Consider the following 144,179-nt stretch of genomic DNA (forward strand, 5'->3'; position numbering starts at 1 on the left):
AGCAGTGATATTCTTTCAATATTGTAAACTTCTCTTTTAAAGATTTTATTGCTGTACAACAGCCAAAATATTTTTCTGAGCATTATTGCTTCATTTTTCTTCAGAGAATTTCACAATTTCACAATCTGATGCTTTCAACTACACTAATTGCTTGCAGCCTTTGGCCATGTTTCATTCAGTTGTTTAGAGAAATATTTAAATCAAATATGGACTTTTAAAACAATCTTCAGACAACTAAAATGTCATAGGAGTGGTTTCAGCGACAGGTTTTGAAATATAAGTCAAAAACCCGCAAAGTTATTATCGCTTCTTGGCCTTTTGGCTAAGATCAAGTGTAAAAGCCCCCAAAGTTATCGTATTACAAATTTTCCTATGGGAAACGTATATTTGCAGGACAAACAAGCAAACCAACAAAAGGAGAAACCAGAGCAATAAACTTGTGACATTACAAGAAAGCTCCAAAATAAAAGCCCAAGTGCCAGGAGAGACAAAGCTCTTCACTGCCTCCCAGAGCTACTCATGAGGCATTTTTATCTCATCTCCAAGAGGATATTTAACATATACCTCAGCAGGGCCATGTTTATAAACATATTTCAGGATAAAATTTAACATTATAGCCGAATGAGCTGGAAATTCTGGTTTAAGCTGGATGTGCCCAGGACTTCCTGTTCCCGAACTGCAAAATGTTTGCCTTCCCCTATCAGCACCTCAGACTAAATTTGTCCCAAGCTGAACTCTCTCTCTTCCTCCCTCCTCTGCTTTATCTCCTCGCTACCTCTCAGGCTTCACCCCAATTCCAGCCTGGCTGGAAGTTTGGGGACTCCAGACCTTCCCCCACCTCCCCATCTGCACCCCCATGGCACGAGGGCCAGCCCTCAGCTGCTCCATGACAGCCCCTCTGGAAGACCTCCTCGCTCCGCCTCCATCTCCTCCAACAGATCCCACCTCTTGTTGCCTCGTTGTCTTCCTCCAGGTGCAAGCTTCCCAACGTCCCTCTTCCAAAACCTGGGCAGTGGAAGAGTTCCTACACACCATGGCCCAAACTCAGCCTGGCATCTAATCTGGAAGATGCACTTAGATGTACCAGGTCACACAGCTGGTAGCTTTTGGTCTTTCTTGATGTTACAAAGAAAAATAGAAATCTGTGTTGAGGTATGATGGGATATAATATAAATTGTCCAGGCACGCAGTTTGGTGAGAAATCTGGGCTCGAACTTGCTTTGTGCATTTGGACCTCTCTCCCTTGCTTAAACCATCATCCCGCCTGGGGCGCCCCAATGCCAGCCTGCCTGGTCTGTCACCATCATACCAGCTCGTCCCTTCCAGGCTCCAGCTCAGACCTACGTCCAGACTCCATCCTCCCTCTCAACCCTCAAAGACACATCATCAGATGCTGCCTTAAAGGCTCACTTGGCTCATGTCTTGGCATCCCAGAAAGTTCAAAGGCATCTGGGTGGGGGCAAGCCAAGCACTTTGTCTGCTCCTACTTACACAAAAGTGCATTGCTGTCACTTAGAGAAAAATCTACTTAACGCTGAATAAAATTTTTTATTGTGCATATTTGTTTTTTCAGCTTTATTGAGGTATATTGACAAGTAAAATTGTAAGATATATCAAGTGTGCACAGTGGTGATCATTGCATGTATTGTAAAAGGATTCCTCCCATCTAGTTAATTAATGCATCCATCACTTTTTTGGATGGATCCATGCATCCAGCGCTTTTTTTTTAAGTTGGCTCCATGCCCAGCATGGAGCCCAAAGCGGAGCTCAAACTCATGACCCTGAGGTCAAGACCTGAGCTGAAATTAAGAGGCAGATGCTTAACTGACTGAGCCACCCAGGTGCCCCTGACTTTTTAATTTTTTTTAAAGATTTTTATTTTTGAGTAACCTCTACACCCAACATGGGGCTCAAACCCACAACCCTGAGAGATCAAGAGTCACGTGCTCTACCAACTGAGCCAGCCAGGTGCTCCAACCAACACTGACTTTTAAAAAGACTGTGGGAATTCATATCTTGTGTTGTCAAGAAGAATTACAAAGTTGATTACAGTGAGCAGAATTTGACTTCATAAAATTGAATTCTGAAACAACTGGATGCAGAGTTAATAGAGAAGGGACTTTCTCAGCTTGGTTCTCTGCCAGGTGCCTTGGAATTTCATCAATTTATGTGTTTCCCCGGGCAGTGTCTTTTTATTGAAAAGTTTAAAAGTGTGTAGTAATTCCACTGCAAGGAAAAACTGCAACTTGAAAGCATGGATTACTACAAATGATACTATATTTTAAGAGGAAATTTCCGAAAGCCTTAGTTTCCCTTCAGGATTTTTTTTTTTTAATGGTCGAAGTGAAAGCCTTTGAGGTGATTATGGATTGGATATATAGCAATGTGAACTGTAAAAACAGAAACCATTGTCAAGGCCAAGAAATCCTCAGCCAATAATGGATGCAGGTAGGATAACTGGATGGAATCCAAGGAGAGCTGCTATCTTTCTGATTTTGTTCAATTTTAGAACCGCACACAGGTCCACCAAGGGCCTTCAAGTGAGGTGTGTGGGGTTCCATTTTTAGGTTCTGCTACAAAGAGTGAGACCTTAGGCAGGATACTCACCTTCTCTGTGCTTGAGTATTATGGTCTGGGGTCTGATCCTCATTCTGCCCCTGACCAGCTCTACACTGGTGAACAATTTATTTCATTTCTTTGTGATTGTTTCTTCATCTTAAAAATGGATTATTCTAATGTCCACTTGATAATCTTGTTTTATTCAATGAGATCACACCTGGAAAAGCACTTAGAATAGCTCTTGTAAGAACACATAAGTATTTCATAACTAGAAGCTATGGCTGTTACTAACACCAGTATTACTATTATATTTTCCTGCGGGTTGTTGAGAAGGTCAAATCCAAGAACGCTCACCGGGACAGGCTACTTAATTTGCAGAGCCCCGTACGAAATGAAAATGTAGGGTCCCCTGTCCAAAAATCATTAAGAATGTCAAGGCTGGAACAGCCGAACATTAAATCAAGCGCGGGACTCTCCCGCACAGCCTGCGCGCCCTCGAAGCCGGCCCTGGAGCCTGAAGGAGCAGAGCGTTTGCATACAGTAGGTGCTAAATAAAGCCTCTTGACCTTTGTGTCAGCTCGCTCCTACAGCTCTCACGCACCAGCACGGGAACGTTGACCATAACACTGACCACTCGCTGTCACTTGTGCCTGCCTGGCAGAAGGACAAGACCTGGCATCGCGCTCGCGGGTCGGGGGGGGGGCAAGGGGTGGGGAGTCCCACGGCGAAGACCGGCATCTCCCACCCGGGACCCCCAGCCTTCTGGCCAGTGTCTGCCGCTCAGTCACAGCTAGGTCTGGCCACACCGGGCCGCCGAGGCCGCGGCTCAGCGCCGCCCGCGCGCCGGAGGACACGGTCGGGAGGATCGGGGTCTGTCCGCCGCCCGGGGCGCATTTCAGAGGCCCAAGGCTGCGGGGCCACGCGGCGAGTGCGCAGCCCCGCCGGCCGCCAGGTCCCGCGAGCGCCGCCAGCGTCGGGGCTGCGCCGTCTGCGCGTGTTTACTAGTTGCCCGAGGAGACGCGCGCGCATCCGCACCCGCACCCGCACCCGCCGCTCCCGGCCGCCTGCGCTCCTCCGGCTCCAGGCGCCCCGACCGCGCCAGCGACGCCGCCCGCAGCGCCCCGTCAGCCCCCGCGCCCGAGGTACGTCCCAGACCGCGGGCCGCGCACGGGGGTGGCCCCGGCGGCCTCTCGGAACGGCGCCGAGCACCCGGGGATGGACGGCCGTGGGGCGTCCGGGCGCTGGGTGTTTGCAAACTTCTCGTTCCCAGTGCGTGGGTCCCTCGTAGTGGGTATGGCTCCGCCTTGGAAGTGGACTGGGACGGCCGGCGGCCGGTTAATTTTAGGAAGTTAGGAGCAGGTCGTGAGTTTGTGACGTGCGTCTGAATTTCAGTTTGCTTCTCTGACCACTGAAACGGGTGAAATTCTAAAGACAACTTCTGTAGCGCCGCGGACTCCCCCACCCCTTTCATTTAACTTACACTACTTGCCTAGAAGTGATTCGGAGCAATTTCTTCAGAATCTGGTGTGGTAGGATTAATGGTGGTCCTGAGCAAGGTCGCTGGCCTTTTTGTTGCTGGTCACCCTAGTAACAATCATTCAGTTGTCCTTGGATCCATTTACTCAATTACTTGGCATTGGGGACTTTGGGGCATCAGATATGCTGTAACGCGCGCGCGCGCGCACACACACACACACACACACACACACACACACGAAGTTAGGGCTGGCAGAGCCAGGGTTAGATATCCCCTCTTGGACCTGGCATCAGGGTCCCACCAGGCACAGCGTGCTGGGGTGTTGCTAGAGACAGGGAAGGAATTGTTTTCGGCAGAGCTGCTAACCTAAGAGTTGTCCTCAGCCTAACCATACTGGACCACAGAAATCTCTGGGGGACACTCTTCGATTCAAAACATGGGGTGGATTCTCCAGCATGTTTTAGGAATTCTTCTAATATTTAGAAGCTTTGATTGCTGCCTTACATCTGACCTATATTTCGATTTCTTTGATTCCAGGCTTATTGTGGAAAATTAGTAATATATTGTACAAATAAAAGTTTTTTTTTCATTTGACATTTTGCAAATTTTATCCCAATATGACATGCCCTGTGAATTAACAATGTTAGCCCAGGGGCGCCTGGGTGGCTCAGTCTGCTGAGCCTTGGACTCTTGATTTCCCTGGGTAATGATCTCAGGGTCCTAGGATCGAGCCCCCATCTCTCTGTGCTCAGCAGGAGGCGGCTTGAGGATTCTGTCTTCCTCTCCCTCTGCCCCTGCTCCACTCGTGCTCTCTCTCTCTCTCAAATAAATAAATCTTTAAAAAAAAGAATGTTAGCCCATGCATAAGTATTTAGTATTTTTATATTATTTATATTTGTTTGGAGAAACAATTGAAAGTGAATTATAGACATCATGACCCTTCATTCCCAGATATTCTAGTAGGTATCTCCTAAGAGCAAGGGCATTCTCCAACCAAAATGCAATGATCAAACCCAGGATGTTTGACATTGCTGCAGGAACTTTATCGAATGTATACTATCTAAAATATTTTGCCAGTTGTCCCAATAATGTCATTTACTGCAGAATATTTTTTCACATCAGGATCATGCATTGTATTTAGTTATGTGTCTTTAGTCTCTATAAACCTGGAATAGTTCCTCAATCTTTGTTTTTGTTTTTTTAAAGATTTTATTTATTTCTTTGACAGAGAGAGACACAGCAGGAGAGGGAACGCAAGCAGGGGGAGTGGGAGAGGGAGAAGCAGGCTTCCCACTGAGCACAGAGCCTGATGCAGGGGCTCAATCCCAGGACCCTGGGATCATGACCTGAGCCGAAGGCAGACGCTTAACGACTGAGCCACCCAGGTGCCCCAGTCTTTCTTTGTTTTTGATGATACTGATATTTTTACAGAGTCTAGGTCATTTGTCTTGCAGAATAAGTTCGTCTGATTGTTTTTCATTAGATTTTTGGTAGAAATACTGTGAAGTGATATGTCTCAGTGTATCACACCAGGAGGTGCATGATGTCACTTTGTTCCACTTTTGGTGATCCTGATTGGTGGTATTTGCCAGAGTTTTCCACTGTAAAAGTGAAAAAAAAAAAGCTTTAACAATAGGTTAAGTGATCATATTAAGTAATCTTATTGATTCATATTGAGATTTTTAGGATAAATTTTACTGCCTACATAAAGGAAAATATTCGGGGTGCCTAGGTGGCTGAATTAATTAAGTATGCAACTCTTGATTTTGCTCAGGTCATGATCTCAGGGTCATGGGATCGAGCCCAGCATGGGGCTGCACCCTCAGCTTGGACTCAGTTTGAGATTCTCCCTCTACCCCTCCCCTCTGCGTGCCTGCGCACGCTCTCTCTCTCTAAATAAATAAAATCTTTAAAAAAAAAAAAACAAAATATTCACCAAGCCCAAGATTTTAATTGACCTGAAAGACCTAAATTTTACTGACACTAAAAGTAGAAGCTGAAAGATCAGCACTTATTAAAGTTAATTTTTCAGTTTGCTAAATACTTCATCTGAGACAATTTTAAAACTCAGGTAGGCAAGGCAAGAATTTCCCATTATATGGTTGTGAAAATGGCTTGCTCAGTTCCCAGCTGCTGTAGCTGGGACTTAAATATCTTTCTTTTGAAAGTTTAGTCCTTTTTTGACCACACCATCATGTACTGAAAACAATAAAATATAATAGTATGCAACTGTATGAGGACATAGAATACTGCAGAGACCAAAGGTACTAGTTCTGTGTTCAAGCAATCCTGATCATACCCTTTATTATCTGTGATGACATGGGCAAAAAAATTACTTATGTCTCTGACTATAGTTTCTTCAACTGAAACATGGGATCAGAGTCCTTACCACATAGTGTAGTTTTGGGATTTCACAGTTAATATATCTAATCCACCCAAACTGACAGAGTTAAGTGCTTATTAATATTAGCTCTTCTTATTCTCTGTAACCCTGGAATTTGCCTTGGCATCTACCCCCTACTGCCATCACTGACACCTCCATTAATAATACCTCAGTCACCACCTCAAGAAACAGAAATTGAGGATTTGTGTGGGGTGCTGAGGGTAAAAAAATGAATTTGACACAGTTTCTGCTCTCAGTGAAGAATCAAGAGTTCACAACCAAGAAAAACAGACACAGAAACAGATGACTTTCGTTGGTGTCAGCCATGACCCAAATTTAATGTGGCATTTTTCTCAAGTTGGGTTTACCTCTAATCAAATCATCAGTAGAGCTTTACTAGGCTAGAAAATATGATGAATACTGAGAGCAATGTTGTGACTTGAAGTATAACAGCTCAAGCACAGAAGTCCGAAACATGCTTCTGGGAAATTTACAAATAGAGCTTTGAGCAGAACAGTGCAACTTTGCTGTGCATTTGAAATAAGGCATGGAAAAAAAAAAGAAATAAGGTATGGAAGCTGAAAAATGTTACCAGATTATTAAAATAATACCAGTGAGCAAAAAGCTACAACAGTCGTTTGGTAAAAACAGATCAGAGATGCCTTTGCTCTGTCAGTGTTTTCACATACCTAGAAGACCTGAACCAAAGTTGAGGCTCCAGTAAATAGTACTGTTGGGACTTTGAGCAAGTCTCTTTCCTCTCTGTGAAACAGATTAACTAACTGTCTGATGGGGTTGTTCTGAGAAGAAAATGTAGGTAGCAACAGTTTATCAACAGCTATATGTCCTCAGAGCAACAGACCTGGAGCTGGTGAAGTATAGTTATAAAGGAAGTCAAATCAGTTTTCCCTTTATTTCCCCACTATTTCCACTTTTAAAAAAATTATGAGAAAATCATCTTACCCATATTTACATGCACAGTGCAGTGGCAGTAAGTACATTTATATTATATTGCAACCATTCCACCATTCATGCCTAGAACTTCTGTTTTTTTAGAACCGTTTCATCTCAAAAAACTGAGACTCTATACCCACTAACCCATAAGTCCCCATTCCCCTCTCTCCCTTGGCCCAGAAACCACCATTCTACTTTCTGTTTCTGAATTTGACTACACTAGGTACCTTATATAAGTGGGATCATGCAGTGTTTGTCATTTTGTGACTGCCTTATTTATTTAACATAATGTGCTCAAGACTCATCCCTGTTGTAGCATGGCAGAATTTCCTTTCTTTTTAAGGCTGAACAATATTCCATTATATGTATATATCATGTTTTGTTTATCCATTCATCTGTGCCCAGACACTGGGGTTGTTTCCGCCTTTGGCTCTAGTGAATAATTCTACTTTGATCATAGGTGCACAAATAGCTCTTCAAGACCTTGCTTTCAATTCTTTTGGGAGTGCTGGATGATAATGGTGTTTCTATTTTTAATTTTTTGAGGCAATACCATACTGTTTTCCATAGTAGGTGAACCATTTTACATTGCCACCAGCAATGCACGAAGTTTCCAATTTCTCTACATCCTTGTCCACACTTACATTTTTCTTTCCTGCCTCCCTCCTTCTTTTTTCTTTTTACAGTAGCCATCCCAGTGGGTATGAGGTAGTATCCATTTATACTTTTTAAAAATAGTTTTTTTAAAAAAGATATTTATTTACTTAGAGAGAGAAAAAGCATGAGCAGGGGGAGGGGCAGAGAAAGAGGGAGAAGCACATGGGGCTCGATCCCGGGACCCTGAGGTCATGACCTGAGCTGAAGGCAGAGGTTTAACCGACTGAGCCACCAAGGTGCCCCCCCATTTCTACTTTTTAAAGACTCATTTTTTTCCCTCTTCTGGTTTGCTCTTTTTGTTTCCCCCTCCTCCTTTTAATCAAACTAAAGTTTAAGAAAAGATATGACTCTAATCACATGTCTTCGTATGAATTTAAGTTAGAAGCCTCCCTATCCTAGGTTTAAAGAAAAAAAACCTAAATCTCCCCAAAAAAAGGCAAGAAAGAAAAAAAGAAACAGAAAAAGCAGAGAAAAAAGAAAAAACAAAATGATGGTAGAAATAAATAGAAATATAGCAGTAATTACAATAAAGGAGAATGGACAAAATGCTCAGTTAACTGACAAAATTGTCAGATTGAATTTTTTTGATCTAGGTACATGGTATTTATGAAAGACATATAAACAGAAGTATATAGGGAAGTTGAGAGCACAGTGTATAAAAAGATTCATCAGGCATGGGGCGCCTGGGTGGCACAGTTGGTTAAGCCTCCAGCTCTTGGTTTTGGCTCAGGTCCTGATCTCAGGGTCATGAGATTGAGCCCCATGTGGGCTCCAGGCTCAGCACCGAGTCTGCTTATGTTTCTCTCTCCCTCTGCCTCTGCCCCTCCCCACTCCTACACTGTCTTTCTTTCTAAAATAAATAAATTTTAGAAAAAGATTCATCAGGCAAAAATAAGCCAAAGAAAGCTGATTAGATATAACAATATACAAAATACTTTTAAGGCAAAAATGCATTACTAGAAGTAAAGAGAGTCACTATACAAATTATATCAGTATCTCATAATAATAAAAATTTTCATTCCACAGGAAGGTGTAAGAATTCTAAATGTATATGCAATAACATGGTGTCAAACTTGGTATTCAAATATGCAAAATAAAAATGGACAGAAACAAAATCTATAAGGACATAGAGACAAATCCAAACTAGAGTAGAACTTCAACAAACCTCTGTTATTATCTGAAATAGCAACCAGGCAAAAATTTGGTAAGAGAGCTACTAAAAAAACTAAAGATACAGGCTTGTTTAAGTCATTGTGAAGAAGAATTATAGTATATAAGATATGTGGGATATGGCTGTGAAAGTTAACAGGATGACTTTTCTCTTTTTCTAAGGGAAAAAACACCTTTAGACTAGGAATCAATTGGACGAAATCCTGGAATATGTACTCTCTTGGTAGGGATTGAACTAGATCAGTAATTACATGTTTTTCCCTTGTAAATAAATAAGGACTTTCTACTATCAAATGTAAATGACGACAATCTGATCAATGAAAACATTAGACACACCCACCTTGAAGGATTTTTATAAAATAACTGACAGGACTCAAAAGTGTGAAGGACACTCCTACACCTAAGGAGACACAACACCAAATGCGATGAAGGGACTGGGACTGGTTTCTGGACCACAGAGAGAACAATAGTGGAAAAACTGGTAGCTTAGTTAATAGTGTGGTACTAGTGTTAGTTTCCTGGTTTTAATAAATGTACCTTGCTTATCCTAGTTATTAACGTTAGGGGAAGCTGGGTAAAGGATATACAGAAACTCTGTTCTAATTTGGCAACTTTTCTCTAAGTCTAAAATGATTTCAGAATAAAATGTTTAAAAAAATAAATGATAACCGCTTAATTTATTTGTATATCTAAGTTTGTTGATTTTAACTCCAACACTTGGTTTCTCCTGTTACCTAATCTCTTTTTGACCACCTGGCTTTGGAATGCAGCATAAGAGAAAGTGTTAAAAGGACAAGTAGGAGAGTTTTTTGAACACCAAACAGGGCAAGTTTTTGTTTGCATATTTTTAAATGTGTGTGTGTTTACTTAATGTTACCAAATACAGTGTGTCGTATATTTGAAACAATAGGGAGTGCTCCATGGTTTGTACTCGAATTAAGTTGACTCGTTATAAACATTTTCTTTTTCTGTGTTCAAGGACAACTTAAAAACATTTAATTGAAGAAGGGAGTACCGTTTGCTGCCCTAGGAATTATTTATGCTATGTACTTTATCCAAGGTGTTTTTTTTTTTCCTCCTTGTTTTGCTTCCAGTTTTTTTTCCCCTTTAGAAATTGGTACTTTGGTGGCTTAGATCTAAGGCAGAGAACTTCAAAGGCATTTCTGGGGTAGACCAGTAGCACTATACTCTTTTTTTCTTACCGATACCAGCATAATTATTGGTTGTAGCTTCAATATTGGCATGTTTAATTAGTGCTTGAATAAAATATCTTAAATATTGCTTATAAAAATAAATATATGCCTTATATTTCTGAGTAACTGAAATCACTTCCTTTTCATGGAATCTACCCTGTGATTTCCTTCTTGAATCTTCCCTGTTAACTTTGTGCAGAAATGCATTTTTCAGCATAGTCAGACCATCATAGCCTAACCTCAGTATCAGTGCAAAGGGGAACAATTTTCAGACTATATTTCTATTTGACTATAATTGTCACATTTCCTAAGTCTCTTCTACTTCAGGGCAAAAGAAATGGGCAGTAGAGGAGAATATGAAAAGGAAGTCTTGATGTTGACATCTTGTGAACATTTGAAGTAAGCAAAAATGAGAAGGTGGGAGGAAATCTGAATCAGAAATATTCTGCTTAGTGAATCACATGTCATGTTAGTCACCTATTTGGCAACCTCCCATTGAATCCTAGGCTCTTTGTTAGGCACGGAAGATACAGAAATTCTTCCCTTTTTTTTTTTTGGTGAAGATTTTATTTATTTATTTGAGAGAGAGAGATAGAGAGAGAGAGCAGGAGCAGGGAGGAGAGGGAGAAGAAGTCTCCCTGCTGAGCAGGGAGCCCAATGTGGGGCTTGATCCCAGGATCCTGGGATCATGATCCTGGGATCATGACCTGAATCAAAGTCAGAGACATGGGGTGCCTGGGTGGCTCAGTTGTTAAGCGTCTGCCTTCGGCTCAGGTCATGATCCCAGGGTCCTGGGATCGAGCCCCACATTGGGCTCCCTGCTCCGCGGGAAGCCTGCTTCTCCCTCTCCCACTCCCCCTGCTTGTGTTCCCTCTCTTGTTGTGTCTCTCTCTGTCAAGTAAATAAATAAAATCTTAAAAAAAAAAAAAAAGTCAGACATGTAACTGATTGGGCCACCCAGGCATCCCAAACAGTTGCTGTTTTAGATAAAGTCTTGTTCTCATAAAAGTTTTATTCTTGTGGGGGAAATAAATAACAAAAAAGTAAAGAAATAGATAATCAAGCTAATTTATGGTAAAAAAAAAAAAAAGAGTGGTAAATGCTTTAACAAGAAGCTAAGGCACGAAGTGCCTGGGTGGCTTAGCCTTTAAGTGTCTGCCTTCGGCTCAGGTCATGATCCCAGGGTCCTGGGATCGAGCCCCACATCGAGCCCCACATCGAGCCCCACATCGAGTCCCACATCGGGCTCCCTGCTCAGCGGGAAGCCTGTTTCTCCTTCTCCCACTCCTCCTGCTTGTGTTCCCTCTCTCGCTGTGTGTCTCTCTGTCAAATAAATAAATAAAATCTTTTAAAAAAACAAAACAAAAAAACAAGAAACTAAGGCAGGATGCCAGGGTCAAGATCAGCTGGGGTAAAGGGTGAGGTCTACTTTGGATAGGGTGGGTAGGAAGGGCTCCCTAAGGAGGTGATGTTTGTGCTGAGTTGTGAATGATCCCAAGAAGGAATGTTCTCAGTAATCACAAGGGCAGCTACAGGCCCTTAGGCAGGAATGAGGGCAATGGAATGAGGGCAATGTGCTTAAAAAGAGCGCAGCTTGTAGAATGTCCCTCAGTTGGGGTATGTCCAGTGTTCCCTCATAGATTCAGCTTAATCCTTTTTGGCATTTATGGTAATTCTCTATGAGAGATGTTGTATTCTCAGTGCACCATGTTAGGAGCTGTATGTCAGTTCATCTCATCACTGATGTTATGAAAGTCCAAGAGAGGCTGAGGATCCGTTGCACGTCAGACAGACTAAAGGTACTTGACAACACACGCCATGCAGTTACAGATGCTCCAAAGAACATTTCTGAAATAATTGGTGAATGATATGATGCCATAGTTAAATTCCTTAAATTTGACTCTTTTATGCAAAGGGATGTTCTTGCTCTTAGGAGATACATGCTGAAGTACTTGGGGGTGAAGGGCCATGATGTCGGCAAATTACCCATGGTTCAGCAGTCATAGTTGTAATAAACTCATGGAGAAAGCAATCAGTCAGATGTGGCAAAATGTTCTCATAGTTGGCGAATCCAAGTGAAGCATATACTTGGGTTTATTGGATTATTCTTGCAACTTTACTGTAAGATTGAAGTAAAACTTAAGAAACATGTGCCTGCAACAAATGTAGTGACAAAGTAGAAGACTTGCTCTTCCTAACTATTGAGCTTGCAGTGTAGTCCAGTAAATAATAAATGGTAACACATAAAAGTTTAAAAAATGATGGTGGAAAGCATGCCTAGAGTAAAGACATGGTCTCAGATAAGGATCTAGCAGGAAATACAAAAACAATTACACAGGGTGCTCTAGTAGACCAGGGGCAAGGATGGAGCTGGGCAAGTTTGGCTTCTGGTGGTGGCGGGGAGGTGATGTTGACTTTGAAGCGCCAGCAGGACATTCAGGCGATGTTCAGTAGATGGTTGGAAATGGATCTCTAGCTAGAGGTGCAGATTTGGGAGCCATCAGACTGGCTGAAATCTCAGCAGGGCAGGAAGCTGGCCAGAGAAGGTGTTTCTGGTGACAGAGGGTTGAAGACAGATCCCCAGAAAATATCAAGTTAAGGAGTGGTGAAGGAGGACGAGCTGCAGGAGGGACTGTGGGGGGGGGGCAGGTAAGTCAGAGGAGGGAGCGATGCAGAGAGGTGAAGGAGATGAGTAAGGAGAGTTCAAGGAGAGTGTGCTTTGTGTGGCACATGCCCAAGGGAGGTCAAGTCAGGTGAGGAGCAGAAGTGTCCCCTGGAAACCCTCCTACACTGTTGGTGAGAATGCACACTGGTACAGCCACTCTGGAAAACAGTATGGAAATTCCTCAAAAAATTAAAAATAGAGTTACCCTTCAACCCAACAATTGCACTACTCGGTATTTATCCAAAGGATACAAACATGGTGTTTCGAAGGGGCACCTGCACCCTAATGTTTATAGCAGCAATGTCCATGATAGCCAAAATATGGAAAGAGCCCAGACGTCCATCGACAGATGAATGGGTAAAGAAGATGTGGTCCTATATACACAACGGAATATTACTCAGCCATCAGAAAGAATGAAATCATGCCATTTGCAATGATGTGGATGGAACCAGAGGGTATTATGCTAAGTGAAACCAGTCAGTCAGAGAAAGACAATTACCATATGATTTCACTTATAAGTGGAGAAACAGAACATGAACATAGGGGAAGAAAAGGAAAAATAAGATGAAAACAGAGAGGGAGGCAAATCATAAGAGACGCTGAACTCTAGAAAACAAACAGGGTTGCTGGAGGGGATGTGGGTGGGGGGTGGGGTAACTGGGTAACAGTCATTAAGGAGGGCACTTGATGTCATGAGCACTGGGTATTATGTGCAACTGATGAATCACTAAATTCTACCTCTGAAACTAATTAAAAAAAAGTGTTCCCCGGATTTGGTGGTCAGGGCAGTCTTCCCCCAGGAAGTGAACTTTAAGCTGAGCTGTGGAAGGTATGAGTCAGCGAGGCAAAGGATCGGGGGCAGTTGTGTTGGATATGTCTTCTCCACAGCACAAAGCATGGATGCTGGCTGTGGGAGAGGAGGAAGCAAAGTCCACTCAGGCAACCACAGAAGGCCAGTGTGGCTGGAGTGTGGTTGGAGAGCACAGTGAGGTGAGAAGTCATGGGTGTGGAAGCTGGGGAAGTAGGCAACGGTCAGATCATACAGGACTTTATAGGGATTTGGATTTTGCCCTAAGGGCAAGGGATGCCCCTGGAGAATTTTAAGTCTTGGGATATATTGAACAGTTCTGCGTTTTAAAAAGATCCCTTTAGGGGTGCCTGGCTGGCTTAGTCAGTAGAGCATGTGACGCTTGATCTCGGGGTCCAGAGTTCGAGCCCCATGTTGGGCTAGAGCCTACTTAAGAAAATAAATAAAAATAAAAAGAATCTTTTGGCTACAAATGGACTAGGCCCTTGGTGGGGGGCGGTGAGGGTGGGGATAAGTCTGAGGTTGAGGAGACTCTCTGGAGGCTGTGGTGGCAATCTAGACTAGCATGGCAGGCATACACGGACGTTGAAAGTGAACAGTTGCTTAGGTGTGAGAATCAAGACAGAAGCGTTGGAACTGGGAGGCGAGAGAGAGAAATTGTAAAGTACGGGCTTCTGGTTCAAGGAACTGGGTGGGTGTTTGTTGCCGTTCGCTGAGATGGAGAAAGAGCAGGTTGAGGGAAAGTAGCATGAGTTCAGTATTGGACATGTTCCGGGGGGGGAGGTGTCTGTGATCTCTGGGTGATATCCCCTGGGCAGTTAGGTGTAGACAATGAGCCCAATAGAGAGGTTTCAGGTGGGCATCATCATATACCTGGGGCACCTCAGCACATAGATGGTTCTTGAAGTCACGAATAAAGGAAGGCCAGAGAAATAAGAGGGTTTTTTTGTCGTTTGTTTTTTGCTTTTTGTCAGGACAACCATTGAGATCATGACCTGAGCCAAAGGCAGACGCTTAACGACTGAACCACCCAGGCGCCCCTCTCAAGACAACCATTGAAATAAGAGGTTTTCCAGGGAGAGTGTGAGGAGGAATTTTTAAAACATTAAATTTGAATATGCAATGGTTGAGGGGGAGCAGACAGGAAAACTGAAAAGATCCGAAGGGAATAAGGTCTTCCTGTGATAGGCACCTGTTAAGAAAATTGTTTACTCATCATTTTATTCATTTATTGAGCAAATATTTGTTGGCCTCAAAAGAATATTAACCTTGGAGTGAAGAGACCCGGATATTATTCACTCTGAAATGAGCTGACTTAATCTCTCCAGGTCTGGTTTCTTTATGTGTTCAGGTTCATTTCCACCCCAAGTTTTCTAAGAAATTTTAATAAACTAATCATAATTTCCAAAATATTTTATACTGGAAACATATATAAAATAGTAAGTGAGAACATATGGCATAAGTCAGCCCCACTGTTTGGTGAAGGTGAGAACTTAGGAACGTCCCTTAACCCTTCCAGGCCTCCGTGTCCTCTTTGGAGTATTAATACTTGATCTGGGCTTTTGACTCTAGATAGTAGACTGAGCTTGTGTGCTTCTGTCTGCTGCTTCTCTGAACCGCATTAAAAGAGAGGAAAAAATAAAAAACAGCATCATTCCCAACAGTGCTGGGAATATGACCAGATTTTTTTTTTTTAACCATTCTGGAAAATACAAAGATAGGGGCGTCATCAGGTAGATCGATGACAGAGGAGGAGAAGACAGCAGTGGAGGTAGAACTGTTCTTCCCAGAGACCTCTGGAAGCTTCCATGCTTGGAATCGGTCAATGTGGACCTGGATTATTAGGAAGTAGGAAGAAATCAGGCAGACATCACTGGTGAATGGAAATGTGAATCAACTACTTCAATCCCCAGTGCCCCACAACTGCTTCTACTTTGAATTCACCTGTTTCCACTCTATGCAATTCAACGTGCAGTCTATTGTTCATTGAACGTTTGTGTCCCTCCCCAGTTCACATGTTGAAGCCCTAACCCTCAGTGTAATGGTATTTGGAGAGGAGGACTTCGGGAGGTGACTGGGTTTAGATGAGGTCATGAGGCTGGGCCCCGGGATGAGTGTCCTTATAAGAAGAGGAAGAGGCTGGAACTTTCTTTGCCTTTTGAGAACACCACAGGAAGATGACCATCAGCAAGCTGGGAAGCGAGTTCTCACCAGGAGCCAAATCAGCGACACCTTGATCTTGGACTTCCCAGCCTCCCATAACTGTGAGGAATAAACACCTGTATCTGAAGCTGCCCAGTCTGTGGTATTTTGTTACAGCAGCTCACCTGACCAATAGTCAGTCTTTGCTAAAGTTAGCCTACCCACCCTTACCCTCACAACTCACACCCAGCACTCCCCACTTTGGGCCACGGCCTTCCAAGCAAATGTGAAGTGCTATTGTGCTGATACACAATGGATGGCATCTTCAATGCAGAGCCTTTCTTCATAGGAAGGTTGCTCATAACATTTATCCCTAACGCTGAAGTACATTAACCTCTGCCTTAAAGAAGTGACTCCTCTGGAGAAATACTTTCTGCCCCTCTAATTTCTAGAACCTGAGCAATATCGAGTTAATCTGTTGCTATTACTTTCTTGCTCACATATCAGGGTATTTTTTACATTTAAATTTTTTATTGTTTTGGTGTTGAGCAAAGGATAGCTAGCTCTCTCTGGACCGTGCCTCAAGTACAGAGAGGACATAGGTGTGAGTATAAAGTGTGTAACTGAGGCTGGCAAAAATGCAACTTTCTCTAACTGGGCTTAACCCAGGAGATGCTGTTTCCTCCCTTTAGAAGAAAAAGACCACCTTGTCAATTCAGGGGAACTTATTCCAATGGTGTTCCTCACTCCCCGTCTCCCTTAGGTGAACCAAGTTTCTGTAGGTGGGGATGGGCGTGGTTTTGAGTAGCTTGGCATGGGGCGGGGGGCGGAGCGTTTGGGCTGAAGACCATCCTCTGCCGCCTTGGCTCCGACTTCCCTTGGGGGCTTGGACATCGGTCTCTGCTGAAGCCCTTGGCTTTGCTCTGGCTTCTCAAGGTCCAGCCGTGTAGCAGGTTCCTTATTCCCATTCCAAGTCCCTTTACGTCTGTAGTCTTGTCTCTGTGGCCCTTTTTGCTTTCCTTGGGGAAATGGGGAACCAGGGTAGGGTTTCCTTTCCCTGCTGGAGAAGTCACTACAGAAGGCAGAGTTGCCTGCGGGCCCCATGGGCCCGCCACTCAGTCATTGTCACTCGTTCCACTCCGGGGAGCTGCGGTTCTTGCTGCCTGTAGGGCTCTCCAGCGGGCATCCACCTCCAGGGGCAACATCGTGGGAAGCCAGGGAGGTAGCAGGAGTTTTTATTATCCTCCGCACTCATCTCAGGTCTTAGGTCCCAAGAGGGCAGGCAACACCCAAGTGCAGCCCATGTCTCCTTTTTCCAGGGCCTGGAGCCACACATCACCTTTCAGGTGGGAAAATGATTCTCCAGCATGAACTGTTCTCTACTCTACAATCTAAAGGAATAATTTTCATGCTGTGAATCCTCAAGGCTTTGTTATTTATATGCAAAGCCATGCTTTTGAAATTTTAAATATTTTAAAGCATTCTCTTTCGGAAAGCCCTCTTCTGAAAATCCAGAGCATTATAGCTCTTGAAAGCTTCTGTGGATCCTCTAAATAGGGGCCCGAGCTACATCCTCCTGCACCCACCGGCCCTATCTACTCACACAATATACTCCAAGTAATGGAATGAGTTGACTTACTGGATGGAATTATCTAGAATCGACAATTAGAATTTTAGGGAATAGCTGCCAAAAACAGTGATCATGGGTTTGGCCATATTGGCTCTTTTGTTTTTTTTTTAATAGTAATTAACCAAGTTGTTTTTTATTTTAAGGATTTTTATTTATTTATTTGAGAGAAGAGAGGGAGCACAGGCAGAGGGAGAGGGACAGGCAGACTCGCTGCTGGGAGTGCCGAGTCTGACACCACGCGGGGCTTATCCCACGACCCTGAGATCATGCCCTGAGCTGAAACCAAGAGTCAGACCCTTAACCGACTGAGCCACCCAGGTGCCCCAATAATTAGCCAAGTATTTTAAGTCCATTTTTGGTTCATGATTTTAAAATCATGCTGTCTGGGTAGAGAAGAATGCTTATACTCCTGTTCAAGAAGGCAAATGTGTAGGCTGGCATTTCCTTAAAAGCAATATTAAAATATTTCTTTTTTTTTAAAAAGATTTTATTTATTTAATTGACAGAGAGAGAGAGAGAGACAGAGAGAAAACACAAGCAGGGGGAGTGGGAGAGGGAGAAGCAGGCTTCCCGCCAAGCAGGGAGCCCGAAGCGGGGCTCGATCCCAGGACCCTGGGATCATGAACCAAGCCGAAGGCAGTCGCTTAACCAACTGAGCCACCCAGGTGCCCCAATACTAAAATATTTCTATTTATTCAAGTTTGCGACATTAGGGAGATGAAACTGTGTAGAAGCACTGTCTAGAAAGCATTGTTAAGTAATAGAAGAGGTAATACTAAGAGGTAGGTAATGGAAAAATTATCTTAACATTGTTTACTCTTCCGTAGGCTGACATGGAACTGTTGAGTACTGAAATGAAGTCTCCTCATGACAATTCTATGGTGTTAGAGAATTACTTTTTTGGAAGATGGGATAGACTGTATCTCAAGTCCCTTCTAAGGGAAACATTCCTGAAGAGCCAGTTTGAATAAATTAATTAAAGTTTGAAGCACACTACTCCGCATAGGAACTAAAATATTATTTCTTGAAAACTTTTTCACTTTACAATAATTTAACTAGTGTTTTATAATATATAGAGTGGAAAAATCCCATTTGGAAAGAGTTCTAGAATCTTGAGCATGTGAAAAGATGTATATAGGATAATGATAAATAAAATATCCCATCTAGTTGTCAATGAAGATTCTGGTTTCCACCATTTCTCTCACAGAAGCTATTCCATTTGTGACATGTTTTCAAATTTGCATTCATTATTAGCCTTGACTGCCAAACCCAGTACTCCCATGAGGCCATATCCAATTTGAATGCTGAAAAACTGCTAGCACTTAAAATTCGGCCTGAAGTTAACTAATTTGCTTGTGATTTGCCTTGCATCCGGTCTGAGAAGTTATCTTGCTAACATAAACAGATTAAAAATAACTTCATAGAACTTTATATTGAACTAAAATATTAGCTTCTAAATTGGCTGGACCTGACCTGTATGACATTTATGAACTTGTAGAAAACAGAATGCACCTTCCAAATAGTAATTGGAAAATTTAATTATGAATTTATACTTTTTTATACTTTGAACTTAACATTACTTATGGAAATGCAACTCATTATTACAATGGCCAGATTCGCATACAGCAATATCGAGAGTGAGAAAATAATTCAGTTTAGGGAGAAACGATTGTTTCAACATTTAACTAGATATATATGGGAAAACAACATGGTAACTAAGAGCTTGGGCTTTGGAGTCAGACGGACTTGTCTGACTTTGGTCTGGTTTTGATTTTGGCTGTGCCCTTTCATTTGGTCCTTCATCCATTTTTTAGTATTTAACTGAAACCCAGTCACTGGGGACATAGTGGTGAACAAAACAGGCATTTTCCTGCCTCCTGGGGACCTCATAATCTAGCAGGGGAAGTAGATATGAAATAACTAATCATATAAATAATAGTTATAATATGAAAGATAAGGACTGGCTGCTATGAAATCAAATAACACAAGAACTCATTTAGATTGAGGCTTGGGAAGGCCAATATAAGGACTGAAAGCAGGCTATAAGGTGTTTGGGTAGAGGAGCCAGAGTAAGAGAGATTGATAGAGGAGGAGAGGGGAGGGGAGGGGAAAATTCAGAAAAATACAGCTGTAAGATTTGATTAGATTTTTTTCCTGTTTGAATCTAAATTTCCTTGTTATAGATAGCAGTAACAGTTTCACATAGTTGCTCTTGGAATTAAGTAACATGGTATTTGAATCATGCTTAATACAGACCTAGCATGATAAGTATTTACTACCATAGGAATGGAAATAAGCAAAGAGGGGCTAATCGTTGCTTAAAGAGCTTCAGAGAAAAGTTCCACATTTATGCTAATTTTAGAAATGAGTTATTTATTACAGTCACATCTGAAGGAAAAGCTCTTAATGTTTTCTGACTAATGAGTGAATTTAAGTGCCTTATGTCAGCGAGGTTACAGAATAAAGATACTGAAGTTATAGAGAGTCGACTGATGTAATTTCCCATATATAAAACCTTGTATATCTGGTCTGTAAAACCTTGAGATCAAGATTGGCTGTTGCTCAGGCCCTAACAAGCTTCTAAAGGCAGGACGAGTTAAAGAAATAATTGCAGACTTACTAGCTAAGATATTTTCATAACAAGATTCAGAAAAATTAGAAATGAAATAGGAATGGACCTTCATCCTAACAAGGATTGAGATTCATAATTTTGGTTCCTTCAAGGGAAGCATTTTATAAATGTTTTATACTTTTATCCTTATCTAACAAGATGTGGATGAACAATTCATGGCCTTTCCTCCCCCTTGGTCAACTATCTCCTTTCCTCTCCAGCTTCTTCTAAAGCTCATATTTCTATTCTAGGTTGATTTCTAGCCAGGGCTGGTTTTAAAAACATGAAGTTTATTATTTTCTATTTTTATAAGAGATGAGTGAAATTCCACCTATACTTTTACTACTATTGCTACTATTTCTTCTTCTTTTTTTCTTAGTGAAGTCTTTTTTTTTTTTTTTTAAGATTTTATTTACTTATTTGTCAGAAAGAGAGAGAGCAAGCATGGGGAGTTGTAAGCAGCGGGAAAAGCAGGTTCCCCACTGAGCAAGGAACCTGATGTGGGGCTCGATCCCAGAACTCTGGGATAATGACCTGAGCCAAAGGCAGATGCTTAACCAACTGAGCCACCCAGGCGTCCCTCACCTGTACTTCTTCTAAGGGGCCAAGGTTTAGGTTTAGGGCTAGTCAGGTGTTATTATAAATAAGTAAGTGCAACTAGGTATTTTTATGTTTGGTATGCTAACCTTAGAGATGTGAACAAAGGGGAATAAGCCTTTCCATTCTGTTGTTCATCTACTCCTCCATCCATTCATTTATTTAACAAATATTGAATGGATAGCCTCAACAGACATTTATGGAGGTGCTCATCATATCCTAGGAAAGGTACCTGGCACTAGGGATACAAATATAATTAATTTCTAGGTTCTGCCTTCAAACCCACAACCTTGTAGCCAAATCATTTATTCAGTTACTAATACTCAACATGTATTTCATAAGTGCCTTCTCTGCCCAGCATTGTTACAGACACGGGGGATGCAGTGCTGGGAAACAGACATGAGGTCTACCCTGGTGGAGCTTATATTCAAGGGGGAGACCTAAAAACAAGTGTAGAAGGTAAGGGCTGTGGTCCCCAAAGTGGGTTGATGGCTACAGAGGGTGCACAAAATTATTTATGAGAGGTTCATTAAGAAAATATTTCAATTTTGGGGCACCTGGGTGGCTCAGTCGTTAAGTGTCTGCTTTCAGTTCAGGTCATGATCCCAGGGTCCTGGGATTGAGCCCTGCATTGGGTTCCCTGCTCAGCAAGAAGCCTGCTTCTCCCTCTCCCACTCCCCCTGCTTGTGTTCCCTCTCTTGCTGTCTCTCTCTGTCAAATAAATAAATAAAATCTTAAAAAAAAAAATCAAACTAAGTCTATTTAGGGCAACATGAATAGATCTTAAAAACACTGTTTTTAAAATAAATGAGAGGAAAACTAACATACTATTTATGGTTAAGAATATATGTTAAAATAATATATCTTCTATAGGTATAAGTAAAAATGGAAAAAATATTTTTAAAGATTTATTTATTTATTTGAGGGGGGAGAGAGAGAGGGAGTAGGGGTCGGGGGGGCAGAAGGAGAGGGAGAAGCAGACTCCCCACTGAGCGCGGAGCTCAACACGGGGCTCTATCCCAGGACCCTGAGATCATGATCTGAGCCAAAATCAAGAGTCAGACACTTAACGGACTGAGCCACCCAGGCGGCCCCCCAAAAATATTTTTTTAATGGTCTGGTGGATGCTCACCAAACTTATCTAATAATTACCTCTGGAATGGAGGAAGAGGGTCCAGATTAGAGATCACAGGGAAAGGAAATTGTAGCTCCATTTGTGATATTCCAATCTTTAAAAGAAAAGTGACTCTAATTTTAATATTAAGATTAATTTCTTAATTAAGTCAAAGACCACTGAAAGTATGCTTAAAGAGTCCGGTTTACTAGATTCTCAATTTTCACATCCGAATCTTCAAACTTAAGAAACCGAATATTATGTTTGTGCATTCCTTCCTGGCTGCAGAGGCAACAGGAAACCCCAAACTTGAACCTCAGTGTGCAGAAAGAAGGGAGAGGCAGAAAGCAGAATCACTGAGTTCCCAGCAATACTTGGAATGCATTTGTTACGCAAGTACAACGTTTTGACTACATTTGGGACAGGAAGTTCATCATGAAAATAAGTGGAATATAAATAATGTTATAGCCAGAATAGTGTCTTCAAGGATTAAAATGAGAATTCAGTGATTTCTAATGTTTTCATTAACTGTAAAAAGTCTCCAACCAACCAAGGACAAGCTGGAGGGAGAAAGTGACCTACATAGCTTGTGTGTTGCGCTAGATCCCTGCTTTCTCTTCCAGGGTGGCCGGCCCTTAGCTCCGCCCAAAGAAAACTCAATAAAAATGCTGCAACTTCATCCCTTCTAGTGGCATTGTTCTGTGAGAAGGAAGCCATGAGGTCCAGCCTACACATTCCTGATAGCAACAAAGCCTCCACAGAGGCCTGCTTTGTAAAATAATAATAATAATAATATAGCAGGGAAATGTTAGCAATATATAATCAATCCCTCCAGGTTTCAGTTTAGAAAGAAATCAAATCATGTGTCACCTTCCTGTAAGAACCCTGCAAGGAGACAAAGCAAGCTTCACCATTAAGTTTTTAGAATTAATTTTTCTCTTTTTTGTGTCCAGGGTAGATTGGATTAACGGCAGATTTCAAACCTTAAACCTCAGAGTTTAGCCATTCCCGTGGCTTATCAAGAAGAGGATAAGGATGTCCTCGGCGCGCTCTGTAGGACAGACAAAAGTGAGTAGACTCCCATTTCGGAAGCCCTTCTTTCTGAAACAGAGAGCCCATAATCTCCTTTGTGGCCAGAGCTCATCCTGCCTTCTGCCCAGCAGCTGCATCACATCTCAGTGCGCAGCAGGGGCCCGCCGGGCAAGGTGGAAGAGGGACCGGAGCCAAGGAAGAAAATCACCTAATGGACAGCGTACGCGCCTTCCTAGCAAACCTGTCCTCTTCTCATATTTGCAGTTTAGAAGTCTTCCTAACCCATTTTTCCTCTAATTTTCTGCAGAACCTGACCGATCAAAACTCCCTCTGACCACAGTGTTGTCTTTCAGTTATTCTCCGTAGCAACCGAGGCTTCTCCTTCACAGCTCGTAACACAAGAGCAAGTAATAAATTACATGCATAATTAAGTATTTAATGCCTCCTTCCCGCAGAAGACTGTGATGTTCGCTAAGTTGTCCCTCGCACTACTCAGGACCTTACTGAAAATGCTCAGTAATTATTTGTAGAGTAAGTGAATGAATGGATCGATGGATGACCCCTCTTTTTACCTATACCCTAGTCCTCCCATCTGATTCACCCTGCAGTCTCATCCTGTTCTCATCTGCTGCACCAAATTCCATCAGCCCCTGCGGCTGATTGACGTCTGCTGAGCCCCTGCCTCTGCAGCGGGCTGGTTTCGGAAGCCCACAGATTCTTCCACCCTGCCCCATTTCAGCCTGTCCCTCTCCAGTAGCATTAACAAACCAAAGTTGCCTTCCTTTTGACTGTGCAGGTGTTCTGAAACATATTCCCCAATAACCGAATAACTTCTACACCATGGCAGGATTATAAACTAAAAGCAAGTCGCCACCCTGCTAGTGTTTCCCATAATCTTTGCAGGTTACCAAAGGTCTAGAGCTCAGAATAATTTCTAACCTCCCTCCCAAGTTTCAGATTTATTTATCCTCCAATGTCAAAAAGACAAAAGAAAGTAAATGCAGTAAAGAAATATTAAAAGAGGGAAAGCATGAGATGATGGGAAAGAGTATCACACATGTGCTCTTGGGGCTGTGCACTGGCACGAGGTAGCCCCACTGTTTGACTTGGCTCTTCCAAGCAGATCCTCAGGGGTCACACAATCCACTAGGACCACAAGGTAATACAAACAAGTTGCTCGGTAATGACACAACGGTTCGCTACAGGAAACCATGATAAATTTCAAGACCCATGAAGCAGTTCAATGGCCTAACATGAGCCCTTGTTCAGTAAAAGCACTTTTATTTTTTTTAATTTTTTAAATTCTATTATGTTATGTTAGTCACCATACAATACATCATTAGTTTTTGATGTGATGATCCACGCACAATCCATTGTTTTTGTATAACACCCAGTGCTCCCTGCAGTACGTGCCCTCCTTAATACCCATCACCAGGCTAAACAATCCCCCCTTCCCCGTCCCCTCTAAAACCCTGTTTGTTTCTCAGAGTCCATAGTCTCTCATGGTTCGTCTCTCCCTCCGATTCCCCCCCTTCCTTTTTCCCTTCCTTCTCCTAATGTCCTCCAGGCTATTCCTTCTGTTCCACAAATAAGTGAAACCATATGATAATTGACTTTCTCTGCCTGACTTATTTCACTTAGCATAATCTCCTCCAGTCCCATCCACGTTGATGTAAAAGTTGGGTATTCATCCTTTCTGATGGCTGAGTAATATTCCATTGTATATATGGACCACATCTTCTTTATCCATTTGTCTGTTGAAGGGCATCGTGGCTCTTTCCACAGTTTGGCTATTGCAGATGTTGCTGCTATGAACATTGGGGTGCATATGGCCCTTCTTTTCACTACATCTGTGTCTTTGGGGTAAATACCCAGGAGTGCAATTGCTGGGTCATAGGGTAGCTCTATTCTTAATTTTTTGAGGAACCTCCACACTGTTTTCCAAAGTGGCTGTACCAACTTCATTCCCACCAACAGTGTAAGAGGGTTCCCCTTTCTCCACAACCTCTTCCAACATTTGTTGTTTCTTTCCCTGTCCATTTTTGCCCTTCTAACTGGTGTAAGATGGTATCTCAATGTGGTTTTGATTTGAATTTCCTGATGGCTAATGATGATGAACATATTTTCATGTGTCTGTTAGCCATTTATATGTCTTCTTTGGAGAAGTGTCTGTTCATGTATTCTGCCCATTTTTTGACTTGATTATTTGTTTTTTGGGTGTTGAGTTTGAGAAGTTCTTTATAGATCTTGGATACCAGCTCTTTATCTGTAGTGTCATTGGCAAATATCTTCTCCCATTCTGTGGGTTGCCTCTTTGTTTTGTTGACTGTTTCCTTTGCTGTGCAGAAGCTTTTTATCTTGATGAAGTCCCAAAAGTTCATTTTTGCTTTTATTTCACTAGCTTTTGGAGATGTATCTTGAAAGAAGTTGCTGTGGCCAATGTCAAAGAGGTTACTGCCTATGTTCTCCCCTAGGATTTTGATGGATTCCTGTCTCACATTGAGGTCTTTCATCCATTTTGAGTTTATCTTTGTGTCCCCAAACCAGGCAGAGAACCCATCAAAAAGGAGAATTTCAGACTGATATCCCTAATGAATATGGATTCCAAAATCCTCAACAAAATCCTAGCTAATAGGATCCAACAATACATTAAAAGGATCATCCACCACAAACAAGTGGGATTTATCCCCAGGACACAAGGGTGGTTCAACATTCGCAAATCAATCAATGTGATAGAACACATTAATAAGAGGAGAGAGAAGAACCATATGGTCCTCTCAATTGATACAGAAAAAGGATCTGACAAAATACAGCACCCTTTCCTGATTGAAACTCTTCAGAGTATAGGGATAGAGGGAACATTCCTCAAGTTCATAAAATCCATCTATGAAAAACCCACAGCGAATATCAACCTCAATGGGGAAAAGCTGAGAGCGTTTCTGTGAAGATCAGGAACACTTCAAGGATGCCCACTCTCACCACTATTGTTCAACATAGTACTAGAAGTCCTAGCAACAGCAATCAGACAACAAAAAGAAATAAAGAGTATTCAAATTGGCAAAGAAGAAGTCAAGCTCTCTCTTTCCGCAGATGACATGATACTTTATGTGGAAACCCCAAAAAACTCCACCCCCAAATTACTAGAACTCATACAGCAATTCAGTAATGTGGCAGGATACAAAATCAATGCACAGAAATCAGGTGCTTTCTTATACACTAACAATGCAACTGTAGAAAGAGAAATTAGAGAAACGATTCCATTTACAATAGCACCAAAAACCATAAGATAGGGGCTCCTGGATGGCTCAGCTGGTTAAGCGACTGCCTTTGACTCGGGTCATGATCCCGGAGTCCTGGGATCGAGTCCCGCATCGGGCTCCCTCCTTGGCGAGGAGCCTGCTTCTCCCTCTAACCCTCCCCCCTCTCATGTACTCTCCCCCTCTCTCTTATTCTCACTCTCTCAAAATAAATAAATCTTTAAAAACAAAAACAAAACCAAAAAAACCAAACCATAAGATACCTCAGAATAAACCTAACCAAAGAGGTAAAGGATCTGTACTCTAGGAACTGCAGAACACTCATGAAAGAAACTGAAGAAGACACAAAAAGTTGGAAAAATATTCCATGCTCATGGATCGGAAGAATAAACATTGTTAAAATGTCTATGCTACCCAGAGCAATCTATACCTTCAATGCCATCCCGATCAAAATTCCAATGACATTTTTCAAAGCGCTGGAACAAACAATCCTAAAATTTGTGTGGAATCAGGAAAGACCCCGAATCGCCAAGGAAATGTTGAAAAAGAAAAACAAAGCTGGGGGCATCACGTTGCCCAATTTCAAGCTATATTACAAAGCTGTGATCACCAAGAGAGCATGGTACTGGCACAAAAACAAGACACACAGACCAATGGAACAGAATAGAAAACCCAGGTATGGACCCTCAACTCTATGGTCAAATAATCTTCGACAAAGCAGGAAAAAACATGCAATGGAAAAAAGACAGTCTCTTCAATAAATGGTGCTGGGAAAATTAAAAGCACTTTTATAGCAGAGTCCAAGCAATGGGGTCCAAGTAGACATCTCTCTGAGGTCCTGGTTTTTCAAGGATAATTTTGAAGTCGAGCATAGAATGCATGGATGCACATTCTTCAGCCGATCCCCTGAATACCATTTGACACCATTAATTTGGTTAATATCGGAAACATATTTCTGAACCTCTTGTCTGGGTATGAAGACTGTGTTCCTCATCAGCTGGATCCAGCTTCCTGCTGAGACCAGTGAAGTATATCCTGTCAGTTGAGAGTAGAGGGCTCATCTATCTAACTCCAACTTACCAAACCTTCAACTGTCATATATTCTAAACTGATGTAATAATTGTAAGGCATTTCAACATGAGGCTTGAAAATGGCCTGGCCAGAGCTTCATCCAAAAATAGATGTAGGCTGGTTCAGTTGCCTCCTGGCTATTGTCCCTTCCTCCCATCTTTGTACTGATCTAAGCTTTTCAACACCACAGAGTAGAAGTGATGACATGCAGACCTGACCGGCTCCCTCCCCTGGCAGAGAAAGGCTGTCCTCTGTAGACAGGTAAGGAATAGACAGATACCTTAAGTCAGCTGAATCACAGTACCCGGGTCTAATATCTAGACACACCTCAGTCACATGGAAAAATTAGGTTTGTCTAAGCTTGCCATGTATCTTTAAGCATAACTGTTTCTTGCCTGTGGTACCTGCTACCCTTCTTCCCAGGCTCCTCTACTTGACCAGAGTTGGAATTAGCTTTTCTGCAGAGCTTTCATGGGACACCCAGGCAGAAATTTTTATTCCGATTACCACTCCTGTTCTCATCCTCATCTTGTTTTATCTATTCTGGTTACTATTTCTCTGTGCAATAAAAAAAAACAGTCACCCACATTATTACCAATCAGAAATGTTACTGATCTATTTTGGTCCATTTCTTTATAGTACTGTTCCTATATGTATATATTGTGTGCTTTTACAAAAAACTTATTATTGAAGCATAGTTGGCATACAGTGTTAGAATAGTTTCAGGTGCACAACACAGTTATTTGACAATTCTGTACATTACTCATTGCTCACCACAGTAAGTATAGTCACCATCTATCACATGCAATGTTATTACAATATTATTGACTCTATTCCCTATGCTGTACTTTTCATCTCCATGACTTATTTATTTTATAACTGGAAATGTGTACTTCTTAATCCCCATCACCTATTTCATCCATCCCTCTACCCTCCTCCCCTCTGGCAACCATCAGTTTATTCTCTGTATTTAAGAATCTGTTTTTTGGTTGTTTGCTTGTTTGTTTTGTTTTTCAGATTCCACATATAAGTGAAATCATCTGGCATTTGTCTATATCTGTCTGACTTATTTCACTGAGCATTATACCCTTTGGGTCCATCCATGTTGTCGCAAATGACAAGAATCTTTCTTTTTTTATGGCCGAATAATATTCCTTTACACACACACACCCCACGTCTTCTTTATCTGTTCATCTGTTAATGGACATTTGGGTTGCTTCCATATCTTGGCTATTGTAAATAATGCTATAATAAATATAGGGGTGTGTACATCTTTTAAAATTAGTGTTTTCATTTTCTTTGCAAATTTTGAACCACCCTTGCATCCCAGGAATAAATCCCCACTTGATGGTAGTGAATGATTTTTTTAAATGTATTGTTGGATTTGGTTTGCTAATATTTTGTTGAGGATTTTTGCATTTATGTTCATCAGAGATGTTGACCTATATTTTATGTTCTCTCTCTCTTTTTAGTGTATTTATCTGGTTTTGGTATCAGGGTAATGCTGGCCTCAGAGAATGAATTTGGAAGTTTTCCTTCCTCTTCTATTTTTTGGAATAGTTTGAGAACAGGTATTAGCTCTTCTTTAAATGTTTGGTAGAATTCACCTGTGAAGCCATCTGGTCCTGGACTTTTGTTTGTTGGGAGATTTTTTTTAAAAATATTATTTATTTATTTGAGAGACAGAGACAGAGATAGCGACAGAGATAGCGAGAGAGAGGGCAGGAGCAGGGAGAAGAGGGAGAAGCAGATCCCCCACTGAGCAGGGAGCCCGATGCGGGACTCGATCCCGGGACTCCAGGATCATGACCTGAGCCCAAGGCAGACAGTCTACTGAGCCACCCAGGTGCCCCTGTTGGGAGTTTTTTGATTACTGACTCAATTTCTTTCCTGGTAATTGGTCTGTTCAAATTTCTTATTTCTTCCTGATACAGTTTTGGGAGGTTATATGTTTTTAAGAATTTATCCATTTTCTCTAGGTCATCCAATTTATTGGCACATCATTTTTCATAATATTCTCTTATAATCTTTTGTATTTCTGTGGTGTTGGTTATTTCTCCTCTTTCATTTCTGATTTTGTTTATTTGAGTCCTGACTCTCTCTCTCTCCCTTTTTTTTTTATGAGTCTGGCTAGAGTTTTATCCATTTTGTTGGTCTTTTCAAAGAACCAGCTCCCAGTTTCATTGATCTGTTCAATTTTTTTTTTTTTTTTAGTTTCTGTTTTGTTTATTTCTGCTCTAATCTTATTATTTCCTTCCTTCTACTGGTTTTGTTTGTTCTTTCTCTAGCTCCTTTAGGTGTAAGGTTACATTGTTCATTTGAAATTTTGTTTGTTTGTTTGTTTCTTGAGGTAGGCCTGTATTGCTGTAAATTTCCCTCCTAGAACAGCTTTTACTACATCTCAAAGGTTTTGGACTGTTGTGTTTTCATTTTCATTTGTCTTGATGTATTCTTTTATTTCCTCTTTGATTTCTTTGTTGACCCATTCATTGTTTAGAAGCATGTTACTTAACCTCCATGTATTTGTGTTCTTTCCAGACTTTTTCTTGTGGTTGATTTCTAGTTTCATAGCATTGTGGTCAGAAAAGATGCATGGCATGACTTCAGTCTTTTTGAATTTGTTGAGACTTGTTTTGTGGCCTAATATATGATCTATTCTGGAGAATGTTCCGTGTGTACTTGAAAAGTATATGCTGTCTTAGGATGGAATTTTCTGAATGTATCTATTAGATCCATCTGGTGCAGTGTGTCATTCAAAACCACTGTTTCTTTGTTGATTTTCTGTTTGGATGATCTATCCATTGTTGGAAGTGGAGTGTTAAAGTCCTCTACAATTATTGCATTACTATAGATTACTTCCATTGTATTTGTTATTAGCTGCTTTGTGTATTTGGGTGCTCCCATGTTGGATGCATAAATATTTACAATTGATACATGTTTTTGTTGGATTGTTCTCCTTATGATTATATATGCCCTTCTTTGTCTCTTGTTACAGTCATTGTTTTAAAGTCTATTTTGTCCGATGTAATTACTGCTACCCCGGCTTTCTTTTTGCTTCCATTTCATGATAAATGCTTTTCCATCCCTTCACTTTCAATCTGCATGTGTCTTTAGGTCTGAAATGAGTCTCTTGTAGGCAGTCTATAGATGGGTCTTGCTTTTTTTAATCCATTCCATCACCCTATGTCTTTTGATTGGAGTGTTCAGTCCATTTACATTCAAAGTAATTATTGATAAGTATGTACTTATTGCCATTTTGTTACTTGTTTTATGGTCGTTTTGTAGTTCTTCTTTGTTCTTTTCTTCTCTTGCTCTCTTCTGCCAAGGTTTGCTGGCTTTCTTTAGGGATACAGTTGGATTCCTTTCTCTTTATTTTTTGCATATCTATTACTGGTCTTTGATTTGTGGTTACCATTAAGTTTATATATGACATCTTATGCATATAGCAGTTAAGTTGATGGTTGCTTAAGTTTGAATCCATTCTTCACTCCTATTCCCCCACATTTTAGTATAGGATGTCATACTTCACATCTTTTAATTTTGTGAATTCCTTGACTGATTTTTATAGATATACTTATTTTTACTGCTTTTATGTTTCCTATTTTCTTACTCCTGCTTACAGTCTTTCCTTTCCACTCAAAGAGTCCCCTTTAACATTTCTAGATTATGAACTCCTTTAACTTTTGTTTGTCTGGGAAACTCTTTATCTCTCCTTCTATTCTGAATGATAGCCTTTGTTGGATAGAGTATTCTTGGCTGCAGGTTTTTGTCTTTCAGCACTTTGAATATATCATGTCACTCTCTTCTGGCCTGCAAATTTTCTGCTGAAAAATCAGCTAATAGCCTTATGGGGTTTCTTTTGTATGTAATTGGTTTCTTTTCTCTTTCTGCTTTAAAATTTTCGCTTATAACTACACTTTGCCATTTTAATTATTATGTGTCTTGGTGTGGACCTCTTTTGGTTGATTTTATTGGGGGTTCTCTGTTCCTCCTAGATCTGGATTTCTGTTTCCTTCCCTAGATTTTGGAAGTTTTCAGCTATTATTTCTTCAAATAAATTTTTGGCCCCCCTTTCTCTCTCTTCTCCTTGTGAAATCCCTATAATGTGAATGTTATTACACTTGATGGTGTCACTGAGTTCCCTAAGTCTCTTTTCATTTATTATTACATTTTTTTCCTCTCTCCTTTTCAGCTTGATTGCTTTTCATTACTCTGTCCTCCAGGTCACTGATTCATTCTTTTACTTTCTCTAGTCTACTATTTATTCCATCCAGTGTATTTTTTAATTTTAGATATTGAGTTCTTCATCTCTGATTGGTTCTTTTTTATGTTTTTTATCTCTTTGTTAAGGGTCTCCACTCTTTTCTCAAGTCCAGTGAATATCTTTATGACCATTACTTCAAATTCTCTATCAGGCATATTACTTACCTCTGTTTTGTTTAGGTCTCTTGCTGTGATTTTTGTCCTAATCTTTCCCTTGGGACATATTCCTCTGTCTCCTCATTTTGTCTAACTCTCTGTGTGCGTTTCTCTGTGTTAGCAAAATCAGCTATGTCTTCTGCTAGTGAAAATAATGGCCTTATAAAGAAGATGTCTTGTAGTGCCCTGCACTTCAGTGTCCCCTGTTCACCAGCACCTGGCACTTCAGTGGTGTCTCCTATGTGTGTTGCATTCACCCTCTTGTTGTGGCTGAGGCCCCCGTTTGCCGTGAGTCCCGTCATCTGCAATGGCTCCCTTTTCCTGTTGTGGGCAGTGTTGGGTTCCTGTGGTGTTAGTGGGCCAGTCTGAGGCCACGTTGGGCTTAAGGTGAGTCAGATCAGGCGTTTACCAGAGATACAGTAGCACCGAACTTCAGGAGAATGGGGGGGGGTGGGGCGCACAGTGCCAGCAAGGTCTGCGCTGGTGGGAGGGGACCTGTAGCTGGGTTGGATCTGCAGCAGAGTGTGGTGGCGGGATGTGTGGTGTTAGCAAGGTTTACACTGGCCTGGCTCCACAGGAAGACATGTGGGTAGGGCACACTGTTAGCAAGTTAGGTAGTGAATGTTGGCTCAGGGCTGATACCCACAGGGGTTTGTGTGCTTATGGTGAGGAGGAGGGAAGGGAAATGGTGCCACCAGCTCTTGTGTTCCTGGAGAAGTTGCCCAATAATCCCTGCCCCAGTAACCCATGCTCTGAAATTAGTAAACAAATCTCCGTTCCATATACCACAGGCGTTTTTCAAACTCCTGCTTCCATGCTATATCTCAATGGGGTTATTTGTTGCTCTATCTCTTTAAGTGCAGGGGCTCAGTTTCCTCTTGTGCTCCTGACTCTCCCACAAGCCTGCTATTTTTGAAGTTCCAAGTTTTAAGCCTCCCTGATTGTAAAAAATCATAGAATTTGGTCCCTCTGGTTTTCAAAGCCAAATGTTACGGGGATTCATCTTTCCTGTTCAGGCTCCTTCTTGTGAAAGTCTATTTCTCTCCCCTCTCTGCACCTGTGGTGTTCCCCACCCGCCACCGCTGCCTTCTGGGGACGGTTCTGCAGGTCTGTTTCCTCCTGACTTTGTCTCTGCCCTTCCCATCCTCTTCTATGAGGCCTCTTCTCTACATTTAACTGTGGAGAATCTGTTTGGCCAGTCTTTGGGTCATTTTCTGGGTTATTTACACTGATGTGGCTGTTACCTAGCTGTATCTATGGATGAGGTGAGTTTAGGGTCCTCCTACGCTTGCATCCTCCTTAGAAGGGTTTTTAAATGAATAACAGTGACATCCAAGAGACAAGAAATTGGAAAATAATATGAAAATAATAGATCAGCTTTTCCACAAAACTCGATTTTGTGTAGAAATGTCTTCTAAAAATTTCCCCACAACTGCTAAGATTTATTTCCTGGATTCTGCACACATCACACTACGCCCTGCAGGCGCTAGTGAGCCCCAGAAACCAAATCTACATATACAAAGAAACAAAAGTAAGGGGACCAGAAAAGATAAGAGCTGATGAGTGGTCCAAAATTGACTAGAGGCCTGATTATGTTGGAGAAATACAATTTGCAAGACTTAATTTATGCACTGTAAATTAGGGAAGAAACTTTACTTGGTCGGAAGAAGTTGGAGAGAGGGGAGGGGTCATAGAAAGGATTGCTCACTGGGACAGCACTGGAAGCTTGAAGAAGGGGGAGGGAGAAAGAGAGAGGCTACAGGAAGCACTCCATACTGGGAGAGGCTTGGTCACACACTTGTGCACTGCAGTGTGGAATAATGCCGGAACAAAGAGAAGATTGGTTATAGCATGGGGAAATAGGAATGGATTAGGAGATTTTTTGTGTCACAGGCAGACAGTGATTTTCTTCCCATTTTTTTGTCCATGGGATAATAAGACAACTAAATATCATAGCAAGACTGGCCCAAGACATTGTCCCCAGGTCAGATAATTGGGCACATTGTGTACTAAATTATGAATAAATTTATGTCTCCTCTATGCCATTGAGCCTTGAAACCATCCTTTATTCTGAACATACTATGAGCTACCCTGTGAGTCAATTTCAGTCATTATCATAATACTATCAGTAGCAGAATCAAATAATACATAGATGGTTTCTAAAATTAATATAAAATTGCTTCATGGTTTAGCTGAGAGATACCTAATAACTTAGATTATCCTCACATGAGGACAAATGGATGAATTTTTAATCTTGCTACTTTGAATAGGGTAAAATTAGTTTTTTTAGAAGTGAGGATCATTTAATACTTGTAGAAAAAGTTGAAGAATTTTCAAAAAACTTTGCTAACTACACAAAGGCTTAATTAAGAGAGCAACCCCCCTGAGATGTCCGCTGTCACGCATATTGAGTTTTCTTTGCTGTCTAGAGTTGCTTCTTTGTGCTCGTGTTCCTCATAAAGACACTTCCTCACAGGGTTTGTGAGTTTTGTCTGTTCTTGTCCTTGTTTTTTGTTTTTTTTTTCCTGAATTTAAGGGGGAGACATTTATTCTGATTATGAGAGTAATACATGGTCATTGTAAAGGATTTGGAAAATACAGACATATAGAATAAGGAGGAAAATAAAATTTAGTTTGATAACTAAAAAACTATAGTTAACATTTTCTTTCCAGTATTTTCCTTTTCTTAAATTATATTTAATTATACAAGTAATGCATAAATATATCCTTCTTGCAAAAACTAAACCATTGCCTTCTCCCCACGTGCAGCTCCAGTTCTAGTGTCACCCCCCCCAGAGGTAAGTACTGTTATTGAGGTGATGTGTGTGCTCTCAGACCTTTTCCTTTTTTTTCTCTCTCTACATATATTTATAGAAAATAAATAGTATATTAACCCCCTTTTATGTTTTATGACAAAGGGTATCAAACCATGGATCTACACTTTCTTATTTTTGTTCGGTGATATATCTTGGAGATATTATTATGTTCAAACATACAGATCTAGCTTATGTGTGTTGCATAGTATTCCACAGTATGGAAATGCCTTGTTTTAGTAATTGCCCTGTCAATGGAAATTTATATGGTTTTAGCCCTCCTCCCTTTCCGCTTTTGCTATTACAAATAATGATATAATGAATATCCTTATACATATTTTTATGCCCATGTATGAGGTATTTTTCATGGGGAGATAATTGGAGAGTAGAGCTGCTCAGTTGGATGATAGTTACATTTAGTCCATATAATACATAGATTTTATTTTATTTTAAACTCTGTTTCTTCTGTTTGAGAGAGAGAGAGAGCATGCACGTGTGTGCACGAGGGGTGGGAGGGGTCGAGGGAGAAGGAGAGAGAGAATCTCAAGCAGGCTTCCCTCTCAGTGTGGAGCCCAACACAGGGCTCAATCCCATGACCCCAAGATCATGACCTGAACCGAAATCAAGAGTCGGACGCTTAACTGACTGAGCCACCCAGGCGCCTCAATACATTGATTTTAATACAGTCAAGCCAGTAGAGCGTCCAAAGGGCTTAACCACTTCATATTCCTGGCAGCTACATATGAAGATAACCCTTTCCTTATACTTTGCTAACACTTATTATTATCAAACCTTCTATTTTTTTCCAAACTGATGTACCAAAAATGGTGTGGCTTTCTTTTAATTCTTATTCACCTGATTATTAGGGTGGTTAGAGGATCTTTTTATGTATTTTTCAGCCATTTGTATTTCTCTTAATGAGAATTCTCTATTTATATGTATACTCATTTTATTGGGTTGTGATTTTCTTATTAATTTGTAGGTGTTCCATATATTCTAGGTTTTAGCTCTGTGTTCAGTGGGGAGTCGGCTTGAGGTTCTCTCTCTCTCTCTCTCTCCTTTTGCCCCTCCTCCCCTCAAATAATAAATAAATAAGTCTTTAAAAAATATTCGATGTTTTAATCCTTAATCTGATACATACAAAACAATTTCTTTCAGCCTGTCATTTAGTGATCTATATCTATAAATTTTTGTATGTGACTGGGATGAAACTGTATGTGCAATTTTACATTTTGTCTTTTTTCACTAAAATTATATTGCATTTTCCCCTATCATTAAAGATTCTCCAACAAGATGATTTTTAATGACTGAATATAATTTTATTGTGTGAATGTAACATTTTGTGTGTTTTTCTTTTTTTCTTCAAGCACAATTAGAGCTCAGCATGCTTCTGTTGAGCTGTAACTGTGTCTGTAATTTTGCTATTGAATATATTTGGAAAATTTTGCTAATGATTGCCTTTCTGAATATCTTTCTATTTAATCTTTGGGTGTATTTCCATTTCTTTAGGTAAGATTATAAGAAGGAAACTCATTAGGGCAAATACTATTAATGTAAATTTCATTGATACATACGGTGACATTTTTTTTCTGGAAATTTATTTTTTTAAAGATTTTATTTATTTATTTGACACAGAGAGAGACAGCGAGAGAGGGAACACAAGCAGGGGGAGTGGGAGAGGGAGAAGCAGGCTTCCTGCCGAGCAGGGAGCCTGATGTGGGGCTCGATCCCAGGACCCTGAGATCATGACCTGAGCCAAAGGCAGACGCTTAACCAACTGAGCCACCCAGGCGCCCCTTTTTCTGGAAATTTTGTACCAGCTTATCTTTCTATGAGTAGTATGTCAGCATGTCTTTCTCACAGAACTATCTCTCTCTCTTTTTTTTTTTAGAACTGTCTCTTAATTATTAAGTATATTAAGTATATTTAAAATATCAATTTTAAAGATCAGAAATAATACCTCACTGATAGTATAATTTGTATTTAATTGATGACCAGTGAAGAAGGATACTTCTCATTTATTAGCCATTTATAGTTCTTCTGATAGTTGTTAGTTCTTTTATGTAATTTTTCTCTAGGGTATTTGTTTTCTTATTGGTTTGAATGGGTTCTTTGCATATTACGGTTTTGACTCTTTATATTACTTTTGTAAATATTTTTACACTTTGTTCTTCACTTTAAATTCTGTTTATATATTTTTAGTGTGTAGAAGTTTTAAAATTTTGTTGTCATATGTGAGTTTTGTCTTGATGTTCTTTCATTGCTTCTATGCTTAGAAAATCCTTTTCAAGATAAGATACATATAAATTGATAGTACTTTTTATGATTGCATTTTTAATATTCAGTGCTTCAAGTCTATCTTAAATTTACTTTGGTTTATAATGTGTAAGACAGCTCTAAAATTTCTTTTTTTTCTTTAGTAATTAGCTTCACTATTTATTGACCAATATTTTGCCCCCCACTATTTATAGCATAACTTTTCTTCATACACTAAATTCTTCTGAGCACTGGAGACTAAAAACTGTTCCTGGGGTTTCTATTGGTCTTTCTGTTGATTTCCTGCTGAGTATCACATTGTTTTAATTAGATTTTTTTTTCAAAATGAAAATTTTTAAAAGGGCATTTTTTTTCCTAATGCCTCAATGCCACCAAAGGGCCATTTAGCTAAAAAAAAAAAAAAATCTATATAGGTACTTCTAGTTTAAAAATGGTGACATGCAGATAGCATTTCTCCCTTCTACTCCTGGAAATTAGCCTCAGGCAACAAAGACCATGAGAAACAAATCCATTGTTGGCCCATCCAGGAGATGGCTGAAATCTTGTAACACAAAGTAGGCGGCAAGCTTTTCCCAAGTAGCAGAGGTTGAGGGGGGGTGCATGCGGGAGGCACCCTGGCTACAGAGGGTAGGAAGGGAAAGCTTATTTTGCAAAGATGAGTGGCAGACTCAGAGGAGTTGAGTCAACATCTCTTGTTTGCCAAAGAGGTTGGAGGTGTGTGGACTGCCAATGGGAGCTTCTCTGCACCTACCTGGCTTCCAAAAAGTAGGAGAGGGAGAGCCAAGTAAAAATTACGCCATGAGCCAGATTTCTAGGAAGCTGTGGAGCGGGGGGCTCGTGGAAAGTCTGCATTGTGATGAAACCCTCTTCATGGGCTGGAATGAAAGATAAGTCAAATGAAGTTGTATATAAATCCTGAGTCTTACTTAGGGAAACTCCTGCTTGGCTGGAACCCAAGTGACTTTACCTTCCCATCCCTGTGTGCACACTAACCTCTTCCACAGCTGGCCCAGCGAGCACTCATCTTCTAATGAGCAATCAAAAAGGAAACAACGCAGGAAAACTTGTGACCAAACATTCATTGTGAATAAAACAATTGAATAAAGCCAACATGTGCCTGGTACAGGACTTCAAGGAGGATACAGCAGGGTGAGGAGAGGAGATGAAATGTGACCTGGCGGGATTCAGGAGAGAAAAGACAAAAAAAGTGAAGCCATCGCAGAAATAAAAGCAAGACCGAAAGGGACACAGGGAGTCAGGCGAGCATAGAGAAGAAATAGCAAGAATATGAGAGATGGAATGGAAATAAAGAATTAACAAGTAACAGGGAGGAAGTGAATAAAATGGAATACTTAGAGAAGAGATAGAGCACGTGCATTATGAGAATCCCCTGTAGAAAAGACTAGCCAGCGTAAGAGAGGAAGAAGGGAGAGGTAGCATAAGCATTTTGGTTTCTTCCATCTAGTAACTTTGGTGCTACACTGGCAAGTATTTAGAATGAGAATTATAAAGATAAAAAATTCGAAGTTGTAGGTGAGGGGACGAGAGGAGCAAGGAAGGGAAGGTAGGCTATTGTAGTGAATTAGTGGATGTTGTCTAAAAGGTATTAAAGTTACGGTTAAACTTCAAACTAGAACAAAAATACAAACCTCCCCAATGATCCGACCAAAGAAGGCAAAGCAAACAGATGTGTGGTGAAAGGTTTTGGAAGAGTGATCAAAACAAGAAGCATAACATAAAATAATGCAGCAGAGCTAAGACCAAGTTTATCTGTCAGGTGAACAGGTGTAAACATCATCCAGGACGGGAAAAAGAATTTTAAGATTGATCGCAAAGCCAAACACAGCCGTATTACATAGGAGACATAAAAAACAAAGTGGTCCAGGAAGGATGAACATAAAAATATGGAACAGAGGTATAGGTAGTCAGATTCAAAGAAAAATCTGGGATCACGGTCTCAATATGAGAAAAGACTAGATTCAGAGCAGAAAGGAATAAGTGAGCATGTTATGATGCTACGCGGTACAACCCACCACGAAGATAAAGTTGTGAATCTTTACACCAAGTCGAGCAACACCAGCCCTCCCAAAGCAAGAAAACAAGCGGTACCAGGTGATAGAGATTTACAGTAGTGATGGGAGGTTAAACTCATCTTTCCGCTCATGACAGAGTAAAGGACAGATATGAGGCTGGGCTAGAGGCGCCCAATTAAAATAATGAGTAAGGTACACCTAACATAGATGTTGGACTCCAAGCCCCAAAGACAGAGAATACACCTTCTTTTCAGGTGCCCGAAAGACCTTCATAAAACTGAGCATTCACAAAAACCTCAGTAAATTCCCTGAAGTAGAAATAACATAGACAAGGATGATAGGGGAAAATGAGTAACGGCTGGTAGAGCAAAGGGACCACCCCGCCTGAACAGATCCAGTTCTGAGTGGACACTGCTCCACCACACTGCGCTACACCCGTGAGTGTCAGCCCTGAATGCAGACAGTGTGCTCGGAGCACGGAGTAATGAAATAGAAATCCATGACAAACCCAGAAAATAAAGAGCCGTAACAACAACACAGCTCTTCACTCAGGTGAAAGAAGAATTCCAAACCAAACTGGAGATGTGTAGGAGATAGTACCAACACTTCATAAGGATCTGGCGGGGGGTTGAAGGGCTAACATGGAAGAGCTTAGTCATAAAGAAATACACTCATGTATTCTTCTTTCAGCTTTTGGATTGTCTTTCCTTGTCCCTGTAACCCTCTCCTGCTACTGCCATTCATTTCTTCTCAGGTGACCTCCGAGTGTCTTGAAGGAATGGATTTCTGTGGCACATTCCAGAGCCGTCTCAGCACAGAGGTGTCTCTAGCACTCAGTCAGGGTTCTCTCTATATAATTTTTTTCTCTTACTGTATGTCTATAGAAAGAGATTTATGATAAGGAATTCGTTTGTGGATAATGGAGGCTGAGAATCCCAAGATCTGTAACCAGCAAGCTGGGGACCCAGGAGAGCTGATGGAGTAAGTTCCAGTCTGAGTCTGAGTCCAAAGGCAGAGGAAGACTGACGTCCCAGCTTGAAGACAGTCTGAGAGCAAATTCTTCCTTATTCAGCCTTTTTGTTGTATTCAGTCCTTCAGTGGATTGGATGAGACCCACCCACACTGGGGAGGGCAATCTGCTTTACTCAGTCTACTAGCTCAGATACTAAACTCACCAGGAACGGTCTCACAAACACAACCAGAATAGCGTTCAACCAAATATTTGGACACCCTGTGGCCCAGTCAAGTTGACACATAAAATTAATCATCACAGCTACGAAGAGACATAGAAGAATTCCTGGACAAATGGGAAAAAAAAAAAGTGATTTTCGTTGGAAGCTTCGGTATTTAAAAGATGTCAGTTCTCCTTAAGTTTATTTATAAAATTAACACGATCCCAATAAAAATACAAACAGGATTTTTGGGAATTTGATAAGTGGATTCTAAATTTCATATGGCAGAATGCACAAGTTAGAATAGCCAGAAATATTCTGAAAAAGAAGCCCTACCTGGCACTACCATAAGTGAATGAGCTCAGAGCTGCCTTTTAAGCTGCTGTTCTTTTTTTTTTTTTTTAAAATTTTTTTTTTTAAATTTATTTATTTGACAGAGAGAGACACAACAAGAGAGGGAACACAAGCAGGGAGAGTGGGAGAGGGAGAAACAGGCTTCCCGCCGAGCAGGGAGCCTGATGTGGGGCTCGATCCCAGGACCCCGGGACCATGACCTGAGCCGAAGGCAGACGCCCAATGACTGAGCCACCCAGGCGCCCCTTAAGCTGCTGTTCTTAAGTTGCTCTTGTCCCTCAGCCTCACTGCTTTTGCTCAGATCTTTGACCGCACAGCATGTTCCTGCCACAGGACCCTTGCTCAGACTTTTGGCTATTTGAATGATGTGTGTTGCACCTGATTCATTACCTCTTGCCTATTTAATACCTACTCAGTCATCACTTCTTTAGGGAAATCTTTCCTTCTCACGTCTCTGATGGTAAGTCACTTTCCTTTGTTTTCTCTTTTTATTTCTTTCTTGCACACATTTCAGTTTGTAATTATGTAATCATTAGTGTGGTTGTCTGATCAATGTTCTTTTTGTTAGTAGGGTGTAACCTCAGTGCCTGACCTTGAGTAAGTTTTCAGTAAATATTTGTTGATGAATAATCTCCAGGCTGCTGGACTTTGAAGGGTGATTTAGACTCAGCAGCTGTCTTCTGAACTCAGTAATCAGGAGTCTGCCTAATGTGAGCCCTGTCCCGATATGCATTGCGATGAGATCTTAACGTGTTTTTTCTCTCACCCATGCACATCTGAAGATGTAAATGATTTTTGGTAGTGTTCTGCTTTAGATTGTAACCTTCTAAAATGAAGGGCCATATCTGAACTGTCTTGTGTGGCTTTTAATATTATGTCCAGTGGACACTGCTTTTTCATAAGAAGGAGATAGAACATTATGGAATGATTACATCATTTCCTGAAAAAGGATGCTAGTCATTGAAAGAAATAATCATAGCTATTGAAGAACTTATTTTCCTAATGAATTTTATAAAATGATGTACCATACAGGAGTGCCTGGGAGGCTCAGTCAGTTAAGGTTCTGACTCTTGATTGCAGCTGAGGTCATGATCTCAAGGTTGTAAGATTGAGCCTCGAGTCGGGTTCTGTGCTCAGTGTGGAGTCTACTTGAGATTCTCTCCCTCTCCCTCTGTCCCTCCCCCCGCTTGCGCGCGCTCTCTCTCTTAAATAAATACACAAAATCTTTAAAAACATAAAATAAAATGATGTGCCATACACACTCTACTTCATACCTCTCATAAGTGACCAAAGTCCTTATGTGGCCTGTTTTAGGAAATCTAGCTGTGGTGGTTAGGGTGGGGAAGTCACTTCTGAATATAAAGTGAGGCTGAACAGGATGTGGTTCTCTTATTAGATGTAGCTAAACGTTTTATGCTTTCTCCCCAGGAGTACATACCTACCATCTTCTTGGATATGTTGTGATTGGCAAACATGGGTTGTTACTAGGTGCACTGAAGGTTTTGCTTGGCATTTTGTGCATTGAAACGCACTAGTCATGACAACGCTTGTTATAAAGTTAAGGGCTTTGAGATGACTTTTGCATTCATGAACATTTCCAAACAGTAGTCTTTGGCAGTTCAGTAGCTGGGCAGCCATAAACCAGTTTTACTAGTGTGTCCCCTGAGGCCTTGTAGATAATTCCAGGAAACCCTCCTTTATGTGACCTCTTTCGTATTCCTTCAGAAATGAATGGCTTTCCTGTGTGTCTTTCACAAAGACCACAGGCCTTGGAAACTTCACAGAGGTAGGCATAGGTATCTGTCCAAGCTCAGGAATAATTCTCAAAAGAGGCTGGTCTCATGGCATAAGTAACAGAACCAGAGGTTGCAGACTATGACCCACAGGCCAAACCCATCAAATCTGCTCTGCAGATGTGTTTATTTGGATCATAGTGTTTCTTTTTTTAAACATTGAAATTAGTTGCCAAGCTGAAAAAACTGGGAATTTTTACTTCAGAAAGTCTGGATATATGACTTGTCTTGAAAGATTGGAAAAACTTGGCCACGTGGAGATCCGCCGTTCTGCATTGGCTGCCATCCGTGGAACTGAGAGCTGTTGCCTGGTGGATGGGGGGAAGACTCCTCAGGCACCACTCCACTACCATGGTCTCCCGCATTCATCTGAGTCAACTTCATGGGTCATGACCCCAAGATAGGCTATGAGATTGAGAATAAGTGGTATAGTGAATAATTAGGAAGGAGGCAGCCTTTTGCCTTCAACTCACACAATCTCTTTGGTAAACGAATGATGCCCTTTATTCAAAATATGAGGTGAGTTGATCATTTTTGTAGTCTGGAAACAGAAGGACAATGAAAACTGCCTCTTTGCTGTGGATGTTGTCACATTGAGTCTCTTCTGATAGTTTTGTGGGGACTCTTATCATCGGTTCTGGTCAGAGGTCAAGTAGCATTTGAGTTGGGTGGAAGGAAGCTCTCTAAAGTGGCAAAGGTCAATCCTTAAATGCCATCTTGGGAGAGCACATCATTCGTTCCTGGGCTGCCTCCCACCTCCCTCAGAATTTTGAGAGTGAAATGATCTGGACGAGACACTGCCTGGGCAACATTTTCGAGACATTGGGACTACAAAGAATGCTCTGTGTTTAATCTTGCTCTGCACAGCTGCACAGAAAAAGATTGTTTAAAACTCTTCTTTATATTTTGTCTTTTGGGGGAACCCTGTCAGGAAATTTATGGCCATCCCTTGGAAGTCCCAGTCATTCGGGAGCAACTAAACCACTATCGGAATGTGGCCGAAAACGCTCGAAGTGAACTGGCGGCAACTTTGGTCAAATTTGAATGTGCTCAGTCTGAGGTAAGACTGCATCTTTGTGACTTCAAAATGGACCATTTTATCTTCTAGAGTGAAGCTTTCTTCTAGAGTGAAGCAGAGTGTAGAGGTGATTAGAAATAGGACAGCTTTACACCTTTTGGCAAAGGTATTTATTCCTCTGGTTCATCTACTCCCCTTGTAGAGAACTCTTGAAAGGTTATGCATTTGCCGTGGTTCAAAGCAAAGTGATGTTGGCTGGTTCCCAGATGTCCGAGGAACTTCACAGCCTTGAGAGACCTGGAGGCACCTGATGACTTTGGTTGAAGCTGCCTTGGTGTTGGGGTATTTTTAGCATTTCCCTGAATGTGTACCTTTAATGTGGTTTGCTTGCAATCTGGAGGTTTTAGAATGGAATGCTGGATCCCTTCCTACTGCTAGTTCTGATTGGCTGGGGGAAATTCTAGGATGATGATTAGGATCCATCTTCCCTCTGGGCTGGATCAGGTCTATTGTGGAGTTTCTGAGAGAGTCTCTCTAGAACCGTTCTGCTCATAGCCTGGTGGCCCTGAGGGGTCCGGGGCTTGCTTGTGAGGTAACTAGCTCTTTCACTGGACTGCCAGGAGTCCACTGAGATGATTTGATACCTTTGTGTGTGTGTGTGTGTGTGTGTGTGTGTGTGTGTGTGTGTGTGTGTGTGTGTGAAAAATTGTATGCATGTATACTCATAGTTCCAAAGAAGTACATGCATTCATAAAGTTTTCTTATAGGGTGGCTCTGATATCTTAATAGGGCGTATACGTTGTTCAGTATTTTGATGCCACAGAATTCATAAAGGTTAAGATGTTTCTTTTGTATAAAACCTATAAGGATTTTCCTTTTCTTCCATATTTTCCCCAGAAATTGGAATGTTATTTTTTTATTATTAATATTTTTTTATTGCCCACGATAAGGATCCTGAAGGCAAGTGGGAGAAATACAGTGACATATCAAACAGTCTGTATCTACTTAGGAACCAGTTGTGGTCCTGAAATTACAAATATCTTAGCTTATAGGTTTCTTGTTTCATTGTCTGTCAGCAGCAATAGCAGCAATGCAGATTTAGAAAATGAGTTACCATTGAAAAATATCGCTTTTTGCAAAATACACCACAAATGTCTCTTGAGTGACACTAAATCACCTCGAGACATTGCTCAGTTGGTTTTGAAAGAGACAGAATATAAAGTCCATTGTTTAGGCATATGTTCCCATCTGATAATGTAGATACAAATATGAAAAAAAGAAAATAAAGTTGGATTAAGTCATGAACGAAAGAGTGAGATTTGAAATTGTGGTTTTGGGTTTCTTAAAAGTACTTCACACTTAACACCACTGAAGTCTTTTCCTCCTTCTTATGGCTTTTCCATGTTAGCTTCGGGACCTCCGATCCAGGATGCTTTCGAAAGAAGCCTCCTGTCAAGAGTTGAAAGCTGAAATGGAGAATTACAAAGAAAATAATGCTAGAAAATCATCTCTCCTCACCTCCCTGAGAGACAGAGTTCAGGAGCTGGAAGAAGAATCAGCAGCACTTACCACTTCTAAAATTAGAACCGAAATCACAGCTCACACTGCAATCAAGGAGAATCAGGAGTTAAAGAAGAAAGTTGCAGAACTAGATGAGAACTTACAGTAAGGGTATTTCAATATATCTTGTAGTTGTTAGCATGAAAATACTAGCTCCTGATAGCAGGATATGCCCTTGAAGGTACTGGCATGTTGTTGCCTTATTTGGCCCTGGAACTCAATTTGAAAAAAAAAAAAAATCTTGAAGCTCAAATATCTTTGGAGTCTTGAAACTTTTTCTCAAGCTCGTTTCCAAATGTTACCAGGAATCGTAACAAACAAGGCATTGTCCTAAACATGTTTATGTCCGATTGATTAGGGCTGCAAATGCTCATATACTGAATTTGGAAGATTTTCTGTAAGTAGAGGTTTAACCAGAGGCAGTGAAGTGGCACACAGAGGGAGGTGTTTATTCAAGAGCTGGCTATAAAACTACCCTGGAAGCCCAGACCACTCCAGACCACCCCGAACACTCCTCGTTAGCTTTTATTGCCCGTTTATGCGGAAAACTCACGAAACCTTAGTTTTCCACACTTAGTTCTGGCAAAAGGTAATTATTGAGACAAAACTGGGAACTAGTTGTTCCAAAAATATACTTTTAAAATTCTGCGCGTAATGAATAACTTTAATAATAAGATGCTTGATATTTATTTTACTTATTCCATCTTAAAAAAACAAAAAACCCCAGCACCACCACTCCTGTTCTCTTTTTCTCCCCCCATTTACAGCAAAACTCCTTAAAATGTTTGTACAGACTCATTGTCTCCAGTTCTTCTTCTCTCTTCTCTCTCGGGTCTCCTCCACTGAAACCACTCACTGTGGTGACCCATGACCACACACTGCGGATTAAATGGTCAGTCTTTTTTTTTTTTTTCTTAAAGATTTTATTTATCTATTCAACAGAGAGAGAGACAGCGAGGGCGGGAACACGAGCAGGGGGAGCGGGAGAGGGAGAAGCAGTCTCCCCGCGGAGCAGGGAGCCCGATGTGGGGCTCGATCCCAGGACCCTGGGACCATGACCTGAGCCGAAGGCAGACGCTTAACGACGGAGCCACCCAGGCGCCCTAAATGGGCAGTCTTTGTCTCACTTGACTTACCAGTATGTCAGGCACAGTTGGTCTCTCTCTCTGAACCACCCGCTTCTTCTGGCTGCTAGGACACTCCCCATGCCAGCTTTGTATCTTTCATTTCTAGCTGCCCTGCCATAGTCTCTTTCATTTTCCCCGTCTCATCTCGTTGACTTCCAAAGACTGGAGTGCCTGGGCACTCAGTCCTTGAATCTCTTCTGATTTCTATCTAAATTCAGTCTCTCGGTGATCTCATGACTTCAAGTATGATCTAAATGCTAGTGATGCCCACATTTCTGTGACTAGCCTGGATCTCTTCTCAGACCTCAAGAAAGACCCACATATTTTTACTACCTACGGGGCCTTAGCATGTGGATGTCCAGTGGGCATCTCACACTTAACATGGCCAAAACGGAGCTCCTGCTGTTCCCACAGAACCCTCCTGCTCCTTTCCTCACCTCTAGTGATAATTCCATTCCTCTAGTCCATCAGGTCAACAACCTTGGTCATCATCCTTGGTCCTCTTGCTCTTTCACACTCTGTGTCTGATCCTTCAACAAGTCCCCTCATCTCTACTTGCAGAATAAATCTACATTTTGACTACTTCCCATTGTTGCTCTCATTGCCACTAACCTGATTCCAGGGACTACCATCTCTCTCCGGGATGTTTGCAGTAGCCTCCGAAGTGATTTTCCTGCTGCTGCCTGTGACCCTCGCAGCCAGAGTGATCCTGTAAAAACACAATAGATCTCTTTGGTCCTCTGCTCAGAGGCCTGCAGTGACTTCTCTTCTCTCTCAGGGTAAAGACAAAGGATATTCTAAGACCTAGAAGGCTCATCCTGACCTGGTTTTGCTTCTATTCTCTCTTTCCATTCTTTTCGTTTCAGCTCACTGGCTTCTTTGCTGTCCTTTGAACGTAACAGGTGTGTTCCTACCTCAGGACTTTTGCACTTGCTAATCCCTTGGCCTGGAAAGCTCTTCCCCCAGATACGGCATGGCTGCCCCTCTGCTCCCTTTAGGTCTTCACTCAGAAGTTGCTTTCTCAGGTCTTCCATGAGTGACTACATCTAAAATTTTACTCTGCTCCCCTGCCAAATATTTCTTCTTCCCTTTCCTGCTTAATTTTTTCTCTCCAGCTTTTTTGTTTTTTTATAACAGTATACATTTCACATACATTGATTTTGATTATTGTCCATCTTCCTGACTAGAACGTAAGCTCCGTGAGGGCAAGGATGTTCATCTGTTTTGTTCACTACTGTATCTTTAGTACCTTTGATTGGGCTTGGTGCATAGTGAGTATCCAGTAAATATTTACTAAATAAATGAATAATACAAGTGATATGTACTAATTGTAAAAAAATTTTTTTAAGATATAGAAAATTGCCAAAAATATTAAAATTATTCAAGACCTTATGATTTCTGAAAAGCTATACTTCAAATTTTGGTGAACAGGTTTTCAGGTAGTTGACATCATATAATGAACTATGTTTTTTACTGAATAATATGTTGTAGACATATATTTCTTAAGATTTTATTTATTGATTGATCTGGAGCCAGGAGGAAGGGCAGAGGGAGAGAGAGAGAGAATCTCAAGCAGGCTCTGTGCTGAGTGTGGAGCCCAACATGGGGCTCGATTCACGACCCTGAGATCATGACCTGAGCCAAAATCAAGAGTTGGGCACTTAACCAGCTGAGCCACCCAGGCGCCCCTATGTTATACATATTTTAAAAAGTCACTCATAGCCCATGGTACCCATTGCCTGACATATCATAATTTACTTACCAGTTCTTTTTGTTATTTCTTGCAGACATTCAGGTTAGTTTCACTCAAAGAATTATTATAAACCAAGTGTATTCATTTGTATTCATATTTTCACAATGATGTGATTATGTCCTTAGGGTAGATTCCTAGGACTTTGTTGGGTCCAAGTGAAATGCAAATAGAAGTGGGAACAGTTCAGCCACACTTGGGATGGAGAAGCAGGATTGAAGCCTTGGACTGAATGGGTGGATTCATACACGTAAATCAATCCATCCACATCATGGCATTAACTGTGCTTTTCGTGAGCCAGAGAGACTGAATAAATTTTACCTTTTATATGCTGAAAATAAGAACTTAAGAGATATATTGATGTTGGTCTTTTATTGTTATACATTTTTCTAAATAGAAATATGATATGCTTTTGAGTGTATGCAATTACATGCTTTGTTAATCTTTGAATAGAATGAAAGAATTTGCAGTAAACAACATGGTAAAAAGGGAAAGCAATAATCATGTTTATTATCTAGGGTACTGAAAAAATGATACCAAATTACTGAAATGATTCTAATTTGCCTTTAAAGTATGTCTGTCTTTTGATGATCTCTTAGTCTCTAACATTTAAAGCATTAGAAATAGACCGTGCTATTTCAGCAAACCTATCTGAGATTTGAAATGAAATATTCATAGCAGAGCATAATCAACTGATTTTCCTTGACTGGCCCATCTCAATACTCTTTAAACACTCTGGATGTATGAAAACTAATAATGGTCTTTGCTGGTGATTGAACATCTCTCTCTTCTAGAGAGGGGGATCATCCACTGCTCCTGATATATTTTTTATTATAGTTATGCTTGGCCATGACCCAGGGTATGCCCTAAGTAACCCTTATATAGATCACTGCATAGTGTCTGAAAATAAAGCAAAGGATGATACGCTAGAAGAAATATAGCAGTACTGTCCTTCTTCTTCATGAGGACCCAACAGAGACCCATGACTATATACATCCATTGTGATCTAGAGATTTCCTGCCACTTCTGCAGATCCTAAATGGTCAAGGACAAGAGTCAGAGAGTCTGTCTCCTTTGCTGTTACTAGATCTAAGATGCCATGAAGATTTTTGTACATTTCTGCTAAGTGTAGGTGTCTGGCTTTGACTTTTCTCCTTCCTGTACAGGGCTCACATGACAATGATGTGCTCTGTGTCCAGGAAACTGTTGTGATGAAAGTGATGATTGGATCAGAGAGCTTAAGTTCTGAACTTTGTTTGACGAATGATCTCTTCTATAGTGTTACAACTTGACGTATGTGTTATTTGCCCTATAGAAAGTGTTTAAAGGAAAATGAGGAGAATAAGAATCAAGTCTCGAAGAATTGCAGGAAACATGAGGAATTTCTGTCTCAACTTGGTGACTGCTTAGATCCAGAGAAGAAGAATGAAAAGGCATCAGATGAAGATTTAATTCTAAAGGTGTATGCACATGAAAAAGACAATAAGTGTAGCGGTCATTCTGACATATGCCCTGAACGGAAGTGCTGTGTTTGAGTCTGGGGGTGGCAGAGGAATGGGACAGTAGCCCAAGTATGGCATTAATTGACTGTGTGACCTGGGACAAACCTTTTCACCTCTCTGAGCTCTATTCCAAAATCCTTTCCAACATTGTTTGGGATTAATTACTCTCCAGAAAAGATTAATTGTTTTGTCTAAAATATATTTAGGTTGCCAAATACAGTTAATTATTCATCTTAACAATGTGTTTTAGGGAGTTTTTTTGTTTTAGTTACAGACAGAAGCATACACACATGCAACCCAAACCAAAACCAGCTGTGTCATTTTTCGGATACTTACTGAGTATAAGGTTAAGATTAGTTCTAAAGTACTTTTTAATTTTCCATTGAAATCAAATAATAAAAAGGTTGCCAGTAAGGTGGAAATTAGTTGGATCAGTGAATAATTCACTTGGCACATAGTGATTCTTTAGGGTACCTGACAACGTTGGAGGTCCCACCCTGTCTTTGCTTATTTCACACCTTTCATATCCTTGCTTCCTGACAGATCTCCTTGCCCCCAATCTTTTTTATTAAAATTGAGGCGTAATTGACATGCAACATTATATTAGTTTCAGGGGTACAGCATAATGATTCAGCACTTCTATACACTGTGAAATGATCACCATAGTAAGTCTGGTCACCATCTGTCACCATGAGAGGTTACAAAAAACTTATTTTTTTCTTGGGAGGAGACCTTTCAAGATGTACTTTCCTGGCAACTTTCAAATGTGTACTAGGATACTGTTGACCGTAGTCACTATGCTGCACACCACATCTCCATCACCTATTCATTTCACAGCTGGACGTCTGTACCCCCCAAACCCTTCCCCACTGGCAACAACCACGCTGTTATTCTTATTCATGAGCTTGTGTTTTGTGTTTTGTTTTGTTTGCTCATTTGTTTTTTAGATTCCACACATAAGTGAAAGCAAAGAGTATTTGTCTTTCTCTTGACTTAGTTCACTTAGCATAATACTCTCAAAGTCCATCCATGTTGTCACAAATGGCAAAGTTTCATTCTCTTATTTTTTTTAAGAGAGTGCAAGTGGTGGGGGAGGGGCAGAGAGAGAGGGAGTGAGAGAGAATTTTAAGCAGGTTCCACACCCAGCACGGAGGCCAACGTGGGGCTCTATCTCACGGTCCAGACAGAGATCATGACCTGAGCCAAAATCAAAAGCTGGACCCTTAATGGACTGAGTCACCCAGGCGCCCCGCATATATCTTTCCTAAATAGTGTTTTTATTTTCTTGGGATAAATACTCAGAAGTGGAATTGCTGGATCATATGGTAATTCTATTTTTAATTTTTTGAGGAGCCTCCATACTGTTTTCCACAGTGGCTGTACCAGTTTACATTTCCACCCACAGTGCACAAGCTTTCCTCTTTCTCCACATCCTCTCCAACAGTTACTTTTTATCTTTTTGGTATTAACCATTCTGATGGATGTAAACTGAAACCTCATGTGGTTTTGATTTGTATTTCCTGGATGATGAATGATGTTGAACATCTTTTCATGTGTCTGCCATCTGTATGTCATCTTTGGCAAAATGGCTATTCAGGTCCTCTGCCCATTTTTTTTTTTTTTTAAAGATTTTATTATTTATTTGAGAGAGAGAGAGAAAGAGAGAGCGAGCATGTGCACACACGTGAGCAGTGGGGAGAGGCAGATGGAGAGGGAGAGGCAGACTCCACTGAGCAGGGAGCTGGACGTGGGGCTCAATCCCAGGACCCTGAGATCATGACCCAAGCTGAAGACAGACGTTTAACTGACTGAGTCACCCAGGCATCCCTGCCCATTTTTTTAATTGTATTTTTTTCCTATATGCATTCTCTATATATTTTGGATATTAACCTCTTGTCAGGTATATGATTTGCAAATATTTTCTTCCCATTCAGTAGGTTGCCTTTTCATCTTGTTGATGGTTTTCTTGGCCATGTAGAAGCTTTTCAGTGTGGTATAGTCTCACTTGTTTATTTTTGTTTTGCCTTTGCTGTTGGAGTCAGATCAAAAAAAAAAAAATTGCCAAGACTGATGTCAGTGAGTTTACTGTCTGTGTTTTTTTCCCAGGAATTTTATGGTTTCAGGCCTTATATTCAACTCTTTAATCCATTTTGAGTTCATTTTTGTGTGTGCTATAAGATAGTAGTCTAGTTTTATTCTTTTGCATGTGGCTGTCCAGTTTTCTCAACATCACCTATTAAAGAGACTGTCCTTTCCATATTGTATATTTTTGCCTCCTTTGTTGTAAATTAATTGACCACATGTGTGTGGGTTTATTTCTGGTCTCTCTATTCCATTCTGTTGATCTATTGTCTGCTTTTATGTTGTTACCATACTGTTTTGATGATGATACCTCTGTAATATCGTTTGGAATCAGGGAACAGGATGCCTCCAGTTTTGTTCTTTCTCAAGATTGTTATGTCTATTGAGGCTCTTTTGTGGTTCCATACAGACATTATCACTGTTCTGTGTCTCTGCAAGATGCCATTGGGATTTTGATAGGATTGCATTGAATCTATAGATTGCTTTGAGCAATACAGACTTTCTAACAGTATCAACTCTTCCAGTCCATGAGTGCAGAGTATCTTTCCATTTATTTGTGTCTCCTTCAGTTTCTTTCATTAACCCATGCAGCCAGTCTTAAAGGCCCCATCTCGGAGTTTTATTAGTAAGCTTCCCAACTGCACTTCCAGAAAACTGCAAAATCATTTCCGTTAACTTGAGGATGTGTTGCACTTGGCTGATGGGTTTTGATAGCTGAGGCGTGACAGCCTTGAGGGTGCTGGATGCATCTCCTCTTCCCTGTTGCACACCTGTGACCGGGAGCCTGGCTGTGAAAGTCCACAGTGCAGTGCAGTTCGGGAGACTGTTTTTAAAGCCACGTGATGGGGAGAAGAAAAGAGAACAAAGAACCTTCTTCTTTCATGACACCCTTTCCCCCTGTCAGAGACTAGCTCCAGGTGCTAACCTGGGAGTTGATACTGTATTAATTATGCCTCATTGTCTTCTGTATTTCCAATGCTTTGACATCCGGGGCCTTGCTGACCCAGGAGAGACTGACTCAGAGGGTTAGCCAGTTCCTCGTCAGTGATCCTCCTGGGAGCCCGGCTTTCATATGCAAACCAGCCGCTCCCACATCCCCAGCCCCAGTTTCTATATCAGGCTCTGGGCCGGTTTCTGTATCAGGCTCTGGGCTGCTGTCCGCCTTCCGCCTTCCCTGATCACCACGGGGCTAGGTACCCGACAGCTAGGGACAGCCCTTACACTCCTCAGAGTACTAACTAGCTAGTCCCGAACCTGCTCACCTCGCCTTGCTCACTCCCTCCTATGCAAACCACAACAAGGACTCTTGCCTCTGTTTTCCTTTGCTGTCCTGTCTCCTGACTGACCCATGCTTCGCTGCACGGCCTTGTACGGCAGGGCGTGCCCCCCCTTCTGGAAAACTGTGAGTAACAAACTGTTTTTCGAGGGCAGCTCTCTCCAGATCTGTTCACCGCACCATATGTGAATAACAAAAGAAACTATATTTTAAAACAGATACGGGAATTCTAGGGCTTTAGCATCTCAAAAAAAAAAAAAAAAAATCGCTGGCCAAGAGCAGAAAGGTTGCTATCTTATCAACACTCACCCAGGTGTTTCCCCGGAGGAGTGGAACAAAACCACTCCTTCAATTTCAAAACCCATTTCCTCCCTTTTATAGCTCTCCCAACCCCATGTGCACCCCCCCAAGAAACCAAAGAGGCGTTCCTAAGGACTTAGTTTGACATCCATTTCACAGGTATTTAGTGAGTGACTACTATAGGCTAGACACGATTCTGGGTGCTGGTGGTGCCGCAGTGAATGGGATAAGACTAAATCTGTGCTCTCCCAGAAGTTTCGTTATTGTGAGATAAAGATAATGAGGACAAAACAAATATCCACTATTATCCCACCTAGTAAATGGGGTTGTGGGGGTAGAGGGTGAGGCAGGGTAGAGGCGTGGCAGGCTAGTTGAGGCAGATCGGCCGAGGATTGCCCCTCGGAGGTGGGGACTTCTTTTTTTTTAAGTTCACTTAATTAACATATAATGTATTATTAGTTTCAGAGGTGGAGGTCGGTGATTCATCAGTCTTATATAACACCCAGTGCTCATGACATCACATGCCCTCCTTAGTGCCCATCCCCCAGTTACCCCATCCCCCCACCACCATCCCCTCCAGTGACCCTGTTTGTTTCCTATGATTAAGACTCTCCGATGGTTTATCTCCTCTCTGATTTCGTCTTGTTTTACTTTTCCCTCCCGTCCCCTAAGATACTCTGGTTTGCTTCTTAAATTCCATATATAGGTGAGATCCTATGATACATGTCTTTCTCTGATTGGCTTATTTCCCTTAGCATAATACCCTCTAGCTCCATCCTTGTTGTTGCAAATGGCAAGATTTCATTTTTTTGGTGGCTCAGTAATATTCCATTGTGTATATATATATATATATATACACCACATCTTCTTTATCCATTCATCTGTCGATGGACATCTGGGCTCTTTCCATAGTTTGCCTATTGTGGACATTGCTGCTATAAACATTGGGGTGCAGGTAACCCTTTGGATCACTACATTTGTATCTTTGGGGTAAATCCCCAGTAGTGCAATTGCTGGGTCATAGGGTAGCTCTGTTTTCAATTCGCTGAGGAGCCTCCATGCTGTTTTTCAGAGTGGCTGCACCAGCTTGCATTCTGAGGTGGGGACTTTTGCAAGATGTTGGGGACTGAGCATACACATATGCGGAAATGTGTTCAGGAGAGTGGGAACAGCCCTGAGTTGGGAGCAGGGCACCATGTTGGCCGGGTGCTGAGGCTGGCCACTTCCCCAGATACTGACTCTGTAATGTGGGGTCTCATCTCTTCCTGTAGGCGTCCTCACGGCCCTCCAGGAGGACCTCCAGGCTTAGCGGTCTGCAGGGCTGGTTCCCTGGGCCAATAAGCCTGTCTGATTTCATTTTCCCCTCCTTGTAAATCTTACAGATCTTACTCCTGCTTTCAGCTGACAACCCAAATGCACAACATAGAGGGTGAAAAGCTCTGCTAATCCCAATGATAGCCACTGTTTGAGCATGTTATTCAGGATTTTTCTATGCTTATATTAATTAGAAGGATTTTCTTTTTAAAAAGAGAGTCCCACTTTCTTCTGTGTGTGTTTCCCCCAGTGCCAGGTAGCGCCTTGCATGCAGTTGGCGCCAGTGGACGTGGGCAGAATAGAAGTCCCTTGCTTCCTCCCCTGCTGTAATCTCTGTAGAACATCACCTTTCCTCTATTATTTAAGCCAGGGGCTTGCTGACGCTTGCTCTGTCGGGAAGCTTTTGGCAAGACTCTCAGCAGTGTTGCCTGGAGCTATCTTTTGATTAATTTTAATTTGATCACTGGGTCTGTGCATAACAATAGTTTAGAGGCTGCTTTTGAAAATGTGTTCTTTTGACTGGATGGAGGGATAGTGCTTTCACTGGTTTCATGTGATCATGCAGTCAGCGGGGTACATAGATCAGAGTTGCTTAGAGGAAGCCGTGTGAAATTGCTAATTTTTATAGGATTGCTAATATTATAGTAATTGCTTTCTCTGCAGCTTAGAGAGCTTTGCGAGGAAAATGCATTCGTGAAAGGACAGATTGTTACTCTTGAAGAGACTATAAATGTCCATGAGATGGAAGCAAAAGCTAGCAGAGAAACCATCACGAGGCTGGTTTCAGAAGTAAACAGAGAGCAGAAAAAAGCTGCCTCCTGCACCGAGGAGAAAGACAAGCTGAACCAGGTACAGTATGTGAAGTGTGCATGTGCACCTGCGATCATGTTTATGAAGCAGAAATTGAAAACCAGATGTGGGTGAGCACACTGGCGTTACTGACCACAGTTTCAAAAGGCTGCTGTCAGCAGGAGGGCTGGTGGCAGCATGGGACGTGGTGACCCGAGCAGGCCGTTGGGTACATAGTTTTTTCCTAATTAGAAAAAAAAAAAAAAAAAAGACACACAACACATTTAAAAGTAGAGTTTGTAGAGAATTTTGTCCTGCTTTAGTTAGACTCTAAGGATTTTTGAAGCTCAAACATTAACTTTTTTTGAAAAGTAGGTAATGCATCCACCAGATACAAAATTCCAAATAGACATAAGGGTATATGGTGAAAATCGTCCCCACCCCCCCACCCCTCCCACCAGCCACCCAGTTGTTCTCCTCAGAGGCAACCTCTGTTAACAATTATTTTTTTTATATACCTTTCTAGAAATGTTCTTTGATGTGTATACTTATTCTTTTTCTTTTTTTAATTTTAATACAAATAGCAACATGCTCTGCATTATATTTTTCCCTTCATTTATTTTTTAACACAAAATGGTAATATACCACACACTATTATAAGCAAGGCTGCTATGAATAATCTTATATTTTTTGGCATGCATGAGAATATATCAGTAAGACAAAAACCCTAGAAGTATACTTGCAGGGTCGAAGGAGATGAGTGTTACTTAGAAGAGACCATCAAAGGGAAGTTCCTCAATGCTAGACCGTTATTTGTACAATGAATTGCTTGATCTTTTCAAATTACCCCAAGCTCTGTTTGAGCATGCCAATTAATACTGTATGTTTTTTAACACTATATAATCTTTCAATTAAATTTTTATATTTTTGTGACAAAGAAACTAATTATGGGATTAATAATAATGGTGAATTTTCAAAAGCAAAAGTGAGCCAATGCAATCAGTTAACAAAGTACGTAAGAGACAATTAAGTGGTAAAGGAGATGTAGTTCAAAATTAGGAAATGACTGGACTGGATTCAGGTTAAATGATTTTGGCAAGGGCACTTCAAAGCTTAAGTTGTAGACTTCATGTTATAGGCAAGTCATGCTAGATTGTTCCTTGTTGCTGACACTAAGTTTGCCCATCTCTTTAGCATAAAGGGACATTTTTTTTTCTTCTGCAGTTAAATAAGGTATCTCTGGGCATATTATTTCTGATAACTGGCAGATTATTTCTGTTCCCCATTGACTTTACTGAGTGGTGTTATCATCATTGATTTTTGTCTGGATTAATTTACATCATGGGTGGCAAAAAGGTAATATTCTAATTTTACCATTCCTTCTGCTTATTAGCTGGCATTAAAGCTTTTTATTTCTTTTCTTTTCAGTTCTATGGACCCATGGATTTTTATTTACTCACTGTGTTACCATCAATTACTTTTTTTTTTTTTTTTTGGTGCTCCAAATTCACTATATTGGCTCAGTAGCAGCCCCTTTAAGATGGTCTCTGTGACCTTGTAAACTGACTCTAGTCTTTTAACAGTTCTTTGCTTTTTCTGACAGAAGTCATCGCCTCTTAGGATCACTTAGAATTTTCAGATTACAGAACTAAAATCAGCCTGTATTGTAGGGAGCGTTGGTGCCTTTTCCTGGAGAATGGTGCTTAAAACCAAGATTTAGGCTCTCGGTGTGCTCATTGCTATTGGGCTGTCATTTCTTTAGGTGACCAGAGCTAGAAATACATTTTTAGTCATAAACTGATACTGGTATTTTTTAATTAAAAGCGATACTTAGAGTTTTCCTAATATCTTTGTGTTTTATATTAGTATTGTTCGAATCTTAATCATAATATCTACTCATTTGCTTTGTCTTAAAATATACATAAAATTATTTCAAAATTACGCTTTTAACATCTTACCTACCAGTGAGCCTTCTGAGTGAAGTTTTAGGCTCTCAGATTTTTTTACATTAATACTGTCAGCAATCATTAGTATAATAGTCACCATTTATCGATCACTTACCATTAGCACAGTCATTGTGCTGAGTGTACTTTGCTCAAGTTCACATAGCTCGTAAGTGGCAAAGCTGGGATTTGAACCCTGGTCAATACGTTACTTTGCTGTCATCAGTAATCCCTTTCCATGTATAGTCAGCTATACCCTACATATCTGTCTGATGCCATCTTGTCAGCAGGACAAGAACAGTAAGTAGCTATGCAAATTTCCTCAGTGAATGAATAACTTGAATTTGATTACAAATTGTAGTTATTAAAGTATCAAGCCTTGGGGCGCCTGGGTGGCTCAGTTGGTTAAGTGACTGCTTTCGGCTCGGGTCATGATCCTGGAGTCCCGGGATCGAGTCCCACATCGGGCTCCCTGCTCAGCAGGGAGTCTGCTTCTCCCTCTGACCCTCCCCCCTCTCATGCTCTCTCTCTCTCATTCTCTCTCAAATAAATAAATAAATAAAATCTTTAAAAAAAAAAGTATCAAGCCTTGAAAATTAGGCATTATTTAATATTTACCTATACGAAAGCATTTCTGAAGATAAGCAGTAGGAAATGAGAATGTGTTATAAGAGCACATTAAAAAAAACGTAACTTATTTCTTATATGTATCTTTACTTGTAAATGATGCAATGTTGTTCAGACTTGGAAACACATTCGTTTTGGGATGAAGTTCCTGCCAAAATAATAAAAATTGTAAAAAAAAATGGGCAATAAAAAACTTGAGGTCTTTTTAAAGTGCTCATTCATAGGATTATGACTCCAAAGATTGACTACCGAAAAATACTGTCAAGTGGTTTTACTGACATTAATGGCCTCAGGAAGAGTCATCATAATGCTTTCTAAAGCTCTGTTTTTGTGGTAGGACTTACTTTATTAGTGAAGCCCAGAATGACTGCAGAAGTAGTACTATTTGCATGCTGGGGTCCTGTTTTTACAAAACACAACTTTTCTCATTTTCTTAATTACTCTACTTACTTTATGACTTTTACTTTATGAAAATTTTCCAAATAAAAATCCAGGTGATTTATTATATATATGGTAAATATATTATTTGAAAATCTTAAGTAGTTAATATTGAAGTATGTTTTAACAACTATCAAAGATTGGCAGTTTTTCTTTCATTTATTTTGAAATAATCCAGTGTTGAAAAGAGTAGGCACTTTCCCTAAAACAAGCCACACACGCATTTCCTATAGGCCATACAAGTTCAGATCAGCAGATCAGAAACTAAACTTACTTATGGGATTTCAGACAGCTTCTTTTCCTTCATGCTGTTCACATTAGCTTTAATTCTCGTAGCTAGAATCGAAGCTAAGAAAGAATATTGGTAGGTCTGGTTTGGAAGGATGTCCCTTCTGCTTGTTTGGTTTTTTACCATGAAGTAGCGAATGGAAGAGAGAACAGCCTGAGACAGTTCACAGGGAGTAGAGTGGTTAAGAGGCTAGGCTCTCAGGTTTTTATCTGGGCTCCAGAGTCATTTGGCTATGTGATCTGAGGCTTATGATCTTATCTCTTGGAACCTCAGTTTCTTGTCTGTAAAATAGAAAAGTAATTTAAGGATCCATCTCTTAAAATTATTCTTAGCACTAGATGACATAATATACACGAAGTACTCAGGACATGCCCATCACATAATTGATGCTCAGTGTTTTTATTTCCTTTTCCTAATTGTTTACATTCACCCAGGGATCCAAAGAAACAAATTTATTTTAAGGGTATAGGCATATGGAAATAAGTTCCTGGAAGTGAGGATTTATTAGACAGGATAAATTACTAAAGAAATTGAAGGTCTCTTTACAATCCTGGAATCATGATGTTGGCAGTGACCTTAAGGTCTTTTAGAATCTAGATCATGTAACCCTCTATGTGAAATCAGAATCATCTTTAAAATGTCACTGTCTAGCTAGTTTCCAGCCTTCACTTGAACTCTTCTATAGACAGGGAACCCACTACTGAACAAGGAGGTCCATATTCTCTATATAGTTTTTTTTTTTAAAAAGATTTATTTGAGAGAGAGAGAGAGAGAGAGAACAGGTGGGAGGGGCAGAGGGAGAGGGAGAGAGAATTCCAGGTCAACTCTGCACTGAGTGCAGAGCCCAAATGCAGGGCTTGATCCCACAACCATGAGATCACGACCTGAGCCAAAATCAAGAGTCAGCCACTCAACCGACTGCACCACCCAGGCGCCCCTCTCTGTATGGTTCTAATTGTTTGACAATTCTTCATTATAGCAAGTCAGAATCAGGATCCCCATAATGTACATCCTCATCTTGGTTCTGTTTTCATGAAACTTCATAGAATAAATTGAAATCGCTTTCTTATGGCTAACTTCAAAGCATTTGCAGACATCTGTTGTGGATTTCTAAGTCTTTTCTTTTGGCTAAGCAGTCTGTATCTCTCAAACTTTGAAACTTCTTTCTTATCATCTGTGAGGTTAGGAGAGTTCTAGCCTCTGGGTGAGGAATTAAAATGAAAATAAACACTAAAATCATATCTTCTTGTATTATAAAAAATGAAACTGTTCATAAGACTCTGAAATAAAATTTAAAACCCTCTCTCCTTCCACTTCTAGTCTCACTGGGGCATTCCTACTTTAGCTTCTGACAGTTACCGTTGAGACTTTAAAGGAATACATTTCTATTCTTGATTCACCAACATGAAATGGTATTTTTAGACTTTTTGCTACAATGTGGAAGAATTTAATGCCTTTTACTTTTTTACTTCCCTCTCTCTACTTCCCAGTTTTACTTTATTATTGTATTTACATTGTCAAGGTTTATAATATTTACATTCTGTTCTGTAACTATAATTAAGTCTTCCATGCTTTGCCTTTAGATTCACTCTATGCATCCAAAATAAGTTAAAACAGCATTTTAAATAGCACAATTACATAAATGTTTTTATTCTGGGTGTAATGCTAGCATGTGATGCTGAACCCATTCCATTTTGACAATGTCCCTCTTAAAAGTTCCAGCTGGGAACTGTCCATGGTCCTCCAGGCACAATCTGACCAGTTCAGAGCGGAGCGTTTGCAGTACTATAGTGAAGCCCAGAACACAGTGGCCTCACGGGCAGCTAAATTCATTGTCAACTTGTATTGTGTTTGTCAATAATGAGAATTTCAAACTTACACTGAATTTTTATTATTTTCCAAGGTTGATGGTGTCACTGGGACAGCCTAAGGGGTGTGTATGTCTGTGTGTGTGTTCCTATCACTATTGACTCAGCACTTTAAATGGACCAGAATTTCCTGGTTGTTTTCATAGTTGTCTCTGTTCTATCATATCTTCCTTCCATTTCTAGTCCCCAGCTACAGGTCCCTTCTCTAGAGATGATCAGAACTGGCAGTCGCTTGTGCTTAGTTCTAGAGAGATGCTCTTTTTATGTAAGTACAATGGCGCTAGACACATGGTTAGGTACCTTACTTTTTTCACTGACTGTATCTTGGAGAGTCTTCCATATCAGTACATAAAAAATTTCCTCAGTTCTTTTTAGGAACTACATATGTTCTATGGTACAGATGTCTCATATTTGTTTAACTGGTCACATATCAGTGAATATTTGTGTAGTACCTAATCTTTTGCTGTATTGTAATGGAATAACTTTAAAAAAATTTTTTTAAATTTTAATTCGATTAATTAACATATAGAGTATTATTGGTTTCAGAGGTACAGGTCTGTGATTCATCAGTCTTATATAATACCCCATGCCCATTACATCACATGCCCTTCTTAATGTCCATCCCCCAGTTACCCCATCCCGCCACCCCTCTCCTCTCCAACAACCCTCAGTTTGTTTCCTATGATTAAGAGTCTCTTATGGTTTTTCTCCCTCTCTGGTTTCGTCTTGTTTTATCTTTTCCTCTCCTTCCCCTATGATCCTCTGTTTTGTCTTAAATTCCACATGTCAGTAAGATCATATGATTATTATCTTTCTGTGATTGACTTATTTTGCTTAGCATAATACCCTCTAGTTGTAATGGAATAACTTTGCACATACGTCATTTTCCATATTCAGTAATCTATCCTGCAGATCTATTCTTGGGACTGGAATTGCAGGACCATGGGGTATGTGCATATTCTATTTTGTTAGATGTTTATACCAGAATTACACCTATCCACACTCCCACCAACAATGTATAAGAGCACATGTTTGGGGAGAATTTCTGAGTTTATTTCTTAATTTTAAATGCAGTAGGTAAAAAAAATCAACTGGTTTTTCATTTTACAAAAATTTTTTTTTAAAGATTTTTATTTATTTTTCAACAGAGAGAGAGAGACAGCGAGAGAGGGAACACAAGCAGGGGGAGTGGGAGAGGGAGAAGCAGGCTTCCTGCCAAGCAGGGAGCCCGATGTGGGACTTGATCCCAGGACCCTGGGATCATGACCTGAGCCGAAGGCAGACACCCAACCGACTGAGCCACCCAGGCGTCCCATCATTTTACAAAAATCTTCTAAGGTTGGATGAATTAAACTCAAGCCAGAGGTTCTCCACTTGGATGATAATTAGTCATGTATTTTTGGTAGTTAGCAACACTAAAATAGGAAACAATTGCATTTTAAAAACAAACCTTTGAATGGTTTTATCACATAATGCATTTAATTGGGAATTAACACAGAGATGCATATAATTGGGAAGGTAAATCGAATGCCTTAGTCATATTATTTACAAGTGCTTTTGTTAAAAGTGGTTGTGAAGGGGTCATTATTCATTTCTTGCATTGGTAGGACAAATGAAAAGTTAAAAGAATTTGGTTAAACAAGTCATCCCTATCACTGTCTCTCTAGGGGCTGTCCTCTTTTGCAAATGTTTTGCTTTGTGGAGGTCAGCCCTGATTTTGCTCAGAGGGTGCTACCTCTTTCTTATTCTGTGTGTCAGTGTGGTCTGACAGCAGTCCCCAGGGCCTGGCCAGTGATACCGATGTCACATTACTTGAGTGGATCCTTGAGGTAGCCATGCAACCAGACTCCACTCCAGCGCTCTGCCAGCTCTGTGGGTAATTGCGTTTGTAGTCTGAGGATTTCTGTTTACAGCAGATCAGCCCAGTGCTCCTAAATCCTGAAGCACTTAATCAGAGCGCTGAGGCAGGGGCCGTCCCTAAGGCCTTGCCCCTGGCTCCCCAGGCCTGCACTTCATGTGAGAAACACCATAGAGTTCACTGGGCTGAAACAGGTCCAGAAAAGAAATCCGGCCTGCTGCCACGTGCCACGGTATTTTATGACCACAAATTCAGTTTTCTGATTTCTCCAGTCATAAAGTTTTGTGCTTTGGATTTGTTGGGGACTGTTTGGGCTCTTGTCTTGAGGGCAGGGAGACAATAGTCTGATATTGGGGTTGGAACAAATTCCTCAGAGCTGGAATATTTTAACTGGTTTAATGGTCTCCTGGCGTAAGCTGCCAGTTGATATATTTTTTTGTGTGTATTTTGAGGACCTTTTGTATGTGGTTAAAAATATCACTCCCTGGGTCATGGAAACTCCCCTCTTTTGCATTAGGGGTTTTCTTTCCATAGAATATTCTATGGAAACATCCTATGTTTTAGGGCTTGGAGGGGATTAGAATTAATTTTCATCTCTGCATCATTGAATTTGGGACCTTCAGTTTTCTAACTGCATGTTAGACGGTCATTTCTAAGTAAAGTAGGGGCCTAATTTATTATCACCAGTACTGATACTGGTTACCTGAATTGAGTAGCTGTTGTATTACTATCCAAAAAGACATCTGTGAAGTGTTAAAATACTGTATTTGTGATAAAGTGTCCTTGACTCTACCTTAAGAGCCATAATTTAATTAGCAGCAGTGGGGCTTCTCCACAAAAAGGACTGGTATCGAAAGGGAAGGGGGAAATGAAGCTGTTGCCAGGACCTTGAGAAGCAAAGCATTTCATGAAATAGGTTCCACAATTAGTTTAGCCATTACTTTTCTGAAAAGGCCAGTCTTCTTTAATGACCTATCCACACTCAATGACTTTTTATTTCAAATTGATGCCAGGGACTTCCTTGATTTAAAAAAAATCACCAGAAAGAAAAAAAAAGTAAGATATTCTCTTTTTTAAAAAAAGTAAAGAAGTAGACCCAGCAATTGCACTACTGGAGATTTACCCCAAAGATACAAATGTAGTGATCCGAAGGGGCCCGTGCACCTCAATGTTTATAGCAGCAATGTCCACAATAGCCAAACTATGGAAGGAGCTTAGATGTCCATCAACAGATGAATGGATAAAGAAGTTGTGGTACACACACACACACACACACACACACACACACTAGAATATTAGGCAGCCATCAAAAAAATGAAATCTTGCCATTTGCAACAACGTGGATGGAACTAGAGGGTATTATGCTAAGCGAAATAAGTCAATCAGAGAAAGACAAGTATTGTATGATCTCACTGATATGAGGAATTTGAGAAACAAGACAGAGGATCATAGGAGAAGAGAAGGAAAAATGAAACAAGATGAAACCAGAGAGGGAGACAAACCATAAGAGACTCTTAACCTCTGTGTAAGACTGATGAATCACAGATCTGTTCCCTTGAAACAAATAATACATTATATGTTAATAAAAAATTTTTTTAAAAAGCAGGCATATGTGATAACCAATGATAACCTGTTTTTTGCAAGCCTAAATTGGGGGTGCATCTTTTAAAATGAGGGTTTTTTTTAAAAAAAACACTTTGCAGATGATTATCTTGGCGTACTTGAGAGAAGCTGCACGGGCATAAAATCAGTTGTCTTAGTGTCTTCCTGTCTTTCACCCAGGGTATTTGTCTTTCTCTCTACTTGCTAAGAACAGGAAATTGCAAAAATAAAGATTTAATCGGTTAAAAAGAAAAGAAAAGTAGCATTTCAAGGAACATCTTTCTTGTCTCCAAGCTGTTGGTGGAGATAAATTCCTTCTGAAGTTCAGTTCTGGTGCAAAAGGGATGAGGGCATTTTAACTAACAGCCTGAAATGTTACTGGCCTGTTTAGACATGGAATCTGTTATTCAAAGATAGTGTTTCTTTTTTGTTGCTTTTGACCCTAACATACTATTTGTAATAAATAACAAATTTTATTTATTTATTTTTTTGCCAGTTACCTAGGCTGCAGTACTGTAGCAGTGCTGTTTAACAAGTTGTTTATTCTTATTTAATGTGAACTCGGGTATTTTAGAAATCCCTGTGAACAAGTTGCTTTTTTTTTTAAATCACTTTTAAAGATGCCCCTTTTATGCCTCTTTGGATCCTTCTAGATTATAGTACATAGAAGCAGGTGCACAGGTAGCCTCCCTTATGCCCTTCATTTATTTTTGTGGACCTAACAATACACATTATATGCTTTCAAATTATTATTCTCAGTGTGGTACTTTATTTCCCTCTACTTTTATTTTTTATTTTTTTAAAGATTTTATTTATTTATCTGACAGAGAGATACAGCGAGAGAGGGAACACAAGCAGGGGGAGAGGGAGAAGCAGGCTTCCTGTGGAGCAGGGAGCCCGATGTGGGGCTTGATCCCAGGACCCTGGGATCATGACCTGAGCCGAAGGCAGACACCCAGTGACTGAGCCACCCAGGCATCCTATTTCCCTCTACTTTTAATTCTCCCACCCACCGAATGGCTGATATTTCTGTCTCTCTTTTTCAGGTTCTATCCATTTTATGAGACAAGGAGATACACAGTAAATGAATGTTGAAAGAAAGATCTGATTTTCCTTTATGCCATGATGTTTTTATGAAAACGCTACTCTATTTAGAATAGTATTAAGGAGGCATCTTTATTCAGACAATTTTTAGTGCATAGGACGCTTTTAGTAGGTAGGACTCTGAAAGTTTACTGTTTATTCAGAATCAATTTCCATGTATGTCAAGCTTTAGAGCAGATAATTCTGTAAACATTTTCTATCTATGGATTGCCTTTTACCAGCATGCTAGACAGCAATTTGTTTTTATTAATTCTTTCTCAAGGTCCACACAGGAAAGGCTTATAGGTCAGTGTCCTTTTCTTAGCTCTGGTTTAACATCCCTTCTCTTTCTTAGACACCTACAGTTAGCTGACATCGCCTTTACAATTCAATAACTTTAGGAAAAGATGGTGGGGAACTTACAGTTAAACAGGGAATGTAAAGAATTAACCCTCACTCCATGAAGTCTGTAAGCAAGGTAAATAAAAAGCAAATGCAAGCGTCCCTCAGTGGCTGCTAAGGTTCCTGTCTTCACTGTCTGTAATTGTTTTCAGGACTTGCTCCGTGCTGTAGAGACCAAAGGAGTTCTTGAAAGGGAAGTCAGGATCCTCCAAGAAAGGCTGCTTGCTGGCCAACGGGTCTGGGATGCTTCAAAGCAGGAGCTGAGCCTCTTGAAGAAAAGATCTTGTGAGTTGGAGAAGAGTCTGGAGGCCAGTCTGGATGCGGCTGCAGCCTCGAGAAGCCAGTACTCCTCATTTAGGGAGGAAGTCGCCACCTTGCTTAGAGGCAGTGGGGACACGACGGGGCCCACGGAGGATGCCGTTGTGGAAAGGATCCGAGAAATGACCAGCCAGGAAGAGAGCAGGAAAAGGGTGAGTGGGAGGTGGCTGCTTGTAAGATTCTTGAGGACAGTCATTTGCTGGATCATTTAAATGTGGCTTTTATTACTTTCAATTATATAGCATACTTTGGCAGCCTGGAGAGTCACTTAAGTGACAGCTGACTACGATGTGGGTTCTGGAGTCAGAGCTACGTGTGCTCAATCCTGTCTCTCCTGCACATTCGCTCACTCCAGGTGTGACGTGGGCAGGATCCTAAGATGACAGCCTCTGAGATTGTGTTTTCTCATCCACTGGACAGGGGAGGCTCTGGGGCCACACCCCTTGTCTGAACCCGCCGGGGCCCGATGTGTTTTAGAATTCAGAATTTTTCAGGGTTTTGAAAGGTCAAATAGTAACACAGAATGGTAATGGAGAGAATGCTCTTCCACATTCCTCCTCAGTGGGGTGTGGGGCAGCACCCCATAATCAACCACATTCATCGTTCTGCAGCAAAGCCCGTGGCGGCTCCATCATGTGGAATGCACCAGGACCATAAGCTTCGTGGCACTTTGGGGTAGGGTTTGCTGCCAAATCCCGTCAGGTCAAGCTTTATCAGTAAGTGAGTGATGGAAAAAGCCATCAGTTTTCAGATGCTTTTGGGTTTTGGAATTGCAGACAAGATTTCCTAGACCTGGAAGAGTATCTGCTTCATAAGGTTATTGTTTGCTGAAAGCATTAAATGAAAAATAATGGTTGTGAAGTCCTTAACACACTACCTGGCCAATAATGATGATAAATATTAACCCTTGCTGCCCCTGCTTCTCTTCTTCTCTGTCCTCCTTCGTAATGGTGCCTGAACAGTCTTTTAAGGGACTTATTTAACACATGGAGAAAGATGTTTTAATTCACATATATGACTGAGGATTGTTGAATTTTGTTACCTTGTTTATACTATTAACAATTCTCCTTTACTACATAGCTTTGCTTAGCTGTGTCAACTTCAGCCTGACTCTGTTTAAATTACCATCAAATCTAAATTATTGAAGTCCTTATTAATGAGGTTTTAAAGTGAACAATATCCAAATTCTAGGTATAATTCCATTGTGATCTGTTTCTTCCATGAGTTCATGCCAATTTTTCCCTCTTTTGATGTTTCTAAAATACCCAGAGAAATCACTAACTCAGAGTTCATGATTGCATTTGACAATTTCCTTTAATGATCAAACATTTTCAGTTCCCTTTAAAAATTCTCCACAATTTGGGGTGCCTGGGTGGCGAAGCTGGTTAGGCGTCCGGCTGTCGGTTTCTGCTCAGGTTGTGATCTCAGGGTTGTGAGATCAAGCCCCGAGTGGGGCTCCCCACTCAGCATGGAGTCTGCTTGAGGCTCTCTCTCCCTCTTCCTCTGCCCCCCTCCCTGCTCTCGTTCACTCTTTCTCTCTCTCAAATAAATAAATAAATCTTAAAAAAACATTCTCCAAAATTCATGTGTGTTCTTAGGAGCAGCCCAAGTGACCCTTTTGTCCAAGTGTAAGATTCTCTTTGTGGATATAAAATGGTCATCCTGTGACATGTGCAGGTCTCTGAGAGTAACTCAGTTTTTCTCGTGATTGGTACTGGATTGGAGAAGAAAATTATTTCCAGGACTGAGAAATACTTCCGTCAGTTATTTACCTTGACTAGCAGTCGATGTACTTCAGTAGCTAATGGTTCTTTACCATTTTGTTTTATTGCTTCCCTCTTCTGTTTTCCCAAATGTTTTCCTCAAATTGTTTTAATTCAGCATGTGAAACATGGCATCAAATTGTCAGCATGATGTATATGTTTATTTTCTAAAGCAAAATGATGTAAATTGGTTAAGCTGGCTATGCCTCTCCCCAGCCCCCCATAAAAATCAGAATGATTCAGAGTCTTTTTAGTGCTTTTGTCTGCCTCTTCTACCCTGTAATTTTTTTTCAATAGCTGTTCTCACTATTTAAAAGCCTGAAATCAAGCATATAGCTGGGGTCTTGTGTGACTCATCTTCAAGTAAAATTAGGAGAAAATGGATTTCATATATTGTCTTAGAAATGTTTCTGAAGAATGGGAGATTTACAAATTGATGAATCTGTTTGTTGAGGAGGCTGTGCACCCCTGGACAGTTGCCTTGGTTAAACACACACTCAGCGGTTGAGTAATACCCACGGGGAGGCCCAAGGGTGGGTTTAGGCGGGGCCTGGCAAATTCGCCGTTTCAGGTCGACTCCTACTTTCTGAACCTTGCTTTTCTTGTTTACCTTGTTGCTGTTCATTTTGACTCTCCTGTGTTTGCAATTCTCTGTAGAATTCAGGACACCACCCACACTTTTTCACTAAGTCATTTCTGCTTGTTCCTTGCTTTTCTGCTTATAGCAAAACCAAGTTCTCTTTTTAAAAGCATTACCAGATCTTGGGAGTAGGGTTTCTCAGGCTTGGCACTATTGACATTTCAGGCTGGATAATCCTTTGTCGTGGGCCCATTCTGTACGCTGTAGGGTATATAGCAGCATCTCTGGCTTCTGCCCACTAGGTACCAGTTGCACCATTTCCTCCCTCAATTTGTAACAACCAAAGATGCCGCCAGACAAATGTCCCTGGAGGGTAAGATTATCGCCAGTTGGAAACCGCTCTCCTAGAGGAATGCCCTACTGTTGGGTTCCTAGGAATTCTAAATGAGCGTAGATGTTATTTAGCCTTGAAATTTCAGTACCTTTGTAACAGGTGTTTTTGAAATAATGATGTCTTGCACAATGACAGAAAGTTGCGACATTTTCAGATTTAGTGTGGAATTTTGAGGCAAACATTTTTCTCTTACTTTTAGATGTTTCCTAACTGCTAATCCTGTGGATGAGAAATGATTATGTACAGAGAGGACATGATCATGTTTGATTTCTATGTCATTTCTTAAGTTAAAGACAATTCATACAAGCTCAGAAATGTTTATCTAGACAGCTCTTTTGTTCTTTAGGCACACATAGGGCTTTATTTCCTCTGCTGGGGTGTTTCTTGGTTCAGTGGCTCTCTGGGAACCGTGGGGATCCAGCCTGATGCTCTAAAGGACCTGAGGCGAGCTCCACACACCCCCCCCACTCCCTCATCTGATCTAATCATTCTGCTCTCTTCTTAATCCTACAATACACTAAATCAAACATTTACCTAGAAATTTTGGCAGACTCCCACTGACATTTCATTGCCCCAAATTATGTTACATGGCCACTCCAGGTGACAGGGCCATCTGGTAGAGTGAAAAGGTAGAGATTTTGGTTCTCCCAGCATCACAGTGTAGTAATATCCTAGGATGGCCATAACAAAGTACCACTAACTTGGTGGCTTAAACAATAGAGGTGTGTTGTCTCCTAGTTCTGGAGGCTAGAAGTCTAAAATCATGGTGGATTGGTTCCTTCCGAGGCTGTAAGGGAGAATCTGTTCCAGGTTTTTCGCCTAGCTTCTGGTAGCCTCATGTAGTCCTTGGCTTATGGATGGAATTCTCTCTGTATCTTCACATTATTTTCCTTCTATTTGTGTGTGTCTCTGTGTCCACATTTTTCCTGTTTTGTAAGGACACCAGTTGTATTGCATTAGGGCCCAGGTCTGTAAAGACTCAATTTCCAAATAAGGGCACATTCTGAGGTACTGGGGGACTTGAACATACCTCTTTGTTGGAGGACCCAATTTAACCTGTAGCAAAAGTGGACATGCACAAAGGTGGAGGGAGTGGAGACAGCCAGTCAATAGGGTTGCCCAAACAAATGGATAAGAAGGAAGGAAAATTTGATTGATATTTTATTCCTGGTTCCCGACAACATAGTTTATATATTTCCTCAGTAAAAGTTATAGCTTGAATAAGGAGAAAAGAGTTTTATGTCCAAAAGGCACTGGTCCTTAAGTGACCCAAGTGGCTCTTCCTCAGTTTAGAACTCTTGTGCTTCCATTTGGTTTAATCTTAGGGCAAAAGTGCCTCTCTGGTGAAATCAACAACTACTTGTCCTTGGCAAGTGAATTAATTCTTTTAGGGCATTATGACTTCACTTCCAAAAAACAGGCTGCTTGTTGTTGAAGTATAATTTACTTCCATGCCTTTTTATTTTATGAGGTATGTTTTCTTTACTATAATCCACCCCCCCCATTCCCATCCCTGGCACATTTTGTCCCATGGAATATCAGGGATATGTTAACAGATGATACTAAGAAAAAGAAGAAAAAAAATAAAAAGATTACTGATTCTTTGGAGTTCTTGGTGTTAAAAACACAACCCATCTTTACAGTTTTGGCAAGACACGTATATTCACCCAGGCACCCATTTGATGTTCCCAAGAACCGAGTCAGATCGGGATGTTAATTTATTTGAATAAATCTATGTACATTTAGCTCTGGAAAAAAAAAAGGTGCTGTCACATGTACCGAGACCCAACTAAGCTCCGTTCTTTGTCGCCTAGAATGTGGAGAGCTTCTCAGCTGTTTGCTCCTCTCTGGACACAAGAATTTTTGTCAGGGCAGTTTGTAGGTTCTGCATGGTTCAGCCATCTCCATACTAGTGGTTTACAAAGTTATACTATGCTGAGTCTTCAAGTTCCGTGCAACCCTCTTGGGTCCCCTCGGGGTGAGGATCCAGGAGCAACCCTTTCACCTTTGATTTAGCACATTGTCCTGTATTTGTGCTTCCCAGAAAGATTTTCAGTTGAAAAACAGGTTCTATGGGCTGCCAGTGGTTTGAGAAACATGACACAGGACAATTCCTGCAGGGCCCCTTTAACTCTTTATGACAAAAGCTTAGGACCGACTCAACCAACATACTGGGGTAGTAATACTGATGATCAGAATGAATGCAGTGTGTTGAACTTCAGTTGGGTGTGCAATACTGTGCTACTCACATTATCTCAGTTATCATCTGATCGTCAAAGCAAAGATGCTGAGTTTCAGAGAGGTTAAAGTACTTGCTTCAGTTCACATGCTGGTGAGGAGTAGAATGGGCGCTCGAGACCAGGACTGTTTGACTCCGAAGACCCCGTGCCACAGTCCGGTCTCCATCAAGATGTCCTCTTCTTTCTTCAGGGTCATTAAGACTCCCTTGGTTTAACTTCCTGTAGGTGCCTGAGGGGTCATCTTCAAAATGGAGTCTTTACTGATCAGTCTCTATGGAAGGCATTGCTTTCTTCGGGGAAATACATACAGATAATGTAATATCTGTAAATGGCACCCCCCTCCCCCAAGTCAGTATCTTGGGGTGTTGTTTGATGGATGTTGTTTTGTAAGTTACTTTGTGTATTGTACCAAGATTCTTGCATTAAGATCACACCTATTATCAGTAAGTGCCGATGGTAGGAAATAACGACCTGAGGTTCTCGGAGGCTCTTACTCTGTAATTAAATTTGAAATTTCCTTGGAGAATATAATTCCTTGGATGTGGTACTAAGCAGCTTGCCATCAAATAGTTGATTTCAAGTACCCACAGCAGTATAGAATTAATTGAATTACAGGCCTGGGACCTTGAGAGCCATGGAAGCACAGGATTAGAGCATTTAGAGATCTAATAGTATAACATTCCTGATTGCAGCCCTTCAGTCCACTCCATAACACTGTTTACACATGGTTGGCCAATTTCTTACCATCTCCAGTGACTGGGAATCCACTGCCAGACATGGGAAGATGCTTAAAATATGAGGTAAACACAAAGACATAAAATTGCAAATATAGTATCTCAACTCTGTTTTAACAGTGCATAAAAATAGATTTAAATATAGAGCAGGAGGGAGAGAGAGAGAGAGAGAGAGAATCTTAAGCAGACTCCATGCCCGGCATGGAACCCAATGTGAGGCTTGATCTCACAACCCTGAGATCATGACCTGAGCTGAAATCAAGAGCCGGACATAACTGATTGAGCAACATAGGCACCCTATTTGAAAACATTAATAGTTGTTCTCTCTGGGTGGGGATTATTTCTTTTTCTTATTTATACTTTATAAAATCCTTAATGAATCTTTTATAGTGGGCATGTATTACTTTGTAATTATGGGGACCAGGAGAAATTCTTCCTTATACTGAAGTGGAATTATTTCTCTGATTTATATCTGTTAGTCCTTAAGCTCTGAGGGCAACTCAGAACAAACCTTATTATTCTTCCATATAATAGGCTTTCAAAATATTTGAGGATGGCTTGAGTGTCTTCTTGCTTTTAAAAATGGTTATTGATAGGAGTGCCTGGCTGGCTTAGTTGGTAGAGCATGCAGCCTCAGGGTCATGAGTTTGAGCCCCGTGTTGGGCGTGGAGCCTACATAAAGAAACAAAACAAAATGGTTTTTGATAGATAAGCAGAATTTTTTTAACTGAAATTGTAAACCTAAAACCATCAAGTTATTTCAATTTAAAAAAATTATTTTTAAAGATTTTATTTTATTTATTTGAGAGAGAGAGAGAGCACACAAGCAGGGGGGAGGGGCAGAGGGGGAGGGATAAGCAGACTCCCCTCTAAGCAGGGAGCCTGACATGGGGCTCGATTCCGGGACCCTGAGATCAGGACCTGAGCCGAAGGCAGATGCTTAACTGACTGAACCCCCCAGGTGCCCCAAATTATTTCAGTTTTGCAAGAATGGTACTGAGTATTATGTAAATATCTATTTTTTTCTTTCCCTCTTCTGAAACAAACCATCAAAACAAAACAAATTTATCACCCCAAACTTGGTGTTTTTATAGAATTCAGCGTTTCATGAAAACTGGATTTGGTAGAATCAATTTGATTATTCTCAGAGCGTACCTGAGGTGTTTGGTAAACTAATGTTCTTGATTAAAGGAATATCAGGACAAAGAAAAACTTCAGGAAGGGATGGAAGCATTGGGCAGGTGAGGGGTGTGTGGAGGGAAGTGGGGCCTTTAATGGAGAAACTGTGATTTCATTTTGTAGGAGAGGAGGTAGCAATCAGATCCTCTTGCCTTCTTGTACGTAGAGTTGCTGTGTTAAATTTGACCTCTCAAATGCTAAAATGATAACATCACTACTTAAGTACACAGCACAGAAATAGCATCACCGGAGTTTGGTGCATGAGTAACCAATATTCAATGGAACATTTAAAAAAAGCTTGAAAAATTATCTTTATGCACTTGAATTCCTGATAAATTTACTATCAAAACTAACTCACTGTATAATCTTTAAACTACTATATCTGGTGGAAGAGTTTCTCCAGAGAATGACACTTACATAGGTTTAAAAGCATTTTCTGTCTGAACTTTTTTTTTTTCTAGCTAAGCTTTGAAACTCCTAAATTAATGGCAGTTTTAGGGGTAAGTCAATATGATCCATAAAATTTCTCAAGTAACCTGTTTAAGGAATTATATAAAAATTAAAAATACCAATAGAAATATTTTATTAGATAATGAATGCATGTTTATTTCAAGGGGAGGCAAAGACAGCTATCAAATTACCTGTTTTTTAATTTAATTTTTACAAAGAATCTGGAAGTTGGTGTTATAAATAGTTATGTTGCTTGGGCTGAGCACTAGATTTTAACACTTTGTTGCATTGAAAACAAGGCTTATCCTTGTCTGTTTCTTTGTTTCCAGATGGTTTCCCAGCTTGAAGCCCGAATATCTGAGCTTGTGGAACAGTTGGGAAATGAATCTGGGTTTCACCAGAAAGCTCTACAGAGAGCCCAGAAAGCAGAAAACAAGTTGGAGACTCTTCAGGGTCAGCTGACACACCTGGAGGGAGAGCTGGTTTCTGGAGATGTTTTGCGAGATCACTTGAATTTTGAGAAACAAAAAGTAATAACCTGACGGTATATCCATGGGTAGAAACATCTGTTGCAGTGTAAAATTTTACCTGAAAATATTCCGAATTTTATAGTATTTCAGTAGAACGGTTACGTCTGAGAAATAAGGAAATGTCAAGGAACAACAGATACTGTTTTGGGGGATCTTCCCATTCTTGGGGGCTTTCTTGAGTCAGATTAATCCAGTTAAACTCATCATACATGAGACCCTGATGATTTGAGGGCTAAGGTATGAATAACACACAGGTCTTGATCATAAAATCTCATAAAAGCCTTGATCATAAAAGGCTCTTGATCATAAAAGGGTCATCATTCAATAGAGGAGGCCGACATTCTAGTAATTTGCTGTGACGGTGAAGCTGTATGTGTTGTAAGAGATGGATTGATTGATGAAATGCTGTAGGAATTCAGTGAAGGGAATGATGACTTCTGGATAAGGGGAGGATTTTTACAGGGGAGAGAATAATGCAGTTCATCCTTGGAGGAGAAGTTGGATTTTAGTGGAGAAGGTGAGCAGATCCTGTAGGGCCAACAGGTTGAGCAAGGGCATGAAAGCTTGTAGGTGCATTGTTAGGTCAGAGTGCAGAGTGATTGTTCCCAGTTGGCTGCAACACTGCACCCTTGATGGGGTTGTGGCAAGAGAGAAGACTAGATTTATTTGGATTAGGAAGATTCTTTATTCTCTGCTTTGTAGAATATGGAGCCTAATAAGTGACTTTGAGTGTTGTGATGTTTTGGAAAGAGGACGTGATGTCCCTGTGAAGCTGAAGTTACAGTAGGGACAGACTCAGAAATGCTAATGGCGCTAGCCCCGTGGGCAAGAAGGAGAATGGAGTGAGAAGAGGAGGGGACCCCCCCTTCTAGTAGAGTGGTGAACAGAGGCCAGTTTGCACTGGGTTGAAAGGTGAGTGAGAGGGGAAGGCTAGAGATGTAGAAAGAGATTCTTAGGAAGTCTGATGAGCAGGGAGAAAAAGACATGTAGCAGGAGGACCAAAGAAAGGTTTTATTGGATGGAATGGGAAGGTACATGTTTGTGGGTCCCAGGAGTCTGCATGGGAAGAAAAGGACAAATGGGGTTGGAATTTGGCATGAAAAACACGCTTAGGTTAAAAAATCCGCACCCTGGAGACTCGTTCATGCTCATTTTTCTGTACTTAAAAAAGCCGAGGAAACATCTTGCTTGCATTGAGGGTTGGCTAGGCAAAGATGTGTAAGGGGTCTGTGGGAAATCCTAGTCTAAGTGGATGGGACAGGTAAATGAGGACACAGTAATTAATTAATGGAAATAGGTATAAAATTCAGCAGGAACTTGGGTAAAGTTCCTATTTCTGTGTGAGGAAATGAGCCCTTTTCACATAGGAGGTGGCATTCATGAGAGGCTTTAAAGAATGAGTAGGAATTTGTCAGGCAGAAGAGGTGGGGAAGGGATTCAGGGTACAGGGAACAGCAGGAAGGAGGAGGGAATGGAGATGTGCCAGACTGCTCAGGAGACCAGTGGGGCACGGGGAGACTGAACATGGTGCGTGGTGAGGCCAGAGGCATGACGAGACTCTACAAGCATGTAGGAATAATTGGCATAGAGAAGGCTAATTTCCCAAGGCTTTATCCTTTGGGTAACAGGACCCTGTAGAAGGTTTTAGAGTAAAAGAAAGTGAAAGAAAGAAAGGGTTTTGAGTCTCTGAAAGCAGACTGGCTCTGAGGACCTAGAGACTTAAAGGCAGAGAGCCCAGCTGAGGGATTCTTAGAATAGTGCAGAATGGAAGCTAATAAATGTTTGGACCAAGTAGTGGTTTTATGAATGAAGGGGTAGATTAGAGATATTGGGGAGGGTGAAGGGTATCTGAAAAAGGTGTGTTTGTTGAAATTTTAAGTTTGAAAGGACATGTTGCCCCTGAATACAATATGTTGCATTGGAAGAAGCCTGACTGCTGGACTGTCCACCTAGATGTCCCACGTATGCCTTGCACTAAACATATTCCAAATGGAAATGATCACCTCTCCACAGATTTGCCCCCTCCTGCCTCAGGGATGATCAGGTCATCTGCCTCCAGGTGTCCAAGCCAAAAGCCCCAGAGTCATCCATAATGCTTCCCTCTTTTTTTTTTTTTTTTAAGATTTTATTTATTTATTTGACAGAGAGAGGTAGCGAGAGCAGGAACACAAGCAGGGGGAGAGGGAGGGGGAGAAGCAGGCTTCCTGCCGAGCAGGGAGCCTGATACGGGGCTCGATCCAGGACCCCGGGATCATGACCTGAGCCGAAGGCAGACGCTTAATGACTGAGCCACTTAGATGCCCCAGTGCTTCCCTCTTTTTAAGCAATTCCTAAACACTATAGTTTCCATCTCCTTAAGATATCTCAAATACCCTCTGCCCCCAACTCTGTATTTAGTGGTAGTGCTTTGACTCAGAGCATTATGGTCATTTGCACGGACTCCAGAAGCAACCTGACAGCTCCCCACTGTGCTGGGGAGGTCTTAATAAGAGGCATGTCTAGTCTTACCTTTCTCCATCTTAAAACTGGCCAGGTGCTCTCCGTGGCCCTTAGGCTCAGCTACAGATTCCTTCTCACCATGGCTGAGCATTGTGTGACCTGGCTAGGTACCCCCTCCAGGCTTCCCATCACCCTGCCATCTCTCCAGCCCACGGTGGCAAACTGAAGGCCTCTGCGGACCAACAGGGCCCTGCAAGGGTGTGGGGGGATTGAGTCCAAAGATACCCATGTTCAAATTTGTAAAAAAACCCCACTTACCTGGCGCAAAAAAAAAAAAAAAAAAAAGAGAGGGAGAGAGCCCCCTTAACATCCCATATTGCACATTGCTGTTCTCTCTGAGAGAATGTTCTCCTTAACTCCTTCACCTGGTAGTAGCTGTCCCTTGACGACTTGGCTCCAATAATCACTTCCTCTGGGAGTCCCTTGGAGGCTTAGTTTTCCTTCAGGCAACATGTGTCTGTGTCTGTCACAGCACTTAGGTTTATTATCTTAACTTTTTTTTTTAAGATTTATTTATTTATTTGAGAGAGAGCGTGTGTGCAGGGGGGAGGGGCAGAGGGAGAGGGAGAGAGAGTCAGCATCGAGCCCATCATGGGACTCAATCCCATGACCCTAAGCTGAAACCAAGAGTTGGACGCTTAACTGACTGACCCACCCAGGCGCGCCCCCCCACCGCCCCTTTCTTCAGTTTTTAATTCATCTTCTCCTGTCAACTCCAAGATTCCTGAGGCCAGGGGAAATTTTTATTTTCTTTTTTTCTGGGTTTCTCCAGCACTTAGGGAAGAATTAAATAAATAGTGTTTAAATTATGAAGAAACATAATAAAAGGCAAAAATTTTAGGTAGATTGCTGTCTCTTCCCTTTTTTTTTCATTGTAATGACTCATTAATTTTCGCTGAGACTGTGCGAAAAGAACTCTCAGTTATGAAAGCGAATTATGTAAACAGATTCCGTCCCGGTGACTATTCTGTAGATAACCACCTACAACATGCACATCCTAGTGAGGGGGATGGGTGTGTAAACAGGAAAATCTAAGTTGTACAGAGTTGAGATTTAGATACAGGTCATTGAGGTTCACACTGAATAGAAGATATCTAGGCTAATCTGTGACTCAAAGAAACAAGCTGTACAGTAAATCCTTCGAGTAACCCTCGCTTTCTGAGGCACAGCCGAGGTCCTTGAAATGGGCACTTGTTCTGTGGGGTGTTGGCTTTGTCCTGTCTTTATCCCTTTTTGCCTGTTATAGATCTTTGCATGCTAAGTGGATGGGTCACCTGTAGACACAGCAAGAGAGGCTTTATACCCCCATGTGAAATGTACTGATTCTATTTACAAAACAAACAATAGCAGTTATTTTCCTTTCATTCACAAATGTTAGAAATGAGTAATTCCAGGGGCGCCTGGGTGGTTTAGTCTATTAAGTATCCAACTCTTGATTTCAGCTCAGGTCATGATCTCAGGGTCGTGAACTGGAGCCCCATGTGGGGCTCCGCACTGGGCGTGGAGCCCACTTACGTTTCTCTTTCTCCCTCTCCTTCTGCCCCTCCCCCCCACTCGTGTACTCACTCTCTCTCAAAAAAAAAAAAAATGAGTAATTCCAAGGGCAGAGCTGATACAGCATTAAAGATTTTATTTATTTATTTGAGAGAGAGAGAATGAGAGAGAGAGAGTACGAGAGGGAAGAGGGTCAGAGGGAGAAGCAGACTCCCCGCCGAGCAGGGAGCCCGATGCGGGACTCGATCCCGGGACTCCAGGATCATGACCTGAGCCGAAGGCAGTCGCTTAACCAACTGAGCCACCCAGGCGCCCCCTGATACAGCATTAAGAAGTGACAAATTGATGGGCGCCTGGGTGGCTCAGTTGGTAAGCGTCTGCCTTCGGCTCGGGTCATGGTCCTGGGGTCCTGGGATGGAGCCTCACAGTGGGCTCCCTGCTCAGCAGGAAGCCTGCTTCTCCCTCTCCTACTCCCCCTGCTTGTGTTCCCTCTCTCACCGTGTCTGTGTCTCTCTCTGTCAAATAAAAAAAAAAAAAAAAAAAAAAGAAGTGGCAAATTGATGATGTGAGAACAAAAGAAGCAACCTATGGTCTTATAGCATAACACAGTAACCCATGGTCTTGTAACACAGCCAAAAAGCAATATTTTGCTATGACTGTGCCTCCCAAAGAAGAGATTAAATTTTAGATATGCCATTCAGCAAAATTTGGAAATATTCACAATTTCATCTTGATGACTGAAAGTATAGATAGTTCTGGGCTTCACACTGGCATGCTTCAGTCATCAGGAAATTATACTTATTTAAACATATAATTGCCTCAGAGATGCCAGATAGATGAGTACTTACTGCAATGTGAAGCAAGTTTCAAAGAGAGAACCCAAATCGTGAAGTGATGATGCAGAAAAGTCATTGATTGGTTCACTCATCCAGCAAGCATCACTCTGGCTGGCATGGCCAGAAACCACAGAAATCAAATGGAGGATACAAAAAATACTGATTCAAAGGGATACATGCACCCCGATGTTTATAGCAGCATTATCAACAATAACCCAATTATGGAAAGAGCCCAGATGTCCATTGACTGATGAACGGGTAAAGAAGTTGTGGGGTGTGTGTGTGTGTGTGTGTGTGTGTGTGTGTGTGTGTGTGTGTGTGATGGAGTATTACTCAGCCATAAAAAAGAATGAAATCTTGCCATTTGCAACAACATGGATAGAACTAGAGTGTATTATGTGAAGTGAAATAAATCAGTCAGAGAAAGGCAAATACCAAATGATTTCACTCATGTGGAATTTAAGAAATAAAACAAATGAACATTAAGGGAAAAAAAAGAGAGGCAAACCATAAAACAGACTCTTAATTATAGAGAACAAACTGAGGGTTCCTGGAGGGGAGGTGGGCAGGGAATGGGCTAGATGGGTGATGGGTTTTAGGGAGGGCACCTCTTATGATGAGCACTGAATGTTGTATGTAAGTGATGAATCACTAAATTCTACTCCTGAAACCGATATTATACTATATGTTAACTAACTAGAATTTAAATTAAAACTTGGAAGAAAGAAAAAGGAAAGCAAGTGGAGGAAGATCCTAGAACAGTTTTGTAATGCTAACCTGTTCAAATATGAACCTTTACTTCCTTGATATAGCTCTATTTTACAATGTTATTCCTTAAAGTATGATACATTAAAAACTCTTAAAGACATGTTTTTTTGTATAGGATTCTAACTTAAAAAAGCAAAAACATTGTCCAAGTGTGTTTGTATGGCAAGAGCTTTGATTTTGGAGTGACTGGAATGGTGACTGTTGTAATTTTTTTTTTCACATTTGAGGCCAGGGCCCACTTAGGTGGGAAAAATTGCCATGGAAGTTTTGTGAGTGAGTAGATCTCAGGGGTTGGATTAACCTGGAAGAGGCATCATGGTATCGGCAAGTAGTCAAAACAGAGACATGTGGATGTAGTCAGGATGGTGCCAGATTTGTCCCACGGTGGGGTGACGAAGAGTGTCTAATGTTAGGTTGAACATCAAGATCACTGACAAGGAGAGTCAAGTGAATTTGGACAAGAAGCAGGACATGGAACTGGCAGGGTGGTTCAGGAATTCATTAGCAGGCACTGGGGTCCTGGGCTGGGCTACAGACTGGGTTTAATGAGACCTATCTGTAAGCTTGGGATCCTGTGAGATCACCTGTTAATTTTGTTTTTGTGTCTCATTTTAATTTTTGTTCTTGGGTTTAGTATCTTAAATTTCTGGATCAGCTCTCAGAGAAAATGAAATTGGACCAGATGGCTGCTGAACTTGGCTTTGACATGCGTCTGGATGTAGTTTTAGCTCGCACGGAGCAGCTGGTCCGTCTCGAGAGCAACGCAGTCATTGAAAACAAGACTATCGCCTACAATTTACAGAGAAAGGTAGGGGATATTGAAACTTGCTTGAGAAAAGGAATTGCAGAGAGACTTAAATACTGAAAAATAATGTACCCCTCCTTTCTATTTGCCACTGTAGTTAGGAAACATACAAATACATATTTAGAATTTGAATCTCTGTTTCAAGTTTGAGGGATGGTAAGTATATCACCTAAGGTTATGTGTGACTGTGAGTAATAGAGACCCCAAATAAAAGTGACTTAAATGACTAGAAGTGGCCCCCTCACCTCACATAAATTTCTGGAGGGAGACGGCTCAGGTTGAGTGTGGCAAGTCTGCTCTGTGAAGTTTTCAAGGAGCCCAGCTGATTTCAGCTCATTAATCTCCCATCCCTAGGGTGGTCCACATCCTGATGGTTAAAATGGCACCTAGAATCATCATGTCTGTGTTCCAGACAGATTTTGGAGAAGAAAGGGATGAAGAAGAGGGATGCAAAAGAGCATGTGTGAGCTGTCTTTTGACGGGAGGCTTCCAGAGTTTTCTATGTAAACTTGTATTTATATCCCACGGTTCTGATGGCTGAAACTAGCTGCAAGGGAAGCTGGAAACTGTAGTCTTTATTCTGGGTAGCCACTTCCCTCACTAAGAAACTCACTGTTTATTCTTAAGGGAGATGAGGGGAGCTGGGAAACATGTAGCAGTCTCCAACTGGATAAACTCTCTCTCTCTCTCTCTTTTTTAAAAGATTTTATTTATTTATTTGACAGAGACACAGCGAGAGAGGGAACACAAGCAGGGGCAGTGGGAGAGGGAGAAGCAGGCTTCCCTCGGAGCAGGGAGCCCGACGTGGGGCTCGATCCCAGGACCCTGGGATCGTGACCTGAGCTGAAGGCAGACGCTTAACGACTGAGCCACCCAGGTGCCCCTGGATAAACTCTCTTGCATTGGATAGTAAAGTGAGGAGAAGAGCTAATTTTCCACTCACTCAAAAGAGGAGAAACAGTTTAGATGAAATAAATGAATGAGTGGATGAAAAGGATAAAAATATAATGATTAGTTATATAATTATTGGCATTGGTGAAAGAGCAAAACACAGATGTGTTCTTGTAATAGTTCTTAGGAGAAAATTCTGTGGTGGAATTATAGTGTATAGGCTGTGTAATGAGTCACATCTGGGATCCCAGTTTGGTTCCACCAAGCTCTGTGACCTTGGACAAATTACATACCTCTCTGTCTCTGTTTCCTCATATTTAAGATGGGGATAATATCTTCCTCATGAGCTTGTTCATTTTTAATAAAATACATGTTTAAACTCTTGGCTTATAGACTGTACTCTATTCACATTTGACCTCTTCTCCATTTACTGGATTTTTAGGAATATTTTATTTAAAAAAAAGCAGATAACCCTGTTACCATCAGAGACATTGAATTAAGCTATAATTCTTTGGGTTCTCCTCAGAGAATGGATTTCTTCTTCTTTATCCAACACCATTCCTTCTTAAGTATTGTATAATTTTTAAAATTACCAGTGTACAGAACTTACCAGTGTAATTTTGCAGTAGAGTGGAATTTGACGTGAAAAAGCTCAAGGAAGGGAATTTGGCTAGAGAAACACAAAAAGGGCTTTGTTAAAGATGGATCTGGGTATGGACTATGCTGTCATAGACAAGCCTGCGTTTCAGTCTGCCCTTCACATCTCTGAACACTTTACAAATGCAGAGTATATAATTAGCGAAAATGCGACAGTCTTCAGCTCTAACATTCTAGAATTCTACACGATTCCAATTCCCAGTGTTTGCAATGGATGAAGGAGGTTTCTGTACTTAATATTCTACTCACTAAATGTGACATTTGAAGCCTAGGAGGATTTCCTCCCCCCTTAGAGTCCATAATATTTTTTTAAAAACCACCATAATTTCCTTCATCAAGTTTGACTGTGAGTGATAAGTGCTGTTTGAAGAACTTGTTCTCTGCTTGGTTTGTGGATGGCATAGGCCAGGCGTATAATAAAGATACCAGTGAACTAAAACCTTCTTGATGTCCCTTCTATTTCAAAGATTTTAAACATGTAAACAAAGCTTTCTCTAAACTCTCCCTGGTATAGCTTAATTTAAAAATATATCAGCTCTCATGTTTGGTGTTGCTCAGTCTGGTTCTAAGGGATTGAAATTAGCCAGTCTAGGTTTTTGGTACTAACCTGCACTCTGGCTTCCTTTAGAAAAGACCAGTGTAAGTATAGTTGCCATGGGGTTGTGGAGAGGATTTTGTCTCTCTACCCTATTCTGATCTTGATAAGCCCATTGTAGTAGTTTTAAAAGTAATTTTATGTGTCTATTATGCTGTACATACTGTGGGAGGGAATCAGATGTTGAAAGCCTACTTCTCTCTGTGTCTTCTGTGGCTCTTTTGTCTCATCCTTTGCAGCTACAAAATTAATTCTTGGAAAAATAGGAATAAAATATGCAATCGGGAAAAGGAATCCAATAACCTTTTTTGGTGGTTTACAAATTAGTTTTACTGAAGTGTAGATAAAGATCAACATGATCTGAGTGATTCATTTATATTTACTGACTGTTCAATGATTATTTAAAAAAAAAATCCCTGTTTGTATCATATCAGCTCAGGACTCAGAAAGAAAGGCTGGAGAGCAAAGAACTACATATGAGCCTCCTGCGGCAGAAAATCACCCAGCTGGAGGAGGAGAAGCAGGTGCGTTTGGCCTTGGCTGTGGAGAGGGATGAGACCAATCTCACCCTAAGAAAGTTGCAGAAGAGGGTGGAGAGGCTGCAGAAGGAGCTGAGTGTGTGTCGAGAAGCGAACACGGAGCTCAAAGCCAAGCTGGCTGAGCTGAAGGCAAGTGCTCAGCTTGGTTCCCTTGTTGCTTTTTGCAAGGTACCCCTTTAGTTTATGTGAAAGAGTAGAAGTCTCACAACAGACACAGCAGAAGAGAAACAGGGACAAAAGCTTCCTCTGGTTTTCTGGAGTTGTGGGGGAAATGCAAAAGCTACACAAATCAGCATATTAGATCATTGTAGAGTCTCCTCTATAGTTGAACCCAAGCCATGGTTGTTGCTGCGTGAAAAGTCCATCAAAAAAGGGTGATGTCGGTGGTGGGGGGTGATGAAGAAGCCACTTCCCATGATGAGCACTGAATAAGATGTAGAAGTGTAGAGTCCCTATATTGTACACCTGGAAGGAATAGAACACCGTGTAGGAACTATCCTGGAATTCAAAGAAAAAAGAAACGAAAGGGGTGATGTGACATAGAGAAAATATAAGCATTTCTTCGAAGTGTGGTATTTGGGATCATGTAGGGAGCTATCACGTGGGAATCTGCTTAGGAAGAAGTGAGCAAATGAGCACAGCCGTTCACTGAGAAGAGTCAGGCAGGCAACAGTGTTTCATGAGCTTGGTGAGATGCCTTATCCCCGGAAGGGAGGAAGGTACTCAGATCAGGGCAGTGTGCTTCCTGGATTTGAAGAGAAGAAAGGAATGACAACTTAAACAAATTTAATCAGAATCTTTAAATGTCCTGTATGTGTGCCCCCTGGAAAGGGTATGTAACTTCATAGGCACCTATCACTTCTGGCAGATATGCGTGTTGTGAATACAAGTGTGAATAATGTCCTGGCTCTTTGCAGATGAGCGCTCTGGACTGGACTTCTGGAATGTTTCTGAATCTGGAAACAGACCAAGAGGGAAAAGGAACCTGGCATTAAGCTAGCACTTAAATATGTATGGTGGGGACAGTATTTTAGGAAATATTTCCTATTGTATTCTTTTCTTCTGAGTCATTAGCTCTTTTCCCCTGAAACCCTTCTGAGTTGAGGCTTATTTCCCTCCAGGAGAAAAAGGGCAGACACAGGCCAGGGGAGGGGACATATTTAAAAATAAGGAAAGCAGGAAACAAGGGAAAGCATCTTCTGATGGGATGCAAAAACTGAGGAGCAAATATTGAGGTAAGTATCTTCCACACCCCCTCACACCTTGAGACTGATCTTTGGGGGGGTGTTGGGGTGGGGGTCCACAAGCCACTGCTCCCCACCCTGGCTGGAAGGGGCTGCAGGGGTGCTGAGGGAGCATCTGTGTTGTAAAGCCAGATTTTCAAATGTCCTGTGGTGGATACAAAGTGTTTCTGGGTGGTACATGACAGGGCATTATATAATGGTCAGTCCTGAAGTGAAAAATGGGTTCCCTTTAGATTTTTCTTCCAATTCTCCCCATTGTCAAGGAGAAAATCTTAATCAGAAGTTATGTCTTTACTACTATTATTTACTACTTTACTACTATTATAGCCTTGGGCCCGGGAAGAATCTGTTCTATTCATTGGCTTCCTCATGTGGGGGGAGAGATGAGAATAATTCCCATAATTGGTGTTAAATAGGCAGGTGGCAAAGCATAGACTAGGAATGATAAATAAAGTGAACTCAGATTTCAAAACGGGGAAGTAAATTCGGTCCTTAAAAAAGGGACATGTTTCACTGTAAGCATGTGTCAATGGAATTCCTCAAAGAAATCTGTGATAGGAAGGAAGCGTAGATAGCACTGGGGATTTTCACGCACCGAGCTTGCCGAACTCCTCAAAGCCGGAGGAGAAGAGAATGACATGGAGCGGTCTGGGTGATTGCTAAGGGTGACGAAGTGGGGGGGACATTGGGGAGGCCTGATGCCTGATGGCTTCCCAGAGGAAGGACCTGAGTGAGGATTTCCTCATAAGACCACAACTGTGTTTCGGAAACAAGGTGCGGCGGTGCTGGTAGGTACCGTGTGAGTTGCTTCTTTTCCCTAATTCCCTCCACCCTGCGGCTGGAGACATCTGGTCCCTACCAACAAATTTTCCCCTTCTCATATAGTGTACTTTTCTGTCCTTGGGAGAAATTAAGAAGCTTAATTTAAAAAGTCAGGGTTGCCTCAACCTTGCTGTGTATTTCACTGCTAACCTCATTGTGAAATCTACACAGCTTCCGGCTGAGCATCTCTTCTCGTAACTGGGTTGCAGCTGTGCTTTTTCTACCCTGCCCATCCCCTTATCATCTCAGAGCCCCTTGCTTCCCCTGAGACTGGAGGCCTGCCTTGCTTTTGCCAGTTTCTAAGAACTGAGCTTCCGTCTCCGAATGACCTGGGCTGGGCCCGACGAAGGGCTGTCAGGACTCAGTGACATTAACTGGCAGGTTCCAGCTAGCTCTCCGCATCTGGCCAGATACGGTACAGCTAAAATAGAATACTGTGGTGAATGAATATACTATAAAGCCGGGTACAAATATTCGTTGCCATTGTAGCTAATTTTATCACTCCTGAGGGTGGCAGTTTGTACTGTGGGGCTGGAGGAGCCTTTAGAATTACCACACACCTCCAGAGCCTGAGTAAGGTTGGCCTGCATGGAGCATGGCAGCTCACAGTCTAGCAGCCAATGAGGTGATGATGGAACAAGGGATTCCCCATTGGCAACGTCCGGGAACAGGGCCCAGCACCTGCTGGGTGAGAGTGGAGAAAGAGTGGCTTTGGAAGTGGGGCAGCTCCTGGTGAATGGCACCTTGGAGGTGTGGGTCTGAGGAGGGCATCTTCCAGGCTACGTGTATTGAGAGTAGTGCTGGGACCCTTAGCCAAGACAGCCCTATAAGCTGGAGATGGTGCTGGGGAGAGAGGAGCCCACACTTTCTGTAGCAGAAGGGGGAAAACAGCTGGTGGAAATTGAGCCCTGTATCTGAGGAGTATGTTTGGTCGCAACAACATCTGCCTCACATCTGCATTGTATTTCGCCTGGATGATTATAATTGTCTGCAAGTGGTCTTTCCACTTAACCTTTCACAGGCAAGCCTGATTCTTGTAATTAAGTTTTGCTCTTTGGGTGACGTGATTATGCAATGTGTCGTTCTGGTGATAGTGTCAGGTTTACCAGTTTCTTCTTCTAGTGTCCGTGGGGTAAAGCAACATTTTCAGGTGTGGGGCACATAGCTCTTGGGACACATAAAATACTTCTAGGTGCTGCATGACAGGTCACTATATAATGTTCAATCAGGAGGTGAAAAATGGGTTCCCTTTAATTTTTCTTCCAACTCCTTCACTATCAAGGAGAAAATCTTAGAGGTTATTATGTCTTTATGCCCCTAGAACATTTACTAGTCTACATTTTAAATAAAGAATAAGCCTTAAGCTCAGGGCTGAGTACAAGCCATAGTACCTAGTTTTACTGTTTTGTTTTCATTGTACAGTGGGGTTTTTTTTTCTTCTTTTTAAAAAAATTTTAATTCTAGTATAATTAACATATAGTTGTATTAGTTTCAGTTGTATAATATAGTGATCAACTGTTCCATACTGACTCAGTGCTCCTCATGGTCATTGTACAGTGTTTGCTTTATTGTTATCTTCCAGTTGTGGCAAATTCTACTGAAATCATACAAAATTCCTTTTCATAGAAATAAATTCAGGTAAGTTCAAAAGATGGTTGAGTTAAAGAAAAAAAATGATGACCATAGGTGATATGTGGATATGGCAAAAATTGTGGACGTGGAATCGGAGAAATTGAAGTATACATGAATAGATTGAAGAAGGGGATGATCCCAGTGATAACCAGATGCAATCAGCAGGTGGACAGAAGCTCGGTCAGCTGCTGCTGACACCATGCTTGATGTCCAGAGTCAGGGGGCAGTGGCAGAAGAAGCTGGGCAGCGGGCAGGGGCCAGATCACCCAGGGCCTTGTGTGTCTCCTAAGATGCTTGGACTTGTCTTCTGGGTCCTGGGGAGCCATTGCAGACTTTCAGACGGGAGAGTGCAATCATCAGGGAAGAGACTAAAAAGAAACAGAAACATGGAGCGAGAGCAGGGGGTCTCCAGAATGAGGCTGTGACCGATAGCCTCAAGTGAGGCAGTAAGGTAGAGGGGGAACGGCCATCCACTGCGCTTGGCGTTGGGCACCTATGACTCAAGCATGTGTATTGTAGATTGCACGCGGTCGTGGGTGAAGGCGTTGAGAATAGGCCAAATGCCAGAATGCTAAGGGATGAAGGAGAAGTAGAAACAAAAGTCAGTGGCCTGCTCTTCTGGAATACTTGGATGGAAAGGGGAAGAGTTGGGAGAGTATATAAAGTGGGCTTGTGTGTTTATTTGCTTTATTTTGCATAAAGAGATCCACTTTTTTTACTAGCTAAGGTTATAGGAAAGGTATAGGAGAGGTGGGATTTGAGTGACTCAGGAATGACTCAGGCCCTTCACCACGAACATGGGATGCTAAGTCTGCCTTCCGCTAGAGAACAGAGATCTCTCTAACTTACTGAGTGAATGCTAACTTCATGAATTTTTCTCTCATAATTTTGGAGGCCAGGAGCCTGACAGCAAAGTGTTGGCAAGGTTGATTCCTTTTGGGGAAGATGAGGGCCCATCCGCTCCATCCTCTCTCTGGGCTTCTGCTTACTGCCTGCACGAGCGGGATTCCTCTCTGCCGACACCCTTAGGCGACTGTCCCCTCGTGTGTCCCTCCTTCTCTGTCTCTTGTAAGGACACCCACCATTGGTTTTAGGGGTCACCCTATTCCCGGATGATCTCATCGTGAGATCCTTAACCTTAATGATACCTGCAAAGGCCCTTATTCCAAATAAGGTCACATTCTGAGGTTCTGGGTGGACACGTATTTATTTTTTTGGGGGGGAGGGACACAGTTCAGCCCACTACACTTATTAAATTAAGAATTAATTTCACCATTTATGGAAGGTCGATATAAAAGATATTAATTTGAGCTACATTCCTATACCTTAAAAAATTCAGGCCATAAAATTCACCCTTTTAAAGTGTACAGTTCACTGGCTTTTTTTCTTAAGAGTTTATTTACTTATTTGAGAGAAAAAGAGCACAGGCAGGGGGAGGGGCAGAAGGAGAGGGAGAAGCAGACTCCCCACTGAGCAGGGAGCCCAACACGGAGCTCAATCCCAGGGTCCTGGGATCATGACCTGAGCCGAAGGCAGACGCTTAACCGACTGAGCTGCCCCCACAATTCACTGTTTTTAATACATTGATGGGGTTGTGCAGGCATCACTACTTCCTAATTCTAGAACATTTCCAGTACCCCCCCCCAAAAATCCCATACCTATCCCTGTTACTCCTTATTTTCCCCTTCCCCAACGTCTGGAAACCACTAATTTATTTTCTGTCTTACGGATTTTCCTCTTCTAGGCATTTCATATAAACGGAATCATAATATGTGGCCTTTTGCCTTTGGCTTCTTTCACTTCGTCTGTTTTCAGTTTTCATCCATGTTGTGCACATATATATTTCATATATATTATATCGTAGAGGGAGGGAGGAGGGGAGAGAGGGAGGGCTACAGGGAGACTGATTGATTGATTTTAAGGAATTGGCTCATGTGATTATAGAATTTGGCAAGTTCAAAATCTGCAGTCTAGGCTGGCAGGAAGAGCTAATGTTGCAGTTCAAGTCTAAAGCCTGGATTCTGGTAGAATTCCCTCTTGCTAAGGGAGCATCACTTTTGTTCTGTTCAGGCCTTCCATGGACTGGATGAAGCCCACCCATGCTATGGAAGGGAAATCTACTTTTACTGAAAGTCCGCTAACTTAAATGTTAATCTCTCCCCAGGACACCCTCACAGAAATACCCATGTTTCACCATATATCTGGGTTCTGTGGGCCAGCCCAGGTGACGCATAATATTAATCATCACAATTCCTTTTTATGCCTAATAATATTCCATCGTTTAGCTGTACCACACATTGTTTATGCATTTGATGGACATTATGATTGTTTTCACTTTTTGGCTGTTATGAGCAAGGCTGCTAGGAACATTTGTGTGGAGTTTTTGTGCGCATTTCTCTGTCTGTTGCAAAACCATGCTTGAAGACCTTGACTCCTAGGTTGTCCCAGTCTCCCTTTTTAAGACTCATGCACTACATTTCCCCCTGAATTCTCAACCAGGAAAGTGTAGACCTTTCCAGATAACTATTAAATTTTAAGTTGGCAGGCAAACATGATTACTGTAGAAAATCTCTTTTGGAAAGAATAATATTCTTTTATAGATTACCCTCCCTGTGTTGAGTCAAAATAATTTTAGTATAATATTGCTTTCATATATACAGACTTAACACTGTATAAAAATTTCTTAATCTTGCTACATTTTTTAAAAAGTGGTCAACAGATTTTTTTCATCATTTTAAAGATTTTATTTATTTATTTTAGAGAGAGAGAGCACATGAGTTGGGGGCGGAGGAGCGGGGGGGGGGGAAGGGGGGGGAGAGAATCTCAAGCAGACTCCCCGCTGAGCACAGAGCCTGACAGGGGACTCGATCCCATGATCCCGAGATGATGACCTGAGCCAAAACCCAGAGTCAGCCCAACTGACTGAGCCACACACGCGCCCCAAGCTTGCTACATTTTTACCACTGTAAAATTCGGACCAATTGAGAAAGCAAAATGAGGTGTAAAAGTCGAATTGAAAACATTAACGATATTAATTCAATGTGCTAGATTACGTTATTTCACTAGTTACCATTAATGAGAAGGTGTAGTATCAATTGCTTGTGGCCCAGGTTCTTCTGAAGTCTGGCATGCCTGTGGTTTATGTTGCCTAAGGACACCCTGTGCTTTAACTGAATGCTGCAGATATGTTGTTTGTACACACTGACATAGTTTGGCCTTCCCTTGGCATGAACACATTATTATTTATGTGTTAACTCCACCTTTGCTCTTTTCTCATTAACCTAGAATAATTAAAGTAGCACTACTAATTGACACAAACGTAGGTCTTTGCACAAATGCAAATGCAGGCACTGAAATCATGTGGAAGAACTCCAGAGGATCCAGAAAATGCTTTGTGTAACTCCTATAACACCAGTTGCTTCTCAGCCTGCGTCGGTTATGATTAGTTTCAGCTAAATATATTAGAACACCCCTGTAATAACAGTGGCTTAGACAGAAGAGATGTTTATTCCTCTCTCACAGAAAAGAAGACATGCCGTGCTTAGCAGGATGCCTCTGTGGTCATCAGCAATCCTGGCTTGTTCTTCCTGCCTCACTGTTCTAGTAATAGCTTTCATCCTCAGTGCTGCTTCCTAACACAAGCTAGCTGCCGGGGCTACAGCCTCATTCCAGCCACCAGCGAGGAGGAGATGCGGGAGGACACCCTGTAGGCCACTTTCCAGGAACAATACAATGCTTTGTATCTCCATTGGCCAGAACTTAGTCCCTGGGCCTCCCTTAGATGAAGTCAGCTTGAGAAATGGGTCTATTCTGGGCAGTAAGAACAAAAGAAAGAATGATATTTGGTGGAGAGGTTATCAGCTTTCTGTCCGTACCCCGTGGCCCAATTTTAGTAGGGAGCTGTGCCCCCAAATCAGTAGTCAGATAACCAAAAATTAGTGAAAAGCCATTGTTATCTTCATTGTAGTCTCTCAAGTAAACACCAAAAGGAATAACATTCTTTAGCCAGCAGCAAAGGTCTCTCCCTCTTGCTACCTCTCTTGATCATCTCCCGTGCAAGACAGCTACTCCCCATGCTCCTTCTCCACTCCAGAACTTTCTCCAACCTGGTCAGTGCAGCCTTTCTTTATATATATTTCTTGTAACCTACCATCTTGGGCTCAATGGATCTCCAATAGTAGATTGGGATTGAGTTTGAGCTCTCCCTACTTTGAGTGTGTGCCCCAAGCAGAACCTTCAAGGAAGAACTTCTTGGGCTGTAGAATGATGGTAGTGGAGGTGTGTTCACACTGCCAAGCTGAACACCTTCCTCTCTTTTCTGCTTCAGTTTCCTTCTGCTGAAATCCTTGTGGCTGTCTTTAGGAGGAGGGGCACAGCATGTATTTGGGCCACAGGGACAGTCTCCCACTTTGCTGTCCCCCTGTCTTCAGGGCACCTGCTTGCAGCGCCTAGCTCCTGCAGGGTTGCATTTTTCAATGCGGCTTCTCGAAAGCTCTCCAGTTAGAGAATTTAAATCCTCTGGGGGATTCAGCCTATCAGATTTTAAGTTCAATCACCATCTCTTTCAGGGCCTTGGGCCCTTTTAACACAAGAGAAAATTGTTTACCAGATTTTGACTTTTTTTTCCGCTCAAGGAGTCTGACACTAGATAGGGTGTTCCTTGGACGTAAAGGCCACTTGGAGCCTTCTCTATCCCTGCTGGAGTCTGGGTGGCACATCAGTCTTGTTGATGACCAGTTCTGCCCCACTGGAAGACCATTAGGAGCACAGGCTCTTGCTGAACTCTGGGCTGGATTCGGGAAGCTCCTTCCGGAGGATTAAGAAACCCACTTAGCCATACCCCACTTCCAGGAATCTCGTTTGTTGGGTTTGATTTAGGACCCCGAGGTCTCTGTCATCCCCTGGCTTTTAGTTCTGTTCTGGTGGCTTGGCTCAGAGCTCCATGGCTTGCCTTTGCCCCCCAATAACAAGAATTGAAGCAGCCTTTAGGATTGTGATAAAGTCTCATACTTTTCAGAAATTTTTGGCTATGAATTCTTCTCATTAGGACCTGATTTATGGATTTCTAGCTTTCCAAGCTGTGTTCCGTCACTTTTGGTAGATAGCCCACTGTAAATGGTTTTCCAATCTGAGCAGAAAGGCTGAAAGTATCCTTTAATACAAGCTTTTGAATTCAATGTCCCAATCTCAGCAAATTCCCTCTTGGCCACATAGTCTCTCTGCAGCAATGTGATAATTTGCACATGAAGGGAATCTCTTTGTTTTAAAAGGAGATAACTTTGTTTTAAAATTGATGAACATTTCATTCGTGTCATGTCCCCCAATTTGTAATAAGTTTGATAGTCGACAGACTATATTATTTAGAGCAGCTGCTTTTCTAATTCATAAATAAGTATACGTATGTGTTCAAAAACGTTTACGGAGAGGATGCACGTTGTATTTTTTTTTTTTTTAAAGATTTTATTTATTCATGACAGACAGAGAGAGAGAGAGAGAGAAGCAGAGGGAGAAGCAGACTCCAAAGGAGCAGGGAGCCCGATGCGGGACTCGATCCCGGGACCGCGGGATCATGACCTGAGCCGAAGGCAGACGCTTAACCATCTGAGCCACCCAGGCGCCCGAGGATGCACGTTGTATTGATCATGCGTGGGACATTTCCCTTTCCCGACTTTTTGTTTTGAAAAATTTCAAATCTAGAGAACAGTTGCAAGAACAGTATAATGGACAGTATTTTATTCTTCACATAATGATTTGCATAATAACATTTTTACCAATTGCTCTGTTTTGCCTAATGGGGGCAGGAGGTTTTCTTTTTTTCTGAACCATTTGAGAATAAGTTACATGCATTGTGACATGTCACCCCTAAATACCAGGTAGCGCTCTCTCTCTTTTTTTTAAAGATTTTATTTATTTATTTGAGAGAGAGAGAATGAGAGAGAGCATGAGAGGGAAGAGGGTCAGAGGGAGAAGCAGACTCCCTGCTGAGCAGGGAGCCCGATGCGGGACTCGATCCTGGGACTCCAGGATCATGACCTGAGCCGAAGGCAGTCGCTTAACCAACTGAGCCACCCAGGCACCCCAAATACCAGGTATCTCTTAAGAACAAGAGTATTCTTCAATGTGACACCTGTACATCATCACACCCAGGAAGCAATGTTGAGGCAATACTCTATTATGCTGTATCCGATACGCTGTTCATTTTCCAGTATGGGTTTTGATAACCTGGAATCCATGAATGATCCGCAAGGTCAGCCTCTGCAGACCTGCACTTAGTGGGTGGCAGTAACTTGGCTCAGGTGCTGGGTCTTCTAATGCCATTTCATTGGCTCAAAAACTGACTCCGAGTTCCTTTCTTCAACTGTGGTTGGCATTGTCTCACCCGTGGATTTCTCAAACCTGAGGTGGTGGTTTTTATGCCTTCTTGATCGCAAGTCCCACAGCAGCTGTCAGTTTCCCGAGGATTTCCTTTCTCCTGCATGGAGCCAGTTCAAAGCTTTGAACTTGTCCAGGCATGGCTGCCACCGGCCTCCTCTCTGTGGGAAAAGGAACTAAATTTCCTCAGAAGTTGTGTGTGTTATAGTAGATGAAAGCAAATTTCCGTTATCTAATTTCAGAACATTTTCATCACCCCTAAAAACAACCCATTGGCAGTTACTCCCCAGTCTCCCTTCCCACCAGTCCCTGGCCTTTTCTAGATCTTTCATATGAATGGAAAAATACAATAAGTGGTCTTTCGTGACTTGACTTTTCTCCCTTAGCAGAAGTTTTCTCAAGGTTCATCCATAGCATGTATCAGTATTTCATTCCTTCTTATTGGCAAATAACATTCCATTGTATGGATCTACAATATTTTATTTATCTACTCATTGGTTGATGGATATTTGGGTTGTTGTTACTTTTTGGTGATTATGAACAGTCCTTCTGTGAACATTTGTGGACAGGTTTTGTGTGACAGAAGTTTTCAGTTCTCTTGAATATATAAACCTAGAAGTGGAATTGCTAGCTCATGTGTTAACTCTGAGCTTAACATTTTGAAAACTGGAAAACTGTTTCTCACAGCTGCACCATTTTGCACCACCTCCCACCAGCAGCACGTGAGGGTTCTGATTTCTCTACACCCTCGCCAACACTTGTGACTGTCTCTCTTTTTGACTGTAGCCATCCCTGAGGTTGTTAAATGGTAGCTCGTTCATATTTATTTTTAATGGTCAATGTTAAAAATTTTGTGTCAAGTATGTAAAACTACCTCCAACTCTTTTTTTTATTTATTTATTTTATTTATTTATTTATTTTTTTAAATTTTGTTTATTTATTTGAGAGAGAGAGAATGAGAGATAGAGAGCACGAGAGGGAAGAGGGTCAGAGGGAGAAGCAGACTCTCCCCACTGAGCGGGGAGCCCGATGCGGGACTCGATCCCGGGACTCCAGGATCATGACCTGAGCCGAAGGCAGTCGCTTAACCAACTGAGCCACCCAGGCGCCCCCAACTCTTTTTTTTTAATGTGGTAAAATATCCATAACATAAAAGTTACCATTTGAGCCATTTTTAATTGTACAATTCAGTGGCATTAAGTACGTTCACAAAGTTGTACAACCATCACCACCATCCATTTCCAGAACTTTTTATCATCCTAAACCAAAACTCAGTGCCCATTAAATAACTCCCCATTCCTCCCTTGGGGATGGAATTCTATAATGAATTAGCCTATCCTACGTACCTCCTTATCAATGGAATTATGCAATATCTATCCTTTTGTGTCTGGCTTATCTTATTTGTTGTAATGTCTAAAGTTCATCCATGTTATAGTATTTGTCAGAATTTCAAACTTTTTAAAAAAATTTTATTTTATTATGTTAATCACCATACATTACATCATTAGTTTTTTATTTCAAATTCTTTTTTGGAAGCAGATCTGGCAAAATTTTAAATACTAAGCTAATAAAGAAAATGTGCCTTACGCTCCAGGATGCTCTTTGTGTTGACTTTAAGATCCTGGGACTGCTTCCTAGAGAGAGGCACCCCCATCCCTTTCCTCTTGTTTGTAGTGGAATGCTATGGGCACCTCATGCCTCCCATACTCATTGGTTAAGTCAGAAGGCATTTCTTCTGAAATATTGCTGTTCTAGATTTTCCTTATGGCAGTAATGAAGACTTACTATGGGGATTTTAGTTGGGCTCCCTTGTCATAGACCACTGACAGAGGCGATATTTTACTTTTCCTAGTGTTTCTATGCTGGGGACGACCCTTTTGTAGGGCCCAAAGTGCAAATTGCTTTTGCCAATGGAGTTCATTAGAGTCTGTGTGTAACTACCAGCAGACTTTATTTTAATATTTAACCCTAGAATTGTGCTATCTACCATTTGTCTCGTTGATTTTCCAAATAATGGTACTCTGACATGTTTATAAACTGTCACTGCCTTAAGGTATGTTTGTCCAGCGTGTATGCTTAGCAAAGTCTGTATAACTGGGATGGATTCCATTCTTTATTTATAAAAAAGTTATTAAGTGAATTTCATTGACTTCTAGTTTATCTTGTTAATACAATTGTCCAAAACAAATACGAAAGAAATTATTAGCGTTCTCTTGACTTCATAGATTAAAACTTTGGAACAGACCAAAGCCACTGAAGACCTAAATAAGTCCAAAGACAAACTTGAGAAGATGAAGGAGAAAGCTGAGGAAAAGCTAATGTCTGTCAAGTCAGAACTGGGTACTGCAGAGCTTGAGACTCAGGAGGATAAAGAGGGGGCCAGGAAGATAATGGAAGTGGTAACCAACGAAATGAAGACACTAAAAAAATGTCTGGAAGAAGCAGAAACAAGAGAAAAGCAGGTGGGTAGAAATCTGGGGGTGAAATCTTGTTTAGGAAAAGATGGGACAATTCAAAAGCTTGATAATTTTTCATACGTTTCTTCAAAAACAATTTACAAAGCTTTCTTTATCGTTTCAATGTATCTGCTTGCCCTCTAACATCTTTCTGGAATTAAAATGACCATTATGATTTACTCTGCTAAGAAAAATAATTCACAGTTTGATGGCACGAATCGTAGGAAAGAAAAAGACCTTCTCATCAAAGCAGTGGAAAGGCTGTGGAAAGCCAGGTTCTGGTTGTGGAGAGGTTTTGATTATGTTCACTGATTGCCTCTGAAGTTTGCATCATCCCAGGCTTCAACCTCAGGAGGGAAAGCTTATCTTCAGCAGAGATCAGTGTCAGGAAACTGTCCCAACTCTCAAACAGTGGCACCCAGACTCGATGGTCAACCTTGCCCAGATGTAAGCCATAAACCGTACTCACTTGCTGACTGGTTGTAAGGAGGAGAGTTTTATCTGGTGAGCACATCAGGAGGTCAAGCATAAAGAAACTGTCCCGGGCAGCCTGACCCCCATTGCTTTTGGCTTTCATCTCCCTCTCTTGCTGAAGCTCAAAAGGGCAGAGAGTGGACTCTGATCTTAGGATTTTCTTTTTTTTTTTTCCTCTTCGGCTGCCTCTGCTTTGGCTCATGTGTCAGGCAACGTTGAGGAAGGCCAAACTATAAAGTATGTGTTCTCAGAGGGAAACCTCTCAGGAATGAAGAGCCTTGACCATATGTGAAAGGCGAGAAAAGTTTGAGGGGAACTTTTTCATCAGGGACACTAGGCTGGAGAGAGTGTTGTGTTCCCCTAAACGGGACTCAGCATGGGAAGGAGGTTGGGAAGTGAAGGAAGACCGGGTGAGAATGTTTGGAAGGCACTCTTCCTGGAGGCAATGTCTATTGGGTCACATCTTTCCAAAATGGAAGGTACTTCTAGCAAGGGGCTTCCCAGATAGCCCTGACTTACCTGCTTCTGCTCTAGCGCAGAATCACAGCAACCAGCGTACAAGAATTTAAGGGGTCTGAGGCACATTTGCATCCATGGTCTTCAACCTCCCCACCTCTCCATTTTTCCTATTGTGATGGCAGAGAGTAGTCCCAGAGAGTCTGCCGTTATGGGTTGTGAAGGAGGCTGTCATGTGATGTGATCTGGTCATTTTTTTAGCAGTCCTTCTTGTTTTTATCAGCTCATACTTTCTTGCCCTTTGTTCTTCCTTTAGCTTAAGAGTTTCCATGCCCAGGGGCGCATGGGTGGCTCAGTCAGGTAAGTGCCTGACTCTTGGTTTCGGCTCAGGTCATGATCTCAGGGTCGTGAGATCGAGCCCCACGTTGGGCTCCACGATCAGCATGGAGTCTGCTTGAGATTCTCTCTCCCTCTCCCTCAGCAACCCCCATCACACACACACACACACACACACTCTCTCTCTCTCTCTCTCTCTCTCTCTCAAATAAATAAATAAATAAAATCTTTTTTTTATAGATTTATTTTTTAAAGATGTTTATTTATTTATTTGAGAGAGAGAGTGAGATAGAGAGAGAGCATGAGAGGGGAGAGGGTCAGAGGGAGAAGCAGACTCCCTGCTGAGCAGGGAGCCCGATGTGGGACTCGATCCCGGGACTCTAGGATCATGACCTGAGCCGAAGGCAGTTGCTTAACCAACTGAGCCACCCAGGCGCCCAGTAAATAAAATCTTAAAAAAAAAGTTTCCATGCTCAGTTAAAATTCCAGTGGGTAAGTACTTATCACCCATGGGTACAACCACACCTTTGTAAAGCACTTCTTAGTATATGGAACACATACACAGTCATTGTCTCATTGGATCCAAATTTCAGAACAGCTCTGAGAAGTAGGTGTATGGTTATTCCCACTGGGAAGTGAGAACACGGAGTCTTAGGTCAGGGTCTCATTCATGGTTGCCTACTGAGATTCTTCACTTCATAGCCAATGCCACACTAATTGACTCATCAGAAAAGAGGTTATGAAATCACCGAAAGTTGGGGATGAAGGCATGTTAGAGGTAATTTAGTAGATGGCACCTTTCTGTTTTATAAGCGAGAGGACTGAGGTTAAAGACAGTAAGTGATTTGCCTACCTCATGCACACCTGGGCTTTCCACGGGTTTTTTTGTTTGTTTGTTTGGTTGCATTTGGACTAGCAGTAGTTGATACATTTTGTTCTCACCCTTCGTGTGTGTGTTTGATATTACAGCTGGTGGACTTCAGGGAGGTGGTTTCCCAGATGCTGGGCTTGAACATGACCAGTCTTGCGCTTCCAGACTATGAAATCATCAAATGTCTTGAAAGACTGATCCATTCACATCAGCATCACTTTGTTACCTGTGCCTGCCTCAAAGATGTGACGCCCGGGGGAGATAGGCACCCACAGAGTCACTTAAAACTCCTTCATTGAATACCATCTCTCTTGGGGGAGGTGGAGCTAAGAGATGGGACACAACTGTCAATTTCACAAATTCCCCAAGCCTTTGACATTGATCAGTGTGTGAATACCATGTAGTTCGATGACCGCGCGCGTGCAAATCCATCATTTGCAAAAAAGGATCTCAGAGGTGCCAGCTGTAGGTTAATGTTTGACACTAAGAACAGCTATTATTTTATTTGCTAGCACTTTGGGACCCGGAAGAAGTCCAGTAGATTGCATATCTAGAATGGGCAATGGGCGGTAGGGGATTAACATTTATGGGATTCTTTTTTTATGAGTCAGGGGCTTTACTACCCAATTTAATTCTCATAATGGTCACGTGGAGAAGCTTTAATGTTTTATTTTACAACCTCTCTGAGGCTCAGAGAGGGTGTTACCTACCCAAGATTGTAGTTGGTTAGTGATTGAACCAGCAGCCTTACCACGTTGGCCCTTGATCAAAGGCTGTGCCTTCTCTGCTACTCTATACTCCTCCAGTTTCTCCTGAAATCCTGTGATCCTGGTGAAATTTGCCCCCATAAAGGAAGGCAAACATTCATACATTCAATCAAGTCCAAAAAGTGACTGAGATTCATGAGTGTCACGCATATGATTTCTTTAAAAAGCATTATAACTAATTATTTGGATAAAACATACATAGGTCTGAGGTCCTATGAGAAACCAACCGGTTTTAAATGTTGCTGCCAGATTATATTTGGTGGTAATTTTTCATGTTTGAACAGGGTTGGTCTCAGTCCTTTAAAAGTGAAACCTTTAATGTGAAACCTATAAGATGAAGAAATCCTGCCCAGGTTTACTCACCAATATATCACGTGTACTGACAACAAGAGTACTTTTTTAGGATCAGGGTTTTATTACAAATTCCCATCCCTTTCTGCCTTCTTTTTAAATTTCTGTTTCACAAGTATTTTTCAGGAAACCATATTCTTAGCTTTATTGAGAAAAACTTTTACTTTTTTGGGTGATTATCTTATTTTCGCCATATGAAAGTATGTCTGAAAAAAAGCATTGGTGCCTAATTAAAGGAGATCACACAGAGGGAGAATGACTAAGGATGTCCCCTGGGGAATGGTCAGGGTTGCCTGGCTTTTTCCCTCATGTGCAAGGACAGTATGAAGTAGCATTTGTGACTGATTAAATATACCTGCACAGCCATGACTGAGGACATGAGCTAGGGCTGCAACAGGCAGGAGACTTGGCCTTGTATTTTCCCAGCAGAAGGCCTGTGGTCTCTGGAGATCCCTCCCCGCCACCCCACTCCAAAGATGCAATGGCTACTGGTCTGGACCCACACTCACCCAGAGAGGTAGAGGCGACTTTACCGGTTGGGTCTCTAGAGGACTGAATTGCTGAGTGGCTGTGTTTCATCCATGCCATGGAAAGGTGGAGGGTGTTTAGAGATGGAGGAATTGTTTTTATACCTTCCCTCTGTTTTCATTCTCCAAATACAATCTTTAATGAACTTCACTTATTTTCTCTGTAAATTTCATTTTCGACGCTATTCAGAGATACTTTTAACAGCATCACTTTAAAACCATGAACTGGCATAATAATATGTTTCCATTTCTGGTGGAAAGACTACACACGCATAAGAAAAAGAAGTTCTGTTTATATATATAGCCCATAGACACAGTAACTATTTGTCATTCGGACAAATTGAAATCCCTTAATAAAGCCATTTCTCTCCTTGTTGAAATGCCAGTTGATCGTTAGCTTTCCCTCTGTGGCATTCCTTCTAGAATTGGCAACCCAGGCTCACATTTTTGTGTTAGATTTTTGTTCTTCCATAATACCCATGTATATTTTATGTTGTCCAATAAAATGTGTTAGATTGATGAGATTTTCTAAATAGGCCTTTAAAATATTTAATACCAACTCTTCTACCAAATACACTTGAATGATAATTACCTTTGAGATTATTATTCTGGTCATTGAGACATTTAAATGTATGCATAAAACATCTCAATTAGGAAGAAAAAAGAAGCCTGAGCCATCTAAATTTTCAGTTCTACCTTGTAGTTTTGTCTTACTGATAAACGTGAGTGATTCAAGGTCAAGAGGTGATGGGCTGAAAAGTGGTTAAGTGGTGTCTCCATTATTTATATTGTAATAATACTTAGGACTTAGAAGTGGAGTTTATTCTTCACTGGGAAGCATTTCATGGTTATATAACCTTGGATCGGGAAGGCTCTGCCCGCTCTATGCAGTAACGATCTTATCCACATTATTGCACAACTCCACTTAGCTTCTCATCAGTAAGTGGGGTCTGGATGCTTCTCTCTCCCCTATGCAGCCTCCACACCTTTATGCCTGCACCTTTGTATAAAAACCATCGCTCATTTGAGGCTCCTGTTAACAGATACATAACTTTCTTCTGGTCTTCATTGCAGTTACCTACTAACATCCTGTCTGTTCTTCCTACTTAAGACTATTGCAGATGGTTCATAGGCGTCTTCTCCACCCTGTTAAGTACTGCCTTCATCTTGGATGACTTTAGTGCCCATAAGGAAAACTCATACAACACCCTATCTTTAGTTTCTTGGCCTTCTTGACCCCCATACATTTACCTCCTTTAGTTTCAGCTACTTAAACCTTAGATTGCGGTTTATAGTAATTCAATTTAGACCACCTTCAGTTGGGGTGCCTGGGTGGCTCAGTTGGTTAAGCATCTGCCTTCAGCACAGGTCATGATTCCAGAGTCTTGGGATCGAGTCCTGCATCAGGCTCCCTGCTCAGTGGGAAGTCTGCTTCTCTCTCTGCTCCTCCCCCACACCCTGTTTGTGCTCTCTCTCTCAAAAATAAATAAATAAAATCTTTAAAAAATTATATTTAGACGAACTTCACCCAAAGAGAATTTGGTGGTGGGGGGGCTCATTTGAAAGATTTAGGGTAGACTAGCTTCAGCATGGTTAGATCCAGTGATTTAAAATTGTTATTTGGATTCTTCTCGCTTCTACCCGTCTTTCATTTCTCCTTAATTTGCTTGTCTTTGCATGTTGGTCTCATTTTCTCCTTCTGGAGGTGGTTCCTCCATGCTGCTGGAAAGATGGCCACAAGCAGCTACGTGATCTTTACAACTCATAGCTGAGAAAATGAGAACTCTGCCTCCAACATTCAGGGAAAGAATGTCAGGAAAGAAGAGTCTGATCATCTCTTCTTGGTCATGTACTCATATCTCAACCAAGCACTTTAGGCAGGGGATGAACTCATTGGCCTGCATCATCCCATGCCAACTCCTGTAGCAGAGGTGGGGTGGGGTGAGGTTCCAGGGTGATCTGTTCAACCAAAAGCACATGTAATGACAGAAGGAAAACTCCCCAAAAGAAGAGAAGCTGGACAGGCACACAACACAGGTCTATGACACATGGTCCAATTTAGAGTCTTCTAATCACCTACAATTTCTCCACCTCTGAAATCTTCAAATCTCCATAAACTCTTACCATTGCAGACCTCCATCTCTTACCCCCACACAGTTGTTCTTTGAGTCTCCTTGGTTCTCCTATTTTTCTCCCTACTAGCCTTGGCATCTGGGGTCAGCAGAGATCCTCTGGTTCCTTTCTTCAATCATTCTTTTCCCAACACCTTGAACTCCTTGTGCCCTTGCCCCTCTCCCCTCAGGTTTCAATTAATCCCAACTAACAATGTTTCTGCTGCTTTTCCTGCCCCACCCGATGAGACTGGAGGGAATCACAGGTGGGCATGCCAAACTCAGGTCTTTTGGTCTCACCTCACATTACAGAGGTACTAACTGGTAATCCTCCACAGTGTTCCACTTAGAGCTCACTGCCATTTTCTGAAATGACTCACGAAAATCTTCTCTTCCTCAAGGCTCTTAACCTGTCTCTTTCTTCACTGTCAGCAGATAATCTTGTCTCCTATTTCACCCACAAAATAGAAGCCATTACAGGAAATATCTTCAATATCAGATCCTAAAATAGCCTGCTATGTGTGCACACCCCTCATTGCCTCCTTCCCTCTTCCTGCCTTGGGCTCTTTCCTGCCCCCGGCCGCTTGCATCCAAGCAACTTCATCCCTTCAGTTGTCCTCTCTTCAACCTCATGTTCATATGGCTCCTTTCCCTCTGCATTCAAATGTGTTCATCTTAAATCAGTCCTTCTACTCTGCAACAGCTTCTGGGTAGGGCCTCACTTCCCTCTCTTTCTTCACAGTCGAGCCACTTGAAAGTGTGGTTTCTATGGCTGTCTTTCTGGTCTTACCTCCCATTTCTGTCATCATCTGCGGCAGCCTGGCTTCTGTTGCCACTCACCCAGCTCTCGCATTTTTTGTTAGCAAACCTGTTAGTTTTAAAGTCCTTGTTTTGCTTGATCTTTCTGTAACATGTAATACAATTGACCATTTCCTTCTCAAATCATTCTTTTGCATTAGCTTCCATGATGTGGCATTCAATTCATTTCTTTCCCTCTCCCTCTCTGGGTGCTTGAGTCGGATTATTTTAAGGTTATAAGAAACAGAAGTGAAATGAGCGTTTAATGTAACGATAAGTGTGAATATGAGCGTGGGTGGGAACCTTGACCTCACCGTCAGAACTCAGGGAGGAACAATCATACATCTCAGAAACCGGAATGTAGTCGATGGTCCAACAACTAGAGCGCCAAATGCAGGATCCAGTGTGGCTCTCACGGCTAGGTGCTCTTGCTTGTCCCATGCATCCTGGTTTCCTTTGATGCCATGAAAACTCAACTTCCCTCTGCCTCTGCTTCTACTGCTTCAGCTGGTATCTCAGATGCCTGGCTTCCAGAACTGTGTGACAAAACATTTGTGTAAACCATGAGGTTTGTGGAACTTCGTTAACGCAGCCCTGGGAGCCTAGGCCTCATCTTACAAGATTGCTTAGGTTTAAATAACGTAGAGCATTTAGAAGATATCCTGGCACATGGGGAATACTTGGCACATGTTAGCAAATAATATTGCTATTGTAAATATCGCTAACTAGTTTCACCTAATCTTGTGGCTTTAATTATCATCTATGCAATGATGATGCCAACCATTATCTCTCTAGATCAGATTCCTGCCCTTCTCTTCATCTGTAGGAAGGTGTGGAGAGGACTCCTGTAGGAACTGAGCAAAAGAGACTTGGGTTCAAATATAAGCTCTACTGAGTGACTTGGGCCAGGTGATTTACCACTTTGAAAACCCGTGTGCTTCAGGACAAGAATAGGAATAAGACTAGTTTCCTCATAGAAGAATACCTATATAGGAATTCAATGAGTTGATGTATATAAGGTGCGTAGCTTAGAACATGGACGTCACAAGTGCTCAGTGAATGTTGTTATATCCTACAGGTATCTCACACTCAACATAGGCAACATTGAATTTATAATTTCTGCCTCCATCCTCTTCTTGCCAATAACCTACTTCTCTCCTGGGCTTCCTTCCTCAGCCAATGGCCTGGCATCTGCTCAAGTGTCCAAGGCAGGGTTTAGGGAGGGAACTCTGACTTGTCCCTCTCCCTCTTCCCACAGCTGGTGTCTGCTCTACCTCCTGTATTCTCCCTCATCTATCTACTCTTTCTTCCACATGAACACCACAATAGTTTATACCTCATTATCTCTCACTCACTCAGACTTCTCTGGGTTCTGAGCAGATGCTGTGATTTACCACCCAGGCCCCCGTCTAGGACTGAAGCACTCCTTCTTCAGCTGCCCAGAGCTGTTGGCTCTTGACAACCCATAGCTGAGTTCCTGGCAAGGACTTGCCCTTGGCTGAAGGGAGCTACCTCATCCTGGGTCACAGACTTTACCCTAAGGCAGTTTGTATCTAGTGACTGGTCAGTGTGGGGGGGTACAAAGACCTGACCTTCTTTCTTTAATTCAGAACCACTCTGAAGGGTCATGTCAGATTCAGAACTACACCCCCCACCCATTTTACCGCTCCCGCCCCCAAATCAGCCAAGACCTCTGTGGCAACTTCATCACACTTCAACTGCTTCCTCTGCCCAGTCTTGTTTTCTTACTTTCTTACAGGTTTTGTTCTAAGTGTGCAATTCAACAAACCCCTGCCTCCAAATTCCCATCTCAGGGTCTTTCCAGGACCCTTTTTTTAGGGTCTTAGGTCTGTCCAACCTTAGACAGATTCATTCATTCTCCTTGCAACTAGTTATGAAAGTATGAAGCCATTTGGTGTTTTTCCATCATGTGTTTTATCAATGAACAAGTGTTTATTGATCGCTTGGTGATATAGGACCCACAAAAACCAGAACAACAACGAAAAAACCCCCCAAATATCTATGACTTAAACGATTTGGCTTTTTCCTTCTTTTCAGAATTCTCTGTCGAGATACATAATTAGGTCCTAGTATAGTGTTGGGTACCAAAAGAAGATTTTATTCTATTTTTACATTTCCTGTTAGTTTTAGCAGAGTGGAGTACAGAAGAGACACTACTCCAAGTAGCTTAACCAAGAAAGGATTTATTATAGGGTATTAAGTGGCTTGCAGAATCATGTGAGGGCTGAAGAACAGACTTGAGGTTGAGTTTTCCATAGCAATTCCCAAAGGCACACCATAGAATGAAACCACCAAGATTGCTGCTGCTACTTCTGTAGTCAGAAAGCCAGAAGATCCACAATATCATTGATACTACCAAGATCTGGAAGCTACCACTTTTACTGTGCCTCCCCTCCTGCTGCTAACTCTGTTTCCTGCTGCCATCTGGGCCAGTAGGAAATGGATGCCTTGTGCTTGCCTCCCAGAATCCAAACATCTTGTGACCCAGCATACATGCTGGGTCTTCTGCCACTGATGCCACAGAAAACCACAAGTGTCCATCACGTTGCTTGCCAACAGAAATAGCTGTGGAGTAGAGGTGTGACCACTGTCATCTTCCAGATCTCACACTCGGGCATCTAACTGGCAAAACCCAAATTGCACCTGGAATCTTTTCTGGAGGGATTCTGGGAAACATAGTATTCAGCTTCTCAATGTCAGAGGTACAGAAAGGCATGCCAGAACAATGTTTTTCAAACTATTTGATGAACTCTAAAATTCAACTCACCCATACACACAGTCACATTCACGTCTACCTGAGATAAAAGACTCATAAGACAATGGGATGCCCTGATAGATTCTATTCTAGTCTTTGCTGTGCAATTCAGTGCTACTCTAGGCTATGCCACTCCATTAAGAAATGTCAATCTTGACCCCCTAAGTTGGTTTCATGACAGACTAGTGGATGGCAACTAGCAGTTTGGAAAAAAAATACTGGATCACAAGAAGGGAGGAGTGGATATTGAGTGCCAATCAACAATGTTCCCTCTCCTGCCCCTAAGTTAACAAAAAGGATTGAAGGCTGCTCGTAGAGGGACTTAGTGATATGACATAGTGTGCAGTGGACCGAGAATCAGGAGAATGGGTTCCAGTCCTTCCAGCAGCTGTCTCTCCTTCTGTAAATGAGAGCATTGCAATAGCTCTGTGTGCTAATGATCCACTGGACCCATACCTGGAAAAAATGAGAGAAAGGGTGATTGGTATCTCGGGATTTTTTTGGTAGAGGATGGATGAAGCTCACAAGGTCATCTTGGCAGCAAATGCACTTGTGCATCAACTGTTGTACTCCTAAAAAATATTAGTTGGCTTTAATTAAGTTTCTGATTATGCACATAGGCGTAAAATCTCATGATTCATTTTAAAAGCATGATGGTGTATGTTGAATGTGAACCGTATGATTAGTTCACCTGCCCCACATTTGGAAGGAGGCTGTTAATTTTGCTGTTATGGTTTGCAAAGAATTTAATCTCTTAATGTAGAGCTTTTAGGTAAAAGCTTTTATTTGCCAATGACTAAGGTTTTCATAGCGACTTTTTTCCTAATATGCTGTAGGTTTGAAGGTAATTGGTGTTAAGAAAGAAAAGCGTATTGAGAAGGCAGAACAAAATAAACATTTAACAAATGCCTATTCTGTGCCAACTGGTGTACCAAGCATTTTCATCTACAATGACTCATGTAATCCTCACATTAATTCTTAAAGGAGGAATTATGGTTCTCATTTTTACAGGTGATGGGGCTCACTCTTGGTCATTAAACTAGCAAGTGCAAGAATGTGGAGCTTGTACTTAGTTCTGGCAGACTGAGCTCTTGCTTTTCTTTCCTGTACCAGGATGTCTCTATTGCTTTCATATTTGTTCCAGGTGTGTGGAAGTGAAAAAAATACTCAAAACAGACTTTATTGAGAAGACTGAAATTTTTCTGTTTTAGACAAAGAGACATTTGAGTGGATACTTAAGTTTCCCATTTTATTTAAAAGTTTCCTAAACCACCCTTCACTCTTTAGGGGACCTCGATTTCTGTAAGCAACAGGGAATTGTGGGCATTATTCTGGTTTCATATCTTCCGTAGCTTCCTTTTGCTTGTGGTGGTGTTGAAAGGGACTGGAAGAGTTTGTGCGTGACGTAAAATACTTCCCTAGGCACCTTCATTTTGGTGCAACAGAGGTTGAACATGGGGAACTCCAGTTGTGCACGGTTGGAGCAATGTGAGGAATGCTAACCTTGTAAAATGCATGAAAAAAGAATATCTACAAGTGTTTATGTGTCTTTAAACAAAAGACTCTTAACTCAGTATTTGTTTTTGAATTTTTCTTCTTTTAGCAAGAATACATAAAATTAAGTAAAATGTTAGATTTAAACGAATGCATTTGAATGTGATTCCTCACCCATGTGATTTGATTTTATTATCCTCAGTACAGAGGTTAAGCTGACATACAAACGGACAGGATATATAATAAATGACTTTGGGAAACATGGTTCACATACTTTGGAGAATCACGTTGCCTTTTTTTTTTCCTGGCCAAGTCAAATAGCTTCTTTAAAACTTTTCTTTGATTATTTCTTATGAATAAGCTGACACAGAGTCTACATGGTTCTGCTGATTGTCCTTAGAAGGTCCTCCACAGAGATGATAAAGCCCCTGGGATGCTTTTCTCAAAGTATATGACTGGCAAGGAAAAGGCAGCTTCCAAAGAAGTTCTGGAAAGCACTTAATCTTAGTAACAATAGTTACCATTTATTTATGTACTAGAGGCTGCAGTTGAGCTCCCTGTAAGCTTTATCTAATTTAATCTTCCCGTATACTCTCTGAGGCAGACACTGTTATTAGCCTCTTTTTAAAGCTGAAGAAACAGTCTAAGGGAGGTTAAGTGACTGGTGTCAGATCATTCTCTGGGTGGTCTAACCAGTGGTTTTCCTCCTGGGCTATTCTGCCTCCTCCACAGAGGAGCCTGTTGCCAGGCTCTGAAAGGGGGGCAGGTGGCTGGCCAGGTTGTGTTCTACCTTAAATGAGAGGGAATTGTCTCTGGGCCTGTGTATTAGCCAGAAATCTAGGTGAATTGGACAAGCAGAAAAGAAGTCTGCTCAGCAGAGAGCTTTGCTGACAGGAGGCCATTCTGACTCACTAGTTTGGGACTTAGGATGATTGACTTCAGTTTAATGTTGAAGGTGAATTTTGAAAGACATGCCACTGTCACTACAGTGGGGACCTCTATACCATCTGTTTAGAAGTATGAAAATACGGGGGTAAAGAGCATGAACTTTGGAGTTGTACTCACTGGACTCTCACCCTGAACCCTACCTTTTACTGCTTGTTTCCATTTCTGGGCATTGGTTCTGTTGTCCATAAAATGAGGACTTGTAATGGTACCAATCTTGTACAGTTGGTATGAGGGTAAAGTGGAATAATAAATGTGAAATGTTTAGTCCAGTGCCTGGTGTGTCATGACTGTCCATTTACATATTAGTTATTACTGATATTAAGCCCTTATATGTCCAATCATTATGTTTTCATATTTAATGCCTTTGTTCCTAAACTAAATCCGTTCAATCAGATAATTATTTTTTCCTCCCTCTGCGTAGAATGATACATGGATGGCCACCAATGAATCACACCTCCCAGTATTGATGCCCTTGTATAGTCCTTGGGCTTGGCCATGTGACTTGCTTTGGACAATGGGACATCAGCAGGGATGGTGTAAACAGAAGTTTGATGAGCACTTACACACTGGGGTTTGCCCTCTTGAAACTCAGATGCCATGCAAGAAAGACCAGATCTGGCTGGTCTTTTGGAGAGAGATACTAAGATCACATGGAGAGTGAAGCAAAGCCATCCCAGTGTTCTGGTTGGGTCCAACCCTGAGCCAATCTTTCGGCTGAATGCAACTACATGGTAGACTCCAGGAATGAACAGAAGGAGTTCCTAGACAACCCACAAAATCATGAGAAATAGCATCAGTATTGTCTCAAGCCACTGATTTTTGGGGACTGGTTCGTTATGCAGCAATAGATGATTGAAACATCCTCTGTGATGTATGCATAATGCTGTGAAAGATGACTGTTTGCCAAACCTGTAGTAATAAAAATACAGCACGAATACTATCATCCCAATGGCAAATGCATGGCTATGGAGAAAGAGAAGAGTTTTCAAAGAACTTAAAGTGGCACATTTGCATCCTGGACCCATGTCCTATTGCCAAGAAATCTATCAGAAGGTACCTGGGGAGTTGCCAGGACTCCTGCTTGATGGGAAAGACATCACTGTGGCTGTGAAAAAAACCCACAGGCACTCCAACTGCCTTGCCACAATAATTGCAACTCATATTTCCATTTGCCAACAAAACCAGTGCTTACAACAGAAAAATAAGACAATTTATACTTTCAGAAATAAATGTTTTATTTGGAAAATATCAGTGCCAATTGCACCCTAATGGTGTTCTTCCAAAACATGTGGTTAGTAAGAAGAGTAGAGTAAGGACTCAGTCATTTCCAGAGAGCTCTAAAAAGTTGACTAAATAATATTGGGCGTTCTTGGATTTGAAGCGATGAGAGCTTGTTTGTGCTGTGGCTGCTGAAGAGATGTGACATGCGACTTAATCTTGCTACATGGGCTGACTCAGGTACATGCACTGAACGCTACTGGTCTCAATGACTCAGATTCCCTTTCTGGAACTGCTCTTATTCATTGTATTTAGCTGAAATGAACTGAGTGGTTTGGACAATGGAAAGGATTATAAATCCTTAGGGGAAGAATACATTTAATCCTTGACTAGGATAGAATAAATTAAAAAAAAATAAATTTTAAATAAACAGTTTTTTTTTAAAAAATAGACTTTACTTTTTGGAGGAGTTTTAGGTTCACAGCAAAACTGAGTGGAAGTTATAGAGATTTCTCACATACTCTCTCTTCCCCTCTCCTCCCCCGCCTTGCCCAGCCTCCCTGACTATCAAAATCTCCCTCCAGAGTGGTACATTTGTTATAATCAATGAACCAACATTGGCACACCATTATCACCCAAGTCCATAGCTTACATTAGGGTTCTCTCTTGCTTTTGTACATTCTATGAAGTTTTGACAGATGCATAATGACACATACCCATCATTTTAGTAGCATACAGAGTAATTTCACTGCACTACAAATCCTCCATGCTCCACCTATTAATCTCTCCCTCCCCTCAACCCCTGAAAACAATTGATCTTTTTTTTTTACTGTCTCCATAGTTTCATTTTTTTCCAGAATGTCATACAATTGGAATCATATGGTATGTATCCTTTCCAGATTGGCTTCTTACACTTAGAAATATGCATTTAAGATTTTTCCATGTCTTTTGATGACTTGGTAGGCTCATTTCTTTTTAGCACTGAATAATATTCCCTTGTCTGGATTACCACAGTTTATTTATCCATTCACCTACTCATAGAACATCTTGGTTGCTCCACGTTTTGGCAGTTATGAATAATGGTGCTATGAACATCTGGGTGCAGGTTTTCATGTGGACATGTTTTCAAATCCTTTGGGCAAATACTAAGAATCATAGTTGCTGGCTCATATGGTAAGAGCATATTTAGTTTTGAAAGAAACAGCCAATCTGTCTTCCAAAGGAGTTGTACCATTTTGCATCCCCACCAGCGATTGCCTGTTCTATAGTAGGGGCTCAGATGTTGGTCATTATTGTAAATAAAATAGACTCACCTGATGCATAAACAATAATAAAATTGTGTTTGCACAAGCTGAAGGAGGAATGCCAACTCTTTCTGGTAGGAGCAGGCAAACTGCTGGTAGGGACAGGAATCCAAAAATACAGTTAGAATAAGACAAAATGCTATGAGGCAGGAGTGCACCTTGCTTTGGTACAGGGTGCACTGGGTGAGCATATCTTTCTGCTCAAATTCTTTATATTGTAGTTGACTTTAGGCCAAGGGCACTGCACTTATAGATTCCTGTGGCACAGGCTTAATCTAACTGTAGACAGGGCAAGAGTGGGTAAAGGAACAAGGTTATGAGCCAACTTCATTCCTAGAAGTCACTGCCAGCCTGCAGTGACCCACTAGTCCTTAGAGACCCGATAAGGCTCCTACAGGACCCCGAGTCCCCAACCCCTGGGATTCAGATGGATTCATAATAACCAGTGATCTCTTAGTTTGTTATCAACAGTCATAAAACCCCAAACACTAAGAAAACCTTGTTGCTTCCATGATTTTCAGTCCTGCTCCATAGTTTACTCTGTGGCCTAATATGGAAGAGAGTGCTAAGGGTGACAAGAAGTTAACTATTAGAGTTATTGATGTTTTTACAGAGGAAGCCAAGATATGTGCTTTTGCTGCTATTAGGAATTGATGTGCAGCTCATGTAGTATTAAAAGGTTTCACTGGAGAGATAATAGGGGCAGATGGATAACTGCAGTCATAAATTATCTCCTCTTCAGTAAAGAGTCCCATGAAAGTGAGGCCCCTTAAGTAGAGAAAGAACTGGCATCCAGTCTGGGTAAGGTTCTGTGCTTCCAGGCTTGTTCTTCACCAAATACTTTATCTACTTATGAGTCTCAAGGACAGAAGCATTTACCACATTCAAAGACAGCCAGTGGTTCTTACAGCCCATGACCTGTCAGGTTTTTCTACCTGATGCTTAGCCTGGGTCACAAGGACTACAAATTACAGTAGTGTAATGTATATTTTGATGTATCTAGATAGTTATGAATATGTGTTTCTTCTTGCTATTTATGTGTCTATATCTATCTATCTATCCGTCCACCCACCTACTTATCTTGAATGAATCCTCTCTTACCTATTACAGAGTTTGCTGGAAGTAGGTGTTCTATGGATTCTTCTCTGATAACCATGCAGTGTTTTTCTGTTGAATTAGTAGACACAGAACTCCTTGATAATGTGATTTCGTTGCAACCTTGATCTTTGAAGAAGTTTCTAGATCCTACATGTTTAATATACTCCATTACATGCAGTGTTTATGGAGCCTCAGATATTGCCCAGTGCTCCAAGGAGAGAAAGAAGAGAAGAATTGCTATCACTTAAATTAAAAAAATACTTTTTCCATGAAAATAATAAATGAATAGATTCTCCTTGTGAGTATTAACAAAATATCAGGTAAAGTAAAATTTCCTTCACCACCCCTAGTTCCATTCCTCTACCTAAATATAATCACTGATACTAGTTCGTAAATGTGTGTGTGTGTGTGTGTGTGAGAGAGAGAGAGAGGAGGGAGGAAGAGAGAGGTATAGATTTTTGAATGTATTGTAAACATAAATGGTATTACATAGTATCTATTACTCTACATCTTACTTCCATCACTTAATAGGATGTCCTAGAGATCTTTCAATATGTATAGCTCTATCTTCCTTCCCATGGTATCCTGCATGGTATTTCATAACATAGATATTTCATAACCTGTATAATGATACTGTTGGATATTCCCAGTTTTTCATGATTACCAACAATGTTGCAGTGAAACACCTTATGCATGTTCATTGTGCATGTTTCTCCAGGATGGTTATGGAGATGCAGAATGGCTGGGTTAACGTGTGTACTCACTTCTCAAGTTGCCTTCCTATGTGGCTGAACTAGTTCACTTCCAGAAGAGTATGAGAAAATCCATGTCTCCACAGTCACCAACAGTTGATAGGATGCAATTTAGAAATTTTGCTAATCTGAGTGAAAAATGGTGTGTGGTTGTTTAATTTTGCATTTCCCTGATGCAAGAATAATCAGGGATAGCAACTTTTACAGATGATGCCAATTCAGGTCCTCTGAAAGCAGAAACCAAAACTAGGTTCAATGTGCAAGAGGTTTCTTAGGGAAAATGCTTGTGAGGAGAAAAGGGGAGAGAGCAAAGGATGTGGTCAGACTGCCATGCAGGGTTAGATCCGTGAAAGCGAGAGGGAGAAGAGGAAGGCAAGGGAGAAGGAAGGTGCGGGAGGCAGCCTCTCAGGCTACTGTGTGGTTCTAAGAACACTTCACCCAAGCTGATGTGGAGCCCTTGAGCCAAAGTCACCTGTCAGAGGAATCCTGTGCCTGTCCTTGCAGGACATCTGTGCCTAGCAGCCCTGCCTTTCTTAGTCACTGGCTTGAAGCAGTATAAGTGAATCGTGGCCTCGGTGTGAACACAGCAGTGGAGTCAGCCATAGCAGCCAGGATGTCTGTCAACTATGCCCCCCACAGCAGAAGATCTGAGTGGTGCGTATTCATGGCCGCCACATATGTTTACTGACCATTGGATTTCCTTACTCTAGGTAAGGTTTTTTTGTAGAGGGTCACATGGTAAGTACGTTAGGCCTCTGCTATTGTAGCAGTAAAGCAGCCTCGCCTATGTGCAAAATGACTGGGTGTGGCTGTGTTCCAATAAAACTTTATTTACAAAAGCAACCGACCTATGCTGTAGTTTCTGGATGCTTGGTTAGTTTATATTTATAGTGCCCATTACTTGAGAATTTTGTAGAACTTTTCTATAAAACAATTCAGACCCAGTGTTTTTCTTAGGAGATAGACTTTGACTTTCTAATTTATTCTGTAATTACTGCAGTGTTTAACTTTATTTATTCATGTACCAATATTGATAATTCCTATTTTTTGAAGTTTAACCATAATACATAGGTTTCACTTCTCTTGCTACCAGTTTTTACCTCAACTGCCCTTACTTTTCAAAATCTCTATGTTTACCGTCTTTTTATTTCACTTTTTTAAAAAAAAATTGATGCCATCTGGGTGGCTCAGTCATTAAGCATCTGCCTTCGGCTCAGGTCACGGTCCCAGGGTCCTGGGATCAAGCCCCGCACCGGGCTCCCTGCTTGGCGGGAAGCCTGCTTCTTCCTCTCCCCCTCCCCCTGCTTGTGTTCCCTCTCTCGCTGTCTCTTTGTCAAAAAATAAAATCTTAAAAAAAACTTTTATTTTGGATGAACATGAAATTTTTTTAAAAAGCCTCAATTACAAGCAAATACAAATCAAAATTAATGTATAGAACTCAAGGTGAAATATGAATTCATTTGCCTAAATCTTGATGTTCTGTGGATGAGGAGATGCAAGAACCAGTTATGATGACATTTTCTCAGCCAAATTTGTTGATATTTTTCTTTTTTAAAACTCTTCATAAATAAAGTCCTTTATTGAGTTACGGTGTTCTACTGCCATTTGGATTCATGTCGGTTGTCGCTTTTTAAATTACTGGGGTTATTTAGAGTGGCTAAGAGCACTGCTTCTGGAGTCAGAGGGCTTGCATGCAAATCCTGACTACCCTTTACTAGCGGTGTGAAGTAGTGCAAATAAACGACCTGTGCTGTCCAGGTTCTCTTATTTGTAAAATGGAATTAATCATGGCATTTATATGGCCACATTGTGACAATTACATGAGTTAATGCATGTAAGGAACTTAAAACTGTGTCCGGTACAGCTAAGTGCTACCTATTGTTGGTGTATTATTCGTCCTGCAGCTCTGCTTTGTAAAGTTTGCACTCCATATGGTTTTGTTTCCCTGAGAGTGTCTTTGATTTTTATGTAATCGCTGATGTGCTTTTTGAATTTCTTTTGTGAAATTCAGCAAATGCTGGTTCACGACTACGTCAAAACCGGAGATGGAGGTGCTGTCTGTGGCTCCGCCCTCAGAACTTCAGCGGAGGAGTCTCACAGTGAGGGCTCATCGGTGGCCCCCCGCCAGCCCATGGACCGTCTTTGCCTCACCCTCTGCGCAGTGCCCTTTCCCCACCTTTAGGATACTGTGACGTGGGAGAACTTTCCCAGTGGCTGAGGTGGTTTCCCCCAGCATTGCGGGAGGCGGTGGTGAAAGCACATGGATGCTGATTTTGCAGGGTTGGGGGAGGGGTACATTGTGGGAGGACAGTGCTTTGGAGAGAGGGTTGCAGAGAGAGGATAGAAGAAAAGCAAGTCCTACAGAGAGCACTTCCTCATATTATTATGCCGACCTTACTGTTCTTTTCAAAGGGGAAAAAAAAAGCTGTAAGTCTGATTGGTCAGCCATCTAAAAATTAACCATTTAGTTTTATTTGTACATTTATTGATTTCTGCCTTTCTATTTATTCATGCCTTTCTTGTACTTTTTTTGGAGGGGGTATTTTGTTGTTCTTTAATTTCTTGAGTTGAAGGCTTACTTCATTTATTTTTAGTCTTTGTGGTTTTCTTTCTTTCTTTGTCTTTTTTTGGCATTTTGTGAATTTATGTTTTTAAAATTTTTTTTATTAACAATGTATTATTTGTTTTAGGGGTACAGGTCTGTGATTCATCAGTCTTACACAATTCACACCACTCACCATAGTACCTACCCTCCCCCATGTCCATCACCCAGCCACCCCATCCCTCCCACCTCCCTCCATTCCAGCAACCCTCAGTTTATTTCCTGAGATTAAGAGTCTCTTATGGTTTGTCTCCCTCTCTGGTTTCGTCTTGTTTCATTTTTCCCTCCTTTCCCCTATGATCCTCTGTCTTGTTTCTCAAATTCCTCCTATCAGTGAGATCATATGATACTTGTCTTTCTCTGATTGGCTTATTTTGCTTAGCATAATACCCTCTAGTTCCATCCACATCATTGCAAAGGACAAGATTTCATTTTTTTGATGACTGTATAATATTCCATTGTACATATATATACCACATCTTCATTATACATTCATCTGTTGATGGACATGTAGGCTCTTTCCATAGCTTGGCTATTGTGGACATTGCTACTATAAACATTGGGGTGCATGTGCCCCTTCGGATCACTACATTTGTATCTTTGGGGTAAATACCCAGTAGAGCAATTGCTGGGTTGTAGGGTAGCTCTATTTTCAACTTTTTGAGGAACTTCCATACTGTTTTCCAGAGTGGCTGCACCAGCTTGCATTCCCACCAACAGTGTAGGAGGGTTCCCCTTTCTCCACATCCCCACCAACATCTGTGTTTCCTGACTTGTTAATTTTAGCCATTCTGACTGGGGTGAGGTGGTATCTCATTGAGGTTTGGATTTGGATTTCCCTGATGCCGAGTGATGTTGAGCACTTTTTCATGTGTCTGTTGGCCATTTGGATGTCTTCTTTGGAAAAATGTCTGTTCGTGTCTTCTGCCGATTTCTTGATTGGATTATTTGTTCTTTGGGTGTTGAGTTTTGATAAGTTCTTTATAGATTTTGGATACTAGCCCTTTATCTGATATGTCATTTGCAAATATTTTCTCCCATTCTGTCAGTTGTCTTTTGGTTTTGTGGACTGTTTCCTTTGCTGTGCAGCTTTTTATCCTGATGAAGTCCCAATAGTTCATTTTTGCCCTTGCTTCCCTTGCCTTTGGTGATGTTTCTAGGAAGAAGTTGCTGTGGCTGAGGTTGAAAAGGTTGCTGCCTGTGTTCTCCTCAAGGATTTTGATGGATTTCTGTCTCACATTTAGGTCTTTCATCCATTTTGAGTCTGTTTTTGTGCGTGGTGTAAGGAAATGGTCCAGTTTCATTCTTCTGCTTGTCGCTGTCCAATTTTCCCAGCACCATTTGTTGAAGAGACTGTCTTTTTTCTATTGGACTTTCTTTCCTGCTTTGTTGAAGATTAGTTGACTGGAGAGTTGAGGGTCCATTTCTGGGCTCTCTATTCTGTTCCATTGATCTATGTGTCTGTTTTTGTGCCAGTACCTTACTGTCTTGATGATTACAGCTTTGTAATAGGGTTTGAAGTCCGAAATTGTGATTCCACTGGCTTTGCTTTTCTTTTTCAACAGTCCTCTGGATATTCAGGGTCTTTTCTGGTTCCATACAAATTTTAGGATTATTTGTTCCATTTCTTTGAAAAAAGTTGATGGTATTTTGGTAGGGATCGCATTAAATGTGTAGATTGCTCTAGTTAGCATAGACATTTCCACACTATTTGTTATTCCAATCCATGAGCATAGAATGTTTTTCCATTTCTTTGTGTCTTCCTCAATTTCTTTCATGAGTATTCTATAGTTTTCTGAGTACAGATTCTTTGCCTCTTTGGTTAGATTTATTCCTAGGTATCTTATGGTTTTGGGTGTAATTGTAAATGAGATCGACTTCTTAATTTGTCTTCTGTCTTGTTGGTGTATAGAAATGCAACTGATTTCTGTGTGTTGATTTTATATCCTGCCATTTTACTGAATTCCTATATGAGTTCCAGCAGTTTTGGGGTGGAGTCTTTTGGGTTTTCCACATAAAGTATCATATCATCTGCAAAGAGTGAGAGTTTCACTTCTGCTTTGCCAATTCGGATGCCTTTTATTTCTTTTTGTTGTCTGACTGCTGAGGCTAGGACTTCTAGTACTATGTTGAACAGCAGTGGTGATAGTGGACATCCCTGCTCTGTTCCTGACCTTAGGGGAAAAGCTCTCAGTTTTTTCCCATTGAGTATGATATTCGCTGTGGGTTTTTCATAGATAGCTTTTATGATATTGAGGTACGTACCCTCTATCCCTACACTGTGAAGAGTTTTAATCAAGAAAGGATGTTGTACTTTGTCAAATGCTTTATCTGCATCTATTTAGAGGGTCATATGGTTCTTGTTCTTTCTTTTATTAATGTATTGTATCACACTGATTGGCAGACATTGGACCACCCTTACATCCCAGGAATAAATCCCACTTGGTCGTGGTGAATAATCCTTTTAATGTACTGTTGGATCCTACTGGCTGTATTTTGGTGAGAATTTTTGCATCTATGTTCATCAGGGATATTGGTCTGTGGTTCTCCTTTCTGATGGGGTCTTTGTCTGGTTTTGGGATCAAGGTAATGCTGGCCTCGTAAAATGAGTTCAGGAAGTTTTCCTTCCATTTCTATTCTTTGAAACAGCTTCAGAAGAATAGGTATTAATTCTTCTTTAAATGTTTGGTAGAATTCCCCTGGGAAGCCATCTGGCCCTGGGCTCTTGTTTGTTGGGAGATTTTTGATGACTGCTTCAATTTCCTTAGTGGTTATGGGTCTGTTCAGGTTTTCTATTCTTTGTGCAGTTTTGGTAGTTTATACATCTCTAGGAATGCATCCATTTCTTCCTGATTATCTAATTTGCTGTCATATAGTTGCTCATAATATGTTCTTATAATTGTTTGTATTTCTTTGGTGTTGGTTGTGATCTCTCTTCTTTCATTCATGATTTTATTTATTTGGGTCCTTTCTCCTTTCTTTTTGATGTCTGACCAGGGGTTTATCAATCTTAGAATTAATATTCTTTGAAAGAACCAGCTTCTAGTTTTGTTGATCTGTTCTACTGTTCTTTTGGTTTCAATTTCATTGATTTCTGCTCTGATCTTTATTATTTCTCTTCTCCTGCTGGGTTTAGGCTTCGTTTGCTGTTTTTTGTCTAGCTCCTTTAGGTGTAGGGTTAGGTTGTGTATTTGAGACCTTTCTTGTTTCTTGAGGAAGGCCTGTATTGCTATATACTTTCCTCTTAGGACCACCTTTGCTGTATCCCAAAGATTTTGAACAGTTGTGTTTTCATTTTCATTTGTTTCCATGAATTTTTCTTTAATTCTTCTTTAGTTTCCTGGTTGACCCATTCATTCTTTAGTAGGATGCTCTTTAGCCTCCATGTATTTGAGTTCTTTCCAGATTTCCTCTTGTGATTGAGTTCTAGTTTCAAACCACTGTGGTCTGAAAATATGCAGGGAATGATCCCAATCTTTTGGTACCAGTTGAGACCTGATTTGTGACCCAGGATGTGATCTATTCTGGAGAATGTTCCATGGGCACTAGAGAAGAATGTGTATTCTGTTGCTTTGGGGTGGAATGTTCTGAATCTATCTGTGAAGTTCATCTCGTCCAGTGTGTCATTTAAAGCCTTTATTTCCTTGTTGATCTTTTGCTTAGATGATCTCTCCATTTCAGTAAGGGGGTGTTAAAGTCCCCTACTATTATTGTATTGTTGTTGGCATGTTTCTTTGATTTTGTTATTAACTGGCTTATATAATTGGCTGCTCCCATGTTAGGGGCATAGATATTTAAAATTGTTAGATCTTGTTGGATAGACCCTTTAAGTATGATGTAGTGTCCTTCCTCATCTCTATTACAGTCTTTGGTTTAAAATCTAATTTGTCTGATATAAGGATTGCCACTCCAGATTTCTTTTGATGTCCATTATCATGGTAAATGGTTTTCCACCCCCTCAGTTTAAATTTGGAGGTGTCTTTGCATCTAAAATGAGTCTCTTGCAGACAGCATATCAGTGGGTCTTGTTTTTCTTATCCAATCTGATACCCTGTGTCTTTTGATTGGGGCATTTAGCCCATTTACATTCAGGGTAACTATTGAAAGATACAAATTTAGTGCCATTGTATTGCTTGTAAGGTGACTGTTACTGTATATTGTCTGTGTTCCTTTCTGGTCTATGTTACTTTTAGGCTCTTTCTTTGCTTAGAGGACCCCTTTCAATATTTCTTGTAGGGCTGGTTTGGTGTTTGCAAATTCTTTTAATTTTTGTTTGTCCTGGAAGCTTTTTATCTCTCCTTCTATTTTCAATGACAGCCTTGTTGGATATAGTATTCTTGGCTGCATATTTTTCTCATTAATGCTCTGAATATATCGTGCCAGTACTTTCTGGCCTGCTAGGTCTTTGTGGATAGGTCTGCTGTCAATCTAATGTTTCTACCATTGTAGGTTATAGATCTCTTGTCCTGAGCTGCTTTCAGGGTTTTCTCTTTGTCTTTGAGACTTGTAAGTTTTCCTATTAGATGTCAGGGTGTTGACCTATTTTTATTGATTTTGAGGGGGGGTTCTCTGTGCCTCCTGGATTTTGATGCCTGTTTCCTTCCCCAAATTAGGGAATTTCTATGCTATAATTTGCTCCAGTATACCTTCTGCCCCCTCTCTCTTTCTTCTTCTTCTGGGATCCCTATTATTGTAATGTTGTTTTGCTTTATGGTATCACTTAATCTCTCGAATTCTCCTCTCATAATCCAGTAGTTTATCTCTTTTTCTCAGCTTCTTTATTCTCCATCATTTGGTCTTCTATATCATTAATTCTCTCTTCTGCCTCATTTATCCTGGCAGTTAGAGCCTCCATTTTTTTAAAAAAATATTTTATTTATTTATTTGACAGAGAGACACAGCGAGAGAGGAAACACAAGCAGGGGGAATGGGAGAGGGAGAAGCAGGCTTCCCACTGAGCAGGGAGCCCAATGTGGGGCTCGATCCCAGGACCCTGTGATCATGACCTGAGCTGAAGGCAGATGCTTAACACCTGAGCCACTCAGGCGCCCCGAGCCTCCATTTTTTATTGTACCTCATTAATAGCCTTTTTGATTTCAACTTGGTTAGATTTTAGTTCTTTTATTTCTCCAGAAAGGGATTCTGTAGTATTGTCTATACTTTTTTCAAGCCCAGCTAGTTTCTTTATAATCGTCATTCTGAACTCTAGTTCCAACATCTTACTCATGTCCATATTGATTAGGTCCCTGGCAGTTAGTACTGCCTCTTGTTCTTCTTTTTTGAGGTGAGTTTTTCCGTCTTGTCATTTTGTCCAGAGGAGAATAGATGAATGACAGAAAAAAATGCTAAAAAAATGCTAAAAGTGTAACAACAACCCCAGAAAAATATACATTAAACAAATTGGAAGAGACCCGAAACTGGGGGGAAAAGAAAGGGGGAAAAAAAAAGAATATGATCAGGCTGGTGAATATAACAGAGCCCCACATTAGACTTTGGTTGTATTTTGGTCCATTGGAAGAAATTGCCTCCCAAGTTTTTAAAGAAAGAAAAACTTATATATATACATGTATATATATGTATATATACAAAAATAAGACTCAATATGATGAAGGGATGGAATATGACTGTAAAGATGAAAATTAAAAAGGATTTTAAAAAAGGAATTGATAAGATAAGAAGTTGGTTGAAAAAAGAATGAAAAAAATTAAAGAAAAAAAGAGAGAGAATGTGATCAGGCAGGAGACTAGGACAATGTCATACACTAGATTTAGGGTATATTTTGGTCTGTTAGAAGAAACTGGATCCCAAAATTTTAAAGAAAGAAAAACATATATATTACAAAAATAAGGTTAAATACAATGAAGAGATAGAATATGACTGTAAAAATGAAAAATTTAAAAAGATTTTTAAAAAGGAATTGATAAGATGTTGGTTGAAAAATGAAAGAAGAAAAATACAACTTCCAGAAAGTGGTCGCTTTTCTGTTCAGAGAGTTGCTGCTATTCTTTTCTTCGATCTCCTGTTGAGATTGTAGGTGTTCTGAATGGTTTGGTAACTATCTAGCTGAATTCCTGGGACCAGATGAAATTTAGGTCTCCTACTCTTCTGCCATCTTGCTCCTTTTTTAGTTTTTTTTTTTTTGTTTTCTGATGAATACATTTAAGGCACTGACTTTTCCTCTGAATACTGCTCTAGTGGCACACCCTTGGTTTTCCCCTCTTCATAGTTTTTTGTAATCCTTTTCAACATACACCAATGCTCACAATACTATCTATCTAATTATTTAAAAAACAGCTTTATTGAGATATAATTCATATGATATACAGTTTGCCCATTTAAAATGTAGAATTCAATGTTTTACCATATTCACAGCATGTACAACCATCACCACAATCTAATTTTAGAATATTTTTGTCTCCCCTAAAAGAAACCTCATTACCTCCCTCTTTCCACTTTCCCCACTCCTGAGCCACCACTAATCTACTTTTTTGCCTATTCTGGATGTTTCGTATAAATGCAATCCTATAACACGTGGCCGTTTATAACTGGCTTCCTTCATTTAGTATAACATTTTTAAGTTTCATCCATGTTATAGCATGCTTCAGTACTTCACTCTCTTTTTATGGCCAAATATTATTCTATTGTATGGATAATACAATACATTTAAAATCTGCTTATCTGTTGGTAAACATATGGATTATTTTAACTTTTTGGTTATTGTGAGTTGTGTTGCTATAACATTTTGTACAAGTTTTTTTGTAGATACCTGTTTTCATTTCTCCTGTTTCTATACCTAGGAATGGAATTGCTGGGTCATTGGGTAGCTGTATGTTTATCTTTTTGAGGAACTGCCAAACAGCTTCCTTGTGATACATTCCCACCAGCAATGCATGAGGCTTCCAATTTCTCCACATCCTGTCCAATACCTGCTGCTGTCCATCTTTTTGACTGTAGTCCCTTTAGTGAGTGTGAAGTAATATCTCATTGGGGTTTTGATTTGAATTTCTCTAAAGACTTGTGATATTCAGCACATTTCAGCTGCTCATTGGCCGTTTGTATGTCTTCTTTAGAGATATGCCTGTTCAGAGCTTTTGGCCATTTATAAAACTGGGTTGTCTTTTTATTATTGAGTTGTAACTATTTTTATTATTTTTAATTTATTTTATTATGTTAGTCATCATACATCATTAGTTTTTGATGTAGTGATCCACAATTCATTGTTTTCGTATAACTCTTTAGATACAAGTCTCTTACCAGAAATATGGTTTGAAAATATCTTCTATCATTCTTTGTGCTATTTTTCATTGTCTTGGTAGTATCCTTGAATCCAAAGGTTTTAATTTAGGTGAAATCCAAAGTATCATTTTTAATTTTATTGTTTGCTTTTGGTGTCATATCTAAGACACCATATCCAAGGCCATGAAGATTTGCACCTCTGATTTCTTCTGAGAATTTTATAATTTTAGCTTTTACATTTAGGTATTTTGTCTGTTTTGAGTTAATTTTTTGTATATGGAGTAAGGTAGTTGTCCAACTTCTTTTGCATGTCACTGTCTAGAAGTACCCCATTGAAAAATTCTTTTTTTCTCACTGAAAGTCTTATCAACATCAGTTGACCATAACTGCATGTGTTTATTTCTGGACTTCCAGTTCTATTCTGTTGATCTGTGTCTCTCATTATGCTTATCATCATTGGCTTTTGGTCTCACATCTCTGTCTTGGATTATTTCTTTTCTTTAAAACATCTCCAATAATGCTTTAAAAAATAGTTGGTGGCTAATGAATTTTCTATGACCTTGCAAGTTTGATAATGTGTTTGTTTGCTCTAACATCTTGGTTCGGCTTAGAAATATTTGTATTCCACCTTTGAAATGTCTACTTACTGTCATCTTGCATTCAGTTACTAAAGTCCGATGTCAGTATGATTCTGTTTTCTTAGCTGATGACCTGCTTTTATTTTTTCTCTCTCTTTGTAAGACATCAGGATTTTCTGTGTATCTGGTATACTGAAATTTTTACCGTAATGTATGGTGTGATTCATTTTTTATTCAGTCTTGAGTTTTTTGGTTTGTTCTGGATATTTCTATTACTGCATTGAGTATTTCTTCTCTTCCATTTTCTCCGTTCTCTCCTTCAGGAAGTCCTATTTTCAAATACTTGAATTTTTTAATGTAGCCTAAAAATGAAATAAAAAAATTAATCAATGGCCATGCTAGAAATAGAATGGGTGCCCTTGGTAGGTTAGGTGCTATGAGAAAGCCCAGACATACCAAACAGATGTTCTCAGATGAACATGTAGGAGGAAAATACTGCCCAAGACATGTACAGAGGAGGAGTGCTAGCAAGGTAGAAGAGGCTCTAGATGTGCCCCTAATCAGAGGTGGGACTAAGAAGACACAGGAGAGGCTGCCTGATTGAGGAACAGCTCCAGGAAGAGACAGGTAACAGCCAAGTAACAGGTTACAAAATTGTCATCCTACAGAAGAAACTGTGAATGTGGATACTTGGCTTGAATAGACATGAAGTGCCCTGGCAATCAGGTATCACCTAAGAGTAATGGGGAGCATCATGCCCCAAACCTAGTAATTACTTTACCTGTGGCAACATATTCCACTCTTCCACATCTCCAGGAGAAAGTTTTGGTAAAAAGATAAAGCATTCACAAACTAATGACAAAGCTCAAATTAAAAGGTAAGTATGAAAGCAAGACTAAACATCTAGGGGGGGAATCACCCGCAAAGGAAAAAGGCTTCAACCCCAACAAACAGAGAAAATAGTTAATAGAACAAATAGAACCAGACTTTAGGACATGTACTATCACATATCTTTAAACACTTCGGGAGATGTGAGTGATACTGTGTCCATAAGAGAGAAAAAATAAAGACTTTAGAAAATACAAATGTGATGTTGGGAAACAAAAAAACTTCAATAGATGAGAAGAATAACAGAATCGAAGACCAGATGAGGAGTCAGCTAGTGAGCTAGAAAATCAGGTCAAAGAATTTTCTCAGAATGCAGCTCATGGGACATTTAAAAAAAAAAGAAGTAGGAACTGAACGTTACCTTTTTTTCCCCCATTTTTAGGGATGTGTATTTGGGAAGAGGCAGTTCATTCCACCATCTTGTTTCCCTCCTACCTAATTAAAAAACCTGTTCTGGTGGACATAGAGATTTTCCTTGAGATCAAAAAGAAAAATCATCAGAGAATTATCTAGTAATGTGAATTATGGAAACAAGATTTATTCTATCTCAATCTGACTACATAATTTCCAAAGATAACATACCGATTTAACAAATAGTTGTTGACTGCCTTCTGTATGCCAGGCACGGTGATAGGTTTTCAGGACACAGTGGTGAATAAGACAATCTTGGCTCTTTTGGAACTCTCAATGGAATCCAACAGGTTGAGAAAACAGTCAGAAATTTCCATCACTTAGTGTCCTATTACTAATAACCAACATTTGTATGGAAATTTATTGGTTACAAAGTGCTTTATAATACGAAAGGCATTTTTGTTAATTCTCACTATAACCTAAGATGTAGGTATTATTTTTGTGTTATGTAATCTGTTGTTAATTTTTGGCAGAGTTGGAAATATTTTAATTAGAGCTTTTATCCAAAGAAATGAGAATCGGTGACCAGTTGTCCCTAAATGGAGTGGAATTCACAGGAGGACAAGTTCACTTAACTCTTTACTTAAAATAAGCCTGGATAAGACACCATTTATTTAGTTATAGTTCCTTGTTTACCGGCTTCAGCTAACTCAAACAAAAGCGAATATCCTGGAAGAATGTTCAGTAGATCACAGGGTCACAAGCCATTGGAAGACCAGGGTAACAAGTGCCATGTGAGCACTTAGGAACTAATAACCTCTGTCTTTCCTTTGTTACATCACCGATTCAGATGAAAAGCCCTGGAGAGAGGGTCTGGTTAGACCAGCTTGGATCATGTCCCTAGGCCTTGGCTTTGAGAGGACTGTTCCTGCTGAAGTCATATGTGATGGCCACTATAGATGCATTGTGCTTGGACGTATAAAAGCTCCTTGATTTAGATTTCCATTGCTTGTCTATATGCAGTGGGGAAATATTTATACCATTTTTCTTCAAAAGGAAATTAAGTGATTTCAGAAAGGAGGAATGACTGCTAAGCAGGCCTCCTCCTTCGCCCCAGAATTGTCTATTACAATGTATACTTCTAAAATATTTTTCTTTTAGAATAAATTTAGACTTACAAGAAGTTACAGAAATAGGACAGAGCATTCCTGTGTAACATTTATTTGGTTTCCCCCAATAATATCTCATATGACCATAGCACATTATTAAAATTAGGAAACTGCCATTGGTAAAGTGCTATTAACAGAATTATAGACATTATTCTTGTTTTGCCAGGTTTTACATCTTAATTTCCTCTTCTTATAAGGATGTCAGTCCTATTGGGTTAGGGCCTACCCTATGACCTCATTTTAACTTAATTACCTATTTATTTATTTATTATTATTATTTAGGGGTTTTGAAATTTCTTTTTTTAAATTTAAATTCAATTAGCCAACATAAAGTACATCATTAGTTTCAGATGTAGTAATTACCTATTTAAAGAGCTTATCCCCAAATAAAATCAATATTCTGATGTACTTATGAATTTTGGGGGGAAACAATTTAGTCCATGACAGTTTCTTTTTAAACTTGTAATTTGGGGGCACCTGGGTGCCTCAGTTGGTTAAGTGTCTGACTCGATCTCAGCTCAAAGTTTTGATCTCAGGGTTGTGAGTTCAGGCCCTGCGTTGGGCTCCACAACTGGGCATGGAGGCTCCTTTAAAAAACAAACAAAGAAATAAAACCCAAACTTATAATTTGGCCATGTTAATGAACTTTCATTGCCTCAATCTTAGTTCTTAGTTTTAAAATAATGCTTGACTATAACTTGTGGGGTAACTCTCTTTTTAGTCCTTCAGATATGTTTAGGCTATTCTCATATGCTTATTCCTGTAGGAGGCCTTAATTTAGAAACTCATTTTGGAAATAAAAATACATTTATAATATTAAGTTTCTGAGTCTAAAACATTGTATATTTTTAGAGATTTTTTTATGTGTTTGTAAAGGATTTTTTTTTTTTGCCTTCATGAATGAGGTATTTTTTCAATTATATTATTTTGAAATGTAGATGAGACAATAGGAAAGCTTTTTTTTTTTCCTTCCATGTGTTGAGATTTTGAGCTGAAGTCAGTTCTCTCTAGGAAGGCTCTAAGGATTTTTGTTTCCACCAGGAGTGTTCCAGAGTGCCTGTTTCCTACATCATCAAACCATAAATGGGATTTCAAAACTGGTCACATACAGCTTTAAAAATTCGTAATTCTTTGATTACCAGTGGGGTTGAACTTTAAAAAATTCTGCTTATTAGCCTTTGGTATTCTGTCTTTTGCTAGTTTTTCTGTTCACATGGTCCATTTTAAAAACAGATTTCAGGGGCGCCTGCGGCTCAGTTGGTTACATGTCTGACTCTTGGATTCGGCTTGGGTCATGATCTCGGGGTTGGGCGATCGAGCCTGCAGTTGGGCTCCCAGCTCTGCATGGAGTCTGCTTGGGATTCTCTCTTTCCCTCTCCCTCTGCCCCGCTCCCCGCTTGCACTCTCTCTCTCAATGGATAAGTAAAATCTTCCAAAAAAAAAAATTTTTAAAGATCACTTTATATATTAAAAATATTAACCCATTGTCCATTATAATTAGTATTTTGCAAAATCTCTTTTCTCAATACACGTTTTCACCTCTACGGCTCAGAATACAAAATACTTGTTACTTGCTACGCCACTTTTGCACTAGCTTGTGGTGTATGTACCATGAACACTAGTGGCAGTCAGCACCTCCCTTCCCTGTGAAGAGCACATTTGCCATCTTTTGAAAAAAAAAAATACTGGTGTTTTTTTGAGATAGTTGTTCTGTGCTTTCTTTTAGTAAACAAAATTTATCTAAAAGCAGAAATGAATCTCCCAGGAATGCTATCAATGCCTGAATAAACAGTGTTAGCTTTGTCCAAAAAAAATATTTGATTTATAGATCTTATTTTGGTAGGTTCTAAGGTTCTGGTCAGTCAGATAAATGAGCACATAGCTTCAAATATTTTCAGAATCTGATGCCAATCCATTTGATTAGGAATTTTTTTTTAATTTTTTATTGTTATGTTAATCACGATATATTACATCATTAGTTTTCGATTAGGAATTCTATTCTCTAGCTCTCAAAGAAGGTAAGTTTTAGTATTTTTCTCCTATGTTATTAAATTTACCTCAGATAAGCTAATATTACAGCTGCAAGGAAAAGCTGTCATCAGACCAAAGCCTTGAATATTGTGTTAAAATCACATAAAGCAGAGAAAGCATTTGTCTCTTATAAAGTGATGCTGAGACATGAGTGTGGGATATGTATGGACACAGTGGTTGGTGTCTTTAAGGACCTGATACATGGTTCCTAGATTTTCAGAGCTCATAAATTATGATGACAGTCTTTCACATTAGAAGAATTGTTAGATTATCAAGGAATGAGAGCAAACAACTTTTTAACTATATTAAATAAGTCAATATCTTTTGTTTGCTTGCTTCCTTTAATTTTTTTTTTTTAGTTCAGGTAAGGTTCTCACCTGTCATTCTTAAAAATTCAGATTTTAGATTTATGGTTGTAAATAATGTTGTGTGGGAATTTAAAATTGTTTTGAAAATACATAGCAAGATATAGATGAGTTTCAGATTTTAAGACCCACTGCACCATGGAAAAAGGGACATTGGTCAAATTGGACAACTTCTGAAGATATGAACCGTTAAAAAAATAAAACTTTTTCCATTATATGGAAAATTGAAACAATTTGCTATTTATTGTGAAGTTAAGTATTTGGGGTGGCAATTGTATTCCATAAATGTTCACAATGTGCATAATCTTCTAAGCAAAATGAATTCTTTTTGGAGGGACATTATTTTCAAATTTGATTGGTAGATTATATCACTGCACTAACATGGTTTACTGGAATGGATCTACCATGTGCATTTAAGTTTTTGTTCTTTATGAAATGTGTTGGGTGAAATTTTTCTGCATCACTGATCAACTTTTTGTGCTAGTTTTTCAATCCCTGAGTTTAAACATGATGTAATTTTTTTCCTCCCCAAATTTCCCTCAAATCTGAAAAGGCTCCAGAAGAAATAAGCAGGAGTTTAGAGTGGATAGGATAGACCAATATGTGTTTGACTTAAAAAAAAAAAACAAAAAACTCACTGAAATGAAGTTTGAACCATACAAAATTTCTAGTTGCCCATGTGGAAAAAATGGCGGAAATTGGTGTTTTTCATATCATTCGATCTAAAATCTTTCTTTTGTGAGGTTATTGACAAAAAAAATCTGTGATGGCTAGAGAATTGTTTTTTCTTTCTCTCGTAAGCTTTATGTTTTAAAATATTTTCTCTACATTAGAGTAATAAAGGCACATTCTAAAACAACACTGGAAAATTTTGCAGGCTGTTTTTTTTTCACTTTTTTTTTTTTACAGATTTATTTTTATGTTATGCTCTGTCTCCCCAAATAAGATTGTAATCATTCAAGACAAGTACCTTATTGTAGTCTTCTTAGTAATTCTCCAAATCACTTAACCATAAATGTTGTGAGTGCAGCAGGCCCTCAGTAAATATTTGTTGATGGCCCTGATTACGGTGTGATGACATATGCTAAAGGTAGCTTAAACTTTTGTCAATAAAATTTGAGTTCAGGTTAGTTTGACCTTTTTAGTTTGTCTAAATATTCTCTTTCATGTAGATGAAATGACCCACAAAAGCACCTCCTGACTCTGCAGTCCTTTTTCCTTTCTGTATTTCTGAACTCTGAATTTAAGAAGTATTTTATAATCCTTATACACACAGTTAGTGGTTTTCTTCTTTTATTAAAATTGTGCCCATAAATATTCCTTATTTAATAAAAATCAGTGATTGCCAGTACTGCACCAAGCACTATTCTAAGGACTGTTGTTCATTTCAATAAGCCCATAACATTACTTTGTTTTCCCTTCTGTGAAGAAGTTAGATGCCAATATTAAATATATATTTGCAAATAATATCTATTATTTAAAAATTGTTTTTTTTTAAATAATAGTAGATGTCATACAGTAAGAACCCTGGTATGTTGTGGGCACTGTTCTAGGTGTATTAAAGTTAGTATCTCATTTAATCCTCATGCAATCCTGAAAGGAAGGAATATTATTCTCGCTTTATAGATAAGGAACCCCAGACTTACAGCCTTTATGTCTAACTAAGATCACAAAGTTAGCAAAGCAGCCAAGCCCACATCTGAATACAATTTTAAATACTACAATTCAAATGTGCATAGATTAAGCTAGAAAAGGTTTTCCTGAAAATAGCCAGCTCAGGGCTTACTAAAGGGAAGCGCAAGGAGCATCAACCAGGAAATGCTAAGCCAAACATTGACCAGTAAATGGGGAGACCAGAACCCCACACTTTTTCAGTCCCAGTGGCAAGCCTTTCCTACATAGAATCCGCCAGCAAGAGGAAACAAAATGGTTTCCTATTTGGTTTGCCCAACGATGCAAGTGTACCAGACTTTTAATCACTGAATGTCTTATGGCTAAGGAGTAAGTTGGTATTTGGCTTTATCTGTAGGACTCTGTAAACCAGCCTGTGAAAGAAGCTTCCACTCCCTCCCTGTAGGCAAGGTCTGCGGGTTAGATCCTTGACTGGAGTAATTCATCAAAACAAATGTCTTCTTGGTCAACACTCCAACCTCACCAAGAACTTTCTATTCAAAACAACAGTTTGAAGGTTTATAGTGTGAATCTCAACTAAGTAAAAACAAAAAAGTGAAAAAACAACAACCCAGAAGAGAATGTACGTGATACATACGTTAAGTCATACTATTTACCCCTGAAATTTATGGCAGATTATGGCTGATCATTAAGCCAAATTGAGGAGGCAACAGATATGGAAACAAAAGGAATTATTAGGCATAATTTGCCTTCAACACATTTACTATTCACAGTTGCTTGTGGGAAAAACTTATCCTTATTTAATATGGTAAAAAGGATAAGAGAATTGATAACATTTTTCTATATGCAATATATCCACCTAATAATAGACATGTCTATGTAGTCATCAGTTTAGCACTTTAAAGTTCAGTAGTTTCAAAGAAATCAGAATGGACATCAGTTGTATGCACTTGCCTGGTAGGTGAAATGTACATATCCATTCTATGGAAAGTTGTAAAATGCCCAATAGACTCTGCACAGGATTTTATGACTTGCTCTGGCAATTTTGGTGAACATAACATCATGTAGGCATGGTGAAATAGCATAATTTGTGTTTTTAAATTCTCAAACCCTGTTATCCAGAGACTTGACTTCTCATATTCCTCACAATTTTGTGTCAGGTTCAGTACAATGGTTAGCCAGGATAATTCAATGGGTAAACTCTGAGAGGGACAGATCTATGTTCTGATGCCATGTCTGCTCCTATTAGAATGTGACTCTGGTCAAAGTACTTGCTCTTTTAAGCCTCAGTGTGCTCATCTGTAAAACTCATTTGTGGGGCTGTTGGGGGGGCATTAAATGAAATATGTATAAAATTCATCAGAACATAATTTTGAGCAAAAAATTGACAAGACACAGAAGAATGTATCTTGTAGGAATCAGTTATAAAAATCTGAAAACAGGCAGAAGCAAACTATTTTGTATGGAAGTACAAAATCTATGAAAAAAAATCATAAGGGAAAAAAAGGGAAAGATAGAAGCAAAATTCTGGGTAGTGGTTAACTGGCCAGAGAGAAGAAAGAATACTAAAATGGGGAACAAAAAATAAGCTTTACAGATTTTGAAATGTTCCATTTCTTTAGTTGAGTGGACTCAACTAGTTGAGTACCTTGGGCGTTCTTTTTTTAAAAAACATAGACATATGTCATGTGGGACATGTATGTATATTTACATTTTGTATGTATATTTCACTCAATAAATATTTATGACTACAACTGAGGGGGCTGCTAGAACACACACACACACACACACACACACACACACACACACACACACACGCTGGTAAGCCCAGGTACTCTGTTTTATATTTCTAGTGGTTTGTAGGACAGTGGTTTTAAAACTTGGCTGCGCATTAGATACTCTTGAGGAGCTTTAAGCCATATACTGATGCTCGGGTTCCACCCCAAACAATCTGATTTAACTGATTTGGGGTTGGGACCAGGCATCAACATTTTGTATAAAAGCTTCCCATGTGATTCTAATGTGAAGTTAAAATTAACCAATACTGGACTTGCTTTATAAGAATTAGTGCAATAGGCACTAATTAAACTAGTTTAATATTACAGATTTTAAAAAAGCACCCATGCAGATATCATGGGAAAAACCATAACGTTGTTGGACTTCCTTACAAAGATTTTGCAGCTTAGTGTTGCATCTGTTTTGAATTATGTATTCAGGGGATTAGGGTGGCAAGTGGAGACTTGCTGTATGAGAACATGCCTTGCAACAGGGTGTCTAGATGAAAGCTGGCTATAGTCTAGCCGGCTCCCCAAAGTGTATCTCCCCAACGTGTGTCTCCTGGTGTGAGGTTGCATCCAAGGGGAGGAAGTAGTGTTTGTTCTCCATAGCACAAAGCTTCCAAAAATGCCTGCTTACTTAGGTCCCGTAGGCATCGATTTCATTTTGGTACTTAAAACTACTACTGAAGGTCACAAAATGTTCTCTGAGACACAAATAAATATTCAAAATAGTTACAGGTACAGCCTGCCTAGTATAGGTACCAACCGACTAGCAGGGATGTGGCCAGTGGCACCTAAGCAGGATCTGGGGTGTCTTCCTCCCTTTGCCCATCTACCCCTGTGCCAGGTGCGAACCCTTGGGCTCCTGGGTGGAGTTAGATGGGAGGGGCCGTGGCAGCTGGGGTGGCACAGAAAAGCAAGCACCCGGGGGGGCTTGAGTTAGTGGCCCTTTAACCCCTGGTGTGGATATTTTGATATATTAACCACCCGCATGGCCTTCTTGGTGCGTACAGGGTAGTTATTAGCTCTGCCTGCCACTTATCACGGAACCCCGGGTTCTATACCCTTTCTGCTTTTGTTTATCCACTAGGATACAGTTTCTGGACCACAGCGCTGCTTTCCTTCCAGTTTAGGGACATAATGGTCACAGTTCACACTTCTTGAGAACCCACCGTTCCATTGCAGCCCCACACCCTTTGGCATAAGCATTATTTTAAACAAGGAGGAAACAGATAAATAACTTGCCCCCAATCATGAGTCGGGAAGTGAAAGAGGCAAACTTCAAACGCAGGTCTGGGTGAGGCTTGGGCTGAGCTTGGAGCGGGTGCCACGTTGTGCAGGAATGCGGCGGCCAGTTCTCCCTGGCTGCTCATCCCTCACGTCTGCATCAGCGCACCTGGGCGTCGTCAGGCGAAATGCAGAGAAGTCTGCCGGCCAGTGAGCTGAGCGACCGCCGCAGAGGAGCCGGAACGGGAGGAGCGCTTTGAGGCTCTGGCTTCTCTTCTGTGGAGCAGCCCTCGGGCCCCCGGTGCAGGAAGTGGAAAGGAGTAACAACGGCACCACTTCTCAGTTTCTGTTCAAAATTAGTTGTGAACTAAACTCTACCCCTGAAACTAGTAATACGCGACGTGTTAACTCAATTGAATTTAAAAAAAGAGAGAATAGATTTGAAAGTCTTTAGCAAAAGAGCACCTGGGTGGTGTAGTCAGTTAAGCGCCCCCACTCTTGGTTTCAGTTCGGGTCATGATCTCAGGGTCGTGAGATCGAGCCCCGCATCAAGCTACATGCTTAGTGCAGAGGCTGCTTAAGCTTCTCACTCTCTACCTCCGTCCACAGCTCCCCCCACAAACGTCCCATGCGCGTTCTCTCTCTCTCTCTCTTAAAATAAAATAAGTCTTTAGCATGTATTTAGAAAACAAAGACTTCTGTTTATTAAAACAAATAAGTGGAGTGTTCCCATGCTTCTCTGGAAAATTCTTGTTAAACTTTTGTGCAGCTAGTAAATGAAGTCATTGTTTATTCTATGTAATAGAAAGCGTGCCTGAAATGTGAGTCAGGAGACCTGGTGTTGGGAATGGTTCAGTCCCTAGTTCACTGCCAGTGGTCAAGTCGCTTAAACTACCCGAGCCTCGTGATTCTCACCCATTAAACACAGGGCTTGGGCTAGTCTACTGGTAAGGGGACCTGACTGCATGCACGTTTTCTCACATTTTTGAGCCTCAGTTTCCTTCTTGGTGATTGTTCAATGACATGTTGCAACAAAAGGAGAGCGTTTTATACAGTGTCTGGGACGCATGGGGTCAAACTTGTGTCTCCACTGTCGAAAGGAGTTGGTTTAGAAATTAATTAATTCAGGGCCTGTGGATCATTACATGGGTTGGGTACTTCAAAATCCCATTCATATTTACCTGCTCATCACTTTTATTTCAAGACCTTTTCTTCTGCTGTGACTGAGAGTTCTGGACAATCGTCTGTCAGTACTTGGCTCAGGACATTTAATAAGAGCTAGGCTAGTACAAATGTAGACTCTCATCCCTCCAAAGGATTGGTGCCTTTAGTTTACAATTTTTTTCACATTAATTGCCCATGATGATTGAAACATTCATGCAGTTTCTTTGTGTTATTAATCACTGACAGGAAAATCATGTTTGTTCTACTTCTTCATTCAATTCCTTTCATTTCCTGTTAGAGCGTTCACTGTGTCCCTAGACCTGTGTGATGTGCTAACAGTGGTCTGAAAATGTATGGTCTTATATTCAAGGAGATGACAATCTTGTTGGAACAAGAAGCCTCACACAGGGAGCAATCAGGGAAGAAGAACAGAAGACAGAAGAATGACACATAATGGAAGTTTGGATTGTGTGTGCTTTATGACTGTGGTCTGAAACAAATCACCAATTCTTCCAGATTGTGAAGAAATAAGACTCTGAAACCTAGAAGGGAAATGAATTAAAAGAGAAGTCGGAGCATGTACGTTTTCATCGAAGCCTTATTGTTGGGGGTGGGCTTCTCTTTGTGGAGCTGTGTTGACACTCTCTGAACAGACACCGTTCTTCAGAGGTGTCTTTTCTCTGAAGGATCGTGGGTGTGTTTCTGCAGTTTACCCACCGCCCTTTGGTTTAGATTCTTTGATGCCATGCTGGTTGCATCACACTCTTGATAGGTGAGTAAAGGTAAGCATACTTTGAAGGACAATTAAAGAGATTAAAATGGTGATTTGGAGCTGAGGAAATATAGAGCCCATGGGGAAAATCATATTTATTTCAGATTGTAGGCCATGCTGGAAACTCATATTACCACCAGATGAAGTGAACACTGCTTTTATGGATTACCAGGAGAAGGTCAACCTTCTGTACGGGCAAATAAACAAGGACACCATTACCATATTTTCAAGTAAATTAATTTAGAGACCTTAAGTAATACTGATCTTATCATAGTTTCTAAATGATCTACTATTAAACCCAGTAGCTTATTGGAAAACTATTACGAAGAAAGAACTATTTCAAATGTAGCAGGTTACGATAAGGACAAAGCTTTAGATAACACGAGAAGGTAATTTTTCTTTAGGCAGAAAAATACCAGGCACAGATTTATCTTTGACAGCATGACCTGCCCAAATCCTTGCTCTCCAGCCCATCTGATAAAGGTCAATGACTGAACACCCAAACAAGTTCATACACACCGCACCTGCCTCACAAAAACAGTGAAATTGTTTTTCCCAACCCAAATTGCACCATTTCCTTAAAGTTTGGAAAACAATATGCTGAGTTTCTCTATCTTGTACGCAAATTTTTCTTTTCTTTTTTTCCCGTTAGAGACCAACCAGTGTTGTTCTGAGCGTCAGTGAAGATGAATGTGAGGTGCCTGTTTATTCTGCCTTCAACTCTTTCTTTTAAACACCTCTCACAGAACTCTCTCATTTCTAGATGGAGAAGGAAATAGGAAAGGAAGACAATGAATTGTCTCTAACACGGTCTCAGAATAAAAAAAAAAAAGAGAATGCTCATAATTGTTTTATTGTTATGAAGAGTTTGGGTTTACAAAGTAATAAGCATTTTCCAAATCACTGACTTCAGTTGTAAAATAGGTAAATAAAAAAAATGCCAAATCTAATTGCCAAAAACCTTGCAGTCCCTAAAATATTTTTTGCAGCCTTACTATTATTACTATAAACAGAAATAGCAGTGATAAAAATCAAATGAAGTTTTGCAAACACCCCAAATTCCATTTGTGTGTGTGTGTGGGGTGGGTAGTTTAGAATTAGCAGAAATAATGTTCTTCCCTGCTCACAGCTGTGTCCTGCACAGTTGCTTTCATGATCTCATTTTCCTGGCTGGGAGCCCCCTCTATTAAACAAGAAAACAAGGTGTGGAGGGGGGCAGGGTGGTCAGAGACATAGCAGGGTAACAGGGAATTGGACTTGAACTCAAGCGTCTTCCAGTTCACTGATTTTTTTTTTAAGTGGTTTGTTTTTTAGAAGAGTCTGTCGTGACATATAAATCACTGTTAGTGCCATCATTAAACTGGCTTTCGAGAGATTTTGTTTTAAAGAGACAATGCAGGGGCGCCTGGGTGTCTCAGTCATTAAGTGTCTGCCTTCGGCTCAGGTCTTGATCCCAGGGTCCGGGGATCAAGCCCCGCATTGGGCTCCCTGCTCAGCGGGAAGCCAGCTTCTCCCTCTCCCACTCCCCCTGCTTGTGTTCCCTCTCTCGCTGTGTGTCTCTCTCTCTGTCAAATAAATAAATAAAAATCAAAAAAAAAAAAAAGGAGACAATGCAGTTAGAGAATCCTGAACTCTGAACTGGGAAGCGCAGGATTCCAGAGCTGGGAGCCCCAGAACCTGTGCAGGCAGGTGCAGCTCCAGCCCCCGGAGCTGGGCCCACAGGTTGGTTTGCTGTTGGCATGGCCTTCTCCTCTGAGCACAACCTTTACTGAGGGTTGCTCTTGCCTCCTCTCTCAGCCCACCTGGAGCGTGGTGGGACTACATATTGACAGTTTATTTTATATTTGGGGTAAACTTTGACTTTTGATAAATATTGAACTAGTGTTCCCTCTTTTTATCGATGCCCTAATTGGAGGTGAGGGGGCTGGGGAACGCATGACAGCCAGCTTGTCACAGGGACAGGGATGGCCGGCCGCACCATCATCCCACCAGGCCAGCCTTGGTCTTTCCACCATTCCCCGCGGCTTTGAAAATGACCTTCTTCTTTTTTAAAAAAAATACCTCTTCCCTCCCTTTTCTAGTGGCAAGACTTAAAAGGTTTCAAATACTTGAAAAATAAATGATTTCCAAATCACTTCAGACTACTAACATAAAATGTTTTATCACATTTCCAAAATCAGAATGGCATATTAAGAAGTGATTTCATTCTAATCCATATTCTCTTTTAGGGATATAGAGACATTATCTCAAATTATCACTCTGAAGAGACAGAGACAAGAATTTTGCACCATTCTATTTCTCAAATCATGTCAGTTATTTTATTTCAATTCCTCCAAATCTCTTGGACAGTTATTTCCTTCTGTATTTTCTTGTATCACTTAAAAATTATATTTTACTTTGTCGGGGCCTAAAGAATTGCATTGAAAAACTAAGAAATTATTGAAAAAGAATTCCATTAGCACAACTATCATGATCAGAAGAAATTGGCTAATTTCAGTGTCTTTCTTTCGGCTTTTCATAGAAAATTGTTGAAATGTATCAGCCGTAAGTAACTGGCATTTTGAAATTGATTTCAAGCTGTAGAGAGGAAGAAAAGCTACATTGAAAAAAATTAAATCTTAGGTTTAGAGATATTAAAAAAAACAAGTCCCAGGCTCAGAGGATCCCAAATACCGGCTCTTTCGTTCAGAAGTGAGAAAAAAAAAAGTCACAAATCTGGTGTGGAGGAGACACACGCTTCCTTTAGCAGTTATTATATTGAAAAGTATTTTTAAAGAGCATTTTTGGTTAATAATCTCAACTATTTCTGTAGAGAAAACTGCATATTCCTGCTGTCCTGTGGAAGCAATAATCAGGTTCCCAGTGGATGAATATGACAGAGGCACCCCCTGCCCCTGGGCTACTTGTCTCCTCCATTCGACCTCTGCTGAGCTTGCCAGCCCTACTGCAGTCTTCAACTTGATCTAGCTCTATGATCTCTGAGTTCCTCAAAGATGCTAGGGCTCCTGGTCTTCACACATCTACTTCTGTGGCCAGAAGGATGGCCACTGTGAAACCGACCTTCACTTGGCCGATTCCTATCCACTCTGATGAGGTCTCTACTTCCCCCAGGAGACACGTGGTTGGCAGTGAATGTTTGTGGAGTGATCACTGCGTGTGCTAGGGGAAGAAGGCTCTGTTATCACTCAGAATACCTCAACTCAGCAAAGGATCTTTAACTCTTTGTGTAGGGATTGCTGCATGCTCCTGGGAATACATGGAGGCTGGATGAGAGGAGTTGGGGGAGAGGCAGGAAAGGAGGAAGGGAGGGAGGCGGTGGAAAGATGGGAGAGTAGTTGAAGTGTCATAGGAATGCAGAGCTGGAAGAGGAGAATTAGAGAGTGGGAAAGAACTAGAGTCAAAAACAGAGTGCAAAAGACAAAAGTTCATGGAGTTGCTACCTGGCCCAGCTCTCACTAGCCAGCTAGAACCTTCCTGCCTCCCTTTTGCTGACTCATCTCTGTTCACCCTTTACTTCCATCTGCTTTTCTTCTGCAGGGAGGCTGTATGTTCTCATGGAAATCTATACTCTGCATATCAGAACACCTATTGACATTTTATGAAGTTTGCTTTTTGTTAGCTTTCTTTCCTGTTAGCAACTTCATGAAGGGTCTATCTTTTTTTTATCATGATGACCCTAACACCTAGCACAGTGATTGCTGTCCATAGTAAGTAACTAAATATTAGTTGAAAGCCTAGCATTTTGGGCAAGTCATTTTAGGTTTCTGGACTGCATGGTCCTCATCTGAACTCTGAAGGTGATGGTCAGCTTGATAAATCAACATCCCAGCCTAGCACTGGTCTTCTATGACTTTGTACCTACATGGTACCCAAGAAGACAGGGATGCTGTTTGTAAAGACGCTGAAGATCTTTTTTTTTATTTTTATTTTTTATTATTTTTAAAGATTTTATTTATTTATTTGACAGAGAGACACAGTGAGAGAGGGAACACAAGCAGGGGGAGTGGGAGAGGGAGAAGCAGGCTTCCCACCGAGCAGGGAGCCCGATGCGGGGCTCAGTCCCAGGACCCTGGGATCACGACCTGAGCCGAAGGCAGACGCCACCCAGGCGCCCCAAGACGCTGAAGATGTTGTAATACAAACTGTGACTGCCTGGTACACTGTTTATACAGGACCTTGGACTGGGCCAGGGTGGGGTGGTGGTGGTACAAAATAGAGGGTAGGACCAGTCCTTATTATCAGGGAGAAGAAGAGAGCAACAAGTCATTTCTATGGAAAGACCGAGTTGCCCATACATCTATTGTGGACATGAAGATATGTTGATGAACTTTGGCAAGTTCACTGCAGAGACAAGCCCTGATCCTTCAGAGTGATAAGAGAGAATGATCCAGAAAAGAAGAGAGCAAAGAATTATATCTATATGCATATACTGCTGTATGTATATATTCATTTGGTCAGAAAATACTATTGACTGTATTCTTGGGCCAGTGATAAAGGGATAAATCAGACTTCAAGAAATGAAATCTGGTTGGGGAAGAAAGGCGTACACATACTGAAACTATAGCAAAGATGATGCAAACTGGGATAAGACAGGTCTTCCATTTTTCTGTCAGTTCTCCCTGCTTGGTTTTCCTGTTTGTAAGGGCTTTAAAAGGAAAGAAACGTTACCTCCTGCCACATCTTATAAAAGAGGTGGAATTTGAGCTTGGCCTTTAAGAATGGCAGGGCTTGGGGGCGCCTGGGTGGCTCAGTTGGTTAAGCAACTACCTTCAGCTCAGGTCATGATCCTGGAGTCCGGGGGTCGAGTCCCGCATCGGGCTCCCTGCTCGGCGGAGAGTCTGCATCTCCCTCTGACCCTCTTCCCTCTTGTGCTCTCTATCTCTCATTCTCTCTCTCTCAAATAAATAAATAAAATCTTAAAAAAAAAAAAGAATGGCAGGGTTTGGGCATTTGGAGATTAGAGGTGGCATTCCAAGTAGAGAGAAGCAAGGCCAGTGGAAAAGCACCTGGCATTTCTGGGAATGGTGGGAATTCATTCAGCTCTAGGGGATTACATGAAGCTGGCTTGTGGCAAATTCATTTGGAAAGGCAGGTTGTGACCAGGCTAAAGGCCCTTGGACTTTGGTCCATAGGAAATGTGGGCTCAGAGCAGATATTTGAGCAGGGTGTTGGCTGTAGTTGGGCTTCTGAAGGATCCGCGGCGGTGGTGGGGCAGCTGGGAGCTGGGAGCTGGGAGCTGGGACCCGTGTGGGAGCTATTACACTGAGGTCTGGGTTGGGGTGCCAGTTTCTGGAAATGGGGCCATGCCGCATTATATCTCTTTTGTAAACGTGTACCTTTATATTCATAATATCCCTCTTTATCTTGTTTGGTCAGTTTTTTCATAACTAATTAAAACGCCGTGGTATTAATGTTACTCTTGTTCATAGCTGATAGGCACCTCTACTTCTTTCATGTAGTAGTGGGCCTTTGGATTTATCTTTCTCAGACTGTATATCTCAGTCTTGAGTTTATTCAGATAATCTATGAAAAATTCGATTTAAGTCTTTTCTATTCTTAAAAAACTGTCTATTCCCAATATGCTTAATTTGGACATTAGTTACAACCAAAAGATTTTTCTTTTCTTTTTTTTTAAGATTTTGTTTATTTATTCGACAGAGAGACACAGCGAGAGAGGGAACACAAGCAGGGGGAGAGGGAGAGGGAGAAGCAGGCTTCCTGCGGAGCAGGGAGCCCGACGCTGGGCTTGATCCCAGGACCCTGGGATCATGACCTGAGCCGAAGGCAGATGCTTTAACGACTGAGCCACCCAGGCGTCCCCCAAAGATTTTTCTGTTATAAAACATAATGTATCATTTTCTATAGGACCTAAGTTGCAATTCCATTCTTCCGAAGACCATTCAGATTCATCAGTCCCATTACATACCTTCCAATGCAGAGATGTAATTTGAGCTCACCATTTTCTGAGCCAGAGCATAGAAGTGCTTTGGTGATTCATGAAAATAAATATTTTTCCCACTCCGAGGCCCATTTTTGACCAGTCATATGGTGTAGAAAGGCAGGAATGAGAGGGCCAGGGCCATGAGAGGAGAGGGTCTGTGCATGTACTATTGAGTATCCCTGCAAATGACAAGCAAGTGCTGTTAACCTCCAGGCTATGTAAAGTAACAAATATTTAGAGTGCACTTCATGAAGGTATGGTTTACAAAGCGCTGTTAATTACATGTGCATACATTCATCTATTCGACAAATGCATGTGGAAGGTCTACCATGTACCTGATTCCAGCCAGGCACCGGTGAAGTGGAGGTGAGCATCTCAGGCACATATTGATGCCCTGCTAGTTCTTTGGGTGGGACTGTCTGGATGGTTAACTTAGTGGCTTCAGGTGCTGGAATTTATTCTACCCAGTTTCCGAATTGCTTCAAAAACCAAGTGTCCTCTCCCCCCCCTTCTTTCTTCTTCCACCTCCTTTATTACTACGATAGGAAATTTGAAATAGAAGGAAAGAAAAATATTAATGTTACATAAACGGCCGCTTTTTGGAATAACCCTACATGTATATAGTGTGTCCCAGTGACTTTTTAAAAAGCCACCACTCTAGGCTGGCCTTTTCAGAATGCTTCCTGTGCTACCACTGTTCTGCACTCACCTTAAAATGCTTTCCCTACAGTAGCCCATTTACCCACTAGCATAACTCATTACCCACAAGCATAACTTGGCTGTTAAAAATGAAGAATTTTTTTGGACCCATCATTAAGTCAGGCTACAGTGAAACAAAATTAACAAAATTCGAGTTGTTGCCTGAAATTAGGTGAAGCTGCGTTGGATTTAAGGGCCAGTTTGTCAGATTACCATCTGTAGATGCTTCGTGGACCAGGTGGGGGCAGCAGAGAGCTGGCTGAGGTCCACCAAAGGCCAGGGCTGCACATCCCTTAGGATCCCAGGGCACAGGTGAAGGTGGCAATGAGTTAGGAAGTAGAGTCAAGGTTTTGAGACTTTGTATCTGAGAGAAGAGAGTGTTAGAAATATCACAAAGATCAGAATTCAAGGGAAGCAAGGATTGAAGCAGGACTGATAAAAGTCCAAGGGCTGGGTGGCAAAAGCAAACTGAGCAGGAGAAACAGGAAGGCCAGTGTGGGTGGGTAGACAGGAGGTACCAGGAGGAAGACAGCCTGCATCCCTAGCATTTCTTCCCATGCCTTCCCAGAACGGTGGCCAGGTTCTTACTTGGTCCTATTTGGTCTTCCAAGGGCAGTGGTTCCTACTGGATAGGGATATGGGAGGTGTTAGTTCCATATCTCTCTTGAGCTGAGACTGTAATTAAAGTTCTTGTTTTATTAACAAGTACTGAAATGAGTTGAGAAAGCCTGGGACAATCTGGTAGTAATCAGGATGTGGTGGTGAAGTTTGGCTTGGGCTCTTCCTTCTGGTTCCTCCAAAGAGCTAAAGCCCTCAGCATCCTCCTGTCCATCTTTTAAAAGATTTTTCACAACCACCCAGGAAATGCAGTTCAGTACTCCTGTTTACTTAATGGTCTACTCCACTTGAAACATCATGCTCTCCCTGTGTGGTCTTGTCATAATGATCTTCAAATGGTGCTAATTAACAGAGCCAGCACATGGGCACCATTCCCTCCCCTGACTTGCCATTCTCACACAGTGCAGTTAGCATTCCTTGTGGGAAGGCATTCTGGTGATCCCTTATCTGTCCTCTCTCCATCTACTTTTTACCACACAAGTAAGCTGCCTCACTAGAGAAACTGTTATCCAGTAAAGAACATTACCAAGTCCTAGCAGATGGCTGCTTATCTCCAGACACAGATAGTCACCAAAATCCTAGCAGTCAAAAGCCTTTTCTAGAGCCCCTTAGAGCTAATTATAACACAGTTTGAATTATGGAAGACAATTTGGAAATGGAACAGAGCATGGAGAAAGACAAAGGGAGAATAGAAGACCATTCTTGAAAAGGAAGGAACATTTGGGTTAGGCTGTAGACATAAAACGATAGCCCCCGACTTTCTTGAGAAAATGGAAATGTTTTGGGCATCAGAGAGGTTAACCTTTCCCTGTCTTTAGCTCCCTCCTTGTAACATGGAAACCAAGGCGCTGACAATGTTTCAACAAGTTCTCTAAGGTAAGACTAGAGACTGTTACTGACAGGGCAATGGTTCTATGAGTGAGGGTAACTGTGCAAACACAGAACATTTTATTAATGAAGTTCAGGGTGTCCAGTTTTTCTTTCTAGAGTAAACACACGCCCAGTAGTATTGACTCATTTTGCATTGTTCTGTCGCATTGTTTGTAAATCTTTTGAATTATTAGAAGCTGGATATAGAACTTCAGTCCCTGCTGGCTTTGTTCTTTTCCACTTGGCAAAGGTTGATTGATATTATCTTTCTTTTGGCCTGTGTTTCTTGGTGGCTTGAAATGAGCATGGTTTTGTGTGTGTGTGTGTGTGTGTGTGTGTGTGTGTGTGTGTGTGTTTTCTTTACTTCTTTGCCCACATTGTCAATAATAGAATCACTCTGAGAACAGGTGCACACAGTAATTTCTGCAGCAGAGTTTCCAAAGGGAGGAGATCTTGGTGTAAATTTAGGATATTGTATTGTTTTGGTTTTCTTTTCTCAGATGCTACAACTGTTTCTTGGGAGTTATTATTTTTTTCACAAATGAACATTGACACATTGTCTTAAGAGGTATTCTGAACCATGTTAAACCTGTAAAGAAATTAGTGAAAAATGTTAAAGCAAATGTAATGAAAGAAGCAAGAGTAAGCATGTGGAAATGGTAGTATGAAGAACTGGCTGTGTCATGGTCTGGTTGGATTCTATGTGTGTGAGGTACATGAATGGGCTTGAAGGGGACAGATTTATGGAAACAGAGAGGACAGATCTGTCCAACTCAGGGATTCTCACCACTCATTAGAATCACCTGGAGATTTTTTTTTTTTTTTTTTTTAGCTGATGCTCGGGTCTCTCCACCGAAATCAGAATGTCTGAGGGTGTGGTTTAGGCACAAGTCATTTGTAAAGACTCCTCAGTTGACAGCCAGGATTGAGACCTACTGACAACCAATAGGAAAACTCTTCCTAGAAGTGTCTCCAGGCCAGAGGTCTTAGCCTCATACCAGATACCGGTCTGGGCCCACACACACTTGTGGATTTTATCCAGCTTCGAACAGGCCTTGTCTTCTGGCACTGCTCCCATGCTCTCTGGTTCTTTCTGACTGTCAAAATAAAATAAAATAAAATAAGCTTTTCTTCAGTTGAACTTCTGGAGCATTTACAATACTGTGAAAATGCTAAATGAAATGGTATGAAATAATACTGGTTGCCTTTATTTAAATTGTAATGGAAATACATACTTTTTTCAAAGGGCCTGATCCAAATGTGGAAAGAGTATTTTTTGAATGTGGATTACCTGTCTATTTTGTATCTTAAAGGCCATGCCCTCAGCCTTGGAGCCAGTGGTCTTCCCCCAGGCCATTCAAAAGGTGCCGCACGTCCCAAATGTGATCTGCTTCCTTCCTTTGACATGGCCTAAACGTCCCCTATTCAAAAGAACTCATCTCAGCGTGGAAAGGGCAATTTACAGACATCTGAATTATACCCATTAATTTAATTTATATCTGTTACACAGTTATATCCAAAGAAGAGTGGTCTGAGAGAATACGACTCAGAAAAGGTAAATGTGTTTGGGGTAGAAGGAGGTAAGAGCCAGGAGCAGGGAAAGCAAACCTGGGCAAAGCCAGATAATAGGGACAAAATAGGCAACCTGACAATAGGGAGGGCGGGGACCCTAAGATGCTGAGCAGAAGGAAAGTGGGGCTGGTGTTCAGTGTCACCAACCTGAAGTCACAGGCACCGAAGTTTTAAATGGCATCTGTATACCGATGACCCCCCAATTTATATTTCCATACAGACCCTTCCTATTGCTTTCAGTTGCCCGCTCGCCAAATTCATTTGGCTCTCTAGATTGGCATCTCAAACTTAACATGTCTAAAACTGGACTCTGGGACTCTCTCTTCCCCCAGACCTGCGCCAGCTGGGGTCTTCCTATCTTAAGCAAATGATAGCTCCATACCAGGGTTCTGGACGCCAAAGCCAGAGACTCAGTCTGGCCTCCATTCTTTCTCTCACTCCTGGGACACCAACTATATCAGTAAATATGTTGGCTCAAACTCTCAAATACACTGAGAATGTTACTCCTGGTTCGAGCACCATTGGTTCTCACCTGGATTGTGGAAGTGGCTTCCTAATTGATCCCTGCCTCTCCCACCTCCCTACCCACACTCTAGTCTATACTAATCAGTTGTAGTGAGCCTTCTAGAACAGAAATCAGGTTATGTCCGTCCTGCTCGAAACCCCCAGTAGTTATCCACTGTACTCAGAGTAAAGGTCTATCCCCCATTGGATGGCCTACGAGGTCCTACACAACTTGAAGCTCTGCCTTTCCTCCTCTTCTCCTTCTTGTTTCCCAAAGCATCTGTTCAGCCACGCTCACTTCCTCCCTGTTCCCAAATGTGCGCGGGACACTCCTGTCTTTGCACCTGCTGCTATTGGGGGCTGTTGTATGTCCAGAATGCTCTTCCCCCAGAAAGCTGCTTGTCTCCTCACTGTCTTCAGGTGTTTGTTCAGTGTCTTGTTCTCAGGTCACCTCGTCTGATCGTCCTACTTTAAAGTTCCACTCTTGCCCTTGTACTTGTCCCCATTCCCTGCTTTATTTCATCTCAGTACTTGCCACCATTTGACCTTCTCTCTGTATTTTACTTATTGCTTATCCTTTATCCCTTCACTTTCTCTACTAGAGTATAAACTTCATGAGGTCAGGGATTTTTGTCTCTTTTGTTTACTGCTATGTCCCTAACACCTACAACAATACCTGGCCCATTGCTGGTACTCAGTAAATAGTTCTTGGATTAAAAAAAGAGCTGGTGTCCTAGATAATCTCTAGACTCCTGTCCAAGTGACTGAGTTTGCCTTGCTCGTCTGTGACCCAGTCTTGGCCTTACACCCTCGTCTCCCTGAAGGAGGACTTCCCATTCCTGGGAGAACCTGAGGCTCCATAGCTCTATTACACCACCTCCTCACTTGTCCTGCCCACCTGGAGCTTTGCCAACTGCCTGAGCCGGTTGCTGGTCACTTCCTTGTCCCTGCTCAGTCAGCCAGTTGGGGTCTTCGACTGGAGCCTTCACTCACAGCACTCAGGCTCCCTCTGCCCCCACCTCTCTGCACCCATCCCTTGGTTCAGACCTTACTTGTGCTCATGTTCTTACTTCTCCCTTAAACAAACACCCCTT

At 41.0% G+C, this 144,179-nt stretch overlaps 1 protein-coding gene across 5 annotated transcripts; it reads left to right on the plus strand.

Moving 5' to 3' along the window:
* Positions 1-1,745: 1,745 nt before the first annotated feature.
* On the plus strand, positions 1,746-108,366 carry CCDC170 (coiled-coil domain containing 170). 5 transcript variants are annotated; one of them, XM_025866337.2, is made up of 12 exons: positions 1,749-3,701; positions 22,914-23,028; positions 43,113-43,241; positions 44,608-44,864; positions 48,952-49,096; positions 54,774-54,959; positions 65,162-65,479; positions 72,997-73,197; positions 79,429-79,602; positions 82,177-82,410; positions 94,577-94,813; positions 107,138-108,366. In XM_025866337.2, exons 2-12 carry the CDS (start codon positions 22,996-22,998, stop codon positions 107,375-107,377), a joined length of 2,154 nt encoding a protein of 717 aa, XP_025722122.1. In that variant the 5' UTR covers positions 1,749-3,701; positions 22,914-22,995; the 3' UTR covers positions 107,378-108,366. The 5 variants fall into 5 exon arrangements, with proteins under 5 accessions (XP_073750196.1, XP_025722122.1, XP_073750195.1 ...); XM_073894094.1 differs by lacking the exon at positions 107,138-108,366 and adding an exon at positions 97,043-98,295 and having other exon boundaries at positions 1,752-3,701; XM_025866338.2 differs by having other exon boundaries at positions 3,645-3,701; positions 22,919-23,028.
* Positions 108,367-144,179: the final 35,813 nt, after the last annotated feature.

This window comes from Callorhinus ursinus, unplaced genomic scaffold, assembly GCF_003265705.2.
Source record: "Callorhinus ursinus isolate GAN/ISIS: 27379988/994484 unplaced genomic scaffold, GSC_fseal_2.0 scaffold6, whole genome shotgun sequence".
In the NCBI taxonomy this organism is placed as follows: Eukaryota; Metazoa; Chordata; class Mammalia; order Carnivora; family Otariidae; genus Callorhinus; species Callorhinus ursinus.

Bases quoted from the DNA above. Each gene is read 5' to 3' on its own strand.
- CCDC170 (XM_025866337.2), top strand. From the start codon at position 22,996: ATGTCCTCGGCGCGCTCTGTAGGACAGACAAAA. The intron at 43,242-44,607 runs GTAAGACTGCAT...TTTCCATGTTAG, and splicing joins TTGAATGTGCTCAGTCTGAG to CTTCGGGACCTCCGATCCAG. The intron at 82,411-94,576 runs GCAAGTGCTCAG...TTGACTTCATAG, and splicing joins CCAAGCTGGCTGAGCTGAAG to ATTAAAACTTTGGAACAGAC.